Consider the following 144,179-nt stretch of genomic DNA (forward strand, 5'->3'; position numbering starts at 1 on the left):
ACCTCTCTCCTTGCTGGGAAACCCTAATACTTGGGCTTCTGTGATGTTCTTTTTGGCAATCAAGGAGCATGAAGCAAAGGCTATGGTGCACTTATTCCCTCCCTCTGGTTTTATATTGCATTAAGACATTCTCAAGGTTATATGCACTTGAGTCCACTGTAATAACTGATTGTTGGTTTGTGTTTAACCAATTTAGACACTACATACAGGCAATGTCCCTTCTACAGTCTGTTCTTTGGTTGTTGTTCTCCAGATGCAAGCCTTGCCCTTGTCACCTGGGGACCCTGGGAGTTTCATTAAGCACGCATTTTGAACAGAATGCATACATTCCCAGAAACAAGATGTTCCCAGTTTCCTAGAACAGCTGCAGTTTCTGACACAGTGTGCCTTAAATAATCAAGCTCGTCCTTGAACAAAAGAGCAAATCTATTCTTAATTGAGCCCTCCCTTTCACATAGTCCTCATCTTTTAAAATCACATCCAGGTGCAGACTAGACCTCAAGCATTTGGTAACCACTAGGTGGCGATGGTCAGGCTGTTACCGCGCCAGTCGCGCCCCTGTGCAAGAAGTGATATCACTGGTGTCTTTACAGAGCCGCGTGAGCCCTATGACATCACTTCCTTTATTCTGCTGCTTTAAACACTGGAGTTGTTTTTCATCAGTCACTTTTGAATTGTTCCTTAATCCTGTTTCTACCTAACTGTGGTCTGAGTCATTGCATGGTGTGTGGCAGAAACGCGATGGTCTCTAACCTTCACAGGTGATGTGTGTGGTGTTTAGGAGAGGACCACAAAACCCTACGGCCATGCATGGGACACATGGTCATGATCCTGATTGACTTGAATAAGGCTGGTAAGAGTGGGGTGCATTATTCCACCAAATATTGTGCCACACCCTCCAAGACGGTGGAGCCTCTTATCCCTGAATGTTTCTCGGATAACAGAGGCAGAGGAAAAAGAAACACTACTCGTGTAGTCATGGTCAAGGTCTTTGGCGTTGTCAGTAAAGGAAACCGCCCCATTACTTACTAAAGTGAGTGAGAGACTGGTCTTTCCAACATCAGATTCTATTCCACTACAGTGGTAGGTTTTCATGCTGGCTATATTGTATGTCTTGAAATAAGCACCTGTCCCCCTCATCACTTGTCTGGCCGTTATAGTGTTCTGCACCTTCGTTTCAGAGTGGATGCCAGGTACAACCTGGCTTTGAAAGCCCAGGGCTCATTTTTGATATGTGGCAGGCAGTTGATGGCAGAAGGGTCAGCCCTAGCAGTGGAAACAGTGTCCGTTCTTTGGCGCTGTTGCCATCCGCACCGGTCTAAGCTCTTCTATCATTGCCACATCACCGATCTCTTCGGCTAACGCCAGATGCACCTTGATGTGCCCTGGTGAATGGGTGCCACGCCCTTGTGAAGTTTGAATCCATCTTTGCTGATTATGAAGATGTACGATCTGTTTTGAAGGTTGCTGGTCGCCTTAGTCACATGAGCCAAACCGAATGATTTGGTTTGGTTTGCTGTTTTGAAACTACTTTACCAGCCTGGGTTTATGGATGCCACTGGCCTGGGCACCTTGTCAGATTCAGACATTGGGGCGTCAGATTCAGCCTTGGGCAGTTTGCCTCCATCCTTAGTGGTGCCCAAAGCAATTAATTCATTGGGCATGCCAAGGCCACGTGTTGCACGCAAGTTCCACAATATTTAAACATGGAAGAGCTGGGTGCTTTCCACGGTATCCATCTTCCATTTAGCCAGCTCTCACCTCCCCTATCCTATTGTTTTAGCAGAAACCTCTCTGCATTCCAGCTGGTGTTAAACTGTTATCAAATAGTACTAACCTTCTCCTGGTGATCCCATCTACTTTTCATCACACCCAACACTTGAGGGGTGGGATGGTGTAGGCTTCAAGCACATCAGTGTGCCCAATGGCTTTCCTGTCCATCCCTCTAGATAAGGAATCCAAGAGGCTGGACAATTTTGGTTGAAATTTACTTGAATCTGGCAGCTTTGCCTTAAGTTTCGCTAATGCTGTCTTTACCCTGGCTGCTTACAACTGCACTCGATGAACTGGTGAAGCCAGCAAGCACTTACCATTACACATGCAGAGCTTGTTCGAACAAATGATCAGCGAAGGGAAAGAAATAGCCAATAAGATTTTTCAGTTGGATCTTAATTCCATAGACTGTGCAGCGGGGTCCATGGACGCTGGTTTGGTTGTAAGTAGACGCTTGTGGGGGCAGACATCTGGGTTTGCCCAAGTGGACCCGTCCAAACTCTTGGTCAGGTCACTCGACAGCAAGGTGGTAGCCTCCAGATGAACGGCTAAATACATAACTCTACCCTTCGTGTCCATGTCATCTTTTGGCACTTTGAAAGGTGACATTTTGTGACCCTACTCTTTCTCAGCTAAACAGTGAGTGCGGCAGAAGCACTATTTTAAGATGTCATTGGTCGAGACAAGCCCAGTGCCACCCTCTTCACTCCAGCCTCCAAACCCTTCTGAGTTGGTACCCAGTCATTTTACCGAAAACATTTTACCGAGGTAAATGTTACCGAAAAAATACCGAAATTCAATTATATCCATGTAAAATTGAACTTCGGAGGGTGGGATTAAAAATGATGGGGAGGGGTTTGGGATGGGGGTTAAAACATAAGTAAATGGGGGCTTGGTGCGGCAACCCCCAATTAAAAAAACAGTATTTTTTTTATTTTAGATAAAATTTACCTTGGTAAAAAAGGCTTCATTAAAATGACAGTAAACCTCTGAGTTGCCTGGGGCAGATTCCACCTTTTTCAGCAAAAACAGAAGACAATAACATTCAAAATCCTCTGTTGCCTATGCCTATCCTTATAGAGGGGATCTACCAATTGCTCGTCAAAGGAGTGGTGGAGCTTGTCATATCCTTACAGAGGATGTTCCCAAGAAATTCCAAGGAAACAGACCATTTTTAATATTAACGCTGTTTACCATGTTTCTAAAGAAGGAAACATTCAAAATGGTATCCCTGGCTCAGATTCTCCAGGTTTCCGAGTTGTACAGTTGGACTGCAGAATGCATATTTTCACACACCGATTCACAGCAAGCACTAACAGTAGCAGCATTTTGTGGTGGGATACATTACCAGTTTGCAGCTCTACCATTTACTCTGGCCCTCATTATAGGTTTGGGGGTATTCCTCTGGCTATCCGGGAGAGATACTGGCAAACCTGCCTTACTTTCTCTATTGCCGGTAAGTTTCCATTCCCATGGAGTCCCATAGGAGCCAATGGGATGGGATTGCCTGAATCACTGACACGTTAGTAAGGGTGCCGGTGATTCAGGCATTTATTTGCTGCTCTGGGCCTGAACTCCCAACAGGTCAGGTCTGCCGGGAGATCCATGGCCCCCACCAGCAATCTTGAAATGTGCAAAAATGCTGTAGAAAGAATTAACGGGCTTTGTTTCCAGACCGGCATACTTATAATGATGCCCTCTTCTGACTTGAGCTTCAAAAGTATTTGCCAAAGTGATGGTGCTCGTGGATGCACATGTCTGTAGGGCGAGGGTTAATGTTCTTCCATAACTCATTGACTGGCTTCTAGGATCAAGATAGGTGGAGCAAACAACCATGGACTGAAGAGGATGTTCACTCTCCTCCAGTCCCTGTGCTTTTCTGTGAACCCAAAAAAGTCCTGTCGAACACCTTTGAGGCATATCAAATTCCTTGGAGCAATTCTGGATATCAAAGCAGGTATGACGTTTCTTCCCCCACAGGAAACTATAAATATTCAAAGCACTGCCACACAATTCTTCTCAAATAGGTAGATTCATTCTACTGTGCTTCCTCATATTGTTGGCTCTAAGGCCTCAAGTATCATTCTAGTTCTACATTTTGATTTGTGTAGAGCATCGTTTTTCAACCCAAAGCTCTCCAGAAGTTTTGGTCTACGACTCCCATAATTCTCCACCACTATGATGAGTAGAACATCAGGAGAGCCAAAGGTTGCAGACCGCTGTTCTAAAGTGTGGATGAGATGCCTCCAGTGGTCACTGAAGAATCCATGTTCACAGCTTTAGGACAATATGGGGGATCATCTCCAGCTCGATGCTCAGATTTGCAGCATTGGTTGTCTCCAGCCAATGTCCTTTGAGGAGAAACATTCCATCCACTCTGGACACGGCTAATGTGTGTGATTCACCAATGAGGTCCTTTTGAGAGGAAATGCGAGATATTACAGCAATCTTTGGGAGTAAAGTGAAAGCCTGCTAATCATTTGCACTTTTTGTCTAACAGATTCTAAAAGGCAATATTGAGGCTATGCACTATATCAACCACACTGCCAGGGTGGGATAAAGCCAGTTCTGCAGCGAGGACATGCTCCTGTGGTTCTGGGCAATCGAGAATAAAGTGCTTCTAACAGTGGCTCATTGTGCTGGGAAACCGAATGTCCAATCCGATTCCCTTAGTCAGTTGACGAGGGGTTTCAATAATTGGTAGCTCACCATGGAGGTTGTAGAAGAGATCTTCTTCATGACTAGGATTCAACAGGTTAACCTGTTCACTTCCAGCACTAACACAAAGGGAAAGTGATTCTACTCTAGGGAGTTTGATCCGAATGGCTATCCAGAGAAGGGGTTTGCATTCTGTATGTTCCCATCCCTAAAGCGCTTTTTATTGAAGATTCAAAAATTCCTACACAAAAGAAGGTTAAAACACTCAGCATTTCCTCGACCAACATTTGAACATGAAGGCGCAGGTTAGCAGTTTAGTTTCATTCTCAGCTTATTATATCAAACTTCTAGCCCATTTCCGCCCATTCATTACGGGCAAATGCATGCTGAGACTATTGCAAGGGCCATAGTGGGATCCAATATTGATTATTGTTGCAATCTGTTGCAAGACATTACAAAGTCGGACTGCAACTGCCTGCATGTGATACAAAAAATGGTGGTTCGAGTTGTCACCGGTCCCGCTTGGAGAGACCATGCTTCAGAGGCCAGACAGAGTCTGCACTGGCGTCCAGTTGAATCGAGACTATTGTATCGCCTTCTGCTAATAACAAACATGCCGCATGGGTAAAATGCCTTCACACCTTCAGGATTTCCTCAAGGAGAAAATAAACACGATCTAAAATTCTGATCAGTTAGTTTCTCCCAGATGCAACACCAGCAAAGATGTGAAAGGAGCTTTTCAGCATGCAGCTCCAAGAGCAAGGAATGCCCTTCCGCTCAATCTCAGAGTATTGAAGTCTACTGAGATTTTCAGAAAAAAAATGAAACACTCTGTTATTTGCCTACTTTCTCTTTGAGGATTTGCTTCCTACTAGGAGCCTGTTTTTGTTTTTTTGTTTCTGGACTTGTTCGTTAGTCTATGTTGATTCAAGTCCATTCTTAAGCCCTCGGGTCCTTGGTTGCACGGTATGAATTAATTAAAGTAAAGTAAAGTATTTCTGAGTTAGAGAAATGCATATCTTTGTTGGCTATCTATCAGGTGGGAAACATGTGCTCTGTTGCATACCTTCACAGAGCATTATGGCCCTGATTCTTTAGCTGGAAAGGATGCACTATTTGGGCCTTTGGTCTTCCAGATTTTGCTTTTGCAGGGTGCTTTTTTTCAAACTCTTCCCTCTTCTTCTTCTCTATATGGCTCCCACAGGTTTCTCATCTGCCATCTTTGATGATGTCAAAAGTGAGAGTCTGGAGAACGGGAGTGGGGATGACACTGGACTTTTGGGCCTGCTGCCTGCCCTGTGATACATGCACCACACTCATTATGTGAAGGATCCCCAAGTCCCTCACTCCATCTGTACCCTAGTTTATCTGGCATTCCCTGCCAATTAAAGTCTGGCTGTTGCCTAAAAAGGTTCTAAGGAACTATTGGGAAACACATGTGGAACCAGCTGCTCACGGAGCCACATCTTCAGTAGTCTGTGAGACTCATAATCATGTAAGAGAATGTCATCAGCACATTGAGCACACCACACTTATGTATGGTCCTGGGTCCTGTAAGGATATTTAGCATGTTACAGCACAGAGTACAGCACTACTGCACAAGTAGCAAACAGCACAGAGTACAGCACTACTACACAGGTAGCAAACAGCACAGAGTACAGCACTACTACACAGGTAGCAAACAGCACAGAGTACAGCACTACTGCACAAGTAGCACATTTTTTTTGCACATTTTTTTTTGCAGCACCACCACAAGGGTGCGGTACATTGCTATATGGGTTAGCAGATTAACAAGGAAAGACAGGCTATTCAGTCAAAAACGATTTTAACATATAAGATGCAAATCTATTTTTACAGTTAAAAGCACACGTGCTCATTTAAAAATGCACACTATTTTTCACCTGAAATGCCTATGGTGCGAGAGACACATTTGAAAATTAACAGCTAACCTATTAACCATTAACCTGACTAATAAAACCTTATTTATTTAACATAACCCACTAATAAAATGTGTTCTCCACTGCAGAATTAGGCATACTCTGAAAACCATTTAAATGTGTGTGCAGATTTTTTTTTCTTCTCTTCTCTGCCTGATTCTCCGTGTTTTTGTGCACAGTAACTGCAGGAAGAAGGAAGTCAGATTTGCAACAATTGCAAATGTATAAGCGAAGCTATTGTTGAAGAGTAGGAGGATGAGAGATGATGGATTTAATTGGGACACGTCATACAGAGGGCTGAGAGGAAAGTTTTAGTGGGCAGTAATGGGGAAAAAGAGGGGAGACATTTTTCTGCACTACTGGGGAGAAGACCTGGCTGTGGGACTCCTGACTGAATGCAGATCCCTGCGTCCTGCTACAGTCAAGATTTGGCAGTCGAGATTGGGGAGAGCTGAAAGAAGGACCTTTCCACTGGCTGAGGCGTTCCTATCTGAAAAAGCTGAGAATTCCAGGCAATGAACCCGGTTTGAGAAGGCAAGCGTTCCTTTTTGCTGGAGTTAATCCAAGGGAGCCACATTCACAAAGAGAACAGCCAAAGAGAACAACTAAAAAGATAAGGTAATGAGAAGTGTGGGAGCTGAGTGTGTACGGTAATATGCAGTCAGTGTAGGATTCCTGTGCATGCCTTAATCAAATGCTAATGTTGCAATTTGAGTTCTGTTCTCCGCCACGCTCTTTGCAGTGTGTCATAGACAATGCTTTGACTGTACCATTTTATTTCTGTAAAGAATGAGATCGTGTTTAAATACATCTTTTATAATACAGAAAAATATTTGAAAACAGACGGGTGATGTTTATTGTTTACCATTACAATGCTGATGATGTGGGGAGATTTTTAAACAGTGCAATGGTCATTTTAAGACAGATGTGTGCATGTCAGAATCAGTATGAATAATTGTGAGTGACTGTAGCATAGCTCGTTGGAGGTACATGAGCCAACGGGAAGAGAGACTCTCTGAACATAGCTCCCTACCGTATATAAGGTAGTGGAAATTACCACAAGACTACCATATATAGCTCTCTGTCGTAAATAAGTCAGTGAGTTCGCCCATGGTGGCACACCAACACTATCACTGGAAAATGTGGTATTCCTAGAATGCAGGTCTGAGGTCTCTCTAGTGATCACACGAAAAATCTAAGCAAAGATAAGGGATTCTGGACATTGGGGCCACAAATAAAACAAGGGAATTATGCTCACCAAAATACCACCAACCACGTATACCAAATATGCAGGTCTGGGTGCTGAAATAATGCATGTCCATTGTATTATTGTTGCACATGGCCAAATCTGAATACAAAGAGTGATTATTGCTAAGTTATTTTTCGGCGGTAATAAAATACCGTCAGGCCCCAAATCTCCACAAAATACCCTACATATTTATGGTGCGTTGCAGGCCGGGAAAGTGATCATAGAGTACCTACTGGGCGTGGCAAGCGTGTCTCACACTGCCATTTGCACATTAAAGGGAACCCATTTTATAATAGCAGTGTGCCACTAAAAACGAATTTCAGAATGTCACAAAGGGAAACCACATTCTCAGATCTAGTGCAATATTTAGAGGCAAAGTTATTTGCACGTGGGAGTTGGTCTTCGAATAGCACGTTAGAATGGAGTAACCGCATTCAGGGTGAGGTGCAGAAAGAAAAACTAGACAATATTTTTGCAGAAGGCAGCATAATTCAGGTCTGCCTTACAAGATTATTGAATGCAGCTGATAAAAGTGCAGAGAAAGACTGTTTAATACGGCTATGCGGCAAAATATGGTTTATTTTAAACAAGTCCCTGCGAATGCAAGAGAATGATACTCAGCTAATTAACAGGTTAAAGACTGAATTAGAGGGGGCAAGTAAAAATCAGGAAATGTTGAGAGCAGAATTGGATGTATGCCAAAAAGACATGCAATTAAAATGCAGAGACTTTGATACTCAGTTATCCAAAAGCAAGAAACAATTTGAAGATAGTGAGCAAGAATTGGCACACTTAAAAGCCTTAGTGGATCACATTAGGCAGGATAAAGATGAGGTTGTTTCAGAAATGCAGATTTTACAAAAAGAACATTGTGAAAAAGAAGGTGATCTCCAGAGTGCAGAACAAGAAATGATTAAAATGATTCAAGAAAGAGACAAAAGAAATAAAGAGTTCAATGAATGCCAAATGCAAATGTGCGACATGCAGGAGGCGATTAATAAAATGAGCGATGAAAATAATTATTTGCAGAAAGAAGCAACCAGACTCCTTAAAAAGTGTAAGGACTTAGAACAGCAAATGTGCATTCCCAGGTCCCAAGAGAGGCGGCAGGGTACCACATTCAATGGAGTGGAGGTGAAGTCTATCTCTGCCCAAAGAGCTAGTGCCCCAGTGACTGGGCCGGTGACTGAACTTGGTTGCAGCGCCCTTGGGGGATTTGATACTCCCATTGGGGGCAGTCACCAATCTCATACACCTGAAAACAGGATTGACTCACAAAATAGTGCAATTCCATGTATTGCAACAAGTAGCCCCATAAAAATAATGAAATCCATTAAAGCCCTGATCAAACCATTTAAAAAGGGAGGTGAATGCTGCATTGAGGATCACTTAGAAGCGGTGCATGACATTTTTAAAGCACTCCAGATACCTAAGGAACAGTACAGACAATATTTTCATTTAACTTTAGATGCCCCGACGGCCAGCATCATAAGGGGATTAAATGAACAGCAGAATATGACATGGCTGGAGTTTGAAAAAGAAATTAGGCGTCATTTTTCTCCTTTTCAGTCATTGCAGGAGGCAAAGAAAGTCGCGTACACAATTACTGCTGGACCTAATACATCCCCTCGCCAATTTTTACAAGACTTAAAAAGAGCATTCTCTCGCTTTGATGTATCGTTTGACTCAAATTCCAATGAGTTTAAAACTGCATACTTCTATGGGCTACAGAAAGACATCATATCCCAATTGGTCCGTGAATTTGACCGTGACAAGTCCCTTGAATGGATTGTACATCAAAGCACAAAGCTATATGAGGTACTCTATTGTCAGGGTAGAGAAAGTGATAAAATGAAAGATACCAGGCCTAAATCTAAAGAACCCTCAGCCACAGTAATGGAAATCAGGTCAGCCAAAATGTCCCTTGAGTCTGCTCAAAACCAAGGTAAAAATAATGTGACACCTGAACAAAGGGGTAATCAACAAAGATCGCCATTTCCTGTACCAATGTTCCAAACACATGATCCTAGGAATAGAGAGAGCTACATCAGCCCTAGGTATTTAGGGGATAGACCCCGGGTAGGATATCGGCCTGATATGGCAGGTATGAACAATAACCAGAGACAAAATCAAGATCAAAGAAATGATGGTCCCTACCAGTCATTGGGGACACAGAGTAGGTTTGATCCCAACACCATGATATATGGTAATCAGGATAGGCCCCGATATGTGGATCGATTTACTGATAATGGAAATCAACATAGGGGCCAGTACCCACAATCTGAGAGACAGGACATGAGGCAAAACGTGAACTACAGTCCACGCCAGTACAATGATTCCCCACCAGGGGACTATAATCAAAGGATGGGTGCAACCCGCTCCCCTCCACAAATGAATCAAGAGTTCAGAAACCATCCCAACCGACATCAATCACCTGAGAGGTATCAGAATAGATCCAATCAGGGGGAAAACAACCAATATCGACCTAGGCCACAGAAAGAGGATCCTAGAGAGATGGAAAGGTTCCAGTGCCTTGAGGCCCAAGTGAAAATGTTAGCTGAGCAAATAGGAAAGCTCTATACAGCGCAAAAACAACCTTCCAAAGAGGGGGCTGATGGCCATAGCAATGACCGGGGGGCTTCCGAAAAGTGACTAAGTACTCATGATAACTGGAGTGCCAAAATGACAGATTGCTCTGATATAATTTTGCATAACAACTCTGAGATGCCTAATGGATTAAAAATGAAAGTACCAGTAAATGAAATTGTAACAGAAAGTGCAAATATTTCTAAAAAAGAGGTACGGTTTAGCTTAGAGCTAAATAAAACAGTAAAGATTTGCACAAATGAAAAAGAAACATTAGGAATTCCAAAAGAACAAAGGAACAGATTTAAGAAAAATGACTCATGCATGGGGACTACCAGTGAACAGGGAGTAAGTGGGGATGCCATAGCTCCTTCCCTGGGCAAGCAAAACAATGACCAAACACGGACAGAAAAAGGAAATACTCACAAGGAGGGTACAAGTCAATCACCTGAAGAATTCTTTGAGCCACATATTTTTGAAGAGGCTGAAAGGGCTGGTATTACACTAAATGATCACAAATGCACAGAATTAAAAAATGACAAATTGCTGAATGATGTTGTTACACATGTTCAGTTGGAAGGTTGTAATGTGGTCTCTGATGTTACCCAGATGGATGGGCGAACAGTGGCCACACTCCAAAAAACCTCTGAACATGGAGAAATGAATAAAATATCTCGCACAGAAATGGGTAAAAGGGAGGGAAAAATGTCTTTTCATTTACCAATGTGCTTAGCCAAAAGTGAAAAAGACCTGAGAAAGGTGAGCCCTGAAATCAGTAAGAATTCACATTTCTTATGTGTATTAGAGGAAGTTGAGGACAGATATTATGCACCCATCACTGTAGAAGAAAAATGCCACACCTTCGCTATGATTGACACTGGCGCACAGGCCACAATTATGTCCAAGGAGCTGGTAAAGAGTATCAATGAAGGGAGGCCTCCAAAGAGTCAGATCACAGTGAAGGCACATCAAGGCCCAGTGCATAACTTTAATGGGGAGGAGGTGCCCATCATAGGTGTAACTGAGGTTGACATAAAAATAGGAAAGCACAGAATGAAACAAGAGGTATTGATCACATCTATTTGTGAAATTCCATTTCTGATGGGGACAGATTGCCTGAAAAGATTGTCTCCTCTCATAGATGGGGTGAATGGAGTGCTGTGGTCCTTAACCAAAAAACCATTGAGGCCTAAGAAACTAAAATCACAAAACAGCAATATAAAAGAATGTCACACCGTTGCCAAAACAAATGATGCCGTGGAGGTATATCTCCAGAATAGCTGCATACCTAGTGTCACTGTTATATTAATGTGTCAAGACAAAGATCAGAGCGACAATGAAAAACTACCTGTACAAATATACTTGGACCCAAGGAAAGATTGGCAGACTGCCATAGATGAGCACACATTACGTTTCTATTTAAAAGAGAAAACATGCAAACAGAATATTGTTCCTAAAACAGATTCAGAAAAACACATTACCACTCTGGCAGAAATACACATGGAAGATGAGCAACCATGGGTTCATGTTGGTATAAATGATTATCTTAAAACAATAAAAGCCACTTTAGCGCTTGGACATGAAAGGAGTTTCATTAATGAGAAATTGTTGCAAAAAATTATGGAGAGGGAAGAAATCCCGAAATTTAGGATTAAAAACCAATATGTTTCTGGGTTGGACAGTCCAGACTTTGAAAACCGAATTGCAGGCAGATGCATGCTTAAAATTAGCATTGGGCAGAAAATAATTTACCATAATGTATGGATAGTGAGTGGAGCACAAAATGAATTTTACATGGGCAATGACATCATGCACAGAATGTGTATGGTGTTAGATTTCCTTAATCAAAAAATATGGTCACGCCTAGGTGGTCCGGCACCTGAATTTGAAGACAAAAGAAGGGCTTATCATTGTGCACAACTAGTTCCTTATGCAGTCGAATTACAAATGAGGAAAAATACTATTATTCCTGCATTTACAAAACAGTTTGCAATAACACTGAAATGCAAAAATGGACAGCAGATGAAAGGCTCTGATGCATTTGTATGCCTGAATGAATCCATAAAACAGCAAGGCCTGGATTATGAATACATTCCATTGGTAGACATTGGTGAGGGATCTGTAAAAATCATGGTAAATAATAAAGGTTGTCAGGATATTCATTTAGAGGAAAACTCCCCATTAGGAATGGCCATACAAAAATCACATTATACGGCAGATTTAAATAACATGGTGATTGGGAATATTCCTGAAAAATATGTAGATGCCAAGGGCGAGTTGCCAGAACACCTGGACTCTCAGCCCAAAGGAATATTTAAAATTCATTCTGTGTATCCTTATGATTCAAATGAGACAATGTGCTGCCATCAAGAGGATTGCATAATATTTAATTTAAATGAAAATGAAACAGGAAATCAGCCCATTGAAGTGGAAGCTGATATGCCAAAATATTTAAAAGTGGCAGCTCTACAAAAAGACACAGCCACACAGTTAGAGGAAAGCGCTGAGATTCCTTTACCAGAAGAGTTTCCAGAATTTTCCAGAATGGTAGAAGAGCAGATCTCCTTAGCGGATGCATGTGACAGCGAGGAGGATCGAAACAATCTGAGGGAAATATTTATGGAGTTTAAGGATGTATTTGCAAAAGATGCTTATGATTGTGGTTTAACTGATTTACATGTGGCCACACTACCAGAAGGTTGTAGCAGAAATCCAGTGTTTGTACGCCAGTATAGACTACCGCTGGCATGTTTAGAATCATTGGCAGAGATTATTAAAAATTTGGAATCACGGGGAATAATCAGGCCCATTCATAGCACATCCAATACGCCTATTTTAGGTGTGTTAAAGCCAAATGGTCAATGGCGGCTGTGTGCAGGCTTAAGAGAGTTAAATAAAAGAGTACCAGTATCTAGATGGCCACTACCATTCATTGATCAGGGCCTAGCTCAGATACATGGTTCAAATGTATTTACCACGTTAGATCTCACATCTGGATATTGGTGTGTGCCATTGGCAAAGGAGATACAACACTTATTTTCCTTTACATTTGACAGGACTCAATATGCCTGGCTTAGAGCTCCGTTCGGGTACATCAATAGTGGGAGTGAATTTGGCATATTTTTGAGAAAGGCCATGCCGGATGCAGCGGAAAGAGGAACAATAGTTTATGTGGATGATGTCCTGATAAAAAATGAAAGCCTTAAAAGCCATTTTGATGAAATAAGACATGTACTTGGCCAATTGCAGAAAGCAGGCGCCAAAGTATCTTTGCAAAAAGCACAATGGTGCAGGAAAAAAGTGAACTTTCTAGGGCATGAAGTGACTGAACATGGGCTAAATCCACAAAGGAAGAAAATAGAGGCCATACAAAGATTAAAAGATCCTAAAAATGTGAAAGGAGTAAAAAGTTTATTAGGGATGACAGGCTATAACAGAAAGTTCATTGAGAATTATGCAGAAATCACTCAACCATTGACTAAACTGCTTAAACTAAATACTCCCTGGAGATGGGAAAGAGAGCAGTCTGATGCAGTGGCTAGATTGAAGGAATGTCTTGTAAAGGCACCATGTTTAGCATACCCCATACAGGACAGGGATTTCTTTATAGAAATAGGTTTTTCTGAACATTGTATGTCAGCAGTGTTATCACAAAAACACGATTTGAATCACAAAACCATTGCATATGCAAGTAAGGCATTTTCCCAAGTTGAAATGAAATTTAATGAATGTGAAAAGGCCCTATTAACCACTGTGTGGGCGCTACAACATTTCCGCCCCATTGTTCAGGGAGAAAAGGTGATTATTGAAACAAATCATCAACCTTTGCAATTTTTAGAGAGTAAAAGAATTAGATCAGGCAATCTAGCGCAATCCAGAATAACTTCATGGATGCTGGCATTACAAGGTTTTCCCGTAGAAGTGAGATATGGACAAAATAAAAAGAGCCCAATTGCTCAAGGGTTAGCTGACTTACATGACTGTGCAGCTGAACAAATACCAAATTAAATGGAAGTGGAAACTAGTTTGCAGGAATTTGAACAATCACCACACAAAGCTTTTGATGAAAAAACATGCAAGGATTTGCCAACTGTATATGTGGATGGTTGTGCTTTTCACATTGGAAATGACAGTAATAAACAGTTGGTGGCAGGAATAGGAAATGTCTGGTTGAAATGTGAAGGCGTTCCTAGTATAGGGATGAGGATTGGAGATAGGAGCAGTCAGGTGGCGGAATTGGCAGCCATCTATAAAGCAATTGCTACTGCAGTTGATAAAAAGTTCAGTGAAATTGTCCTGGTGACTGATTCTGACTATGCACGGAATAGCTTTGTGGAGTATTTGCCTGGTTGGAAAGCAAGAGGCGTGGTTACATACAACAAAAAGCCACTTAAACATGGAAAAATGATACAAGCCATAGACAAATTGGTGTCAGAAAATAATTTAACAATATACTGGAGAAAAATTTGTGGGCATTTAAAAACACCAGGAGAGGATAAGGAGGGAAATGATAAGGCAGACCATCTGGCTAAGATTGGGGCTGTGATGGGAGAATTGCTACATATTGATTATTTAATGGGTGAAATACAAATTGATGCAGTGACACGTTCTAAAGCAACAAAGGAGGTAGATCAACCGGTGGTGCAGTGGAGTCATGACACGCCAGACCAAGATTTGATTGAGGCACAAAAGAATGATCAAATTTTGGGAATCTATTATAATCATTTGATAGATCCTGAACAAAATCCTTTAACAGAAAAAGATTGTATGGGAAAAGAAGAGTTGAGGGTGTTATTAAAGAACAAAACACGAATCAGATTACAGGATGGACTCATGATTAGAGAGTCCATAACAGGACAAATACAGTGGGTAGTACCCCTTTCATTCAGAGGACTGATGCTACACCATGCACATGATGCCATAACTGCAGGCCATAGAGGTTCACAAAAAAACATTAGAAATATTAAAAGATTATGCTTACTGGCCTCATATGTCCCAAGATGTGGAATTATATACTAGAGGATGTCTAGTATGCGCCCAATTTAAACCTGCTTCACCAATGCATAGAGCACCATTGATGAAAAGAGGCCTAACTCTCCCATGGTCAGATTTGCAAATAGACTATGTAGGTCCTTTAAAAAGGTCGAGCAGGGGACACCGTTATATTTTGAGTGTGGTATGTTTGATGTCAAAGTGGATTGAATGCATTCCTGCACCAGATTGTAGTGCGCAAACAGCAGCCACATTGCTGGTGAACCATGTGTTCTCAAGGTTTGGGTTGCCACAACTCTAATGAGTAAGGTATGGCAAATACTAGGTGTAAAAAGGAAACTACATATCGCATATCGGGCGGCGTCTTCAGGTACAGTTGAAAGAAGCAATAGGTCTGTTGTGGATATTTTAAAGAAATTTGTGGCAGAAGCAGGTTCCAGCTGGGATTTACGTTTACCGTTGGTTCTGATGGCAATCAGGTCGACTCCTGCCAAAGCAACAGGTGTTAGCCCCCATGAGGTCTTAACAGGTAGGAAAATGGTGTTACCACAACACCTACTATACAGAACACATGAGCAAACTCTAGTGAGTGCATCCACAGTTCATGAATATATTGATGAACTGAGGAGGCATTTGCAACATGCATTTGGTTTTGTGCAGAGAAATCTGGAAAGAGCTGCTGACAGTGCAAAGTCATATTATGATAAAAAGACATCAGTAAAGGAATACAGTGTAGGGGATCAGGTGTACAAGTTTCATTTTGGAAAAAGTAAACAGAAAAATTCTAAATTTCTAGCGGCCTGGCAGGGGCCATTTCGAATTATAGATAAGGTCTCTCCTGTAGTGTATAAAATTTTGAAAAATGAAGGTGAAACAGCAATAGAGCAGTTTGTCCATGTAAATCAAATCAAACCATGCCATCCCAGGCATGAGATAAGGCAGCTTGAGCATGTAGAAACAGATAGAGTCCCTTGAGAAAATAAATGGGTGTAATCAGGAGGCAGTGACAAAGAAGTTAAAAAAAAGTTGATTGTTATGATGGCACATAAACACTGTAATATATGTAAAAAAATAAATAAATAAATAAATAAATGCACATATAACGGAAGCTCGTGGTTGGTGTGCAGAGAGAAAGTGTATTAAATATTGAATGCTGTTTTACATATGCTTGTTTTCTTTTAACTTGTATTTGATTTCAGAAAAAAAACAGAAAAAAAAATGAAATATTTTTACCAAGCATGTTTTATTTTTGGCAAAAGGATGAAGTTAGTATTGTGCTATGTACTTAATTTCTTTATTTTCTATTTTGATTTAGACAATTAACATTATTTGATCGGAGGTTCCGAGATCAGAGCCCACGGGAGAGACGATGGAGTCCTGGAGTCCCCTGGATGAAGACCAAAAGATGCTTGCCTCCAGGTGGAGGTGAAGACAAAATAACCGGAATGCCAAAAGAGATGACTGCTGTGGATTCAAGATTGCCAAGATGAAAGAATACTCGAATGAACCGAATAACATCGCTGGTCGGGACATACCAAAAGAGACAAAACAAAAGTTCCGGCATATGAAGTTCCACGTATTTATTATTTATTTTAATTTGTTATATTAATTATTTGTTTTAGTTAGTTGTTTTATTTCGTTGTTTTTAATTGACTTGGAAAATTTAAACTTAAAGTAATGCCACTTCCACTGAGAAGGCAAATGTGAAACATTTTATGAACTGATGGACTCAGATGAAGTGTTGATTGCAAATTTTTCATTGATGCACATGAATATTCATTTTGTTGGATTGCTATATTGTAAAAAAAAAAAAAAAGAACAAGTTGTTTTTAGGAATTGGCTTGGATTATAGCCAAGTTCTAAAAACAAAAGGAGGGTATATGTAAGGATATTTAGCATGTTACAGCACAGAGTACAGCACTACTGCACAAGTAGCAAACAGCACAGAGTACAGCACTACTACACAGGTAGCAAACAGCACAGAGTACAGCACTACTACACAGGTAGCAAACAGCACAGAGTACAGCACTACTGCACAAGTAGCACATTTTTTTTGCACATTTTTTTTTGCAGCACCACCACAAGGGTGCGGTACATTGCTATATGGGTTAGCAGATTAACAAGGAAAGACAGGCTATTCAGTCAAAAACGATTTTAACATATAAGATGCAAATCTATTTTTACAGTTAAAAGCACACGTGCTCATTTAAAAATGCACACTATTTTTCACCTGAAATGCCTATGGTGCGAGAGACACATTTGAAAATTAACAGCTAACCTATTAACCATTAACCTGACTAATAAAACCTTATTTATTTAACATAACCCACTAATAAAATGTGTTCTCCACTGCAGAATTAGGCATACTCTGAAAACCATTTAAATGTGTGTGCAGATTTTTTTTTCTTCTCTTCTCTGCCTGATTCTCCGTGTTTTTGTGCACAGTAACTGCAGGAAGAAGGAAGTCAGATTTGCAACAATTGCAAATGTATAAGCGAAGCTATTGTTGAAGAGTAGGAGGATGAGAGATGATGGATTTCATTGGGACACGTCATACAGAGGGCTGAGAGGAAAGTTTTAGTGGGCAGTAATGGGGAAAAAGAGGGGAGACATTTTTCTGCACTACTGGGGAGAAGACCTGGCTGTGGGACTCCTGACTGAATGCAGATCCCTGCGTCCTGCTACAGTCAAGATTTGGCAGTCGAGATTGGGGAGAGCTGAAAGAAGGACCTTTCCACTGGCTGAGGCGTTCCTATCTGAAAAAGCTGAGAATTCCAGGCAATGAACCCGGTTTGAGAAGGCAAGCGTTCCTTTTTGCTGGAGTTAATCCAAGGGAGCCACATTCACAAAGAGAACAGCCAAAGAGAACAACTAAAAAGATAAGGTAATGAGAAGTGTGGGAGCTGAGTGTGTACGGTAATATGCAGTCAGTGTAGGATTCCTGTGCATGCCTTAATCAAATGCTAATGTTGCAATTTGAGTTCTGTTCTCCGCCACGCTCTTTGCAGTGTGTCATAGACAATGCTTTGACTGTACCATTTTATTTCTGTAAAGAATGAGATCGTGTTTAAATACAACTTTTATAATACAGAAAAATATTTGAAAACAGACGGGTGATGTTTATTGTTTACCATTACAATGCTGATGATGTGGGGAGATTTTTAAACAGTGCAATGGTCATTTTAAGACAGATGTGTGCATGTCAGAATCAGTATGAATAATTGTGAGTGACTGTAGCATAGCTCGTTGGAGGTACATGAGCCAACGGGAAGAGAGACTCTCTGAACATAGCTCCCTACCGTATATAAGGTAGTGGAAATTACCACAAGACTACCATATATAGCTCTCTGTCGTAAATAAGTCAGTGAGTTCGCCCATGGTGGCACACCAACACTATAACTGGAAAATGTGGTATTCCTAGAATGCAGGTCTGAGGTCTCTCTAGTGATCACACGAAAAATCTAAGCAAAGATAAGGGATTCTGGACATTGGGGCCACAAATAAAACAAGGGAATTATGCTCACCAAAATACCACCAACCAGGTATACCAAATATGCAGGTCTGGGTGCTGAAATAATGCATGTCCATTGTATTATTGTTGCACATGGCCAAATCTGAATACAAAGAGTGATTATTGCTAAGTTATTTTTCGGCGGTAATAAAATACCGTCAGGCCCCAAATCTCCACAAAATACCCTACAGTCCCACTCACCTCCAAAGGTGGGGACACACAGGTATCAGGACAAGTTTGGGGAGCAACTGAGACTGCTGTTGGGAGACCTACTTTGGCACTCAGTGATGTGGCCAACTAGAAACAACATGACAGACATCTGCTATACTACCCCGGCAAGCGGAGAATTGGGGCGCAATGCTAACCATCTGGGGAAGAAAACTGTAGTTTGTTCATCACTCAGCCAATCGGCATGCTCGATCACAAAACACAAGCAAATGGCGGGAAGCCCAAAAAGAAACACACAGACACAGGTTACAAAGAAACATACAAGTGCTTTATTTAAAAGCTACAACAGTTACCAAGTCAATTGACAAACGGATAGCTAATCGGCTCTCAGAGTAACATAACGAAGTTCAACGAGGGTTCGATGTGTTAGTGAGAGACCACACATTGGAATACCCCGGCTTCTTATACGATTTGTCCAGCCCTTGGCCAACCCTCTTGCGGGTTAACCATTCTGTGAAACAGGTCTATGGGTTCCTCGCCAGGTCAATCCTGTAATATATGCATTTCGATTAGTTTCACTGATATCGTTGTACATTTACATATAGGTCAATGGTAGGACAAGGTCTCAGTTCGCAACCTCGACAAGTGACCTGCAGGCATATTAATTATTCATGTGTAAAGGAGGTCACAACAGCCAGAATGTTACTCAGAATGTCATTCGGCCTCCATTTTGATGTTCAGGGTGACTTCCATATAACAAGAGAACCTGAAATGGCGGCTTAATCCAAGATGGCGATTTACATTACTTTCTCTAAGGTCAAGACCTTGCTGTGGAGTTTGTTCGCATCTGATGTTTAGACAACTTGGCGTAGGCCAATACACATACAATTGTTACGATAGGAGGCATAATATTGTTTCAATTCCGACAAACCCTGCTTTTGGCCTATGCCAAGTGCTAATATCATTCCTGATGACTTTGTAAATAACTCCATGCATTGTCGTCCATACATCCTGAATCATTATCTGTAATATCTATAGCCATTAGGTCGTTCATCAGAACCTCTTGTAACACAAACTCTTTAGATGCTGTATCCGGGGCATAGATTTTGTGCCCTATTGTGCTCACTACCTGAGCACAACATCCCCCTAACATTGCACACATACTAGGTAGACATTGGATACAGCAACAAAGGAATAGCAGGATTCCCAAAATAACCAGTATAACAGAAAGCACCTTCCAACCCCAGGATCGTAGAGAATCCCAGAACCAAGCACTAATACTCCAATCTCCCACAGGAACATGCACTTCTGAACTAAGAATGTGCAAGTTCTGTATTGCTTTGAAAATTGTCAGTGAGGAATCTGGTACGAAAACACAGCAAGCGGACCCCACTAATTTACATACTCCACCACGTTCTGCCAGAATGACATCTAATGCCATCCGGTTTTGGAGCGCTACCAATCTTATTGCTTTCTGTTCCAGTGTCATATTGTAGAGTATATCCGTGGTCCGGTTGATGGTTCTCTCCAGTACCCTTGCTAGCCCCCTAATATTTTCAGAATTTGCTATCTGTCCCCAAAATGGCACAACTGATTTTGCTATATCTCCCAATACTTGCCCAGGGGTATCTCTGTTCTCGTCCCGCCGCGGCCGAGCCTTAGAAACTTCCAATGTACTAGCTATGAATACCCCAGGTAACAGGATTCCTAAATAACAGGTTCCCTGCCAATCCTTGGGCAACCAGGGAAATGCTGTACTACCACAAATGAAATAGACAGGCCCCCCTACGTACAGAGGCCTGTTCTCCCCGGTCAAATTTACAACGTTCACACAACCTTCAAAGTCTCCCATTGACCGAGTGCCATTTCTTTGTACACAAAAGGGGACTGAATCTGGGCTATGGTTAATAGAGTAGGAAGGAGGCACAGCATCCTTATTACCTATTGGAGCCATTTTAAAGGAAATTAGAGTTTGGAAGGGAAGAGACAGTTTATCGGATGGCCTAATAGAAGCAACATTCGGTTTACTTCTGTTTGCAAAAAGCGAGCATCCCAGGGGGGTCAATTCACATTTTTCAAAATCATTTAAATTAGTTCCATCAAAGTTCCCTGAGATGCTATCATTCTAACGGCCATAGAATAGTGCTCTGAGAGAGGCATAACAAGCAGTCGTTAAAGGTAAAGGGTGAATATACCATCCTAGCCCCTTGTTCCCATGTTGCGATAAATGGGTGCAAATCCAGCAATTACTCTTATTAAAAATTACATGCGTTGAATTCATTATTATCATTAAAGTGTTATTATGGTACTTTCATCTATGCTGGGAGTCCCTAGGTGACAAAGTATGAAGGTGTACAGAGGGAGTCAAAGCAGTCGGTACAATTTCAATTTGCAGTAGAGGTTTTAGAGGGTAAATTTCTTCAAAGTACCAAAGTCCCACAGCAGTAACTATACAAATTCAAATTACTATTAACACAACACAGCAATACGTTTTCGGGGCCCAGGCACATTGTTCGTTGTCCGAGTTGGTCACCCCCTTATTTATAAGTCCAATGCGAGCAGCAGCGGTGGAGGTGGCAGGCATCGTAGTTTCTCAATAGACGACCCCAATGTTCGTTGCTGGCGACACTACGGTCGCGCAACTTCTTAGCCCTTCCCCAACCCTAGCCAGCATAATCCCTTTATTCAAAAACGTTCTTTTGCAAGAGAAAAAACTCCCAGTGACTCTTTCTTTCCAGATGCACAGGCAAAACCCGTGCCGTAGTTCTATTTTCTTCGTCGAAGGTCGTACCTGGTGATTCCTGGTACCGTTTGATCCGGAAATAAGGTAACGTCACTTCCTGAGGGAAGCAAGGTATCAGAGGTGACGGAAGTCTTAAAACTTGAAACAGTGTTTTCCGGAATGGACTGTTCCCCAAGCTTCACGGGCTCAGAGAGATTCTCTGACACACTCACAGCGCTATTTGCTACTCCAGGATCTGAGATTGTAGCATCAGCGAGGGGTTCTGCTTCTTCTATAACGTGTGGCATCGGGTGAGGAAGTTTCTTGACATGAGTCGCGTGGATCCAATGCTTCTTTCCAGCCACCCGCACTGCTGTCTGGTTGACCAACAGCACCTGATAGGGTCCCCGCCAGCGAGGCGCGAGACAGGAAGACCTTTCGTAGGCCTTCACCAGGACCCAACTTCCAGGCTGAATATTGTGGCCTGGGCCCGTAAAACGTACAGGTAAAGCTGATTGAACCTGATGATAAATGAGATACAGACTTTTAGTCAACTGGTTACAGTAGTCCACAAGCAAAACATTTTCAACCTCACTCAGAGTTTTGGGCTTTGGAAGGCAACCAAATGTTAGCAGGTCTCCCCATCACTACCTCAAATGGAGAGAGCCCAGTCTTAGTTTGTGGTGTGGTACGCATGGCTAACAATACAATAGGTAAGGCATCTGGCCATTTCAATTTGGTGCCGGCGCATGTTTTGGCAAGCTTAATCTTTAGGATACCGTTATGTCTCTCTACCAACCCAGCACTTTGAGGATGCCTAGCTGAGTGGAATCGCTTTGCAATGTGTAATGCTGTGCATATCTTCAAAATTACTGCTGCAAAGAAATGGGGACCGTTGTCCGACCAAATTAACCTAGGCAGCCCAAATCGTGGAAAGAATTCCTATACCATAGTCTTTGCAGTGGTCATGGCAGTAGCATCCTTAACGGGGAAAGCCTCAATCCATTTACTAAAAGCACAAATAATCACAAGGACATATTTTAGATTGTTACACCGTTCCATCTCAATAAAATCAAAGTGGATGACCTCGAAGGGAACAGAAGGAGGCCCAAAACTACCCCTTGGAGTTACTGTCCCCTCCCCTTTCCTTCTTGTGCTGTAAGAAATTCATACAATTTTGAACATGGCGCTGTGCGATCTTCAAAATTTTATCATTTACCCAGACTTGTTCTAACATTTTCGTGATCTGCTGAGCACACACATGCGTAGGACCGTGTGCCATCGTAACCATCGCCAACACATAAGAATCAGGGAGCAAACATTTCCCTTCAGATGTATCCACTCAACACCCATCGTCATCTAGTTTCCCCATCCCTTCGGCCCATCTTTTAGATTCTTCTATTGTGGCATCAGCTTGGATATCTCGCACAGACCCAATGCCCTCATCCATTACATAGGCCTCTTTTGTATCTCTTAGAGCATACATGTGTGCACTCAGGTCTGTGGCTGTTTGCCTGGCTATCTGGTCAGCAAAAGCGTTCCCTTTTCCCACATCATCTATGACCTTACGATGTGCTGCAAATTTCATGATCGCTAACTGACTAGGGAGCGAGAGTGCAGAGAGCAATTGCACTATCAGGGGGCCATGCTGAATCTTGGTCCCATTTGAGGTTAGGAACCCTCTTTCCGACCAGAGCCTCCCAAAGTTGTGAGCCACCCCAAAGGCGTACTGGCTATCAGTATATATGTTTACTGTATGCCCTTCGGAGAGTTCACAAGCTCGGGTCAACGCTATAATCTCTGCGGCCTGCGCGGAGTTATGCGGAATTCTCTTAGTTTCAACAACCGTACTCAATGTAGTAACTGCATAGGCAGCTGTAGATGTACCATCTGGAAGTTTGAAGCAGGAGACATCACAAAACAGCTCCCCTTCCGCATTGCCCAAAGGAGTATCTATAAGGTCTATCCTGCCCTTCGTTTCCTGTTCAGTAGTATACAGGCAGTCATGTAATTCTTCGTCACCGCAAACAGTATTTTGCGGGAAAGATAGGAGTTCAGCCGGATTAAGAACACAACACCTCTTAATTTGAATGTGAGGGGCAAACAGAATTAATTCATACCTTGTCAGCCATGCAGAGGTGAGGTGTTGCATTTTGGTTTTATTCAATAGGACATCTACAGAGTGAGGTACCATCAGGATTTAATCATGGCCTAGGACCATTCCCTCACTCTGTTTTACAGACGCGGCAGCGCAGCGACAGCTCGCAAACAACTTGGCAAAGCGCATGCGACAGGGTCAAGGGTGGAAGAGTAGTAGCCGCATGGTCTATTCTTCCCTCCGTGTTCCTGTGTTAACACAGCCAAAGCACATCCATCACTTTCATGCACAAACAACACAAAGGCCTTGTCATAATTTGGAGTACTCAGAACCGGTGCAGAGCATAACGCAGTTTTGAGAAGCTCAAATGATCGTTGATATTCCGATTTCCATGGCAGCGGCGAAGAAATGCTCTTCTTTGTCAAAGCCAACATCGGTTTTATCCCTAGTGAAAAGTTCGGGATCCACAGCCCACAGTAAGAAGCCATACCTATTAAGGCTCTGACTTCCTTCTGTGTATTTGGGACAGACATGCCAGAAATGTGTTTTCTTCTTTCAGGTGTCAATCTTCTCCCCTCCTTTGACAGGAGATAGCCTAAATAGGTGACCTCCTGACAACAATATTGACATTTTTTAAGCGAAGCTTTATGACCGTGTTCAGCCAAATGAATAAGCAGCAATACAGTGCCTTCTTTACAAGCACTTTCAGAATCTGCAGCTAAAAGCAAGTCATCGACATACTGAAGCAATGTACAAGTAGATGGCAATTCAAGGGTGTCAAGCTGCTCTTTCAGAGCCCTACTATATGTGCTTGGACTTTCAGTATAACCTTGGGGTGCACGAGTAAATGTGAACGAGCGTCCCCCCAAGGTGAACGCGAACAAATATCTACTCTCCTTGTGTATAGGAATACTGAAGAAAGCATTCTTCTGATCCACAACACTAAAGTGCGTAGCTGTAGCAGGGATCATCGTTAGTATCATTGTCACATCAGGCACAATTGGAAATTGTGGGGCGACAACTTTGTTAATCGCACGTAGATCAATTATGAAACAGTATGGGATTGCATTGTCGCCTTTCTTGTATATGGGTAAAATCGGGCTGTTACATAAACTACCTGCAATCTCTTCAATCTCTCCTCGATGCACAAAATCGGAGACAATGCACTTCAAAGCACGCTCGCCCTCAACTGATATTTTATATTGCGGAATGCGTGGTAGTTTAACTCCATGTTTCAAAACTATTTTAACGGGTTCAACCTGTAGTACCCCGACATCATTGTCGTCAACCGCCCACAAACATTCCGGGACAACGCTAAGCTCAGGAGGCAATGGTCGAGTCAAAAACTGAGAACTGGGAAGTTGCTGTGGTGAAACCGTCAGTCGCACTCCGTCAGAGGAACAATGAATTACTGCATTCAGTTTCTTCAACAAATTTAACCCCAGCAAATTCTCTCCACAGTTTGAAGTCAGGAGGAAGGGACAATGGTCCATGAAGGGACCCAAAGAAACAGGCACCGGTGAAGAAACCGGGCAAACAGTTGGTATGCCAGAAAACCCTACAGAAACATTTGTTTGCCCTGACAGTGGAATGTTTGGAACCCGGGAATGATCAATGGAGCACTTCTGTGCTCCAGCGTCTATCAAAAACTGATGTTTCCTATTCCTCACTAACAATTCTACGTAGGGACCTTTCTGATTAACGGGAATAGGTGTAGGTTCCAAACCATGCTTCAGCAATCCTAACGAAATAAAATGTCGTCGGAAGGAAGCTCTTCAGAAAGGTAGGCAGCAGAAGGGTGATCAAATATATTTCTCGTATCCACACTCGAAGTCTGATTTTCCCGTGAAAAAGGTTGCTGAGGATCTTGCGAGAACTGACCTCTATCAGGGCCCCCCACTCCGGAGCGACCTCTAGGTCGTCTACCCATACCCCAAAAATGCGTTGTTTGACCTTTGTCGAAGGACTGGGCACTGTGCACGCCAATGACCTTCCTGGCGGCAATAGGCACATTGATTAACATTCACAGGACCCAAGGGAACGTTCCCTTTTGGAACATACTGACCTCTGGTCTGTGAATTACCTCCTCTGGGATTTCTAACAATTTGTTGTAACAATACTTTAGTCTTCAAATCTCCTTTCCTCTTCTCTATTTTCTCTTTTTCGTTATTAACACGGTTCTCATAATACTGAGCCATGTGTAAAACTTCAGATTGGGATTTCGCCTGCCAAGTGCTCTCAGAGGACATAATCTGTGACTGGAGGTCGGGCAACAATCCACGTACAAATTTGTCCACAAACAACCTTTTCCCGGACTCTGTGCCCAAGTCCTGTCCACTGAAGTCAGAGAACACCTGTTCGAATCTATTAAAGAATTCGGTGGCACCTTCAGTTTTTCCTTGAACACAGGCCGTAAGCTTGTCCCAAATATTTCTTTTCTCAGGAATTATGGTTTTCAATTTTGTGACAATTCTATCAGGCAAAGTAAGTATTACCTGAGATGGTTTCTCACCAGCTGGTCTTTCCCCATCAAACCTAGTCATGTTAGCCCACGTATCTCCCAACCCTGGCACATCATCTATTGTTCGAACCTGTTTCCATAAATCTACGGGCAGGAGTACAAGGAATAGCAAGTCAATAGCACTTAGAGTGAACACTGAGGACTGCAAAACGGACTCTATCTCTTTTTTTTCCTAATATCGGGAATTGATTGTCTGATAGTGTTCACTTCCTGTGGCGAAAACGGGACGTGAACAAATTGTGATACATAATGTGCAGGGATGTCCACAGCAGGTGCACTAGTCCCAGCATTAGCGGGAATCTCAACCTTTGGGACGAATGTCGGAGGAACCTCTCTCTTTGGCAACTGAGATATAGGTAACTCCGACCGCTTACTGAGCAACAGAGCCAGGTCGAGCGCTAAGGCAGTCGAAGAAGTGTCGGGTGAAAAAGCTCTTTTACAAATACCCAATAACTCTATAGGACAACTAACCTTCTTCCTTACACATTCATCCTGCAGGTATTGTACCATTACCTGAATCACCTTCCTCTGCATTTCTACTGTGTACTGACTATAAGTGTCATATACTTCATCCGGCGGTATCGAGGAATCCGAGATCCATCTAATCGCATCTTTGGTACAAATTCGTACTTCCTCGGATGCCGATCTACGACACGGAAGGAACCATTTCTGTACATATATACTGGCGTCTTCACCATCCTCATCCCTTAATCTTTCTAATTCCCTCCTATACTCAAACAATCTCTCAACATGACCATGTACTTTCTCCTCTGTGTCCCTCGAAAGCGCTAAAGTATTCAAATCCCTCAACCCTTGTGGGAGATTCGTATTATGTAATCTACCCCACATTACACACAACTGAGTCCCCAAACCTTCAATAAAAACATTTTTCTCGGGAAAATGGCCAATATTTGATAATGTGGAAAAAATGTCAGCTTGATCACCTCTCTCCATACAGTGCTTAGCCCATGCAAATAATTTGCGTTTCTTGTCTGCAGAAACAGTATTTCGAGTAGCAATCTTTGACCCCGCACCCTGATCAACTCCAGTCAGTAAGGGACCACTCGGGAGCGGAGGTGCGGGCAAATTCAATGGAGGTGCACCTATCGGCGCAAGAGGAAGGGGTGGTAGGATTGGTGGAGGAACAACAACTAGAGGAATAGGAACAATAGGTTGTACAGGGGGAACAGGAATAAGAGCAGGAATAGCAGCAGGAATGGGCAGAGCACCAGGGAGAGGATCATACGGAGGTGGCGCAGAGGCACCAGGCCTTCGTTCGTTTAACAACTTTTTGATAAATTCTTCTGAAACATGGAAATCTTTAGAGGGGTAGATTTTCTGGATACCGAGTGAGAAAGCCCTATCCATATTTTTGACTGACTCTGAATGTTTTCCTTATCATATAACAACGCCTTTTCGGCATTTGTTCTATGACTGCGTGCATGTTTATCCCTACTTTTAAGCTGCTGCAACACTTCTTTTTTCCAATTTTGCAAAACATCAAATGTTGCAGGTCTGGTCTTCTTCTTTAGCAAGACTGATTCTAGGTATTCAATACGGGGGATCTCGAAACTACCATTGATTGGCCACTGAAATTCGGAGGCATGTCTGGTTTGTCTGTGCCAAATATCATTAAATACTATACTTCCAATGCCATACTTACAGTATATAGTACACGCCGGCGACCCCTCCTGTGGTGCCAGTCGGCTAAATTCCAAAGATTGTCGATCGCTGCGGAACAGAGCCCTAAAGCAGCTAGACAATTTCCCAGGCATTTCACAAGAAATTGGTATTACCTGGTCAATAATTGTGTCTGCAGATACAATACGCCAAATTCAAATTGTCAGGGTTAAATTTAGAGTCGGGTCATGACTACACCTGACCAGACCTAAGGAGGACCGTACGGTTTACCAAAGAACTTACCTAACAAATTTTACCTTGTGTTTGGTGGTTTCAACAAATCTGCCCGCCTCAAAAATGGACCCTCGTCAAGATGCTGTGTCAGACCACACGACTATCGTCCAAGGATCAGATCGTGCAGCGCTGCCGAGGTATCGCGTCTCGTTCGGTCGGGCCCGCAGTTTCACACCGTCCGATCCCGGTTCGATAGTCTGCGTCAACTCTTCAATGATCCGGCATCAATCTTGAGGGTCCCTATTTGGGCGCCAACTGTGAAAACAGAAATATAATATGAGGCCAGGAAGCCCAAAAAAAAACCACACCAACACAGGTTACAAAGAAACATACAAGTGCTTTATTTAAAAGCTACAACAGTTACCAAGTCAATTGACAAACGGATAGCTATTCGGCTCTCATAGTAACATAACAAACTTCAACGAGGGTTTGATGTGTTAGTGAGAGACCGCACATTGGAATACCCGGGCTTCTTATACGATTTGTCCAGCCCTTGGCCAACCCTCTCGCGGGTTAACCATTCTGGAAACAGGTCTATGGGTTCCTCGTCAGGTCAATCCTGTAATATATGCATTTCGATTAGTTTCACTGATATCGTTGTACATTTACATATAGGTCAACGGTAGGACAAGGTCTCAGTTCGCGACCTCGACAAGTGGCCTGCAGGAATATTAATTATTCATGTGTACGGAGGTCACAACGGCCAGAATCTTACTCAGAATGTCATTCGGCCTCCATTTTGATGTTCAGGGTGACTTCCATATAACTAGAGAACCTAAAATGGTGCCTTAATCCAAGATGGCGACTTACATTACTTTCTCTAAGGTCAGGACCTTGCCGTGGAGTTTGTTCGCATCTGATGTTTAGACAACTTGGCGTAGGCCAATACACATACAATTGTTACGATATGAGGCATAATATTGTTTCAATTCCGACAGAATGAGGCCTGGTCCAGGTGACACAAAAGTACAAAGTTGCATCACAGGAACATTCAAGTCTGAGTGTTAGAAGTGGAGTGTAGGATGATTGGCATGCCAGAATGTGTAGAATACAATGTGGAAAAGCAGCAGCGATGTGAAGCAGCAAAGGAGCGAGAGAAGAGGTGAAAGTGGGGAAGGGAGAGGATGAAAAGAGGAGGAGAAGGAGAGGAACAACAGAGATCATGGTGAAGTGGCAATGAGGTGAAGGGGATATGGGGAGAGTGGAGATGAGAAGGAAGGGAGAGATAGTGGAGAAAACGAAGAAAAGGAACAGAGACAAGATGGTGAAGAGTAGTAGGGGACAGAGAGCAGGGAAGATGAGGAAAGTGCCAGGAGAGTAAGCAACGAGATGAAAGGAGAAAAAGGAGAGATAGTGGTTGACAATCCCTAGAAACGTTGGCCCTTAGAAAGATCATACTGTGTTGAACAGGAAGACAATTATAACCAATATTGTCACGGCCAAAAGGACACAGCTAGTGATTGGTATCAGGTGGGGAAGCCTGAGAGCCTCTGGGGTCTAGACATCTTTACGTTTAACAGATGGCAAATCTCGTCAGAAGACCTATAGTTAGCACGGGGAGTACCTGGTTGCAGTGTCCAGATAGACCAACATGTAAGCTTACCAACTGCAGCAGTCACCCAGAAAGAACCCAGTGAAGGCCACAAAAGAAGTGCGGTACACTAAAAATGATACAGATTGTAAGTTACTGTTTACCATCTAAAAAGTTAACATGAATTATGGGCGAGAGTGCAGGACTGAAGTGCATGGTACTAAAGAAAGCCCAACAGATATGCGATCTCCTATTCCAAACCTGTGGTCTCAGGAAAACACCTAAAGCCTGATTTCTTGTGCAAAATAAAGGGAAGCATGAGTGTGTACATGGTTTCAAGGCGTCTGTTGATCCCTTGGATGTGACACATAATATATTCCCCATACGCAGATAGCTAGAAAAATATTTTTGGGTGGAAGCTATACCACATCTCATTGTCTGTGTATGGGGATATTACTGTACAACCGAGGTCATATGTCTCATGTGTCTCTCTGTGTTAATACACCAAAGATGTCACTTGGTATTTAATGGCACCACTGATACAGTGATGGAGTTGATGCAGAGCCACATAATGTTCATTAGCAGCTATAAATAAAATCCACATACATCTGCACCTGCATATCATTTCAAAAGGTGAGGAATCTGTGGGAGGAAAACTGTACCCACTAGAAGGAACACTACTGAAGGTAAGTAACGTGTCCTTTCATGCTAACCCTTTGTCTTGTTACACTCTCAGGATACCAAACAGTACCTTGGCAGATTATTTACCATTTGTAACAAAAATCATGCTGTCATATGGAAAGCAAGCCATTTGTAAAACTCAGCAATTGCTGCAGATCTAACAGACCACATTCTTATAAATACACATGCTTTAAGGGAGGTGTTGAATGGCAAATGAGGCCTGCACTCCCTGGCAATTCCTTTGAGTGGTAAGTGAATCAAGGTTTCAAGTTATAAACCTCTTTGATCACCAAAATGTGCCACCCTGTTTCCCAAATGTTTTTATAGGAGGTGGATATGTTGCAACATCTGCATTGAATTCTCATAGGTCCACACACAATCTGATACCTCTTTGCCCCTTCTTAACTAAGGCAATGGGCACTAATCAGCGGGAAACATTTTCCTCAAATACTACTGGCACATTTTTTCATCAAACTGCTCTTTATGTTTATGGAAAACCTGCATCTACGATCAACTTTGTGTGGCTGTTGATCCTCAGCACCAGCTGCTGTCTAGGAGTCAACAAGTAAGTTTGATGTTCGTTTATATATCATCTGCACAGCCATTCTCCTACTCAGTCCAATACCAACTTCATTTGGTTAGAATTTGCACAGTTGTCCATACCATACCAGCAGCCCAATGATGTTACTAAGAATTGAACATTGTATATATCATCCAACTTACATAATACCAATTCAAATGTCAAAGATTTAAGAGTTGCAGGTATAAGCAACCCAAATTATCCACGTCATCTACAGTATATACTCTGTGTGGAGTCATGCATTCTCGCTTTTGACATTTTTAACGTTATGCTCTGATGACAGATTAAATGTGGCGATAAATAAAAAAGAATGTGGAGTGATGATCTCTATAAAAGTCTGGAGCCCTCAACAAGAAAGGATCCTCTGTCAATGTTTATCTTGCAACACCAACATAAAAATAGTCTGCACATATAAGTCACAAACATAGACAACAGAGATGTCCCTAAATGCTAGGAAAGCAGGGCAGCTCCTCAATTAATTACTCTATGCTTTCTACATCTCTCAAAATATATTGATTGCATGACTTTATATTTACTTGTAGTTTCAGTCATCAATGTCACTCTTATTTTGTAATTTATAACCCATCAAACTATGATATAATCTGTCACGGTCTGCTGAAAATGAAATTGACAGTAAATTCCAGCCATTCAAACTTTCCAGGCAGAATACTCATTTGCTTCATTTGATGAAGAGGAAATTAAGACCGATTATCCAGGGAACAATTACTGTAACCTTCGTGTGGAATTAAGCATGCCAGCCACTGCTCTCCCACCACAATGCTGGCCAATAATGAACCAGATGTGTTTAAAATGTAATGTAAAACACATTTAAGACATCATATTGAATAGAAATTAACCATAATGACAAAGGACTAGTATACAGCCAGCCAAATAACAACACTATTAGACACACACATAGCTTACTCCCATAGTCATGAGATCACCTGGAAAGTGCATACGATTGCCTCCGTTGACAAAAAAAATCGAAACATCACAATTTGCCTCAAAAGATTCAATCAATGGCTCGCGAAGGACCTGTGTTCTGAAAATGAAAACTTGGCTGAAATAATGGAATATGAGCAGCAACGAATATGAGAAACACGTCTAGTAGTTTTATCAAACAGAAAATGGCTATCGTGGTTGCGTACAAACCATACGGTTCCAGAATAAATGGGCAACGATCTGGAAATCCTCTGCAAGTTTGGAACGAGGATGTTAAGATTTTGGGTCATTTTATGTCGTTTTGTGTGAGACGCAGAGTATGCACAAATTAATTCCATGAGGACATAGGTTGTGAACAAATTAATGTTTATTTTCCACAGCTACATGAAAGCAATCTTGTTTATAATCCAGCTTTGAGAGTTGTGCAATCTCCAATGTTTCCTTCGAACTCTTCAGCACTTGGCTGCACTATCCACCCTTTCCATATATTTCTTCATCTTCTTGAAACCGCCCCAAGATCATGTGTCTCTGATCTCCAAACTTTCATTATTTAGTGTAATGCTACAGACCCCCATTCAAAGGGGGTCTGTAGCAATCCAGCATTAACCAGTGGACCTGACAGTGGAAGCCTCAACTTAGCCAAATTTCTATCAACTTTCCCGAAAGTGATCAAAGATTGCAACTTCCATGCAACAAATCCACTTTATGGCAGCATCCCACATATTACAACATCAGACTATGCAGAACAAGGCAACACAAGACCCCCTGAAGCACAGCAAACCTTCTTCAAAAGAGCCTCACTGGCTTCAATAGAGACTCAGTGAAGTTCTAAGGTCTAATGCTTCCCGCACAAGCCTTGTATTCTCTTCAACCACATACTCTTTGCAGGTCCTCCTGTACCATATTTCTCTCTGTGGCAACAACCCCCATATGGTCTTCATCGGCAAATGGTCTAGTCACCACCAGTGTCTCAGTTACAGCTTCAGCAAGCTGGCTTGGTTATTTTCCTACTTTAATCTTTCTCAGCCGGAATTCCTTTTTTTCTGGTTCAAGCTTACAAAACATGAACTAAACCAACCTTCTGCCACACACATGGACAGGAAAAGGGACTGATCTGTTCTCCTGACCAGCATTTCTACCTGTGGTTTCACATGTATGCAGATGATACCCAGCTGGTGGACTATTGTGGGTAAAAAAATAGGGGACATGACAGTGGAAGTCTCAACTTTGACAAACTTCTATCCACCTTCCTGAAAGCAATCAAAAGATTGAAAAAAAATCTAAAATGCACTAGATCAGAACAAACTGCAACTAACCTCCTTTATATTCTATCAAACTTCAGGCCCAATCAAATTTACCTTTCATCAGTAATATATCGGGAGGAGAAGCCACCTCTCAATTGTGCAATTATTTGGAAAGTAACATATTCTTATCCATGCGGGAGAAACTGTTGGCTATCAGAGATCGAGGAGACTCAACAGCGTTAATTCTCCATGATCTCTCAGCTGCTTTCGACACAGTATACCACAGTATACAGTTTCAGCACCTGAAATCTCAGATTGATATTTCTGGGACAGCTGTAGCTTGGCTAAATCATATTTTGAGTGCACCAATCCTTTTCTCTCTCTCTCTCTCTCTCTCTCTCTCTCTCTCTCTCTCTCTCTCTCTCTCTATATATATATATATATATATATATATATATATATATATATATATACTTTAGCATACATCATCTGGGTTTTCTCTGCCAGCTATGTGCTGCAACACACAGTTTTTAGTAGATCTGCATAACAGTCAAGAGATAGGTAGGCAAGTGGGTGAGTGCTTGGGGGTGATACAGAGATAGAGGCAGGGCAACTTTCTTTAGGTTTAATGGGGAGAAAACCCCGGGAATTCTGTAAGTAAGTGGGCAGAGGTAGGACCCATTGCCATTGGTGTGGCCCGCTAGTTTAGGAACCCCCACCCGTGCCCCGGCCTAAATTGAGGTAGTAAGAAATGTGGGAGCGCTTTGATATTAGATGGACTCCTTGGACAAACATCCAAGTTGAGGAGCGTCCATCTGGGTTATATCTGAAGTTTGAGTTCTTTGGGAAGTATCTTCATTGTTCAAAATGTAGAGTGCCCAGGACACTTGTTGCGCCTATTCTTCTTTTGTACTGCTGTCAGTATTGGAAACCCAAATTCTAATGTTACTATGCTTTTTAACTTTGTTTAGCCACTTCTCTGCTTATGGCAACATTTACATCCAATCCATTCTAAGTTGTACATTTGTTTTCCAAAACAACAATTGGAAAAAATAAATAAAAAAATGAATGTGGATGTTGCATCTGAGAGTGCACACGTTCACATGTATAATAGAAACAGATGTGGCTACTTCTGTATCAGAAGCAGCAAAAGATCCTGGTTCAAGCAGTGGTCCTTTCCAGAATTCAGCACTGTGCAGATATCGATTTTTGTGTAGCTAAGAAATATATAGCAAAACTGCAGACAGTGCAAAATCGGGCTGTACGAGTAATCTATAGGCTCAACAAATCTGAGTACATCTCTGAAGCTGTGCTCACTATATTGGTTGAAAATTGAAGTCCTCATTCAAATCAGAGTTTTAACCCTAATCTGGAAAATCACTCAAGGACTGGCTCCTACATATTTGGGCAAATTCGCAAAGCCTTATGATCCTGTGCGTGTGCTTGGATCAAGCGGAAAGATCCATTGAGAAGTCTAAAAAGTTTCAGAGGCAAAATGATCAGCACAGTGGGCTGTCGCCTCGGGAATGTTTTACCAAGCTTGATTTGCAACAGTCCTACCATGCACAGCTTTAAGACTTTATTTGCAAAGCATCTCTTCTCTTCTTTTTTTATTCATTGAATTGCTAAAATCGATAGAACACTGGTGGATTGGGGAGAGGCCTGAACTGTTTTTATGTTTTAATATAATGTTATGTTTATAATTGTTTTAATCTATTGTACTTGATTGTATTTGTATCACTGTAGCACCTTTAAAATTGGTTTGACGGGTAAGAAGTCGCGCTTAATATATATGTTTTTCTATCTATCTCATTACCATGGATTATTTCTCTAGCTCCTGCTACTCTTCCTCCTAGTCTTGAACCAGGTGTGTACCAGCTCCTACTGAGCAGTTGGGCTCTTTCAAAGTGGTACTGATATCCTTCATTACCGAATAAGTGCCCTAATTGGTTACTCCCAGGACATTTTACCTTTCTCTGGATGAGACTGGTTATTACCCTTTTTTCCGGTTTCAACATCCAGTGATTTGCCCATATTCCAAAAGGTGTTCATGTGTAACCCCTCCGTATCTCCCTCTCTGTAAATATTGGTTATTAGGCATGGCAGGGAATTGAATGGGGCCTCAAGTGGCCAATCTTCCTAACTTCAAAATGGCAGACGCAAACTTCATACATCATGGCTGTGCGGTGCAGGGATGTTGTCCAAAGGGGTGACTGGGCTGGGAAGGTAGCATAGAGGCAGCACGTTTGTTGTGTAAGAAAGACAACGCAAAGCATCACCGGTTTGAGTCCTAGCCCATGAGTAGAGGCATGAAGCGTAGTATAAAAGCCCAATGTTCTTTTTTTATTTGTTTATCTGGGGCAGTTTACTGCTGTTTCATGAGCTTTGAATAGCTATGATCTTTCCCCAAAGTCAGCATAGACAAAAGTACCAGTCTTGAAAATGGCAGTGCTGTAACAGTGACCCACTTACTGCTTGCTCTCTTCTTGCACGTTTATTATCAGATAACATATTATCCAGCAAGAAGTTCCAAATCTAGATCCCTTTGCACAAGAAACAGAATTTTGGCAATGACACAGACCCACAGGGTTTATCTGGAGGGAGGTTGCCCAAATCCTATATCCTGCAGGGAAGGAAGATGCTGGCAACTGGGGACCGGCAAGATTAACTGGCTCACTCCCCTGTTTTAGAATTAAAACTCCAGTGAGTGGGAAAGGAGAAAGAACAGGAAAACGCAACCACCATGAGGAGGGTTTGAGAGGAGCCCGTGAGGTCTAGGGAAATGCAGAAATAATTTCAGACGGTAATGAGAAAGGCACTGAGAGAATGGTAGTAGAACACAGAGACAACAGGTGAACAAAGCACACAAATAGTGGATCAGATTCCAGATCAGGAGCGAGTAAGAACAGCTAACCAGAGAATAAGGAGGGGTGACCCCAGAAGAGAGAAGGGGTTGGAAACAGTCCTATTCTGGGGAATGGGAGAAGTGAATTATAGGAGGCAGCAAAGGACTCACACCAGAGAAGAAAAGCGGTGTGGCGTCAGAGAGAGGTGAACGAGTACAGTCATGAGGAGGGGAACTAGGGGGGAGGGAGTATACCAAACAAGCAAAGGATGCTAATCCTGGCGCGGACCAGGGAGACTGGGAGAGGAAGGTTCATCTTGGGTATTGAGGGGATTGGGCCCAGTTCAACTGGTGTGCCTAGAAGGCCTATACCTGACCTGTGACCCTTTGCATAGTTACACACCGGTGGAGAAATATGTTTGCAGGTTCCTGACATAAGGAAACCAAGCCCTGTTAAGTTTCATAAATGTTTTGCCTAGCTCACTTTGTGGGCTCACACTTTGGTAAACCTCACCTTTGTGGGCTTCACTCTGGTACACCAGGACATTAAGTAGGTTTGAGTCCTGATCCTAGAGAGAGAGGCAGAATTTGGTCTATGGTCCTAGAGGAAAGGAAACCTAAAAGGGGCCTGGCACTTTTCAATGTGGATTCAATCCTTGACCAGTGTTTTTAAGTCATCTCATTCGTTTGCTATCCCTACAGAGAGGAGCCTCTGTCTGCGGAATCCCAAACCAACATTAATAAACCTGAATAATAGTGAACATAAAAGGGAAAGCCCTGTGTTGAGTGTCTGTTCAACCCCTGACTGTGACTGAGCATCTATAGGATGGGTCGCCCTTTTTGTGGAAAAGAGGGGCTGAGGGGCTGCCTATCCTAATGGAAAACCTGCGGCTGTAGTGACAGCTCCCAGTCTGTGTTCATTCAGGGTTGGTTGAGGACGTGATGGCTAGGTGTTTAAATAGGGTAGCTGGACTTGCTTGTTCTAAAAATCTAGGGAGGAAGATTGCCCAGAATTTGGCTTGTTCCCATCAAACACGAGGGACTGCAAGAATCAGAGGGTTTTGGGAAATCTCATCTTCACCATGCCAACCGGTTTGCTTTTCACTTGCCTGGTAGGTCTCTGTGCTCCGAAGAGTCCCTCTATCTCCCAGAGGAGGGATGTGTCAAGAGACTAGAGCGTAGAAAGACAACAATCAGATTCATGCATTGAATACCTCTTGATTAGCCAACATGTGATAACCAGGGACAAAGGCCTAGAGATGGCCTAGAGATGCAGAATGGGCCAGGGTGATAGTCACATTTGATAATCCTTTTTGTGAGTTAGAGGGTGTATGAGGGTCAGGGATGCCCACAAATTAGGTGATAGGGAATCTTCCACACCTCCCAAACCCTCATGCCTCCTGAAGTCGAGGGTCACCTGCCATTTAGTGTTTATTTTACAAAGACGAGTCAGAAAGGAGAGGCACAGGACTGTCAATTCTTCCAAGACAACATGTATGTAAGGCAGGTCACACACACATCATTCCTTAAGTCTCTGGGTAACTCAACCCAGCGAACCCTCCTCACTTGACTAAGTGCCCCTTTCCGGTAGGAACGTGAACATGTCGTGGCATGCTACCATGCCGGGCTGATTTCATTATTGTAATGTGAACATGGTATAAAAATGAAGACGATAGGAATTGAATGAAGAATTGAGCAAAGCTTTAGCGGTCATTCGCTTTTTGCTTGAAATATTTTCTGGTTGCTCAGGAAGTGATTTTGTCTGCATTTTGTCGATAAGGGTGAGCTATCCCCCAATTCCTCCCACTCACGCACATTCCACCCCACCACTCCCCGCTTCCCCCCACAGAGATTGAGAAGAAGGGAAAGAAATAGTGAGTGCCCTGAAAAGCAATGTGCCAGTTTCAGGGCCACCTGATCCTGCTCTCCTCGCAGCTCATTGGAACAATAAGGAACGGCCCTGCATGCAAGAAGGACAGGGCAGGTCAAAGGAGAGCCAATGCCAGATGCGCAACAATTGTCCATTGCCATCCACGGCTACGAAAACACTTTTAATGGACTTGAAATTGGATGCCTGGGGTTTCAAACCCTTGGCCACTAAGCAGGAAGCAGGACGTATCCCTTAAAAAACTATTCCTCGGAGAAGGAAGAGTGCCATCATATGCCAAAAAAGTGGAAGCAAAACACCCAAGACAGTATTTCTAGATTAATGACTCCAAATGGAACACCAATCTGAAACGTATTGATTTACCAGATCCCTTTAGAGGATTATACAAATCCACAGTATGGTACAGTGAGGGACTCAGTCCAGGTTACTGGCGGGGAAGCAAGAGCAGATGAGGAGCCAAGGAGGGAAAGAGCTACAAGCCTGTAGAGGGCTATGTCTCAGACATAGGAGGGGGTCTGGAAGGAAGGAGGAACGTTACATGCCTGTGTGGGGCTAAACCTCAGACACTGGCTGAGACCGAGCACACAGGACAGTCCAGTGCTGTAAGCCTGTCGAGAGCTATTTCTCAGACATATGAGGGTGTCTGGAAGGACGGAAGTAGGAAGCTTACATCCATGTGTGGGGCTAAACCTCAGACACTGGCTGAGACCAAGCGCACAGGACAGTCCAGTGCTGCAAACCTGTGCAGAGCTGTTTCTCATAAATATGAGGGTGTCTGGAAGGAATAAAGTAGGAAAGTTACATCCCTGCAGAGAGCTAAACCTCAGACACTGGCTGAGACCAGGGGCAAAAGACAGCCGAGTGCTGCAAGCTTTTGGGGAGCTATGTCTCAGACTTTGGAGCTGGTCTGGCAGGAAGTAGGAAAGTTACATCCCTTAGCAGGGCTAAACCTCAGACACTGGCTGAGACCAGGCGCAAAGGACAGTCGAGTGCTGTTAACCTACTGAGTGTTATATCACAGACCACCACTAGAGCTGGAAAACACCAAGAAGGGGAACCAATAGCATGGTAAGGGCTGAACATCTTAGCCCATTTTGGCGACCTATGACTACATTGTCACAGGGATGTCACTTAGACTAGTTCCCTCAATTGCTCAGTTCAAGAAAGGTTTTAAAACATATCTGTTTGTCAACCTCGGAACAATAGTTCTGTGTCCCTACATGTTTGTTTTTGGTTGTGGGCGTGTTGGCGCTATATAAAAAAATACATAGAATAGCATAGAATAGTGTGGGAACGTTTTGCAGCCTAATAAAAACGGTAAGCAAGAGGGAAGAATTACATGCTGGAATGGCTGCATCAATGGAACACCCTTACCCCAAAACCCAAAGGAATAGAATATGGGAGCTGCTAGGAGAGCCTCAAAGCAATCCCCTGAAGCAAGCAGAGAGGATACTCGTTGGTAGGAGTGTGTCGAAGGAAAAACTCAAATGCAAGGAGGAAAGGAAAATACTTGCTGGTAGGAGTGTGTCCAAGGAAAACCCCTAATGCAAAGGGAAAATGAAAATACTTGCTGGTAGGTGTTTCTATGGAAAAACCCAAATGCACGGGGGAAGGAAAATACTTGCTGGTACGTGTTTCTATGGAAAAACCCAAATGCAAGGTGGAAAAGAAAATACTTGCTGGTAGGAGTGTGTCTATGGAAAAACCCAAATGCAAGGGGGAAAGGAAAATATTTGCTGGTGTGTGTCCAAGGAAAACCCCTAATGCAAAGGGGAAATGAAAATACTTGCTGGTAGGTGTTTCTATGGAAAAACCCAAAAGCACGGGGGAAGGAAAATACTTGCTGGTACGTGTTTCTATGGAAAAACCCAAATGCAAGGTGGAAAAGAAAATACTTGCTGGTAGGAGTGTGTCTATGGAAAAACCCAAATGCAAGGGGGAAAGGAAAATATTTGCTGGTATGTGTCCAAGGAAAACCCCTAATGCAAGGGGGAAAGGAAAATACTTGCGGGTAGGAGTGTGTCCAAGGAAAAACCCAAATGAAAGGGGGAAAGAAAAATACTTGCTGGTAGGAGTGTGTCCAAGGAAAAACCCTAATGCAAGGGGGAAAGTAAACTACTTGCGGATAGGAATAACATGAGGCATGCTGAAACGAGCTGGGTGTAGTAATCCTGAGACAGTTAGTTTTGGAGGCAATCAGAGTACACATAATGCATCCCTAAGACTGTTGATTAGACTAGGGAAACCTGAAACCACAATAATCCTTTAGTTATACCACCCACCGTGGTTATCCATCCTGCCACTTTAGTATAGCAGTTTTGCATAAAAGCCAGAGCCCTATATGAGCTCATCCCACCTTCCTGCTGAATTCAAAAATAAAGATGTGAAACCTTACATTGACTTATGTGTTCTGTGTATGATTAGTTGAACATGGTTTCAGAAGTGGGAGAGGCAGGAGCTGATCGAAAGGTCCAACCCCGACAGAAACCTCAATAATAAATGTGGTGAGATGATCTCCTGAAGCCAACTCCCTTAACGAGCCAATCCTGGCGCTTCTGGTTATGACCTCTACAGTTCAGAATTGTATAGAAGCACCTGGGGATAGGATCCTAGTCAAACTCAATTTACAGATATAGATCCCATCTGGTAACTAGGGACAGCCCATGCCTAAAAGAGATATGGCCGTAAATCTCTCCACAGATGTCGATGGACTGGCTTCTTAGACCGAGAGTACCGTGGCAATGTGGTGCTTCTCAAGGTAAATGATGGAAACCATCCTTATTCCCCTTCTTGCATGATCAGTGACCACATTGCTCAACTACATTGTGAGCATATTCTATGCCCGGGGGTAACAGAGTTCTTGTATTTACCACCTACTCATAGGAGAGACCAGGGCTTGGCTTCTACACATTTCCCACGTGACACAAAGCTGGTAGATCCTTTATAGAGAGACTTAAAACATTTGCGGCAGCCCAGAGAAATGACTCTGCCCTAATGAGTGCTTCCATTCTGGTAATCCCAGTGGTGAAGCAGAAGCCAGGACCTTATTTTATCGGAAGGAAGGGATTAGTGTATTGTGCAGAACTCAATTCTAAGGAGGATGGAAAGATCTGCTATAGGTTGTTAGTGCTGGGACAGAGGCCCCTGGAGGACTGCTGCAGGTGTGTGGGGAAAGGTGAACATTGGCCTCCAGGCACTGACACTCACTCCATGAAGCAGAGGTGCTGCTAAGGGGAGGCTGAGGGTGCTATAGCCCCAGGTCTTTTATTTGTAGCATGGGATAGAAGCTCAGGGGTTACAACCAAAAGGCCAGCTAGCCCCGAGTCCAGACAGTCCCGACATAAACCGAGCCCCAGATCTTTTCCAGACCTAACAACACCCTGCCATGAAGCAAGGCCCGAATTTGGTGTGGAGAGAATCCCCTGCACACTCCACCAATACGTGGTCAAAATCTTGCCACATTAGCCACAAGTGGCATAACCGTTAATCTGCATTCACTGAATCACTGCTGGGCGCAGTCTAGTGAGCAAAGGTTTGGGTATTTAGAGGTGCCACACCCCAAGTCACAGATGCTGAATGTTATTGCTTGTTTCAAGATGGTCTATCTTTTACTTTGCCGGGTGGAGCTGCTGTGGCACAGCTTGGGAAAGGAGGATCGGCTAGTGTGTAAAGGAGGGGATAGGCTGGGTTTATAAGGGGGGGCTGGGAAGGGGTGCATTATGAACCCACTCATTCACGCAGGGAATGAATCGTGTAGAGGACGGGGTTAGCCATTGATCTCTGCAAATGTCTGCAAAAGGATGCAGAGTTTTTGGCGAGAGAAGGGAGTGCAGGTCTCACCTTATGAACGGGTCAGAGGGAGAACATAGCAGGATGGCTGCAGTGGGGGTGGGGTGAGATTCATAGGCATGGGAATGGCGTGACAAAAATAGCGTTAGAGGGGAGGATCGTATATAACGCTTTTGCGGGGAGGGGAACTTTGGTTGTGCAGTAATGGACCTAAACACATGGACCACAACAAGGCATCTGGCCTCATTACAAGTATGACGGAGCGGGAATGGGTAACGGAATTACTGCCAATATTCCCACTCCGCCATACTACGAGTATGGTCCTGGAGGGGAGGATTTACCTCAAGAATCATGATGGAGGTAAATGCTTCAACTCCCTACAGAACATGTTTCAAAATCAGCGGGATTACTGCTGCGCAATTACCGCTGCAGTAATTCTGCCAAAAAAGTCCCATAGAGTCCTATGGACTTATAAAAAATGGGGATTTACACCGCCACCTCTACTTGTAATCCAGCAGTAATTCTGCCCGTCCAAGTGTTGCTAACGGTAATTTAGTTGGACGGTAGTTCAGCTGATTGACGGCCATAATACCACCCAACTCGTACTTATGCCCCTGACCCTTTAAAGAATACCCAAAGTATAGATAGGAATCATTGTCGGTAATACATTCATGTGCCTCATTACGAGTTTAACGGTATCTTGGCAGTAATTCTGCCAGGATATCGGCATTTAGTAATACTGTTACCGACACTCAGTCTGTCAGTATTACCGCCAGATTATGAGTGCCGGTGACAGCGATACATCCCCATTCCATGAAGTGCCATTGGACTATTTGCTGGTATTACTGGCACTGGTAACACCCTCGATTTCTGCCGGTACAGTGCTGGAATTACCTCCAGTTTTAGCTGGACGTTACTCCAAGACCTCTCTGGCATACTTGTAGTTGGCCGGTGCGGAAAAATACCAGAATATGGTAATACCGGCTCAGTAATTCCACACTGGCGAACTCCTAATGAGGGACGTCTGTTTGTTTGCCCTCTAACTCTTTTTGCCCTGTAACTCAGACCCAGCGATGGGGAAAGAAAATATTTTTTCTCAAGCAAGGTGTAATTCACGAAAGGTGACTGCATCTTTTACTGGTAACAGACACGTTTTTCTCAGCCAGACCTGCTGCCAGGGGGGCACTGGCTCTGTCACCTCAGTGGAGACAACTAAACCCTCAGTGCAGGCACAATGATCTGGAAGGACCACACATGGTGGACCTGCTCTCATTGCCTCGGTCCAGAGCACAGGCGAGATCTGTGTCCTCAAATGTACCAGGAAAAAAATACCTGTCAGGACTGGGCCATTTCCACACTGACAAAATAAATCTCAGGTATAGATCTTCACTAGGAGTCTGGTAGAGGGGAAGGGGGCGGGGGTGCATAGATAAGGAAGGCCACAAAAAGAGAGAGGTAGGAGAGGCTGGTGGAGCAGCCGGCGTTGAAAGGAGTAACAGAAAGAGGTGTAGTGAAAGGAGGAGCAGAGGCATGGGAGGACAGGGTGATGGAAGGAGGAGAGGAGCAAGACGCGGGAGGGAATAGTGAAGGAGATGCTTAAAGGTGGACCAGAGGAGGAGGAGGTGATGGTAAAAGAAGGAGCAGAGAAGCCTGAGGTCTGAAAAGAGGATTAGAGGAGAATGAAGAGAACATGCAACCTGAGAAGTTAGTACAGAGGGAAGGTGTGTGAAAGGCGGAACAGGTGTAAAAGGAGGTGAAGGGAGGAGGAGATGAGTGTGAGGAGAGAATATATATTGAGGAGAAGTAGTGAGGGGGCAGAGTAAAAGGAGGTGAAGGGAGGAGCAGATGAGTGTGAGGAGAGAATACGTAGTGAGGAGAAGGTAGTGAGGGGGCAGAGTAAAAGGAGTTGAAGGGAGGAGCAGATGAGTGTGAGGAGAGAATACATAGTGAGGAGAAGGTAGTGAGGGGGCAGAGTAAAAGGAGGAGAAAGTTGTGAAATGAACAGCAGAGAAGCAATAAGTGGGAGTAAGAGCTGAGGCGTAGATGGTGTTGAAAGGAAGAGTCAAAGGGGAAGCGAGAAAGAACAGAGGGGGACACAGATACGCCAAGCTTGCAAGGTTGGAAGGAGTGCTGGGAGGAGATATGAATATGTGGTGAAGACTCTAGGAGGTGTCTAAGGAGCTGGGTGTGAGCAAGTACCCCGTAGGTGGAATAGAGGAGGGCCCACTCAGCAGATGCTTCTCGGCTGTGAGGGGGACATTCGGGAGGGGCAGGTGGGCCATCACCAAATGAACCTGGAAGAAGAGAATTTGCCAGAGGTCATGTAGCAGAGCCTAATACCTTGCACCCAACCTTCCTCTTTGTGTAAGTCACCTGAACAAATGCCCTGTCAGGTGAACTGGTCTAAGGCTGACTGTATAGAAGGAAGTCCGTTATCCATCTTTTTAATACTCCAGCTCAGGGCCAAGATTTGCTGAATGATCAATTTAGTGGTCCCTCAAGGGTAAGTAGAATGAGAAAAACGCTAGAAAACAAGGACTCTCTTGAGCACCATAAGGACCAAGAAACCCAGAGACTGTGTGTAATGCTGCAGGATTATTCCATTTTATCAAGGGTCTCCCAGGAAAGTCTGGCCACCTCGGGCCATATCAGGTGCGTGAATCGTGTCAGCAAGTTGTACTCAAAGAAATAGAAAGGATGCTTCAAGCTTATTGAGAAGTCACACAGACAATGGTCATTGCTCATTGCCCTAGTAGGGAAAAGGGAATTGTTGGGATGCTATTTCAACACCCCAAACGTGAGAGGAAGAACAAACTAAGATGTAGGATGGACTGTAGGCCTATTAAATGGCATTGGCCTTAGTTACAGGTACACCGTCCCTGCTCTATGTGAGTAGCGAGAGTGAGAGCTGCATTTCTGAGAATATTCAATGAATAAACTTTGGGAAGTGTTGTGGGTGAATAAAGAGGCGTGGCTCCTTTAAGAAGGAAGAGCACGCCAGGGCAGGAGGAGGGCGGAAGGGGAGGGACGTGGAGGGGAGTTTCAGTTTAGTTAAGAGTTGGAGACGAATAAAGGAGGTTGACCATGCAAATGGCTCCGGTCGTTATTAGCTGTAGTGTGTGAGAGTGAATGACGTAAGCTGGAAGCCAACAACTGGAAACACGGCCGCTGCATCCATGGCGTGCCACATAGAGGAAATTTTGACCTAGCAGTGAAATGGTGAAGCCACCATGTCCGTGGCGTGCAGCAGCAGCAAGATCAAGCAGGTAGGACACCCGGCAGCAGAGGTGCAGTCATCCCGTCAGCAGCAGTTAGGGGCCGCGTTGGAAACATTAGCCCAGCAACAGAGGTGCAGTCACCCCGACTGCAGCAGTGGAGGACCACGTTACAAATATTGGCCCAGCAGCAGAGGTGCAGTCATCCCGACTACAGCAGTAGAGGGCCGCGCTGAAAATATTGACCCAACAGCAGAGGCGCAGTTATCCTGACTGCAGCAGTGAGGGGCCACCGTTGCCAAAACTGGCCCAGCAGCGACCACGGATCAGCACCACGTGAGTTACGAGCTCCGACGCCTGCCAGCCACCAGGAAGAAAGGGCCCGAATGCGCATAAGCTTACACACCTGCAGTCGATGCCGGCAGCAAAGGAAAGAGGCCCGATCACGTGTACACCTACGTACCAACAGCGAAAGCGGTTTGAAGGAGGGACACAACCCGAGGAGACAGCTATAAGTGCCAGTAAGACTTCCAACTGTGCATCGCATACCACAGTGAAAGGCATCTTCAGCCCAGACACAATCCGAGGACAGTGCGTTAAGTGCCAGCAACACTCACAACTGCACACAGCGCCCCGAACGAATGCGCACCAGCCTCCAAGAGGCCATACCCAGGGACCACTAAGGCCCGCCTGAAAATCACCTGCCTTCCATAAGCAGCATCAACAACATGTGGGCTATAACCCACACTCTCCACGTGGTACATATGCACCAGTCAACCCAACTACTGCCACCCAAGAGTGCCCTACAAAGAACGCATGTCTAGTTAATAAAGCAAACTGAACAGGAGCTGGAACACCGGTAATAGACCACCCGGACTGCGGCTGCCCCCCCTCATTTGATTACTGCTATCCGCCCCATCAGACAGAAGGGTGAATTGTTGGCCTGACCATACCCAGCAACAGCCAACAACGCCATTAACATCATAGCACCACAAACTGAATCACCATGAAACCTGACCCACAGAGGTCTTACTGTATCAACAACGATTCACGTCATCCAGGGTCCCTCAATAGGGTGATGCCTCCTTAGCTACAGAACAGCCAGAGCTCTAGCACTCATAGACCTACAATACGAATCAACAGAGATAATCAAAGGCTACCTGTTGGACAGGCATGAAGTTCTGGCAATAACCTGCCATCCCATCGACAAAGATGCCCTCAAAACTCAATTTCCCAAACTATTTGAAGGGGTAGGAATGCTCAAAGACTCTGTCCTTAAACTGTACATTGACCCGCACAGTAACACCAGTACCACAACACCCCCGAAAGGTGGGGTTCCACCTTCAGACGCAAGTGTCCAAAGTACTACAACTCCTACTACAGAATGACATTATTGAGAGAGCCATAGGGCCCACGCATGGGTATCACCCATTGTAATAGTCCCCAAGAACAACGGGCGATTGCACATATACGTCGACATGCACATTCCCAACACTGCCATCCAAAGGGAAAGAGATCCCGGCCCAAGTATAAAAGACATGCTTGTCAGGCTTAATCAGGCTACCCACTTCTCCAAATTGGACCTTAACTAAGGCTACCACCAGCTCGTCATAGACCCAGCCTTCCGACCAATTACTACCTTTGCCACACACGAGGGACTATTCAGATATAAAGGCCTTAACTTCGGCATATCCTCAGCGGCGAAGATCTTCCAAGACACCATCAGACAACTAATCTCATTAGAAGTAAACGCCCTAAATTACAGCGACAACATCCTCATCTTTGGGAAAACCCAAGAACTCCATGACATAGCACTCCTCACAGTATGCAAAATCCTATGCCGGCCTAACACTCAATAGCCCCAAATGTGACATCAACAAAATAAGCCTCAAGTTTTTCGGACACATATTCTCCAATGAGGGCATCACAGCCGACCCCGACAAAATAAAGGCCATCATGGACTACACACCCCCACAACAACAGTGGAATTGCAGTTGTTTATAGGAATGGTGGGATACTGTGCACGATACCTCCAAAACTACGCCACCGACCCACTTCGGACAATCCTCAAGAAGGACACCCCTTTCATCTGGGATTCACAGTGCCAGATGGCTTTCCAGACCATCAAAGAAAGCCTAGCTAACCACCGCCATTTAGCCGACTTCCACCAGGAGTGGGACACCATCATCACAGTCGACACCAGCCCAGTAGGCCTCGTTGCCATTCTGGCCCAAACCAGCCCCAGAGACAGGGCCCAACATGCAGTAGTGGCCTACGCCAGCAGAGCCCTTTCCTCCACCCAGATTGCATACTCCCAGGCAGAACGGGAGAGCCTGGCAGCTGTATGGGCCTGTAAATAATTCCACCACTTTGTAATAGGTCGGAGATTCACACTAGTCACGGACCATCAAGCCTTACTGTCCCTATTTGGAAACCCCAAAACCAAAATGCCCCCTCGAATAGAGTGATGGGGCACTAGACTCCAAGAATACAACTTCACCATAATACACAAACCAGGGGGGGATGCCTATCCAGCTGATTACTTGTCAAGACACCAGACAGGGGACAGAGACAGCTCACTGGTCTGCGAACTGGAAGAGTACATTGCGTACCTCTCCACCAACGCCATGCCTCCCACCATCTCAATAGAGCCGTTTGCAGCCAGAAGCAGGGCCAATCCCACCATCAAAGTGGCCCTAAATCTCACCCGCATGAACAACTGGAAAAACGTGCACAGGAGCGACAAAGGAGTGTAAGGCTCGGACAAGAAAGACTTGAACCGCATAGCGAAGATACACCCAGAGCTAGTAGCCACAGACCAAGGCATACTACTATGAGGCAACCGACTAGTGGCCCCACGAGACCTACGGAAGACACTAGTTACTATAGCCCAAGAAGGACACAGGGGAATTGAGAACACCAAGAAAATTCTAAGAAGCCGCGCATGGTTCCCTTACATGGACATTATAGTGGAAGAAATCCTAGCCCACTGTGGGCCCTGTCAACAAGCAGCAAAAAAGACAGACCCAAACCCGATGCAACCAATGCAACTACCAGAAAGACCCTGGCAAAGAGTTGCAATAGACTTTTATGGGCCCCTAGATGAAGGAGGATACCTACTCGTAGCGATTGACGAGTACTTGCGGTTCCCATTCATCAAACAGACACTCTCAACATCGTTCCACGAAGCAGCACCCATCATCCATGAACTGTTCAGCGAATGGGGCATCCCAACCATCGTAAAGACCGACAATGGACCCCCCTTTCAGGGACGTGACTTTGCAAAACTGGCAGACCACCTCGGCTTCCACCACCAAAAGATCACACCACTCTGGCCCCAGGAAATTGGAACGGTGGAGCGCTTCATGGCAACCATAAAACTGACACGACATAAGGCCTTAGCAGACCAAATACCACATCCACAAGTGATATGCCGAATGCTCAGGAGCTATCAGAACACAAAGCACGACGTGACAGGACAAGCACCCGCAGAACTAATCATAAAATACAAACCTCGGACCGCATTCCTCAATGGGAAGACTATACCTCAGAGCAAAATGCAGTCATAAGGGAACGAGATGCCGAAAGGAAGGCTCGAGCCAAAGAATGGGCCAACAAAAAAAGGAAAGCAAATGAATCACAACTTGAAGTAGGACAGACGGTTCTGGTCCAACAAAGACAACTAAGAAAAATGGACACACACTACAGTCCAGACCCCTGGGTGATTACTGCTGTAAAAGGGCCCATGATAACTGCAACAGGAGAACCATGAAAAATAACCCGAAACGCATCATTCTTCAAGAGGCTGTACCTTGAGGACCCAGAAATGCCAGAGCTTGTAATGGAGAACCCGGAGCCTGAAGAAAGTGCAAGTCCCCTGGCAAGTCCCCTAGCCGAAACAGTGGGTGAAATGAGAGAGTCCCCAGGCAGACCGCAAAGGACAGTGGGGAAACCTGTAAACTACACTTCATTCATGTCAATTTTAAACGGTGCACAAACAAGGCCCGTGCCATTGGAAGACAGAGTCTAGAGCCGCGCAGGTATTGATCAGGAAGGAAGGGAGCAGCTACTTCTCAGGCCTTGAGCGAGGAATAATAATACTATTAAATGTTGTAACTTAGATAAAATGTTTACACAGGCGAAGGACATGTGTCAGTGAGAACACAGTAATGCTGTAATCTGGCTGTAAATACACTGCCTCATGGAGGAAAATGGGTTCTATTTTCATTCTTCGCCCGTTTATATTTCGCGGCACTTTTTCAAGTTAATGTTTTGCCCAAAAAAATCATGGCTTTTTTTGTTTTTTTTGGGGGGTCCCGCAACACCGCCGTCCCTATTATTTATTCCCCATACACCACCCTGCGCTACCTCTTATCTGCCCTCCCCCAACACCTATATCTTTTGATGTTTTTTTAGCAAAAAGTGCAGCGAAAAAAAAAACAGGGTATGAATGAACGTCATACCGGAAAATGGTCACTTAGAATGAAGCCATAGGCAGGTTGTTGAGAACATGGTTAACAAATAAACAATGGAATTAGGAAAGATGACTGCAGAAGGAAATAATTATATGAGCAAGGAAGGGGTTAACACGAGATGGGGCGAGAAACACTTCTGACCCTCCCAATACGCTCTGTCCAGAAAATCCAAAGCAAACTAAAAGCATCCACACATAGGAACCTACTCCACAAACAAGCAGTTTCAAGTAGTGTCCATCATTAGGTCATAGTTTCCCATGGGAGGAAGGAAGATGGTGCAACGTGTGTCCAATGGCAAGTCACAAATTAAACTTTTAGTTGCACAGTTGTAAGGATGAGAACCATCAATGGATGCCAACAATTCTGATTGCACAGGAAAAGGAGGAGGTAGTCATTTCTTAAATGTCACACTGTCAGCACCTCACTGAGATTGGTCAAGAATAAGATGTGAAGCACACCATGAGACCCCACAACCAATGGAGAAGGGGTTAGATAGTAACAAATTGTATCACCAGAGTCAACCAATGAACACATGGGACTCAATTAAATTTGGACATTAGGTCATGATTAGAGGGATGTACTGGTCTGGTCAGTAGGTGAAGGCTTGAGACAATAAAGCACATTCATGTATAGACTTATGTAGGGGATTTAAACTGAACCAATCAATGTGCAAGGATTTACATGTGGTTGAAACAATGTCGAAAACAGGTAATGTCTTCTTTCCTATATAAACTGCCATTTAATAATGATGCGTTGAATAAAGCTTGTCTTTTATTCCTGGCCGAAACGGTAAGTAATAAACTTTTGTTATTCTTGCAACCTCATGCACTCATTTTTGCTCGTTGGATTGATTTTTACTTGTTGCACGTTTTGGACCTTCCATTTGATGACCCTGTGATATGATTCTAGCCCCCTCGAGAAATGAGAGCTCCCTGCTGTATGGCCTGGGCAGAAGCACCTACCTGCATGGAGCAGAAATTGCGCACATAAAGAAAGAGGCCAGCAAATGCCAGGTTACCCAAAGGCATGCCTGATCGCTGGAGAGTTGGTTCTGCACCCAGTTGTGTAGGCATTTTTGGGGAAAAGTCTGCATCAGCAGACCTCAGAAGAAGACCGGGAACGTGAGTGCACATGTGAAGGACCAACGAAAGGAGGGTGTGAGTATTGAGAGTGAGTGGAAAAGAGTGCGCAATAGAAATACCATGCGGTGTTTAATTTTAATTATTTTTTGGTAGTAAGAAAAAAGAGGGCTCCTGCAGAGGGGATCATGACAACAGAGTAGTTTATTTAGATAAAGTTAAGTGGATATTGCCTCAAGAGCCGAGGGAGGGCAGTGCTGCGCTGAAACAAGTGAGAGTCCTGTAGTGGGTGGATAGAACCGGGAAGCCCTCCATCCTGAGGAAAGGGAGTGAGAGTGTCAAACCGTATTCATATACGACCGCCTTGTTATGAATATTGGCCTAAGCCCATTCGCGTTGCATGGAAAACCGTGTCTGAAATGTACCAATTTCTGATCAACTTCACCTCCCTTTTAAGAATCATCCCCCATTTTGATTTCAACTCTTGTTTCTGTGTTCTAAAATGGTGGACTGTGTTTTTGACTTGAAGCTGAGCCAAATGACCTTTGAGTTTTGTTAATGTTTAGGCTGACCGAGAGCAGACTGTTTGTTCAATGCAAAGAAACCTCGTGACTCAAATGAACTGCAACCCAAGTGTTGTCTGCGTTCACAAACCTCATCCTCATATAAACAACGAGACAATGTAGAACAAACTCAGATCGTGTGCTTTTCCTGAACTGCATTGTAGCAATTCTTGAAACAAGACTTACTGTGGATCAGAGAACCAACGGCATCATTGTAACTTCATGGACATGCAAACTTGTTTAATCCATTATACAATAGTGTAATATTTGACGTGTGAACTGAGCACAAAGCCTAGCATGTAACTCATTAGTTTGGAGAAGAGCTGGACAATGTTTTTGAAAATGTATAAAAAGGACCATGTTAAGATGTCTAGTACTCTCACCCCTCACTGTGCCTGCTGGTACACACTGCGAGGTGTTGGGTGCCAGATAGCTAATTGTTTGCTTTGATTCTGTACAGAAATAAAAGATACTTGTATCTTTTCAACCTATGATTGGCATATTTCATTCTGTGGTACTAAGCCTCGATATTTCTTTGGTCTTTCAGATGGTGCCCGTATAAGGACCCTCATGGTTGATGTATCCTCACTGAAAAGAAGATGCAGCTTTCAGACTGGGATCGGAGACTGAGAAACAGGGGTCCCCTTTGTATGAGACGCGACACCTCGACAGTACTGCACAATCCAATCCCTGAACGGTGAGCACGTGGTTCGAGAGGACTTCTTGACGAGGGTCCCCATATCGAGGCAGGCTCTTTGACGAAATCGACAACCACGAGGATCCTTTGTAATCTGATCAGACCTCCTTTGTACTTTGTAATCAGGTGAGTAGTGCCCCTATTCTGATATTTGGTTGTAGATTTGCACTCGTGAGTTTAAACGATGCCAGGTTACACGAGTGATCTGATATGCCTGGAAATGTGTCTGCCTGTTTCGGGGGTTTATTCCACAGAGACAGACAATCTTTGGAATATGGCCGACCGGCGCCACCAGAGGGGTCGCCGGCATGTACTATGTACTGTAAGTACGGTCTTGGTAGTATAGTATTCAACGATATTTGGCACAGAAAAACTAAACATGCTTCTGAATTTCAGTGGCCAGTTCATGGTAGTTTTGAAATTACCTCTATAGAGTATTTAGAGTCTATATTGTTAAAGAAAAAGGCTAGGCCTGCAGCATTTGATGTAATTAGGATTTGGAGAAAGGAAGCTATGCAGCAACTTAAGAGTAAAGAGAAACACGCACATCAACATATGTCTAACTCTGAGAAAGCATTATTATGTGATCAACATAAACAGTCGATTAGAAGTATGGATAGGGCTTTTCAACATGGGGTACAAAAAATATATCCGTCTCAGGAGTTTCATACCTCAGACGAGCTAATCGATAAAAATTTGAATGAACGTAAGACTGTTGCCACCGCACCTTCTCCCTATGTGACTCACCCTGTTGTTTTACTTCTTCCCTCTATTGCACATCCTCCCATTGTAGTTCCTGTTCCTCTCGTTGTTGCTCCTCCTCCAGTTGTCGCTTCTCTTCCTGTTGTTGTCCCCCCTTCTGTATGTCCACCCTTACCGACAGTTGCTGTTCCCGTAGCTCCGTCTTTAGCACCAGCAGTAGTGTCTCCACTACCCCTTGTACAAGATTTGTCTGAACTTTGTTTACCAAGTGGTTCTTCTCCACTTGTAGCGATTGAAAGAGCAACTGCCGATCCAAAAGTAGTGACTCGTACTACAGTATCAAAAGCTAGAAAAAGAGAATTGTATGCATCAGCTAAGAAATGCATAGAAGGAGGTGAAAAATCAGCTGTCTTAACTGAAATTTTTGACCGAGAAAGTATTCCCGAACAGAATATTTTGATAGAAGGGATGGGAATGCATTTGGCTGAGATGTGGAGTGATTTGATGGACATGGATGTCCAACAAGGGTTGAGGGATTTGAATGTCTTAGCCTACGCAAGGGACACTGCGGAGAAAGTACATGAGCATGTTGAGAGGGTTTTTGAGTTTAAGAGGGAGTCAGATCGGTTATAGAATGATGATATGGATGGCGATAGATTGGATGCTTCGTATGTGCAGAAACAATTTCTTCCTTCCTGTAAACCAATGAGTGAAGAGACGCGTATTTGCACAAGAGACGCGCTTAGATGGATTTCAGATGTTTCAATTTCTTCCATTGAAGAATATGACACGTTTAGTCAGTATGTTCCGGCAATGCAAAGGAAAGTGTTACAGGTAATGGTAGAATACCTGCAGGATGAGTGTATGAAGAAAAAGGTTTTTTGTCCCGCAGATTTGATGGTCATTTATAGGAGAGCATTTTCACCTGATACTGCTTTGGCTACTTTATCACTTGATTTAACTTTGTTGCTCAACGAACATACAGAATTGCCTACTTCTCAACTGCCGATGAGGGAAGTTCCTCTGACATTTGTCCCCAAAGTAGAAATTCCAGCTAATGTCGCAACAGGTGCAGCAGCCACTACTATTGAAGCTTATTATGTCTCACAGTGTGTTCCTGTCTTATTTTCCAGCCAGGAAGTGAATACCATTAGACAGACGATTCCAGATATTAGGAAAAGTCCAACAGGATTTTGTAAAGAAATTGAATCTGTCCTGCATTCGTCAGTTTTCACATTGGGTGATATAGACTTGTTGTTCCCTGTGATCCTACGTGCTGATTTATGGAAACAGATTAGAACTGTAGATGAATTGGCAGGATTGGGTGACACAAAGGGGGTAATTTATTAACTTGGTACGGATAGACGGAGAAAGGAATACTGGTGAGAAACCGCCACAGGTGATATTGACACTGCCAGACAGAATAGTAACTAAATTGAAGACTTTAGTTCCAGAAAGAAGAATAGTTTAGGAGAAGCTTACAGCTTGTGTCCAGGGGAAATCTGAAGGTGCTACCGAGTTCTTTAATCAGTTCAAACAAGTTTTTTTTTCAGATTTTGGTGGTCAGGATTTGAGTACAGGAAAAAAGCTATTTGTAGATAAATGTGTGCATGGATTGTTTCCTGATATCCAATCATAAATTATTACTTCCGAAAGCGCCTGGCAAGCAAAATCACAGTCTGAAGTATTGAATATGGCGCAGTATTATGAAAATAGGGTCAATAATGAAAAAGAGAGGATAGAAAAGAAGAAGGGAGACTTGAAGACAAAAGTATTGTTGCAGCAAATAGTAAGAGGAACTAGAGGTGCGAATACACAGTTTAGAGGACAGTTTGCAACACAGAGTAAAGTGCAGATGGGTGCTGTACACATGAACCAATGCGCTTATTGCAGACAAGAAGGTAATTGGCGAGCACAATGCCAGATCCTTCAGCAGAGATCGAATAACACATATGGTACCATGGGTAGACGATCCACAGGCCGTCCTGGGATAGGGGGTCCTGGTAGAAGTCAGTTCGCTCAGAACTAACAGCCATTTTCACAAGATAGTCAGCAACATAGTGTTAATAATAAGAACATTTTTGATAATCCTTTGGCTGTCTATCTTTCTGAGGATCTTGCATTTGATGATGTATTGTTCCGTTATGACAGTCCGAAGCAAAGCCTGAAACCAGTACCTATTCCCGTCCACCAGAAAGAGCCCTATGCAGAAATGAAGGTGGAGAATAGGAAGCATCTATTTTTGATAGATACAGGAGCACAGAAGTGTTCAGTTGATCATTCACGGGTTCCAGATATTCCACTGTCAGTGCAGAACAACATTTCTGTAGGGTTCTCTGGTACACCAGTGGTTAGTCTGGTTCCTCAGCGGTACCAATTTCACTGGGGCCATTTACCAATTCGTGTCCATTTCTTTTGACAACGAATTGTGGTGAACATTTGTTGGGGTTGAATCTGTTGAAAGAATTAAATGTGGTCAGTTATTGTTCTCCAGACGGAGTACATTTGATGATTTCTCCTCGCAAACTTATGTTTCACAATTCTTGACTAGGCCTTTACCAACTGAATTGGATAGTTCTGGCATGTTTATGGGAGGTTGATGATAATAGCATTGGTATTTTACAAATTGAACCTGTTAAAATTGTGTTGAAACCAGGTGTTAAACTACCACGTATTCCACAGTATAGGATTTCAGTTGACGGTTGCAGGCTTTAAAGAGTATAATTTCTAATTTTGTACATCAAGGAGTAATTGAGGAAATTGCAGGAAGTTTGTGTAATAGTCCAATTCTACGGGTGTATAAGAACAGGGATAATGTGATTCCTTTCTGTTTTATTATTGATTTACGTGCTATCAATAAGATTGTTGCCCCACAATTTCCAATTGTGCTTATGTAACCACTATATTAATGATGATTCCAGCCTCAGCTACTCATTTCAGTGTTGTGGATCTAAAGAACGCTTTCTTTAGTATTCCTGTACATGTTGACAATAGATATTAGTTTGTGTTCACCCTATGGGGATGTTCATTTACATTCACTTGTGTGCCACAAGGGTACACTGAGAGTCCAAGCATTTACAATAGAGCTTTGAAGGAGCAGCTTGATACACTTGAGTTGCCTTCCACTTGTATGTTTGTTGCAGTATGTTGATGATCTTATTTTAGCTGCAGACTCAGAAGTTGCTTGCAAGGAGGGCACTGTGTTGCTGCTTATCCATCTAGCAGAGCATGTACATAAGGCTTCATTGAAAAAGTTTCAATATTGTTGACAGGAGGTCGCCTATCTATGCTATCTCCTGTCAAAGGGGGGGAGAAGACTGACACCTGAATGGATAAAAAGCATCTCTAGCATGTCTGTCCCAAATACACAACAGAAAGAGGTCAGAGCCTTGATAGGCATGGCCTCATACTGTAGACAGTGGATCCCCAATTTCGCATTAATGATAAAACCAATGTTGGCATTGACAAAGAAGGGCATTTCTTTGCATTTACCGTGGAACTTGGATTGCCAGAAAGCTTTTGATCTGCTCAAGGCTGCATTGCATTCAGCACCAGTTTTGGGCACACCAAATTATGACAAGGCCTTTTTGTTGTATGTGCATGAATGTGATGGATGTGCTTTGGCTGTTTTAACGAAGGAACAGGGAGGGAAGGATAGACTATGCGGTTATTTTTCCTCCACGCTTGACCCTGTTACATGCGCTTTGCCGAGATGTTTGAGAGCTGTTGCTGCTGCTTCTGCATCTGTAAAACAAAGTGAGGGTATGGTTCTGGGTCACTTCATAACCGTGATGGTACCTCACTCTGTAGATGTTCTATAAAACAGAACACAAACACAACATCTCACATCTGCATGATTAACAAGATACAAGCTCATTCTCTTTGCACCGCATGTCCAAATTAAGAGATGTTGCGCATTAAATCCGGCCAAACTATTGCCTCTTCTGCAAGAAATTGCTTACAGTGACAAAACCTCACATGATGGCCTCTATACCACAGAGCAAGAAACTAAAGTGAGAATTGACTTAAGTGACATACCGTTAAAAGATCCACAACGGGAGCTGTTTTGCGATGGCTCCTGCTTCAAATTTCAGGATGGTACATCCACTGCTGCATATGCCATCACTATGTTAAGCACTATTGTGGAGACCAAGAGAATTCCGCATAACTCCGCGCAGGCTGCAGAGATTATTGCATTGACCCAAGCATGTGAACTTTCCGAAGGGCTAAGTGTGAATATATTTACAGACAGTCAGTATGCCTTTAGGTTGGTTCACAATTTCAGTAGATTATGGGCAGAAAGAGGATTCTTGACCTCACATGGAACTAAGATTCAACATGGCACTTTGATAGTCCGGCTACTCTTAGCACTTGCGCTTCCTACTCAGCAATAATGAAGTGCGCAGCACACCAGAAAGTAACAGATGATGTTGGTAGAGGAAACGCTTTTGCTGACAGGATAGCTAAACAGACTGCCACTGATTTGTATTCTGAAATGTATATAACTAAATAAATCACTAACACTTGTATAATAGACAAAGGAATTGATTGTATAAAAAACATTCAGGCTGATGCCAATTCAAATGAGCTTAAGCAATGGGCTGAGGGTTTAGCAAGTTTAGTCAACGAAGGTTGTTGGGAAGACATTGAAAAGAAAAGGTGGATGCTGCCCAATGCTTATGTCACCGCTATGGTTACGATGGCTCATGGTCCAACTCATATATGTGCTAGAAAGATTTGTAAATTGTTAGAACCTCTCTGGGTGAATGTAAATACCTTGCAAACTGCTGAGCATTTGGTCCAAAATTGCCTGGTATGCTTACAGCATATTATGGGGAAGGGTACGTTGACACCGAGGCGTAGTTTTGGTCTACACTCTGTGCCTTTTGAAGTTATACATTTCAATTTCATTGAAATGGAGCATTGTCAGAATTACAAATATGTTCTGGTAATTATTTGTGCTTTCAGCAAATGGCTTGAAGCTTTCCCTTTAAAAGATGCCACAGCAATAACGACAGTGAAAACCATGCTGAAGGAATATTTTCCTAGGTTTGGTTTGCCGAGGGTCATTTGGTCAGACAATGGTCCGCATTTTATCGCTGCTGTTTTCCTGCAAGTATGCGCTGGATTACAGATTGATAAACGGTTCCATTCGGCCAGACACGCTCAGCGTGCCAGACTTGTAGAACGCCACAACAGTGTATTGAAGAACAAATTGGCAAAAATGTGTGCCAGTAGCAATTTAAAATGGCCAGGTGCCTTACCGATAGCTCTATTGTTCATGCGGATGACCCCACAAACAAAAACTGGGCTCTCTCTCTATGAGACCAGCCAATATTTGGAATATACCCAAGACCAAGTGGTTAAAAGATGACGAAAATGTGCTCCTTTCTGAGTACTGTGACCAGTTAACTCAAAACTTGTATTTGATTTATCAACAGGTGCGAGAAGCCTTTCCAGTAAAATACAAGGGGCCAGGTCATCGACTCTGACCCAGCGATTGGGTGCTCACCAAGGCATTTGAAAGAGCATCCTGTCTCGCACCTCGCTGGAAAGGACTGTTCCAAGTCCTATTGGCCACACAGACCGCTGTACGAGAAGAAGGAAAACAACACTGTATTCACGCAACTCACTCACATCAAGAAGATTCTTTTTCCTCTGCCCCACGACGAATGGGAAGAGAAGGAGATTGTTCACTTTGTTCCGCATCACAAGTCTGTTCTAACGACACAGAGGGTGTCCCGGAAAATCTTCCTGAGCCTGGGGGGTCTGGGGAGACTGTCACTTTGCCTTCAAGTTCTTCTTCAGATCTTTCTGCACCACCGAGTAATCTTGCTTCTGCTTCATCACTTCCTTCAGGAAGCGACAAAACTCTGTTCGCAGATCACGCCGTACTTGGAGCTTTGAGGTACAATCTGCGTTCAAGCAATCAGACTTACGCACAGCATCGGCTGCGCCCACAAGGAATCATCGTTGAGCCAGTCCCTTGTCATTTTCCCACTGAAATAAATAAATAAGAGGCAGGAACCGGCAAAGTTACCTTCAAGCAAGATAGGCCATGTGTTCAGGGGCCACCGACGGATGAATTAAAAGAGCCTAACGGAGAGGCTTCTAAACAGACTCTGAGAAACAATGTCCTTTCCTAAATCTACTTGTGTAGAACAAGCTATTGGTCTTTTGGCTGACAAAGAAACTGTACATCAAAGGTCATGGTCCCTGATGACCCATTGTTTTCTATTAATAGTACTGGTCTGCGTAGTATTTGTATTTTTGCTTGGGTTTTGTATATGGAAGGGGTGCGTCCGCTTGAGAATTTGTTACCTACTGAAATGATCTCCACTGTCTCTCCACCTTTCTTGCATCTGTACACTCTTCCTCCTCGAGACTCCCAACATAGACAGGGTTATCATAAAAACACTCTTCTACTGATCATAAATGTGACCCATGTGATTCTAAACAGAACGAATTGCTGGGTGTGTTCACACTTGCCACAACACGGGGAAAAGGGGTTGGGCTGGTATATTCACCCTGATACTTTAACTACCACATTTTACGCCTCACTAGGGGCACTATTCTTTCGTCGCTGGAATGACAGTATTACTGGGAACTTCGATGGGACTAATCTGAATGAGTTTGTAAAACGAGTCCTGACACCTTTGGGACGTTCCCTCTTTGCAGATAGGAGCAAACTCAATGTTGCTTATATTAGGCCTTCTGATAGACTCTCTAGACCTTTCCAATCATTGATTTCTTTCAAGATGGCTCCTGTAGGCAACCAGGATGCCATGCCTCTTTCCTATACTATCAATCATACCCCCAACTCTATTTCCTTCTGTATACACAGGCATGGTTTTCAGCCAATGGTTACATTTGAGGGTTGCACCAACATTGCATATCTAACCAGTGAGGACAGACCTTTGTATGTAGAAGACCCTGCTTACTTTGTCTGTGGCGATAGAGCTTATCCTTGGTTACTTAGAGATTGGCAGGGTACTTGTTATTTGGGTATCTTGTTACCAGGGGTATATGTGGCTACCACAACTGAAGTTTCTAGAGCTCGTCCACGGCGGGATGAGAATGGTGATACTCCTTCACAAGTCTTGGGTGATGTAGCAAAATCTTTTGTGCCATTTTCAGGACAAATAATGAATTCCGAGGATATTAGAAGACTAGCAAGGGTACTGGAGAAAACCATCAACAGAACATGACGCTAGAGCAAAAGGTCATTAGATTAGTGGCCCTTCAAAATCGGATGGTGTTAGAGGTCATCCTAGTTGGGTGGAACGTGGTGGGGTATTTAAATTGGTGGCATCTGTGTGCTGTGTTTTCACCCCTGATGCCTCCCCTACCATATTCAAGGCAATACAAAATCTACATACCTTGAGTATGGAAGTACACGTCCCAGAGGGAAACTGGAATCTTAGTGCTTGGATCTGGGGCTTGTTAGTTTCATGGGGTTGGAAGCTCTTTGCAGTCCTAATGATAGTTCTTGGTGTTCTATGGTTTTGTTGTTGTTGTGAACAATGTCTTCCTGCCGTATGTTCGATGTCAGGAGGATGTAGTGCACAAACTATAGGTACATTAGGACCAAAAGTACATGCACCCAAGAAAACCTCTAATGCTTTTGTAATGCAGGATATCACTATCAAGGAATTTATGACGATTGATATTTCAGAAGATTTTGATTCAGGATGTACGGACATTGAGACGTGGGGTTTTTAGTAAAGCGAATGTTTGAGTAATGCTCTTGGCTTAGGCCAAAAGGAGGGTTTGTCAATCGGTATTCATTTACTACCGCCTTGTTATGAATATTGTCCTAAGCCCATTCGCGTTGCACAGAAAACCGCGTCTGAAATGTACTGATTTCTGATCAACTTTGCCACCATTTTAAGAATCATCCACCATTTTTATTTCATCTCTTGTTTCTGTGTTCTAAAATGGTGGACTGTGTTTTTGACTTGCAACTGAGCCGAACAACCTTTGAGTTTTGTTAATGTTTAGGCTGACCGAGAGCAAACTATTTGTTCAATGCAAAGAAACCTTGTGACTCGAATGAACTGCAATCCAAGTGTTGTCTGCACTCACAAGCCTAATCCTCATATTAACAATGAGACAATGTAGAACAAACTCAGAACGTGTGCTTTTGCTGAACTGCCTTGTAGCTATTCTTGAAACAAGGCTTATTGTGGATCAAAGAACCAACGGCATCAGTGTAAATTCATGGACATGCAAACTTGTTTAATCCGTTTAATATTTTAATATTTGACATGAGAACTGCATGAACCCTAGCATGTAACTCATTAGTTTGGAGAGGGTCTGGACAATGTTTTTGAAACTGTATAAAAAGGACCATGTTAAGATGTCCAGCACTCTCACCCCTCACTGTGTCTGCTGGTACACACTGCGAAGTGTTGGGAGTCAGATAGCAATCTGTTTGCTTTGATTCTGTACAGATATAAAAGATACTTGTATCTTTTCAACCCGTGATTGCTGTATTTCATTCTGTGCAACTGAGCCTCGATATTTCTTTGGTCTTTCAAGAGGAGGAAAAAAAACGATTGTGTAAATAAGTGTTCTCTTCACTTTTTGCTGTATACATTGTATATAGAGGTGTTTTTGAGTGGAGCAAGAGGCGTTTGCTGTGCGTGGAAAGAGAGAGAGTTTTTGATTGGGGAACACTTTTTGTTGGGAGGGTTTTTAGTGGGAATTGTTAAATTAAATGTATTGTGTATTGTTTCGACCAAAAATGTCCAAAATAAAGCTGAATGCACATTTAAAGCGCATTCGGCAAGGCAAAAAAATCGACTCCCATAATGATGAACAAAGGGAGCGGGGGTTGTGGGAGTGTCCACCGCTTCTATTACATGGAAAGCAGGAGACAATAAATAGAATCAAAATAAAAAATAAGAAAGGGACCCTGCAGTGGAAGTTCTGTACCATATATGGGAGGTGGAACTGACGCTGCAAGGAGAGTGCCATTGCAGGGACAGTGTCACGCTAAAGGAAAAAAGGTTAGTGCACAGAAAAGAAAAAAAGGTATTTGGGGAGGGCTTAGTGTTTAGGGGTAGAGGGGAGGCAGGTAGAGGGAACACAGGCTGTCGACAGTTTTGGCAATTCACACATTTTTACTTTGTGCTTTTCTGCTACGCTATTTCTTACCTTGCTTTTTTCACGTAGATCCTTGTGTTTTTATGTTATAGTGGAGTAGGGGCACCAGAGAGGTTGCCTGGTGGAGGGTTTGTTGTAATAGTGTTTGTGTATTGTGACATTTGTTTTTGTTTTTTTGTTGTTGTTTATCGTTGTGTCATTTGTCTTATTGCGAAAAATGAGTACGCCGATTGAATGAACATAAGAGTAAACAGTTTGCAATATTTAAGGAGACAATTGTGAAATATCAAAGCGAGTGGGTGAAAGGGACAGAAGAGAAGATGTTTACTGTGTGGCCTGAGTGGACCCTGCAGTGGAAGTTCTGTCCCACATTTGGGATGTGGAACTGACGCTGCAGGGAGAGTGCCATTGCAGGGACAGTGTCGCGCTAAAGGAAAAAAGGGAAGTGCGCAGAAAAGGAAAAAAGGTATTTGGGCAGGGCTTAGTGTTTAGGGGTAAAGGGGAGGCAGGTAGAGGGAACACAGGCTGTCGACATTTTGGCAATTCGCACATTTTTACTTTGTGCTTTTCTGATATGCTATTTCTTACCTTGCTTTTTTCACATAGATCCTTGTGTTTTTATGTTATAGTGGAGTAGGGGCACCAGAGAGGTTGCCTGCTGGAGGGTTTGTTGTAATAGTGTTTTTGTATTGTGACATTTGTTTATGTTTTTTTGTTGTTGTTTATCGTCGTGTCATTTGTCTTATTGTGAAAAATGAGTACGCCGATTGAACATAAGAGTGACGAGTTTGCAATGTTTAAGGACACAATTGTGAAATGTGAAAGGGAGTGGGTGAAAGGGACAGAAGAGAAGATGTTTACTGTGTGGCCTGAGCAGGGCACATATGATAGGCAAATACTCAAACACATATATATACACTTGTTGCCAACTTACAAAGATAAACAGTTGAAGAATAGACACAGCATACTTGAATTATAGAAAGTGTATGATGAAATAGAAGATGCTCCAGAAGTTAGAAATAAAGAAGTGGATAAGGCACCTGTACAGGCCATCACCCCCACCCCACATAACAGAACACACCCACCTGGCACATGCTCAGACGCCTGCGCCGTCGAGTGCCCTGCCCGCACTGGATCATATCCTTCACAGCATGCCACAGGATATACAATTACCTGGTACCTGCCCAATGCAGACTCCAACTCAAGAAATCAGAAGCGAGTCTGGACAAAGAGAAAATGCGATACCCACACATAATAGAGATAGGGTGTAGAGTGTGCAGGGACCTAGAAGCAACAATACAGATAAAGGAAGAGGAGATCGCAAAAGTATCACGTGGAAACGGCAGTGCCCAGCGATAGACGCTGACACATGGAAGGAGGGGTAGATACTCCTCAATATGAACTGCGCAGTTATTAAAGACATCAAAATAGAGACAAAGGGGTTGCCATAGCAAGAGGGAATCATGAGGGCAGATCACAGAGGGAGAGACATCACCATAGTGTACACTGTGACTCAGTGTTCTCTGAGTCAGAGGGGAAACTGGAGGAAGAGGATTGGGAGACGGACAAAGAGCAAACGGAAGTGTCACCATAGGACGCATAGCTCAGGTCGTGTTCTCAGCGAATGGCAGTGGAAAAAGGGATGAAAACAAGGAAATCACCTCAGAAGAGGAAGATGGGGACACAGTTCCCCTTACTACAGAAAGAGATAGGGAGATCACATTACGTGCCCTGGCCACATACGGACAGGAACAACCTATTGAAGACATTACCATCTCACAGCAGGAACAGGTAAATGACATGGATCACAATAGCAGTGGGAGACATGAAGAGGCTGGTCACAGCACTAATAGTGGAGCAGACTAACACACTTTGTGAGAAGGCAGAGTACCCAGGGGTTTGATTGAAGAGCAACACACATGATGGGGCTCCATTTAATAAATTGTCAAGCTTGTGTGTGGAATGCACTGAGGGACGACTTCCCAGCCAATCCAGACATAGAGTTGATTATGGCATGCAAATTTATATCATATATTCACTCGATTCTGGAGATGTGGCAACAGGAGACAGAAGAGTCATGGGGTAAGAGCATACCTGTATTTTATCTTACGCTAAAATGGGGACTCTGTGCAGAAGTCTAGGCAGACCTGGACAAGGTAGTGGGCATGGAAGCAAAAGGTTGGGCTGAGATATAGGCACATATAGTACATTTTTGTAAAAGGAGATGAGATATAGAAAGAGCAAATGTAGAACAGGCCTGTACTAGAAAAGTAGTAGACCTTTTGGAAGTATCCTCTATTGGTATGTTAGTCGCTGCTCTCGGCTGCAGGGCCTAACAAAAGAGCAGGGCGGATCCATGGAGCCTTTGTTTAGTTAATCAGGCTGGCCATTGCAGGGAAAAGGTTTGGCATTCCCTCTTACTGGAAATGACATAGTGCCCTCAAGGATGTCATATTCCAACTAAATACAAGGCACACTGTGCCTGTAGACTGTGACCACCCAGAGTACACAGGTCTATGCATTTGTTGTAGTGTGGGCATAGGAAAATGCGTGTGGATTATCCCCACACATTTTCCTGAGATTGGTGTACCATCATTCCATTTAATAAAAAATGTCAAAAACCCCAAGTGAGCGCACGCTGACCATATGAATGGTCGAATTACTCACATGCCTCAAAATGTGAACCACCACCCTACTGAGGGTCTAGTTTGTCATCTAATCGAAATTACTGGTTTAGGCCATCTGCATTTCAATGCCGGAAGCCTGGCTTGTGATGGTTGTCCATATCTAATCCCTGTAGGGAGATAGCCCAATGCAAAAGTGCAGGATTCTCGCCTTGCATGACCATTAACTACATACGAGGCAAGTGGTTTGTTTGGATGGTGAAGTGCCACCCAAAGATCTAGGGTTTCAGCTTCTTCACTGCCCACTGACCACATAAACCTCTTTTTCAATGATAGCCCTGTTCCCTTTACCTTTTTGTTAATTGCCTGATAATGTATGCAATAAGTGGCTCTACCCCTTGAGAGTTCAGCTACACCAACACTGCTCCAATCCCATAATCACAAGCGTCTGTCTGGATGATGTACTCCTGACCACAGTCTGGCACTTTCAGAACTGGGGCCCTGCACAGTACATCCTTTATTTCCTGAAAAGAGGTTTGACAGGTGGGGTCCAAGTTACTTTCTTAGGCATTTGTTTCAAAGTTACATCAATCAGACACATGGCACTTGTCCCATACCCCTTGATGAATGACCAGTAGTACCTGGTGAGACCTAGAAAGGCTTTCACCTGTGTCTGTGTGGTGGGGATGTCCCAATCCTTCACAGCCTATACTTTACCTTCCAGAAGTTGTTTCTTACCTCCACCGACCAGGTGGCCTAAGTAAATCACTGTGCCCTTTGCTATCTGGAACTTCATGACCTTGATAGTCAGGCCTGTGATCTGCAGCAACTGAAGCACTTGTTTCAGGTGGGATAAGTGATCTTCCCAGGTTTGGCTGGACACAACAATGTAATCTAAATAGGCGACACTGAAGTTTTCCATCCAGACACAACCTGGTTAACCGTCCTCTGAAAAATGGCATGGGCATTCTTCAATTTGCATGGAATCTCAGTGAACTGATAATGTCCTTCTGTGGTTGAAAATTCTGACCTCTCGCTCAATCTGTCAATACAACCTGCTAGTACACTGCCATGAGGTCAAAGGTACTCATAAACTTGGCAGCACTGAGCTTGTCAATTAGCTCATCAGCCAGAGGAATGGGGTGAGTAACTGTCTTTGTGACAGAATTGAGCCCCCTGTAGTCCACACAAAAGCAAACGTTAGTGTTCCCACCACTGGTCTTTTTAGGGACCAGTACCACTGAACCAGCCTAGGGGCTGCGCGATGGCTCTTTCACTACTCGGGACTACATCTTGGGAACTTCCTCCTTGATGCTGTCCCTGACCATATCGGACATCCAGTGAATCCTGCTCTTCAACAGCTTACTGTCTCCAGTGCCCATATAAGGGGTGCACCAATCTGTGCGACCTGGAGTCAGTGAAAACAAAACGGAAAAAAACTGTCCCAATAAACGGCGACAGTCTGTCAGTTGCTGTTCTGACAAATCCCTTGCAAGGTTGACACCTTCAACTGACCCATCTGTGGCTTCAGTGTGCAGGAGGTCTGGGAGGGGATAGGTCTCCTCCTCAGTATCTCCATCTGTCACTAATGCCCTATCCCAAATCATCCTGGCTATAATGGGGTTTGAGCCGGTTGACATGAAAGACCCTGCACATCTGTTTAGGTCCTTTCAGGTCGATGAGATAGTGTACCTCATCGACATTTCCAAGCACACAGTAAGGCCCAGTCCATTTATCCTCAGGGCACTTGGTTTGACATGTTCCATAATCCGCACCCACTGGCCTGGAGAATAGACTGTAGCCTTCTGGTCGTGCCAGTGCTTCATCAGCTCCTGACTGGCCTTTAGGTTTTTCATCGACAGTTCCATGTACTTTGTCATTCTAGACCGAAGGCCAAGTACATAGTCTACCACATCTCATGTGTGTATGAGGGGTTGCCCACCCATCCCTCTCTCACTAGACTGAGGGGACCTCATACAGGGTGTCCAAACAGAAGCTAACCCCTCCTCTGTTCTGTGGCCCTCCCTGTAGGCGAACAGGAGGCATGGCAGGACAATATCTCACTTTCTCCTCAGGTGCTCTTCCAAGCTACCTATCATGCCTTCAGCGTCTTGTTAAACCACTCAACAAACCAGTTCACTTGTTAATGGAAGGATGAAGAGAACCGGTAAATGACTCCACATTCTTCCCACATAGCCTGATTATACGTTGATATGAAGTGTATTCTCCTGTCAGAAACAACTTCCTTGGGGCAACCAACATGGGAGGATATCCCAATCAGAGCCTTTGCAACCATAGGGGCATTGATGCTTCTCAGAGGGTCAGCTTCAGGGTACCTAGTGGCATGGTCTACCACCAACAAGATGTACCTGTTCCCTGAGCTGGTTTGAGGATACAAATGACCCGTCAATGTCCCAGCCTATTCTCTCGAAAGGCTGCCCGACCACGGGTAGTGGAATTAAGGTGGTCTTCCTGGCACTGCCTTACTTTCCAGAAGCTTGACAAGTTGGTCAGGACCAGAGAAATTCCTTAACTTTTGTGCCAAACTGGGGCCAGTAAAAGTGCACAGACAACCGGTCTGAGGTCTTAGTCGCTCCCAAGTGACCTGCTAAAGGAATTTCGTGAGCTCAATCCATAAGGAACTTTCTGTGGTATTGAGGAATCACCAACTTTCTGGTGCCCATGCCCTCAGAGTATTTTGGCTCACTGTATTGGAGCCGATCTTCCCAGTATACTTTGAAAAGTCCATTGGCCTTGCCCTTAACCTGCTCCTCTGCCTGCTTCTTCAGGCTCATCAGATTGGGACACTGTTTCTGGGCTTTGAAGATGTCAGTCTGATGTGTGCCCCCAGCTTATGCAAACTCAACCAGCTTGGGAAGCCCTTCCGATCTGAACTGACCTGGTACTCCACCTCAGGTTCCCGCACTGCGCCAGGCTACTCTGAAGTCACTAAGTCCACTGCTACCAAAGAAGGGTCCTCACTGGCTACTGGTTCCTCTCCGATAGGAGCAGGCAACTCAGCAGTCTTTGGGACTGTATCAGGGTTTACTGGCCATGTCGCACATTCCAACAAGCCCTCTGGAAGCACTCCAGGCCCGAAGGCACTGAGAGCCTTCAATGTGGTGGCCTCCCGAGCCTTTGATCTGATCACAGCAGCAACTATCTCGGGATCAGAAAGATCATTATCCAACAGACATGGGACAGGGATGGAGTCTTTCACTGCTACACGGTGGTGGGTCGTTTCACCTTGCCAGCTGAACTCTACTACTACTCACCATGGGTCACTTACTCTTTCTGTCAAACCCAATGATGCTACAATCAGAGCCATCAATATAATGACCAGGCTGTACCCACAGCCGGGTGACAGCAGTGATTCTAGCTGCAGTGTCTCTGACCACAGGTGTTTTGTGTCCATTAATATACACATGTTCCAAAAATAGTTGAGTATTATTGGGAACTGCAATCTCTTCTGGAGACCCTGTACCATTCCCACTCAGTGTAACCAATCCACATTCAGCCACTCCTTGGACTAGTGGGAAGTCCTCCTCTAGGAGGCCCATACTAATGATGGCCTCATCTATGAGGCCACCATTCACTAGGACTTGCTTGGGTAAGCCCTTGCAAGCAGGATCCAGGCCCAGCTCCTTACGCACCAAACAAGCTTTGGGTTGTGAGAACGCTGGTGTCCCAGTGTTAGGGGTGTCTGCACTCTTCTTCTCTGTGTGTGTGGCTGAACTAAAGTTTTGGGATTTCCCTTCATTCTTTTGGGGAGCTGACTGAGTGAGTTGGACCTTTGTTTTTCCCATCCTTGTTACTGTTCTTGTCCAAGGATTTCTCGTCTGGTTTGGGTGTGCTCGCCTCAGCCTTTTTTCTGCACACGAGTGCATACAAACCTGTCGGCAGCCTTTGTAAGCTCCCTAGGGTATGTAATATTGTGTCCACAACATACTGTTGTAGGTCATCCTCACAATTCTTCAAGAAATGCTCACAAACAATCAAATTGTACATCCCTTTAAATGTGTCAATTTTGTTAACAGACACCCACCCACTCAGATATTTCAACAAGTGCATGAATGCTTTAAATGTCTGCCCACTTTTCTCTCCAAGCTCTCTGAAGCTCTTAAGATACTGTTCGAGGTTTTTACAGAACTTCCTAAGGAGGGCTATTTTCAAGCTCTCATAAACGTCCCTTTCCTCTGGAGTTAACTGAAGAATGGCATCAGTCCCTGGTGTCGGTAAGCGACTCATGAGGGCTGCACCCCACCGTAGCTTGTCCACCTCCTGTAGCTGATAAGCAAGCTTGAGTGCTTCAAACTAGTCAAAAATATCCTTACCCACTTCATAAGCCTGCACTGTCTTTGGGGATGTGGCGCCGGGCCTTAACCCGGGCACCCTCATTTGACCACTACCTCTTGTTTCACTAGAGGTGGATCTGTTGGCCTCCTTCTTCTCTTCAAGTGCCAGCTTGCGCAGATCAAGGGTGACCGTATCCAGCTGTTTTTGTTCCTCCAGCGCTAGTCTCCACTCTTTCAGCAGGATCTAGCTATCCACTACATCGACAACAGCCGCAACAATTACTGGGTCCCTTAGAGGATGTGCCGAGGCTGGGGACCTGCAGGATGCCGCACTAGCTCCTGACCTCCCTGACACTCTGGAGTGTTGAGAAACCACGCTTGCCTCAGCGAGGGATGGTTGGCAAGAAACACTGCTCATCCCGTTTTCCTCATCATCTTCTACTACCCCTCCCAGAAGATCTTCTTCATTCAGGTACACAAGGCTTAGCCTGTCCCGTGGTGTCTCCTCCCCAGGCACCCTTGCTTCTACCCAAGCTTGGAAGCTAGTCCGCAACTCAGGTTTATTAACCCTGGTGTCGTGGGGAAGTCCCTTTCTTGACGTATGATGCACAGGACATCCTTGCTAATGCCTTTCACAGTATCAATGTTAAGATCCATGATTATTAACAAATACCTAGCAGTGTTGTAAACGTTGCCTGCAACAGTTCTTTTATCATTGAATCACTAAGCTGTGCGCAAGCCTCCAACTAGATATAACCGTCTGCTACAAATTTGACCAATCAAAGTGTGCAGTACCAGTGGTGCTGGGGTGAATATCGGTTTGTAAACCATCAATCAGCCCCACACCTCTAATAAACCAGATGTGATCTAAACAGATTGGAATGACAAGCACATTATAAACCTCCTGTGGATGGTCTACCCTCATTCCATTTAAATAAAGCTGTCAAAAAAGCCCAGGCGAGAGCACACCCACCATGTGCATAGTTGAATTCCTCATAGGGACATTTTTCACGAGACTGCCGATGCAGGCCTCAGCTGCAGTACCATCCAGGTTCAGCCACCACATAAAATGAAATCCTACACTCTAGCTGCCCCTTAAACCCCAAATATGGCACCAGCCCCCAACTTCATGTATGCCCCTGGCCCAGGACAACCCCAGATTCACCACAATGTGCAGGACATAGCACCAACGCAAGCACAACTTATACAGTATCCAACCCGGCACACAGTACAACCCCCCCATATGGCAGGCCCAAACAGATACTGATTCATGGGAGAAGAATGCCCTATTACAAGGCACTGTAATACATTGCACTGGAGTACGTGTCTAAGGGAGCAAACCTTTCGCACTCCCAGGGACAAACAAACACTCACAATAGAACAGCCCACAGAGAGCTCTGACCCTGAAGAGGTACCCAAGATGGGAGTGAAGAGAGGAAATAGAATGTTCACCTTTATGTAGACATGAGGAGCACGAAATCCTGTATAATGCAAGGGAGGTTTGTGCTGACCACCTAAAACATGGACACACAGGGATTCACTGGGGCTATTCTCATGGTTCGATTCAATGAATGAAGATATGCCCATCACTGTGGGGGAGAAGGAAGCGTTGGCACCTTTGCTGTATTGTACAGACTCCCCAGGACATCTTTTAGGAAGAGATTTGCTGAACAAATTGAATATAACTATTTCATTCACTGACAAGAGAATAGAGTGTGGGACACCAAGCATGCATTGCCTGAGAGTAGCTGAATTGAAGGAGCAAAACCATGCGAGTAATACTCCTGCATGAACACATGATCACTAATGTAGTATTGGTCCTAAAAGGATGGCTGCCCGGAAGGGAAAACATAATATTTCGTCTACCTGCAGAGTTCTTATTCAGACCAGCTGTCCCACAGGTGAAAGCACCAGGTACAATCTTTATACTTGATATAGAAGCAGTGGTCACTAGGAAAGATGCTGTGATACTTACAGGCATAGATGAGGAAGGGGTACAATGGCAAACTGTTCTGTGTGGAGATCCCAGACTGCCACACTGGCTCCCATGCCATTTGTCAATACAACATTGAGAATTGTCACACACTATAATGATTGCATCCACACCACCATCAATGCTGTAAGAAGACATAGCAGAGGTACCGAGTTGTTTATGGACCAACAACCCTTATTAGTAAGGCCACTAGAAATCACAGGGGAAGTGAAATTAAACTTAAACCAGGTAAAAAAAAAAAAATTCCGACGTGAACCAGCACCTCCTAGCTAGAGATACTGACGAGGGAATAAATAACACAACAAATGCACTGATAGAGCAAGGTATTATAGTACCATCTACCTCTCCATGCAAAACAGCCATTTACCCAATCAAAAAGGCAAAAGGGTCCTCTTTGAGGTTTGTGCAGGGTGTCTGTCCTTTGAATGATATAGTTAAAGCAGAGTTCCGGCTAGTCCCGAACCCAGCAACCATTTTGTGCAACATACCCACAAATGCAACCCATTTTACAGTGATCGATCTCAAAAATTCAGATTTCTCAGTGCTATTACAAACAGACTCCCAGGACCTGTACCTACGGTGGGCAGAGATTCCAACAGACTCACTTGCCCCCGGGGTACTGGACATCCCCATGTATTTTTAATAGGGTGCTGCAGATGGATCTAGCAAACATACAAGTACCAAGCACTGTAATTCAGAATGAAGATGATGTTTTAATGTGCAGCCAAACAGAAGAACAGTGCAGGAAAAACACCATCCAGCTCCAAAACATACTAGCAAACAAGGGGTACAAGGTATACACAGAGAAATTACAGTACTACCAGAAAGAGGTAGTGTATTTGAGACACATACTATCATCAGAATGGTGCAGAGTTACCCCAGAGAGAATAGCAGTAGTATGCAACCGCCCCCACCTACCACTGCCAAGGAAATTCACCAATTCCTGGAGTTGTGCAATTACTGCAGATCCTGTATATTTGAATACACCACATATGTCAGACCCCTACTGCAGCCATTGAAAGATGCTCGGAAGACAAAAGAGTCCCTCAAATGGGCAGCGGAAATGACAGAGAATGTTGACGACCTTCAAACAGCCATCAGTGATGCCCCAGTGTTAGCTATGCCTGATTACAGCAGGCAATCTTTCTTGTTTTCACATTTTGATGTTGGGGTACTGACAGCAGTGCTCACTCAGCGTACAACCTTGGGACACAAGCCCTTAGCATACTAGAGTGGACTTTTATAACCAGTGATGCGGGCCATTTTGCCTGCGAGTAGGCATTAGCCGTTGCAGCATTGGACATACACAAATCCTCAGCAAGCACAATGTTCAGTAACATTATTTGTAGAACATGCCGTTGATTCAATTCAATTCTAGAAAGAAACAAGTCCACTCTCACTACACAGAGAGTATCTGGTTATGAGGTATTATTATCCAACCAAGCAATACACATTGTCAGATGTCACATGGTGAACCAAGCAAGATTCATAGCAAAACTGTTGGAAGGTCATGATGTAGTGCATGACTGTGCAACATACAAAGGCACACCAGAAGAAGATACCCAAGTGAGAGAAGATGGATTAGACACAGGAGAAGGTTTGTATATTGATGGGTCTTTAACAATAGATCAGGAAAACTGACAAAGGCACACAGGGACAGCAGTAGTTGGATATGTGAAGGGACAGGAATAGGAGTATCAGGTGGTGGCCCAAAAAAGATTGCCCACATATTAATCATCACGAGCAGCAGAACTTAGAGCGCTCATTGAAGCTCTAGAGATGTCACAAGATGATGAGGATACCATATACACAGATTTGGCATACATGATGTTGACAGTACATTCAGGCATATTGAGATAGCAAAGGAGGGGTTTTAACCCTTTAAGTGCCAAGGGCGAGGTATCTCGTCCTTGGCAGTGCACACGCAGTGCCAAGGACGAGATAGCTCGTCCTTTTCGGCACCTTGTTTTGCCATCCAACCTGTAATTCAACATCCGGGCTATGTGAGAGGGAGGTCCCCCCCTCACTGCCAGGGGGCTGGATTACCTTCAGTTTCACGTCGGCGTGCGTAACGCATGTCAGCGTGAAACTGAAAGTAAATTCCCCGCAGCAACCATTTTCGGCTGCTACGGGGAAGAGAGAAGGTAAGAGACCTTCTTGTTCTGCCCTGATCTCCAGCTGTATTTCAAGCCGGAGATCGAGGTGGGTATCGTTGGAAAGGGGAGATTCTCCCCCTTACAACGATACCCATTGTGTGGCATTGCTGCCCGCGGATCGGGTGCAGGGCACGCGATCCACGGGCAGCAATGCCACCGGATCAATACAGATCCGTTTGTGATGCGGGGGGAAGGGATGGTGCTTACTAGGTAAGCGGACCCTGCCCCCAGTGGCCCCAAAGCATGGGTCCACAGCGCCAGAGACCCCTGGGGGCAGATGATCACTGCCCCCAGGGGTGAAAAGGGAGAAGAAAATAAATCGAGGGAAGGGGGGAGGGGGTTTGGGGCCCTGGGGCCCACTAGACCACCAGGGATATGGCAAAAAGTGGTGTCCTTGGAAAGGGGAGGTTCTCCCCTTTCCAAGGACACCACATATATGAGGTATTGCTGGTCATGGATCGGCGCAGAGCGCTCGATCCGTGACCAGCAACCCACTAGACCCGCATGGATCCGTTTAGGAGGTGGGGGGGAAGGGGGCTGCTTCAAGTAAGCAGCCCTCTCCCGGCCCCCAAAGCATGGGGGCACATGCATGTGAACACTGGGGCAGATGGCTGACCATCTGCCCCAAGGGAATGGTAAAAAAAAAATGAAATGATGGGAAAAGGGGGTGGGGAAAGGGGTGGGGGTGGGGGGCCACTAGTCACCATGGGTTTTTTACTGTATGAAAGGGGGGGTGCCCCCCCCAACCAAAGTAGAAAGGGGAGCACCCCTTGTAACCCTCCCTGGGGGCAGATATCTGCTCCTAGGAAGGGGCATCTGACCCCAGGGAGGGATGCATGAAGTGGGCTCCCCTATCTGCCCCCAGGGAGGGTTGCATGAGGTGGGGCCCTCCATTTGGGGTGGGGGGATGAGGGCCACCCCCCGCTGCAGTACATCATTCGCTGCCAATTTAGGGGGTCCCTCAGCCCCCCACTAAAAAGCAGCCTATGAATTTGTATTATTTTTTTTCTTTACCCAACTTCGCTTGGTGCAGATGGCCACATTAGTGTGGCCATCTGCCCCCAGGGTGCACAAACCCTACTGCCCCATCTATTGGGGGTCCTGCCCCACCTTTTGTGGTGGCCCAAAAGGGGTTAAAAGGTCAGATGGATTCCCAGTGCAACATGCAGAACTATTGTCTAGATGAATTGATGGCCTGAGATGCCCTAACAGAGTGGCCATTGTAAAATGTGCTGCCCATAATAAGAGAACAGTCAGAGCCAATTTCCAGAGGGAATGCAGCTGCAGACACAGCTGTCATACAAGCAGCATGCTTGTTATTTCAAGATATACAGGATGCCCCGATAAGTGCCCTAAAACAAGAACAACTGACAGAGCCGTTCAGTTCTTTGTCTATGGCCCACATATTAGAATTGCAGGAAGGGGCTCCTCCAGAAGAAAAGGCTCTGTGGATCAAGAGAGGTTGCACATTATCACTCACAGACCTGGGATGGAGACAAAGCGTTACAGGTAAAATAGTCATGACATGAAATTACTTGATGTTGCCCTAGAACAGCTTCATCATCATCCCACCCATGCATCCAAGCAGCATATTGCTTCCAACATCAGTGAAGATCGGCTCATTCCAAATCTGTCAGAGCATGCTGATAAATGTATTTTACTGATTGTATAACATGCACCTGTTTCAAACAGGGACACTCCGAAGTCTCTGAAAGCAACTCTGCCCCAGCCATCAAAGCCCTTCCAGGAGCTCCATATCGGCTTTTTCGATATGATTAAGAGGTGTAGTAACTTTCATCACTTTTCTATGATACTCAGCATCTGACTTTGCAAACTTTTTCTCTTCTAGAGTTAATTCTCTTTGTCAGGACATTCTATCCTCACCTTTCTATAAATCTGCTCCTTTATCTTTGCCTACTCCTTCTAACTTCGCTTCTGTTTCTGACTCTGATGTGGCTCTCCTGTTGGGCCATTCCCACCCTACTGCTGCCCCCACTGACTCTATTTCTTCTTTGCTAATTCCTAAAATCTTTCCGTTTTTTGTGCCATTTCTTGCTTCTTTCTTCAATACCTGCCTCTCTGCTCCCACATTTCCTTCTGCTTTCAAACATGTAATTATTATTCCTATTCTAAACAAAACCTACAGCTAATCCTCTTCTTGTCTCAAACTTCTGTCCTATATCTCTTTTACCTTTTATTTCTAAGCTTTTGGAGTGTTGTGTTTACTCACAAATGTTCACATTTATTTCTGATCTATCTTTTCTTCCTCCTACTCAATCTGGTTTTCGTCCCCATCACTCCACTGAGATGGCTTTGGGTTGTTTGCTTAACTCTCTCATTACAGCTCGCTATTCTAGACACTCTTCTTTACTCATTCTTCTTGACTTATCTGCAGCTTTTGATACTGTAGATCGCTCTCTGTTTCTATACACTCTGTCTTCCTTTGGTCTTCGGGGTTCTGTTTTATCATGGTTTTCCTCTTATTTATCTAATCTGAGTTTTTTTGTATCTTAGAGCGGTAACACTTCTGCACCCTTTCCTCTTGATCACAGTGTTCCTCAAGTGTCAGTCTTGGTTCCTTTTCTATTCTCCTTTTATATCCCACTACTTGCTCCAATAATATTCTCCTTTGCACTATTGCATCATTTCTATGCTGATGATACTCAGCTCTTTCTATCTTTCTCCTCTTACAGTTTGGATATTCACCACACTCTCTCAACAGGTCTTTCTGCCATCAAATCCTGGATGGCCTCTCATTTTCTTACTTTAAACGCAGGAAAGACTGAGATCTTCTTCTTTCCTGCTACCAGTCTCCCTCCACCTCTTCCTCCATTGTCTATCTCTTTTCCCCCTTCTATTCTATCTATTTCTCCACCTGCCCGTACTCTTGGTCTTTACTTTGATTCTAACCTCTCTTTTATCCATCATATTCCTCTCACATCTCGCTCCTGTCGCTTTTACCTTTACAATATTCGTAGAGTGTGTCCTTTCCTCATCTTTCATGCTCCAAGACTTCTCATCTCTTCATTGATTTTCTGTTGCTTATTCTATTGCTCTGTCACACTTTTTGGCATTCCCTGCTCACGTTTTGCTCCCCTTAAATCAATCTATCACTCTTCTATTTCTTTACTTTGTCTTCTTTCCTATCGGTACTCGATCTCTTCTTCTCTTGCCTCTCTTGGTTGGCTACCCTTCCACTTCCAGCTAAATTTTCACTTTCTTTGTGAATGAACTCTTCCTAGAGATAACCAAATTACTGTGTGTAAGACATAAGCGTTGCTCTGCATACCACCCACAATCCAACAGGATTGAGGAGAGACTGAATGGTCTCCTAAACAGTAAATTAATGAAAAATGCCATTCACTAAAAAAAAGCTGGCTCTTTTGTTTGCATTTGGAACTGTTCAGTTTGTACAATAAGTCAAGCAAGGATCACCACTTATCCTCATGAGGTGGTGACAGGGTTGCGGATGCATACGCCAGTTCTTCCTGCACGAACAGTGTCAGATGCACATAAGAGTGCCAAAAGTATGGGTGAAGAATTCTCTGGTCTGAGGGAGTAGACAGCATGTGCAAGACTTATATCTAATCAGGTAGCTTTGCAAGTGCACCAAACAGCTGCAACACACCCCAGCAACGAAACACACCTTTGCCAGCCCCCTATGTATCCAGGTGACAGAGTTTATAGCTGAACATACAACAAGAAATGGAACAAGCCCAAGTTCACCGGTCTGCATGAGGATGTCTATTCAAAGCTGACAGCTGCAAAAGTAAAGGGATGTCGCACCTGGATCCTCCAATATGGCATTCACAGTGATACCAGCACCAACCTCGCTCCACCTGAAGAAGAAAGAGAAGAAAGGACTACTATTTAAATTGAGTACACAAAAAACAATATGAGAAAAAGTACAAACTCTGTTTATCCTTTTTGGCGCACAGGAGGAAGAGCCTCACAACGAATGTTGGAGGCACAGATAGGGAATGGCAAAAGGACCAACAGTAAGTTTCTGTGCATTTTTAGTATATTCGTTTCTCTCCTTCTCTCTTTCTTTTGATGAGTATAATCAATATGGAAAATGGGATTAGGGGAGAAAGGGGACTAATGCCACTAACGCATCGACAAGTAGTACAGAAAACGTGCCCTGACATAAAAAGAGATGTTTCAATGCAAGAAAGTATATGTACACCCACATTGCAGGAGAAGAGCATTCAGAGAAAAAGCAATCGATGGTGTGACACAATGAAGAAAGTAGGAAGAGCGCAGTATTGCAACTCATGGTATGTGTGTGTACTCATTCCAAATGCAGTTGGCACCCTAAATTATTTTTATCCCAGGAAGTGTCACCCTTAGAGGCACATACAGGTCATATTTGAAAGAGTAAGAATTGACAAAGTAGGATGTGAAGGGAAGAAGGGACAAGAACATTTAAAATACACAACCAGGCCACAGATCAAAATAGAAGGAGCAAGCCTATGCAACAAAAAATGGGTGAAGGGGCAGGCTGTGTTTAAAGCAGAAGGGCTGCTGGTATATACTGAACATCTGGAACTCTCATGTGAAAAGATTAACATGTATGCAGCATCATGACCAACCTGTTAAGGTACAGGAAATCACTTGATTTTCCTTCTGTTTCAGAGGTAAAGGAACAATACCACTTGGCTTAAACTGTAAGAGAACAATCAATGTACCAGCTCTACAGGATGGAACAGCAACAATAATGGCAGTGTGGTGACAAAGCTTATTTTCATCTAGCAACACCAAGGAAAGAAGTATGTACACTGGTCACTTTGTACTCACCTGAGTTATTGATACTCAAAAACCATCTTACTATCCCTAACAAAGATGATGAGAGAGCCTCAAAGCCCCTCACCCCACTGCAGAAGAAAAATATATTAACAGTGTCCCAGAAGAAAAGAAGTAACTACTTCTCCCAGGACATAGAGCATACACTAAATGAAGTACCTACCCAATACAGGCTGCTCTCAAGAACAGAACATTTATTTGAATCGTATTTACTGCCTGGCATAGAGACCGCCAAGACATAGAGACATGCCAAGTGGCTGCAAATTGTGCGCTGGAACGTGGTTCAGCTGGCAAACGCCACTGGGCATGGCTCAATGCTGTGCGAGAGGAGCTCAGGGCATTAGGAATAATGGAACTTCAAAACAGATTTGTTTTAGATCTCCTCACATCCATGGAAGGAGGAGTTTGTAATATAATACGAGCAACCTGTTGCAAAAACATTCCCCCTAACAACATAAACAACTGTTCATTAAGTATTGCAATTAAAGCACTCCACAATTTGTGAACTGGCATGGAAACAGAAGGAAGGATCGCCACAGAGAAAGACTGGGTAACTGAACTATTTACTTGGATGCCCACCTGGTTAACAGCAATGTGTAAAATACTGTTCTCTGTCCTGGTCCTCCTCATTTTAATTTACAGCACCTATTAGATAATAGTGGCCTGCTGTGTGTCCCATGGAAATAAAAGAAGAATGCTTACAATAAGGACAGCAAATGCCACTTCTCATTGTACACATGGAAAAACCCCGACAGATAATTGGGTTGATGATAAAAGGATAGAACACCTAATAGGTCCACCACAAACACTTTGGTCACCACCCCCATGATTACCTTGAGTGCTATGTAGATCCCACAGCAGATGGAGATTGTAGTTTCCTAGGTTGCAGCCCATGGGATTAAGAGAGGACAATTGACCAATGTCAGCAAAATATGTCCCCAAAGATGTGTATGATTGGGCAACGGAGCAGGAATTGAGGGATAACGAGTTAATTAGAGAGGTGTTTACAAGAGTAACAAAAGAGGGAATGTTGGGATGCAATTCCCACACCCCAAATGTGAGAGGAAGTACACACTAAGGAAATCCCTATAGAATGGACAATAGGCCTTTTAAAATGTCAGTGGCCTTAGTTACAGGTACACCCTTCCTGCTCTATGTGAGTAGCCAGGGTGAGGAATACGTTTCTGAGAGCATTCCATGAAGAAATGTAGAGCAGCAACATATAGTAGAAATGCACATTGGGGTACTACCCATGTAACATAATGCAGTTGACATATATGGTGCAGTAGTGCATTAGGTTTGACACACATGTATAAGCAGAGAAAGGTGCAAAGGACAAGACAGGGAGTGGGCAATCTTTAATTTAGTAATGCCACAGGAAGTAGCAACAAAGCGTAATATAAATATGTCTTGCTGCCTATTAATTGAATACAATCCAGAGTAAGCCTCAGGGCAAAAGCAGTTCCCTAGGCCATTTTTTAATTATTAGGCCACATAATACATAGATGTTTCCTCACTGTGTAGAGTTGTACAGGAATTGGTCAGGAAGAAAGGGTGTAGTGAATTCTCAGGCCATGAGCGAGGAATAATAATACTACGAAATGTTGCAACTTAAAGCAAATGTTGAAGCAGGTGAAGGACTAGGGTTGGTGCACACACAGTAATGCTGAAAAAGGGTCAGGGAGGACAGATCTGGTTGTGAATACACTACCCCATGGAGGAAAATGGTAATTTAGAATGAAGCCATAGGCAGGTAGTTGGGAACATGGTTAACACATAAACAGTGGAATTAGGAAACATGACTGCAGAAGTATATGAGCAAAGAAGGGAGTTAAATAATGAGCACACTATGAGACCCCACAATCAACGGAGAAGGGGTGTGTGAGTAAAAAATGGAGTCACCAGAGTCAACCAATTAAAACATGGGACTCCATTAAATTTGGACATTGGGTCATGATTTGAGGGATGTTACTGGTCAGTCATAAGGGGAAGACTTGAGCCAATAGGGTGCATTCATGTATAGACCAATGTAGTGGATTTAAACTATGAACCAATTAATATGCAAGGATTTACATGTGGTTGAAGCAATGTCCAAATCAGGTAATGTTTTCTCTCCTATATGTACACACTGTCATTTAATATTTAATGATTATGCGTCGAATGAAGTTTGTCTTTTATTCCCGTCCGAAACTGCATGTAATAAACGTTTGTTGTTCTTGCAACCTTGTGAACTAATTTATGCTCCCTGGATTGATTTTTACTCGATGTAGGTTTTGGGCCTACCATACAGAATGAAACAGGAGAGTGGAGATGAGCGGCAACAACAGGGGACATAGTGTGTGGAGAGAGAGAGAGAGAGAGAGATAAATGGAGATTAGTAATATCAAAAAGCAGAGAATAGGGAAGGTGGGGCGATAGGATCAAGGGTGGAGAAAGGATGTGGGAGAACATTTTAAGACCAAGGATAAGAGCCTGGAGAGAAAGTGAGGCATAGAAGGGGGGGTTGAGAGAAGAGAGGAGATAAGTGAATGAGGAGAACCTGTAGAGTCAGCCACTAGTTTGGGAACCCCAATCAATTGATGTATAGCTGTTTTATTTTTGTAATAAAAACTTGAACAATGTGTAATTATGGTAAGATTATTAGAGCAAAGTATCACTGTGATCACAAAAAGATAATATTTACAGAAAATATGTTCCATGCTCAGTTTCACTTGCTTTTTAGGACACTTGCAGCCCTATCCATCTTTGAGGTGGTAGGCGTCAAATTGGAACTTAATTGCTTGCTACTTATAGCTGCATTAGGGCAGGTCTGTACAAATGAACATGCCTTGCAAGCTGGCTGACATGTGCAAAACATATGCACATCTTCCTCCACTTCCCTCCCCCAAGCCAATCAGGTCCCTCCAGAATAAGATACTCGCTTAGGGAGAGCTGTTCTACATAGTTTGGCCTGGATCAATATTTAGGGCACCCCTTACACAGAGACAATTACTAATGCAGTCTCTAAATCCAAACCCAAGTATTATTAAAAGAACAGTACAAAATATAAAAGAACAAGAGGAAAGCTCTATTTGTATTTTCACAGGAGAGTGCCTTGAAATTAGAAGTCCCTCAGAGTAGCCAGATGCAGTTGACTAGTATTTGTAAATCATTTAAACCAGTGAGCTTGTCAAAATGGAAAAAATCCACTTAGCAATTATTTTGAAGTTCCATACTTCATTGGAACCACAAACTTTAAAGCAACTGATTTAGCGAATCACCAGAAAGGCAGGACAAGCTCAGTATAGAAATTACAAGGCAAGGGCATCTCAAATGGCTGCTCATGTAAGGCTATTACGGGAAGTGAGAACCTGTCTCATACATCAATCAGGCCCATTTCTACAAGTTATCTCTGGTTCAACACTTGCCCTGCAGTACGCATTTATACATGCTAACAGTAACATAAACGAAGTACCTAATTTTGTTCACTCTACATTCCAGGAATTCCTAGTAAGTGCTGATGGCACTGTCATTACCAAGCACCAAGTTTCAGCATTGGAATTTGTTTTCCTTCATAAAAATTCCAGCTCTTCACTACTCTTCGAATTGTCATAATGCTGGTCGAATTGGATACCCTAGCCTGAGAATCCACTTGCAACTTCAGTCCACGGTACTGTAAGAAAGGCATGGTTTCAAACAGTGAAGACAGACACAAGTGATCAGAGTTGAAGGGTTTTTATTGAACTTCAGTGGGTTGGTTGAACGCCTATCTAAGCCTAAATCGAAGAATGGGGGCAAACTACGACTATCAAATATTAATAACGCAGTCCTAGTGGAGTCTCTGTCAAAATAAAATAGCCTATAGTAATTAACCTATTGCCAATCCTTACTTCAAAATGCAAATGGTGTGGGACAATAATGTATGCAAAACAAAAAGTGTTCTGTTGAAGAAATAATGGGGCTGATTCATGGAATCTGTGCGCCGAAAAACGGGGATGTGTGCACCATTCTGCCCGCAAATCCTCATTTGTTAAACAGGGATTTGCAGGAAGAATGGCACACAAATCCTTTTTTTTCGGTGCACAAATTCCATGAATCAGCCCCATTATGTCAGGATAGTTGAGCAGTTGGCTTCCCATGCCCACATTTTCAGCATGGGGCAAGGCGGCACGTTTGAGTTTCGTACACACTCTGGCTTCTCTGCCATGAGGATACAGTTCAAAGAATAGATATCAGGGGCTTCTGCCAAGGAGTCTGTCTCAATAACAGTCTCTTATTGTAGAGGGCCTGTCGTAACAAACAAGCACCAAATTTCCTTTCATATCAGGATCTTCACATTCACAAGCTTTCGCTTCCAGTGTTCATCATGGGTCTCCCTCTTTTAGGCTTGGTCCCTCTTTTAAAACAATGTTCACAACTGGTCTTCCTCGATCAGGCTAAGACCATGGATCTGCCTCATTCGGACTTGGGCCACTTTTCCACAATGTTCACAATTGGCCTACCTCGTTCGTGCTCGTACCATGGATCTCTCTCATTCGGGCTCAGACCCCTTTTTCAGAATGTTCCCAATTGGTCTCCCTCATTTGGGCTCGGACCAAGGATCTCCTTTGTTCGGGCTCGGACCCTTTTGTATCACAAATCAAAGACTTTTGAATGTGCGATGGGTTTTGCTTCAACCGTTGTTGGACCACTTTGATTCACTTCACTTCTCATTCTTACCAATTTTCTACTTTTGTTTCTCCCACTTCTTGGTTGAATACCTTACAGAGACTTTCGATTGAGCACACTCACAGTGCCGGACCACTCTGTCACTGGTATTGTATCTTTCTCCTTCAATGTTCAAACATCCATCAGCAATTAAGCATTCCCCACTTCTTTCATCACACACGTTACCAATTTGTCGTTCTTACGTCCTTTATACAATGTTGCCACTGCAACCTTGACTGCAACACAGGCCAGACTTGAATCGTTCTCCCCAACTCACTGGCTGTGTTGATCTCTCGGGCACTGCTTTATTCTTTGAGCCAAGGATGGTACCACACTAGCTGCTGTTCCTCGCGACTCAGCTAGCCATGCAGGAGGGCCATGGGTATCTCTGACACACAATACAGTATTCTTCAGTCTGGTTTCCAGGCCTTATGCTTTTTAATCTGAAAGGTTTTGGAAGGTCACGGTTTCCCACCGGAAAGGTCAAGGGTATCTCCCACTTTGCACACCCTTCTTGGTTTGCTGTATTTCTTCCCTCGTTAAGCTGCCATTGGGAAAATACCTTTCCTTTGTTTGCCTTGCCTCACTCAGAGTGTGCTCTTGTGCTCCGCCTTTTATCCCTGTGTGGAAGTGTATTTAAAGTGAGTGATTACCAGTAATTGCCTGACCTTGTCTGACCATAGTATTGGGACATGTCAGTTACAATGCTCGGGTGTGAGTCTGTTTTCTCTCAGAGCAAGCTGTCTGTGTGAAAGCGTTCATAATGGGAAAGAAGGGGGTAGAGTTCCTAAATATCCTACCGGGTAGGATAGGGTAAAGCTGTTACAGGGAAGTGGAAACCACATCTTGCCATCAGGTGTCCCACTCCCAGAAGAACCCTCACCCGGTGATCCTCCCACACTGGTTCACCTCCAGGTACTGGTTAAGAGATCCCCGAGGACTAGTGGGTGAGAAAACTTCTGGCGAGAAACCTTTCTAACAGTACTAATACAACATAAAACCAGTATTAACACCATAGTGTAATCCTGGGCTTTTCTGAGTGGGCATAAGGAGGTGCAATGACACAACATTACAGTGAACTTTCACGGAGTGTGGGTTATCAATACATTTGCCTCTTCTGGCTCTGAAGACCCCTGACATTTGTCAACAGTTTGCCATTAGGAATTTCTAAAATGCGACAGTCAGTAGTCCAAGGTACCTGCTCACTGGCATCTCCCTTCCCCAGCCAGCTTACTTTAATGACTGCTAAAACTGGAATGGCAGGGCATACATTTGCTCCCCTAACATTAAAAGTGCCATAGTACAACTTCTGTATAGTAAAGGAAATGCCCTCTTCCATCCTATCTAGCTAATGAGAAACTACACACCATCTTTGAAACACATAACTAATTACAGGGGGTAGTTCCAAAATGGTCACAAATGTATTTCTGCAATTTGTCAGTCAGTCACACTGAGCTGAAATTTTAGTTTAATGCATGTTTGTTATTCAAATCAAAGCTCACTTTTAGTAAACCTTTTAAAAATGATAATCTAATTACAAGGGCTTTTGGCTTTTGGGGCCAGAAAATTGGTACATACCGTATGGAGATTGCGGGGAGTCATGCAGCCCCATGCAAAAACAAAAGATCAGGCTCTCAGAGATTTCTCAAGGGATATCGTTTTTTGGGCGATAATTACAGAGAGTTATGTGTCGTTGAAAAGTCTCTAGTAGAAAAAGAGTTTGTAATATCTTCCCTCGCCCAACTCATCCAATTTGTGTTTTGGTTCTTGTACGCCCACTGATACTCGTCAGGCACCTCTCCTTCCTGCTCTCCACCATCACTTTCTCCCCGGTCTTTTATCAGTGGTTCCCTTCTCTTGGTTCCCATTAGGCAATTCCTGTTTTCCCATGGATCCTGTTGGATAATGTTGGCCTTGCACTGTTTTCCTAGTGGGTTGTGTCTTTTGGGCATCAGTTTGGCCAAGTATGACCCTCTAGTATTGCAGTTCACACCGCTAGAAATCTTCCTCTGCTCTTTGTTATCTTCCTCCTGGTCTACTTTAGTCTTGGGGTGGGGGGGGGCGATTCCTGTTTGGCTTCACCTTCCACTTTGGGTTTGGAAACAACCTGTTAACAATGTGCAAGTCGACTACGGTTTTCAGCTGCAGGATCTGTTTCTTCTTAACAGCAAGGTAAGGACATTATCAATGCGCCCAGTTTCCACATGGCTGCCAGTCTTGTATTCGACCGGTATACGCTGGTCCAATTGGATTCTTACTAGGACTGTGTGTTTTTCAGTTGCTAGGTCTCCCGGCTTTCATCCATTTTGCAGCTCCTTCACTATCTGGCTCCACCCACTGCAGCACTGTCACATTTTGTAAATGTCCTTGGCTGGGAATTCACCCGATCCATTTGGCCCACCGTTTTCAGGGGGGTAAGCCCTGCCACAGATGCTTCGGGTCAAGCACTGATGTTAAGTTAGGGGGGGGTGGGGGGAATTATGACAGGAAGTACACATTGCCTTGCAGGCGATATGGTTGAAGCCTAATCATAAACGAGAAGGGCTGCAGAGCCAGAAACCAATGGAGTGTCCAACGTTTGAATCCTTGTTCCTTGGTCCTACCAAGCCAGATGAGTGGGGCATAATCCCTATAGAGGGCTAAGTGGCATCCCATTAGGTAATAATGTAGGTATTCTACCACACAATATTCCTGATTCATGAGGTAGTTGCTTGCGGCTGATTAATAGTACTGGCCTCTTCAGGTCCCCGGCAGAGCACAGCCCCCAATCCCACAGTAGAGGCATCCATTTGCAAGATGAATGGCTTCTCAAAATCCAAAGCAATTCAGTACAGTCTGCTACATTAGGGCTGTCTTTAGAAGTTGGAATGCTTCCCGGATAAAGGCCATTGGGAACGGTTTTACTGAGGGGTCAGTCAGTGCTTTTGCCACGGTTCCGAAATTGGGAATGAATCTTTGGTAGTAGCCAATGAAGCCAAGGAATGTTTGTACTTCTTAGACGGTTGAGGCAAGGGAAATGTGTGAATAACTACTACTTTGTTCAACTGAGGCCTTAGTACTTCTTGTTCAACTACATTACCCAGGTATCTCTTCAAAGTAGCGGCTAAGGTCGTCTTTCAAAGGTTTATATGAAGACGCACTTCTGGTATGAGGAATGGACTTGGGTTAGGCTCATCAGATGGGTCTCCCAGCGAGAGCTATTCATCGCAATGGTATCTCAAAAGACAGCAGCACATTCACAATGTTTCTGTAATAATCAATCTATCAATCACTAGAAGGGGGCAAGGGGTCTGTAAAAGCTTACGGCAGTCCTGAAGCCTCCATCTGCTGTTGCAGGATTACTGGGAGACAGAGTGACGTCCCTGTTGCTTGTCACCTGGGTCCTCTGGGTTTGGCCTTAACTTGGCCTCTTCTATAGTCCTTCCTTGGGTGGAATGGCTGTTGAAGTTCTCGGCTGTAGAGGTGGGGTCAATTGTTCAGCAGAGTGAGGGGGTTTGGCTACCTGGTCCAACTCAAGGGTTCCTTCCCCACCTAACTGGGCCCTACCCAATATTCTGGTCCTGCCCTCCTCTTCGCTACACCACAGGCTCATACCGTCTCTGCCTGTGGGTTCAGCCCTTTCTGATTAGAGTCACAGCCTTAAAGCTCATTGTTCTTCAACCCTCTCTTTTACCTACCATATTCCACATCCTGTCAATCAACCTCCTCCTCATATTTTCCCCAACTTTCACCTCTTGGCCTTATTCATCTACTTCCTCAAACTCTTTAAACACCTCCTTCTCAATTCCATGTTCTTCTTTAGTTTCTTCTCCTTCCTCCTCCTAATGCTCTGCCACCTCCACCTTAAATTTTACAAGCACTTCCTTCTCAACTCCACCTCCTTCCACCTCATCATGTTCCCCTAATTCCCCCTTAGCTTTACCACACATCCCTCAAGCTTATCACCCTGATCCAACAACCTTCCCATCACCTTTCTAATATGTCCTACCTTCTCCAGCACTACCCTCAAAGCTTCATCGTCATCATGTAAGCTTTATTTCGGCCATAAGTCTTAAAAAGTGACAAATAATATTACAGTCCAATGCCAATAAAAAACATTCAACATCACATTACAAGTGCCTAATAAGTACATATATCAAGTATTTTAGCCAGACAAGAGTAAAACCTTCAGTTAGCAGCAGCTTAGCAATAAAACAGGATGAATGCACAAGTTAAAAGAAGAAAAGTCATATACGTAATTATACCAGGTTTCTCGATTTGTTTTTTATATATAACCTAAGCTAAGGTACAATATTCAAAATGAGATAGCATCAATACTTGTTAAAAGTTGTTGGTGAATAGACTGGGCTTCTCTGGAAATCACTCAATGGATTTAATACCACCTGATATAGTTTTCATAAAGTTCATGGCATCATTGGTGAACCTAGTGTTATATGTGTTTAATAGTGGCCTAAGCACATGCCTTATAGGGCGTCCATTCAATGGGCAAATTAACTGAAAGTGACAAGTATCCTCCTTCCATTGCTCGCAGAAGGGGCGAATTCCAGCATCCTTCATCCAATGAGATGTGAAGGGACGCAGAGGTAGAATGCCCTTTCTCATATTTGTTGTTAAGCTCTTCATTTTCCTCTTGCATGGAAAATCAAAAGAGGCCTAGATGCCTAGAGACAATTTAGGGGGTAATTCATAGAATTTAGCGCACAAGTGGCGCACGCGGCTGGCGCACAGTGTGCATGTGCGAATCTCTTCGCCAGCCGCGTCCGTTAAAATCCATTTCCGCGCACAGCGTATTCATGGATTTTAGCTACCAAAACCAGCCTTGGCGCACAGTGGTGCAGCGACCATGCAGCAGCGCCAGTTACGCCCCCAAGAACGCCCCTCGCGCAGGGAAAAGCCATCAAAATCCCCAATCCAGCGTAAAGGGCTGCGCTAACTCTGTACCAGCACCGCAAGCGGGGAACGCGTATTACTGGGGTTCGCGGGAAGTTTCACACGCGATTGGCCCTGTGCGAGTGGGGTATGTGTATTACTGGGGTTCGCAGGAAGTTTCACATGCGAAAGGGCCTGTGCGAGTGGGGTACGTGTATTACTGGGGTTTGCGGGAAGTTTCACACGCGATTGGCCCTGTGTGAGTGGGGTACGTGTATTACTGTGGTTCGCGGGAAGTTTCACACGCGATTGGCCCTGTTTGAGTGGGGTACGTGTATTACTGGGGTTCGTGGGATGTTTCACACGCGATTGGCCCTGTGCGAGTGGGCTACGTGTATTTCTTGGGTTCGTGGGAAGTTTCACACGCGATTGGCCGTGTGCAAGTGTGGTACGTGTATTACTGGGTTTTGCAGGAAATTTCACACGCGATTGGCCCTGTGCGAGTGGGGTACGTGTATTACTGGGTTTTGCATGAAGTTTCACACGCGATTGGCCCTGTGCGAGTGGGGTACGTGTATTACTGGGGTTCACGGGAAGTTTCACACGTGATTGGCCCTTTGCGAGTGGGGTACATGTGTTACTGGGGTTCGCGGGAAGTTTCACACGCGAAAGGGCCTGTGCGAGTAGGGTATGTGTATTACTGGTGTTCGCGGGAAGTTTCACACGCGATTGACCCTGTGTGAGTGGGGTACGTGTATTACTGGGGTTCGCGGGAAGTTTCACACGCGATTGGCTGTGTGTGAGTGGGGTACGTGCATTACTGGGGTTCGCGGGAAGTTTAAAACGCGATTGGCCCTGTGTGAGTGGGGTACGTGTATTACTGGGGTTCACGGGAAGTTTCACACGCGATTGGTCCTGTGCAAGTGTGGTACGTGTATTACTGGGGTTCGCGGGAAGTTTCACATGCTATTGGCCCTGTGCGAGTGGGATACTTGTATTACTGGGGTTCGTGGGAAGTTTCACACGCGATTGGCCCTGTGCGAGCGGGGTACGTGTATAACTGGGGTTTGCGTGAAGTCTCACACGCGATATGAGCAGGGTACGTGTATTTCAGGGGTGCGCGGGAGTCCTAAACGTGAATTGGCAGTGTGGGTCCTCCCAGGTGTTCCCTTAACACCCTCCACGGCCCCTGCAGGCAGCCCACACCACAGGGGACTACCCTGCACTCCTGGTCATGTCCCGCAGGCAGCCCATCCACCATGGGCATGCCCCCCAGCCAAGCCACATGTCAGCTTGCACTACTGATCACCAACTCATGTCCCCCTGCACCGCCACCCCCCACCAGTGCGGGGCACCTGCCAGCAGGCCCCACTCATGTTCCACTCAGTGCAGGGCACCTGCCAGCAGGCCCCCACTCATGTCCCACTCATGTCCCTCTGCACCCCCACCTCCCAGCAGTGCAGGGCACCTGCCAGCAGGCCCCCACTCATGTCCCCCTGCACCCCCACCCCCCAGCAGTACGGGGCACCTGCCAGCAGGCCCCCACTCATGTCCACTCATGTCCCCCTGCACCCCCACCCCCCAGCAGTGCAGGGCACTTGCCAGCCAGCCTCCACTCATGTCCCCCTGCCCCCACGTCATGACGATCCTCAATCATGGCCCTTATGGCCAGCCTCCCCAGCCCAAAGACCCAACCAAGCATTGCATCCACCCACATAGAAAAGGCAATTACATGATACAACCTCAAAGGCAAGTATGTAAATGAACACATGTCCGTCACACACACACAATGGGCCTCATTATGACCCAGGCGCTAATGGGTTAACGGCGCCGTAAAAGGCTGCAGCGCCGTTAACCTATTAGCGCCTAATTACGAGGTCCCTTTGCGGGACCCGACCTTAACGGCTGGTGTAGACCAGCCATTAAAGTAGGGACCCGCAAAGGGACCTTGGGGCTAATTACAGTGCCGCAATTTGCGGCACCGTACTTAGCGCCTTCCCCATTCCCATTGAGCCCTATGGGGCAAAAATGGGAATGGGGAAGGTCCATGGAGGAAGGGGGAATTACCGCCCCGCCAACCTTGTAATGGGGTGGTAATTCCCCCTTTCTCCATGGCGGAGTCGGTAACTTACCGGCATGTACCATGGTCCTAATAGCACCATGGTCTTCCGCCAGGGTCGTAATGAGGCCCAATGGGTGCAAGTGAATGTGAAAACCCATATCATGACATGCATGAAACCAGTGAGATAAGTACCACACATCGAAGTATGAAGAAAAAAATGTATTAAAAACAACATGAATGTAATTAAAAGAAAACACATAACAATGGGAGTAATTAAAGAAATGCTGCATGTCCGTAAAAGAATAAAAAACAAGAAATCATAATCCAAAGAAATCCAAAAGAAATGGTGTCCAAAGTCATAGCCCAACAAAGCAAATACAAGGGAAAAAAGAAAATGAAATCCATTGCTCCAATGTGAAAATAAAAAAAAATGAGAATAATCCAATGGTGAACTATGTACAAATGAACAATCCAGGGTCCATGAGTCCAACTGATGAAATGAAACCTACCAAAAATACTACCTAATAAAAAACAATATACCAAAACGTGGTGCATTTTCCAAGCGCAACCAAAATAAAAAAGAGAAGGAAAGGAAACCTAACACTATCTAACTATATACAATGGCGGCGGGCAAGTCCTCTGGCTCACTCTGTGGTGTCCCTGGCCAGGGCATTATCGAACTCCATGTCGATGTCCCGGAGGCAGGCCTCTGCCCTGGCCCCGAGGTCTCGCAGGGAGGCACTCATGGCCTGTTCCAACTCCCTGTGAGTCGCCTCGAGGCACTCTGCCCGCCTCAATGCCCGACGCATGAAGAACTCTGCCCTGACCATGGTGAGCCGCGCCTCTTCCGCCCACCACGGCTCCGCATCTATAGCATGGCCTAACCGCTGCCACACAGAAGACACTTCAAGTCCTGGGTCCTCCTGTCCTCTGGCCGATGCCTGCCCCTCCGATGTTGAAGGCCCCGAGCCATCATGGCTCCCACCTTGTTGCTGCTGCTGCTGTGCCTCTGCCTGTGCCCTGGCTCTTGCTGCCTGCACATCCTCCTCCGGCTGGGGTGCAGTTGTTGAGGTGGCCACCCCTGCTGGACGTCTGAATCCCGACTGTGGCAGGGATGTGTCCTCCACCAGCCTGGCCGCAGGGTCAGAGGCAGCTCCACAGGGTACCCAGTTGATACATGGGTGGGAAGATGGCATGGAGGACGACTGGCACATAGGGGGTTCAGGTGAGGAGGGGGTCGGAACAAGGTCCAGCAAACGGAGGAATCCGGCCCTGGTGACCCGTCGCAGTAGGTCAACGTGGTCAATGAGGCATTCGAGATGACATGCAGTGTCCTCACGAAAACACTGCAGGTCACCTCGCAAGCCCCGTTGACGCAACGCCATCCCACTCAGGACAGGCTCAACCTGGTCCCGGATAGCCACGTCCGCAGGGAGAGGAAGGCCAGTTGTTGTAAGCGGATCCCCTCCCTGAAAACAGGTCTGGACGTAGGCATCCCTGCTGGTGCAGGATGATGCAGTCACAGGATCGGGGACAAGATTACACACAGGCATCCCTGCAGCGCCCTGTACTGCCTCCTGTCCCTGCCCCTGCACTGCACCACTAGCACCAGTGGAATCCCCACCTCCAGACCCCGTGTCTGTCCCTTGCATGGCCTCCTCCTCCACCAAACCCCCCACCAACCTGGATGACTCCGTGCCATCTTCCTCTGTCGGACCCTGTGGGGTCTCAGCTGCCCCTTCTGCTGCCGAGGAGTCCAACTCCGACCTCCGCCTCTTGGACCTACAATCGGCAGCTGCGGCCTGGGACGCGGCACCGGACTCCTCACTCCCTGATGAGATGACAACCTGGAAGGGGAGCTGGGCCTTGCGTCTCCGGCTAGCGGTGCGATCGCTGCCGCTGTGCTCCACAGCACCCTCTCTGCCCTCTTCATCAGTTGACGCTGCAGACAGGGAGAGATAGGAAACAGGCATCAGGGCACTGTACAATGGACTGATACACACATGACAGTTGCACTTGAGTGGCAGTGTCAAACTTCAGACATGGCAACACAATCCCCAACACACATGTCATTTCAACTCACACACATGAGCAATTCCTCAGCCATATCACAACAGCCTGCAGCATCCATAGACATACAACAGCATGAGCATCCAAAGGTGAGCCAGACATCACATGAAACACAGGGAGTGCAGTAGACATGCACACACGCCACCACACTTACATGCATGTCTACATCTCCTCCAACTGTTGCAGTGATGAGATCGCCATACATGTCAGATCTGCCATTCAGCCTTCTACATATCAGTGTCACATGCATTCATGTTGCATCACAGTTGCACACTTGTCAGGTACTCACACATGCACATGTACACAGTGCAGATACATGCATTAGGAACCACCATCCATGCCACAACCATGCCAATGTACATACACAGAAATTCAAACAGGTGTGCTCCCACACCTGCATTTGTCCAGCATGCTTACCAACACATACACCATCAATGTGTCTCACACATGAGAGGACACACATGTGGCCGCCTCACGCCCATGTTCATACACATCCCTACATGGCCCTACAAAAACACATGTGCAACCTGCACACTACAGGCACACCACGACACGCACATCGTCCAATCACTCTGCATGTACACTTACCGCTCGACTCCAGACGGGTCTGCCTCTCAAGGATCTGGAGGTAGAGCGCTGGGCATATGCATTCCAGGACCCTCATTTGGTGGTCTGACAGCTGACCCCGGCGCCCTTCGGCATCCGCTGCCTTTGCGAGGCGCCGGGCATTGTTGAGGTTCCTGGACATGAAGTCCTCCCAGCGCTTCTTGACATGATGTAAGTCGCGGACTGCCACCCCCCCCACGTTGATGGCAGTTACGATGTCCATCCAGATCCTGGTCTGTCCTTCATTGTCGGCGCGCGAACTTCCAAAGAGGGCATCATACTGCCCCAGGACTTGCTCCACCAGGACACCAACTTCCCTGGCACTGAAGCTGGTGGCCCTCTGCCTCTCTGGCTGGGGTTTGCCAGTGCTGCCAGATGGTGTTGTGCTGGACATGGCAACCCCAGAGGCAGGAGTGGGTGGGCAACTGGGTCCTGGGGCTGGGCTGTGGAGCGATGGAATCCCAGTCGGGAGTCTTCAGTTCCAGCAGGGGTGGTCACATCAACTGCACCCCTGGATGACGTGCAGGCAGCAAATGGCAGGGCACATGAGCAGCAGGCAGGCAGGCAGCAGCAGATTGCAGGTGGGAGCGAGCTCGGGGCTCTGGAGGGCAGTAATTCGGCCTTCTGGGCAGGAGCGTGGTCTTCCGTGTGTTTTTGCGTGGCCAGCTTGATACGTAGTGATTTGGCACGTGAAAAAATTGCACGTCAGCGTGTAATTGGAGGAAAGGCTTTTAGCATGTAAGCGCTTCAGCACACGTACGCATTTTCATTGGACCAAAGGCCCTTAGTGCATAAGCGCGTATGCGCGTGGGCCTTTCCCTCGTGACGTGGGCATAGTGGTTCAGCGTGCATTAATAAACTGCACGTCTGCGTGTGAATACGTGTAATCCGAGGAACGGGCCTACACGTGTAAATGACGTGACGCGCGCGGGCGTTTCCCTCAGCACGGGTTAAAGGTGAGCGGGGCCAGCAGTTCGCTGTATGTGCCTTTCGTGGTGACCGATGTGTGTAGCTGCTTCCTGTTGTTTCGCGCTCCATCACATCTTCACAGCGATTGAGGACGTATCTCTTCTTTTGGCGGGGGTATTGGCTACACATGTTTTTCTGCATCGCGCTAGTCAGACGGTTCGTCGCGCACACTATTTTTTCCACTGCGGGTGCCCCTGTGTATCGCACCCGTTTTCGAGGTCATAGTAGCCTGCGTGTCCCACGCATACACGTTTTTCGTGTTACTGGGTGCCACCGCGTACTGCGGGAGGTTGATTCCACGCACGTAGGCTGCAGGGTTGCGTGCACGGTTTTACTGCAGTTTTGGGGTGCCTGAGCATAGCGTGACCCGTCACTACATCACCGGGTTCACATACAGCCTTGCAGGTACAGGGGGGCTGTTAACATCTTGCATCCCACACCCTTCACCACAATTGCCCAGGTCAATTGTGGTGTACACCTCCCATTGGCACTACTCCATGTGTGCCGGCACTACTCCATCTGTGCCATGGTTGGGTGGCCACCAAAGGTGAGGGGCGCCTCAGCTGGGCGTACTCCTCGTGGTGGGTGTGGTCAGGGACGTGGCTGGAGTGACCAGGGAGTAGGGGGACTCCAGGGTGTCCAGGGTGGCCACAGAGGGGGAAGAGGCAGGGGTGCGGCACTTGAGCACAATGTTGTGCCATGTGTCGGTGCAGTCATGCCACCACCCCCTGTGGTTCTAGGAGATGCAGCTTCTGCATCTGGCACTGGCGCCCGTGTGACCCGGCAGTCCGTTTCATCGACTGCCACGGGCCCAAGGGTAGTGGTAGCTGCAGGTGCAGCTGTGGACACCACCACCCAGGCTCAGGGTCTGCCAGCGCAGGCTGCGTTGGCAATTGAAGAGCCCTTGGAAGATTTACAACAGGCCCGGAGGGAAACCGTAGGAGCACACAGGGCTGCCCTGACCAAGACACGTGTCCCTGGGGCAGTTATGTCATCTGATGCCCCGAACAGCCGGGTGATGGCAAGTGCAGATGCAGCCAACAACACCCCGGTTGTGAGTCTGCCAACCAGGACAGTCACCACAGCAGATGTTGCTGCGCAGGGTCCATTAGAGGGCACCCAGCTGCCACTGACACAAGTCAGCCCTTTGGTCGTCCCACCACCTGCCACTCCCTTGGCTCAATCCACCGGTTCCACTGGCCATACTGATCAGGGCGGCATCAGCCACCAGGGTCTGCGCCACAATCCAAGAGGAGGAAGGTTGCACCTGCAGCACAGGCTGGGACCCCACACACAGCCACGACCTCCTGAACGTCAAGGAAGAAGCCTTTCTGCAACCAGGAACTGGACTACCTCGTGGACTACTTGAGGGACCACAGCAGTGACATGCTAGTGGGCGCTAATTGTCTGACTACGGCTGCCCACTATGATACCCACTGGAAGCAAGTTGCAGAACATGTGAGTGCATTCGGGCATGAGGTGCGCACGGCGCAAGAGTGCAAAAAGCGTTGGAATTACCTGAAACGCAGCGCTAAGGCTAAGCGTGCCTCAAATTACAACTTGACTCTGGTGACTGGCGGTGGGCCTGCACCGCAGGAGGAAGACCTCACTCCGCATGAGTCACTCGTTGCGGAGTTCATACCATCAGAATCGGTCGAAGGAGTGGGAGAGATGCCGTACTTTGATGCACAGTCCACTGAGTGTTGATGCGTGTTTGTCGAGGACGTGTGTGTTTTACTTATGTGATGTGATGTGCATGACTGCCACTACATGTCACGTGTACATGGTTATGATGTGTGAGCATCGCAATGCTTCCCTGATGCATGTCTCCTCTGCTGGATGGTGGACATGTGGAGCAGACGGGGACTGTCCACATCACCACTTTTGCACCCTACTCACATGCTGGTTACCAGTTTGCCCCTCCGGTCCATGTTCCAGCTCACAGGCACTTCTGCATGTAGCGTGGGGTGAGCTTCCTCTCAGCCCAGGAACTATGCATAGCATGACTGACGTGCATGTGTCCTCTGCCTGCAAGGGGGTAGCCAATGTAGGCATGCTCCCTTGCCCCTCAACCCCCTGCTCTGCACCCCAATTCCACCTTAGCACTGGTCTGCTACAATATTGCCGTACTTCCCTGTTCATGCCTCCTGTGTACATGCTAACATCCAGCGGCCAATCTGCCAGACATATCCATTGATGCAGGGTGTCTCACTTGGACTGTGCAGAGGTCAGATGACCCGCAGGGACATGAGTGCCCATTCATGCTCCATGTGCATTCCACGCAGTCCCATATGTGTCCATGACTGGATGATGACTGTAATACAAGTCCAGGATGACCTAAATTGCCTGCCATTTCATCTGCCTTCCCATGTCAACTGTGGCTCAGTACTGCGTTGCACACCTGTTTAGGGTCTGACAATCTGTGAGGGTCACAGGCCTCAGCCTGTTTAAAGGCCAATGACTCTGTCCAACTGGTGTAGTGTCTTCTTCACATGTGGGTGGCTCCAGAGGTGTCATCATGTGTCCTGCTTTCTGCCCCATCATCATTTGCAGTGTTGTCACTTGACTCACATGAAGCTGTTGATGCTGGTCAACACTGTCTGTCAATACACAGGTCTATGCTCAGCCTTTTGATACCATGCTAGGCATCCCTGCTTTTGCACTTGGGTGGAGGGCTGCTTTGCTTGTAGATATGCTACCTATTGAATGCACATTGCACGTGATGCCTGGAGTTGACCTTGCACTGCCTTCACATTTTCTGACACACACCATGGAGTCCTTGTACATGTAGGTAGTGAGTAACATACATATTCGCTGCACTGCATAGACCCACTTCAGTGCAAACTGCCACCTTTCAACAGGTCTAATCACAGAAGCAAATTCAAGTTGACCCAGCATGCATGCCAGGTTCTATATTGTGTGTCACATGTCTGCCTGATATGTTTGTTGTCGGTGTGTGTGTGTGTTGTGTGGTTCTAACATGTGTAGTGACCTTTTTTCTCTATACTTTTTAGATGATGACGCAATGGAGCCGGAGGATGGTGTTGTCATGCCAGGCACAGGGTTGTTATCCCTACAACAACCCGGCACAAGTGGGGGTCGTGGGGTGGTAGGCCATGAAAACCCCCAAGTGCTACAGTCCATCTTGTCTCTGGCTACCTATGAGTCCAGCCCTGAAGAACACTCTGACGACCATGTCGAGTTGGATGAGCATCAGGTCCATATGTCAGGGGTGAGTGATTCTGATGTGGACACTCCTTTGTCCGCGACACCTGCACTGAGGGGTCAGACAGTCTTGGAACCTCTGCCCGTGGTGGATAGGGACACAGGATCACCCCCCCCCACCAGTCACTGATGTGCCTGGGACATCACGCGACGGGGGCATGTAGTCGTGCAGCCGCGGGTGGTGCAAACACAACGAGGACACACGGTCCTTGGCTCCCGCAGGGGTCAAGCCCAGCAACGTGGTCGCCGCACAAAACAACCACAGTATACTGAGTGGGAACAAGACATGACTGCGCATTCTGAACGGCAGGGGGCAGCAATGGAGAACATCGCTGAGAGCATGGAGCGTGTGGCCCAATCTGTGCTCCCCCCTGCTAGGCAGGTGCTTCTACAGCAGCAGGCGGCACGGTCCACGGCCCGCTCGGTCAGGCTGGGCATGGCGGCCTCAGACAGGGCACGCCAGGCTGAAATGTTGTCTCTGCATCAATCAATTGCTGCTCACGCAGAGCCACACATGAAGGCCCTGAGGGAGGAGCATGCTTCCCTCAGATCCACTCTGGATGTCCTTCTGATATCCCAGAGGGAGCAGGCAGTGGAGAGGTTTGCACAGCTTGAGCGTACCATCTCGGCTGAGCTACGTGTTTGCCGGGAGGTGCAACAGTTGTCAAGCCAGGCTTTGCAGGAAGAACTCTGTGTTACAGGTGCTACCTTGCAAGAGGAAGCACGTGTATCATGGGAGGTTCTGCATGCAGACCTACATGTCATCACCACACAGAACCAGGCTCACCCGTCTTGCAGACCTGCTGCCGACGAGGGCCAAGCTGCGGCTAGGCGTGGTCATGCTCCTGTGCCATATCCTCCTTTCCAGGAAGAGCCAGACTCGGACGACAATCTATCTCCCACATAGGTCGGGCTGTGCAGGCATTGAGCCCATGGAGGTTTTTTTTTCCTCAGCATCATCGCATGTGGGTGTTGAGCAGCACCCTGTACTTCCCCCCTCCTGGGTGCCTCCCCCGCCCCCCGGGTCGTATGTGGCCATTTTTGATTTTTCTTTTAGTTTAGTTAGTTAAGTTTCTGTTTGATAGTTAGTTTAAATAGGTAAAGTAGGTTTTTTATAGTTAGTGTAATGAGTTAATATATTTTAAAATTGCTAGTCTATTGTGCTTTCATGTGACGGTGTGGTGCTTTGTGGCTTTTGAAAGCATCCACTGTCTGTTCCAGCTGGGCCCTTCAAGCTTGTCTTGTGTATGTGTTTTCTGCTTGGGGTCCTCGACTCACATATGCCACCCCTGCTTCCCTTATCCATGGGCTCGCAAGGATGGTTCGGTGTAACAGCCTATTACACAAGGGCAATGGACTGTCATATCTGTGCCATTTCTGCTGCTTTGGAACTTGTGTTAACACCCCTAGTGGGGATGATTGGGGTGTAATTGTCCACTGTTCTTTTGCTAGATGGGGTGTTTAATGATTCATGTGTACATTCATTACTATGCATTGTGTAGTATGTTTCTTAACTTTAATGAACATGTGCTTGTTGCAAATAATGCCGTAGATAGTGTGTTCCACACGGTTGCTGTGAAAGACGGACTGATGGTGTGATTTCTGATGTACGTCTCTGACATGGTCCAGTCATGTAATGCCTGAAGAGACACACACAGATGAATATTAATCATTTGTTTCATGCACTTTCTGCAGGGGGATGAGCCTCAAGACCACCTTTGCCAGCAGTCATGGGCCATTGGACGTCTGCAATCAGGACACGTTTGGTGCTGCCGACATGCGCATGTGTGCGCAGGCAGAGGCACAGGGATTACGATCATACATCCGAAAATCGATGACATGTTTCAAGGGACTCCAGGCAAGGTGAGCAGCACAGGGGGGTCACAACACAGTAAACCTTCCACCTGGCCAGTTGAACATGCATGCTTAGTAGCAGCACTGACGGTGAACTTGGACAAATATTGGTGTAGAAGTGGACAATACAGCTCAGATGTGTTAATGGACTGATGGCTAGTTGATGTGAAACTTGTCTGGGGCACCTGCAGGGGCAGTGGCACATACCCTCCGGTCCTCCATGTTCCATTGAGGCACTTGTATTAGCCATGTAGCATTCCGAGACATGGAATGAAGCATCTTACAGGGACAGACAGCAAGGGACAGATTAGGGTGCAGTGCATTTCATTTCCAAGTAGAAATTGAGACATGCACTGGCTACTTTATTTTGGTCATGGTGGTACAGGACTTGTTCTGAAGTCAGACCTTGCTATATGCGTCTGTCTGCTTACACAGGGAACATTGCATGTTGTGTGAATTGTGACACATTGGTGTTCCATTTGCCACACACCCACTGGTGCCTGACTTACTGCATTGACTGTGTATGAACCATCACAGGGGTAATGTTACTTATGGGTATGAAGCATCCACACAAGTTTGTCTGTTTGTAGTGTATTTTGTTACTTTGGGGCATATTTGATAGTGTGTTTGTGTGTTTTGGGCATGCACAGATTATTAACGGTGGCTCTCTTTGTAGCATTGAACTGCTCCTGTTACCGGAACTGAGAGTGTGCAGGCAGGAGGCCAGCACTCACCCCAGAGATAAGTTTCTCTTTGACTTCCATTTGAGTAATTTGCTGCTATGTGCATATGAAGTTTTGTCGATTTGTGTATGTGTTAATGTGTGTACTACATTTTGGTGCATTCCCTACTTTCCCGTGTCAATCCTACTACCCTCTCCTGCCCCTCATTCCCGTTATCCAGTATGCCAATGCCTGTGCCGACTGCATATCCCTGACCCTCCTTTCCCTCCAGGGTCTCAGAGGCCTGTGTGAGTTAGACCTTGCAGGCACCCAGACCACGGTGGGGGTGGTTGTTTTGTGCCACTCCTGTGCCTGTACACGGGAGCTGTGACAGTAGACATCCGTTCGTGTTGCATCATTCTATGTTATGTACCACACATGGTTCAGATCCTGTTGTGACATTGTTTTACTGTGCTACCTTGGTTGTTGACATCATTGTGGTCGTACTTGGCCTTTGTGGCGTACTGCTACTCAAAGTCATCTACTGGAGGCTGTTCTGGTTTGTTTTACTGCCTGCAAGGTGTTTGCTTGGCTTCTGTGTTGTCCTGCTTTGAGTTCTCTTGGATTTTGTGCTTTTGCAAATCTAGGCGGACTCTGAGGGTTCTGGCAACTTTTTACACACATGGTGGGAGATGGTGACAAAGGGGAAGGGTGATCCTGTAGCCAGGTGGAATTAAAGGATGTGCGATGAATGACCCAGATGCAGTTGTTCAGTGGGTCGTGGTGATTTGTGAGGGAGGGGGGGGGGGTGTTTTGTTGTTGATAGTTGCCTTGCCCTGCAGTGTGATGGGCACCCTGAAATTGTAATTGTGCTTTCCTATGCTTTCCTATGTACATGATGTATTCTGCTGATCAATGCCTGTCCATGTGTTGTGTTTACCTTTCAGGTGTGAGGGGATAGTTGTGGTTTGACATGCTGGGGTATACACATGGTGAATGTTCACATGTGATGTGTAGACAACACTGATGGTCACTTGATTTCACATGCATATGTTGAGTGCATGTCCCTACTGACCCACACGCTTGCACTATGATCCACTACATGTACAACCACCCTTCCATGTCCACGTGTACACTCTGTTTGCCTTCTGGTGCCCACTGTGTCCCTGCAGCACATGTTCTCTGACCATTTGTGGATCCTGTACATGCCTAATTTGGTTTTTTATGTAGTTTGCCGCTTAGATGTCATGCTCAGGGTGTGCATCACACACAATGGCTGTTCACTGTGCTGTGCGCTGAGCAGTGTGTTGCAGGAGGTGGACACGGCACACAGTAGCTGCAGTGTTGATTTTGCAATGCACATTGTGCATGTAGACAGGCATTCATTGTTATTTTTCAACTACAACTATTGGAATGCATTTGGGTATGACTTATTTTGGGTGGGAGGTTGTTGGTCAGTCATTTCATCTGATTCCATGTCAGGCATCATTGTCTCACATGGCAATGTGTACCTTATTGATACGGTGTTGGTGTATGGCTATTGCTTGCTATGTCATGTTGTGGTTTTGGAGGGTTTGAGTGACATACCAGTGATAGTCATGGCCTGTTTAGCAGGTCTGTGTGATTCACACCTTGCATGTGTGCCTTTTGGTCACACAGGATTGCTTGTGTTTAAGTAGCTAGGGATGCACACAATGTGGCAATTCCATGGCAACAATCTCAGGGTGGTAAGGTTGTGACAGTTGACTGTCTCTTTGTCATCATCGATTGTCACCAGGTATGTGCCATGCCTGTGTGGACTCCGCAGGGTGGGGAGTTTAGGTGTAAAATCTGTCCATAAACTGGGTCCGTGCTTCCTCGCCACATGCCCTATCCCCTCCCATGGGCAGCGCCGGTGCCTGTGGTTGGGGATGTGGGGGCACCACCATGTCCACCGGTACGCCCTGCCGTGTTGCAACATTGTGTAGGACACATGCTGCCACAATGATCCTGCACACTACTAGGGGTGCATAGAGAAGCTGCCCGCCAGAGCGGTCAATGGAGCGGAAGCGTGACTTGAGCACTCCGAATGTGCGCTCCACTATGGCCCTGGTTGCAATATGGGCCGCGTTGTATCTTACCTGGGGTGGTGTGGTGGGGTTCCGGATTGGCGTCATCATGTGGTTGCTCAGAGGGTAGGCACTGTCCTCTGAAGAGGTGATAATGGTTGTGATTATTGGGGTTTGTGTATTTGTGTGTGTGTGTGACATGCATGCATGTGCACTGGCATTTGTACTCACCTAGGAGCCATGTGTCGCCATGCTGTCCAGCTTCCAGGGCCCGGCTCAGGGCGGACATTCTGTATATGAAACTGTCATGGGTGGAGCCAGGGTAGTTTGCATAGACAGAGGTGATGATTTCCTTTGCATCGCATACCACCTGTACATTGATGGAATGCCAGTGCTTGCGGTTTCGGTAGATGTGCTCAGTGGCCCTAGGTGGACGTAGGGCCACATGGGTGCAATCTATGGCACCGAGCACTTTGGGGAAGTGTGCCATCCTGTAAAAGTCCTGGACAATGGCCTGCCTTTCTGCTGGTGTTCTGGGCATGTATATGTGCCTGTGGACTGAGGGGCGTGCAGACATGATTGCCAAGACCTGGTGTAGGCAACGTGACTGCGTGGCCTGTGAGACCCCCCCCCCCACTATGGCAGTAGTCCGCTGAAAAGACCCCGTGGCCAAAAAATGCAGGACATTGAGCACCTTCTCCAAGGGGCTCAATGCTTGGGAGCAGAGGGTGGGGGATGTTAGGTCATCTTCCCACTCCCTGACCAGGTCTAGGATGATCTGGGGTGGAAACCTATACCTGCCATAGACCTGGTCGTCAGGCATCCCAAAACGGCTTGTTCGTGGTGAAAAAATGCGTGCCCTGGCTATTCTCCTCCTGCGGTGTCCCACGATCAGTGCTGCGACAAATGGGGCATTCATCGTAGCTGTATATATGTGTTTGTTGTTTGCGCGCACTTTTATACTGTGCACTGGGATGCTTCCGCCTGCCTTTGTGTGGCGGACGCGTTGACGCCTGTGCGCGCCTTTTGCCGTGTGCGGGTTTCCCGTATTCGAATCAATGAATACGGGTTGTTCGAGTGCGTGTGGGCGTTCCATGTAGTTCCCTGCAGTACTTCCCCAGTTATGCCTTCTTTTTCACGCGTTATTCCCCATTCTGCGTGTTACGCCCCCTATTCCGCCTACTTTTGTTGTGTGCGCTGCGCTATGTGCGCTTTCGCTGTGCGCTTAACACACGCTGTTTGGAGACGTGTGCGCCAGCGTGCGCCATGCACGGATTTGGCGCACAACCAGTGGGAAAGTAGCGCAGCGCCTTCCTTGAATCGCACGCATGCGCGTGCGCTTGCTTTCTCACGCTTGCGCCTCCTTGCGCTGGGATTTTCGGCACACGTTTGTTCCATGAATCGGTTCCTTAATTCCCCCATATTCTGAGGTCAGTTTATTTTGGGCACCAATCTTGGATATCTTACTTAGGTACCATTCGTCATTGGCGCTGCAGACCACAGAATTTTAATTCAAGCTGCATATGAAGGGCTTATTCCAGAGACTAGTAATTCCTAGAATAGCCATTGTTCTGTTCATATAATTAATCTATTCAATTTCTTCTGCGTTCTCCGATAATACTGCATCAAGAACAGCTTCACAATAAGGGGTCAAAGCCGGAACATTCAATAACTTAAGCCAATATAACAGAGGCTTTAGTTTGACTAAATGAGCTATACCATGTACCTTCCAGGTGTTCCTAATTCAAGTCTGGTCGGAATAGTTGGGGTTCTGCGCAGGAGTCCCAACAAATGCTTCAACGTTTTATTCTCTTCCTTTTCTCCAGCAATATATTTGAGTGCCCCCAATGTTCACTGCCATGCACAGCTGCAGAGATTGCTTTCTGGCGTGTGAAAGTGTGAGATCTCCGTAATGCTTGGAGAAGTTAGCCGGTTAGTAGGGCAATGCTCTTCCTTAACACCACCCGCCTCCTCTGACAATTTAGCACTTTCCTCCTCAACTTTATTAACTCTCTCCAATAACTCAGCAGCTTCATCTTTAACTGTAACCACCCTCTCCATTAACTCTCGACCAAGCTCCTCCTTAAACACCCCCAGCGATACAGTGCCCTGCTCACTCAGGCATACAGTGCCTTGCTCACTCACCCTCTTAAACTCCCCCAACTCACTTAGGGATATAGTGCCTTGTCCTCGTTTACCTCCTTTGAAATTTCACCATCTCCCTTTCACACTCTGCTTCTCCAGCCTCCTTTTCCTTGCTACACTCAGTCTCTCTTCTTCTCTCCATCTATCTCCAAACAGCATACAATCTTCTCTCTACCAAATGAGCTTGTATCTGGATCTTTTTATAGTGGCCCTCATTACGACCCTGGCGGAAATCGAAAAACGATGGCGGAAATGCAATACCGCCATCGAATAGCGCTTGGTGCGATTATGACCCGTCACCGTAAAGTACGATGCCATTAGCGACACCGTAGTGAACGCCAATGCTAACTGCACCAAGTACGCGCACGCGCGCCATGCGAAACCGTAATTACCACCATGGCGCAACGGTACGCGAATTCTGACCCTAGCGGACATTTACCTAACGCCATCAAGCATGGCGGAAAGTACCATTCCGCCATGGTGAGAAGTACGGCATCGCGAACCAACCGTAAAAGGCCCTACTGAGTGCCCGTACACCACTCCCTGGCCACATTGCACAACTCCTCGTAGGTGCAATGAAGTCACACAATGCAACCAGTGAAATGTACAAGTCACCCATGCATGCCAACGAACAAAAGAATGTAGGGGCTCCAAGTGCCTTGTGAGTGGCCATCCATATTTGCCATGGCACCATTGCCGTACTGATGCAGCACAGGCATGTGAAGGTTCAAGTACAGCAACATGAACTGAAATATGAGACAAACAAAAACAGGCCCCCCATCGCTTGACACCAGTGTAAGGCAACATTCAAAGCAGTATCTTGAGTGAGACTGCACCAGCCCTGTACTCCTGCCAGTAAACAAACCAACCATCAGCATAAGCATGTACCACACAAGTTGGCAGAGTGACTGAGCAGCCAGGCTCATCTCAAGAGGGGCCAATGGGAGCTGTAGGGCACAGATGGCACGAATACAGAAGCTATTCCAATGGACATGACCTCAGGCTCCCTCCAAGAAACGCACGCAAACACAGGCACCTGTGACCAGCCATATTCTGATAATCACCACCAATCCACCTGGCTGACCGGCATCTGTTACACAAAAGCTAATCCCCCCCCCGGGCATGACATCATTAAAACAGTCATAATGGCAGCCCCTATCCCTGACCTCACTGGGCTTCGTAGGCAAACGCGCCCAGTACAGTACCACGCAACTATACTCAGAAGCCGGAACCCAATGCAGATCTTCTCACAATACATCGCTCCACAAATAGGAATATGCTACATTACTTGCAAAGAATAACGCTACACGGTCAATATCATAATCAAAATTTAATGCACAACAAAATCACCAAGCCCATAGAGCTATTAGGTCATGAACTCCAAAATATATTTCATCATTGTGGGCTGCATCCGCAATAAATGACCAGCCTCTTCTTGTGTAACGCCCTGTTCCTTCATGGTACACAGGGGCTACATTCACGTTCAAAAAGGCAACATGGAAGCGCCTAGAACCGCAGGGCCGTCCCATTAGGTAGGCACTAGTCCAGCTGAAAGGTCGATATGTTGCTCCTAGCCACTAGTACTGCGTAAGGGCATGTGGCCCATTGGCGATCGTCCCATAAGATCGTAATGGTGCTCCACTGATTAACACGAAGCAGCAGGTGTCGGGAGTAAAAGCCATCTGCAGGAGTGGCATACAGATGGCAGCGGCAAAAGGGGAGGAGATACCTGTCACCCAAATGAAATGAAAAAGAATAGTATGTGCATCAGAACTTCATTTGAATTACTCACTTCAATGATCACACTAAATCCACAGCCATATGCATGCTAGCCCACTCAAAAGGATTATTCCCACCCAAAAATCACTTGCGAATCATAACTATATAAATCGAGGTGAAAACACTATTACAAACGAGTGTTTGTGTGCATGCGTCTGTTAAAACAGATTCCATTAGATGGGATTAGTAACGTGCATAGACACAAGTGTTTGAAGGCGCGTCGAGACAGGGAGGGTTCAACAAGGGCACATAGACGATGGTCCCACTATGGCAGCCCTGCATCACATAGCGCAGGGGAAGTGGACAGATTCCAAAAAGCCATGTACATGGCAAACTCTCTATTAAATCATCTGTCCATGCATCCATACATCATTCCCTCATCCCGGTATGAAAACGCCTGATTATTTACTCACATAACATGTGAAATTTCCATTGAGTCTGTGCGTAATGCAGTCTGCAAAATCCACTGTGCTCCAGCCCGGAATTCCAGTGTTGTGAAGTAACATGTATTTGGGAACGTCCGGCCTTATCGTCCACTACGCTATTGCGCATCCCATACTATTCATATCAATCATAGCATTCTCGCCATGGCCCCTGTCCGAAGGACATTAAACAATAGAACTTTATATCTGCAGTCAGACCTGTGGGCGTCTCCTCGCCGCTAGCTGAAAACGAAAGCGCTGTCCTTCGAATTCCTCATTTGCAACATCACGTCGAAAAGGCATCTGTGACCGCTTGAAATCACAAATCCATCTATGTAGTGCGGCAGTGTGTGAAAATGGCAACTGGCTTCACTCACAAATGGGACGCCCCGCCCGTCGGTGAACTGCGGTACAGTGCTGCATGAGGGTCCACCGTTAATCGAGTACTACATTCCACTGACCCTTCACAAGTTTGTTCGCGACTGCAAAGATAGTATGTGAAACAATGGGACCATAGCAGAATGAACATATGAACCAATATTTCACTGCCATCGGGATTAAATACATGATTGTAATAGCAAGATGCCATGGGTCGAATTGCAGCGTTGTGTGCGGGACGTGCTCGCCCAAAGGGGATTGCAGCTTGCACAGGTGGAATGAATCACCACAGGCGGAGGCTATACAGCCTGAAAACACATAAATTGCACACCCAACCCCCTCCCACAACCACACCCACTCCAAAATGCTACCGGCAGGACTAGCGATGTTGGCCCTGGGGGACCTGATAGCACTGCAAGTACTCCAACTTCAAGAAGAAGACGAACACCAACTACTACAACAACCGGCCGCACAGAGGAGACGCAGGAGGAGGAGGAGGGCAAGGCAGGGCCAGCAAGGCCCACCAGCACAGCCACTACCACCACGCAGGCAGCCCGCAATCCCACGCCTCCGAGCACATCCGTTCAACCTCACTGATGAGCAGATCCACACCCTCTACCGTTTGGACCGGGACACCATAACCGCCATTGTGGACATGACACACGCTGACCTTGTCAGCATGATAGATAGCCCAACCGCCATCCCACCCCTACTGAAGGTGGTGTCTGTACTCCACTTCCTGGCCACAGGCACCTACCAGCACACAGTCGGACAGTTGCATGGCATTTCACAGCCACTGTTGTCACGGACACTATTGCAAGTGCTCGATGCCCTCCTGAAGCACGCAGACGACTACATCTCTCTACCACGCTCGGAGCAGGAAATTACGAACACAAAAGTGGGATTCCATGCACTTGCCGGCATACCGGGTTGCATTGGTGCCATCGACTGCACCCATGTGGAATTGGTTGTCCCACATGCCATGGAGGCCCAGTACCGCAACCGAAAACAATATCATTCTCTTAATGTACAAATGGTGTGTGACTCCAACAGGATCATTACACATTGTTGTGCCCGATTTCCTGGATCAACCCATGATTCTATGGTCTTGAGGAACTCTACAATACCACGCTACATGGAGCGACACGCAGGGAACAGATCCTGGCTACTCGGTGAGTCTCATTTCATGCATGATAATGTGGGGTATGTGATGCGGCAATGACCTGGCAGGAAGGGGGGGGATGCGTACGTAGCAATGTCATTCCACAAACATCCTTTATTGTTCACATACAGGTGATGCCGGGTATCCACTGAAGAGATGGCTCCTTACGCCACTCCGGAACCCACAGAACCAGCATGAGGAGGACTACAACCATGCCCACTCACGTACCCGTGTAGTCATAGAACAGGCATTCGGCCTACTGAAGGGTCGTTTCCGCTGCCTCAGCAGGTCTGGCGGGGCACTCCTGTACCGCCATGAGAAGGTTGCAAAGATGGTCATGGCATGTGTCATGCTACACAACATGTGCGTACGTAGAAATGTGCCCATGCCCCCTGACGCAGAACTGCAAGCACCTGAAGATGGTCATGATGAGGGTGGGGATGTGGCAGCACCTCAAGGAGTCCGCGAGGCACAGGAGGGCCGTGAAATTCGTCAGATTATCATAGATTCATGCTTCTAGCACTCACGCCCGGTGGCTGATACATGGACACGGGACTTGTGGCACTGTGTGTGTCTGGAACATGCACAATATGGACTGTACGCCTATAAAGGCCTCGTACACAATGATCAATGTCCACACATCTCATTGGATGATTGTGAAATGTTTATAGCATATGTGAAATTATGTTACACACCCCATCGACCCGCCACCCAAGTAAGCCCAACACAACCCCTCCACCCTCCTACCTCCCCCCCGAACACCAGTGTCCAAAGATGCTCATTGTCAGTGGGCAGACGCTATTGCAAGCCCCCTCTCCGGGTATCAGGGGCTCCCCTGCCTGTGGAGCGCAGGTTCCTCCCAGATCTACGTTGGGGGCTGCCCTGGACGGAACTTGCAACGGATGATGTCTCTGCCTGCTCACGTCCATGCATGTCCCTAAGGCTTTGTGAGAGCTCAGTGAGCACACGGCGCACAGCGGCAAGTTCAGCACATGTTTCTATGGCTGCCTTAGTACCCCCACATTCATCAGCATGGTCCTTGAGGAGCGTGGCCAGTTGCTGCTGTTGCACGATCACCTGGTCGAGGGACTGTTGCCTCTGCTGGGCCATGGCCATTTGCGGTGGTGTCACAGAGGGGCTGATCACCTCATGTTGCCTTGACACAGGGCTTGTGGGGGATGGCCAGTCGTCGTCTTGTGGGTGCCCCTGCGTGGTATCCTCATGGTGTACGGGATGAAACAAACAGGGGGATTGAGACAGGTCATGGATGGATCCTACATCGACATCACCGTTTTCTGTGTCGGAGCATGCTGCCATTAATGCAGTGTCACCTATGGTGCTGCTGCCACCAGAAGCAGTGCCTTCTGTGGCATCCATTGGGGGGACCTGTGGTGGTGCTGTTGTGGGCATGCTGGCTGCTGGGGTGCCTGTTGAAGTGCCCTCCTGTGTGCTGCCACTTGATTTGTGCTGCTGCCGTGTCTTGATCCGTGCAGCTGAGGTGGAGGGTCTTTGGCCGTTGGTCTTGGCCCTCTTTGCAGGTGTGCTGGTAGGGGTGTCCTGGAGCTCGTCGTTTGAATCGGACCCTGTGGTGGAGTAAAGGAGGGCGAGCGTTATTAATGGGTCTGTGGAAATTGGAATGGCAATGTATCACATGCATTGGGGTGGTACCTGAGGGTGATTTGGGTCACGGCCTTGGAGGTGGTTTCATTTTTGTGTGGATTGAGGATGCAGTTGTTTTGCAGCCTGCAGTTAGGGTGTGCCTGCTGCACGTGTAGAGGGTGTTTTTAGGATTTTTAATTATTTATGTATTTAATGTGACTTTTAAAGTGCGCTATCAGGCCAATGTATGTGGACGTTCTCCTGGACATGTGTTTCTGTTGCACTATGTGGACACATGGTACTTCACATGATTGGACATTGTGGATTTAGCATTGTTTTATTTGGCCCACCTACCTGATTCTTCGGATGTCTGCACTCCTTTCTCCATCCCTCCGACTCCCTCTATACTCTCCATTCCAATGGTGGAGGCACAGATTTCTTCCCAGGGGGTCAACTTGATGGGTGATTCCGATCCTCCCCCGGTAGCTGTGGCAATGTTACGGTTGGCGGATATTATGCTCCGTACGCATATCCGCAAGTCGTCCCATCGCTTTCTGCATTGCTGTGGGTTGCGGGGTGCGGTCCCCACCGCACTTACCCGCTGTGCCACCAGGGCCCATATGGCCTTCTTGTTCGCAAGTGCCGTCCTGGTCATTTGCATCGAGAAGACGACGGCAGCATTCTCCTGGAGGGTCTCTGTGAGCACGGTGAGTTCCTCAGGGGAGAAGTGGACCTGCCGCTTGCGGTCGCACGCTTTTTTCGCTACTTTTCCCATTTTTATTGTTTTCACTAGGGTGGATGACGGGTTGGGATGTGTCTCAGGGTAGTATTTTTGATGGTTGTGTGGTAATTCTGATTTTATAGGTGTACGGCGTGCTGTTTCCCGTTCCGGGACCATGTTTTTACTTCCGTTTCCGTATATATACGGTCACCGTATTTTCCGATTGCCGCTCATTACGGTGACCGCTATGATGGGTGGCGGAATTGCACCTAGGGCGCCGTACGACGGCGGTGAGGGGCGTTTTGGGGACATTTCCGCCATCGCGGACTTTGCACTTCCGCCATGGCGTAGTGCTCGTGCCCGATGGGTCAGAATTGGCCGCACTTTACTCCGTCATGCAATGGCGGAAACGCTATTTACGCTATGGCGGTCAGGTCAGTTACTTTCCGCCAGGGTCGTAATGAGGGCCAGTGTCTTTAATCTTCCCATGGGACACTCTGCAACTGATGGGTTGCAGGTGGGTCTCCAAGGGAGGGCTCCACTAAGATTGGGTGAGTCCACTTCCTTCCAGCAAGTCTCCTCAGGGTTGGCTTAGTGGGTGAGAGGCTATAAGAGGTGAGGCAGCATTTTGGATTTCATTTGGGTGACTTGCTTCACACTGCCTGCATGCTCTCTGCAGCTCCCACTCTCTGGATATTGCTGAAAAGGTATCTCCTGCTGATGTCTTCAGTGCTTTCCTGTTTTCCCCAGGTGTGTGTAATTAATATCCGCTACTTGAGTGAGATGCTGGAATTCCTCCTTCTACCCTTTGTTTTTAAGAATGAGAGGGGGTGCCCTTTCTCTTATAATAGGGGTCAGAGTTGTTAGATACCCTGGGCATTCTCCCTTGCTATTTAAAAAACACATTTTCTGTGTTTGCCTGTCCTTTCACACAGTTCTCCTGGCCCGGTAATGATGACTGTAGTTTGCGGTCCGATCCAGGTTTTCTTTTAGGCAACTAAGGGGATTGTGAAGATATAGTCCTAACTGCAAAAACCCTGGCTAGTCTTGTATTGAGAGGTCCTTCCTGGTGCGCTGTTAGCTTCTTGGGGTGTAGCTGGATCTTATCTTTGGTGGCATCTCCACAGTATCCCTGTGTGCTTTATCTGGCTCCAGTCCAGGCTTTGAATTAGTGCCAGTGGGGAATTCTGGAAGCAGTAATATTCTCAAACATACTTTCCCATCTCAACTGGATAATTTGGAATGGGGTTCTCCCATGCTGTCATGCACGATAGGTTTGTCCGCGACCTCTTTATCGTAACTGAATTCGAGATCCCCCTCCTCCTCACCTGTGTCCTCTGAAGATGTTGCCCGAGGCTTCCCCTTCCTTCTTCTACTCCTTTGTTTTTTAGTGAAGAGGTAAGGCCGCCCTCAGATAGAAGCCACCCTGCTGCCGTTGTCAAATTGGCAAGCTGAGGACTCCTTCCCGAGAGCGGCAGAGAGAGGAAAAAGCCTGTGGCAGAAAAAACCTCTCAGATTGATTTATCGGTGCAGCTGGAGTGAAGTTGGAGTCCAGTAGTAGTTCCGAAGAGGGTAGCCAGAGTATTGATAGATCTCAATATGAGCAGCCGGAGGACTGAACAATTCCAATTAGGGCAGCCAGAGGACTGATCAGTAGACAGAAGAAAATGAGTCCAAGAAAGCAAGCTCGGCCGGGAACAGTAGTATCGAGATGGGACTGGAGGAATTAGCTGTAGCAGGTGACGTGAGTGGAAAGAAACACTCACCGCTGTGGATACAGTAGAAACAGAAGAGAGCACAAGACAGAAATACAACAGGTAAGTAAGAAAACAGTTAGAGGGAGCTGTGGAAATGCGACAGCCGGAAAAGCGTACAAAACCGCATGCAAAGAAGAAAGGTAAGAACGGGAAGGATCCCAGGCGGATAGGAATGGTGGGAAGTATAGTAGCAGGCAAACTAAACATGACCCGGAAGTAGGGTGAAAGGGACCGCGACGGAAGAAACTGACCGCCACATGCAGACCTGCTACATTGACAGACCTTTTGTCCACCGTTCTGCAGGTAGACTACCGACTGTTGGAAAGCAGGGCAGAATGACGAAAACGGCGTAATCTATCCTCTCTACCGGATCCTCTTGGCCCGGTTCCCTCCTACCCTCGAAAGGCCAGAGAAGAGCCCATGCAGATCGGCACTACTAGAGGACCTCTGAGCTCTTAAGAATGTAAGAAATGGAAAGATAACAAACTCTGCATGTATTGTGCATCCGACAAACACATGCTACGCGACTGTCCTGAGAAACCTCCTCGTCGCCAGGGAAATGGCAAACCTCGGAACTAGTAGGGACGAGTTACCGAGGAGATCCTTTCAGTCCCTATGTCTCAATGTCAGTTTCCGCAACTGTTGCCACAGAAGACAATAGGCTCATGGTGGTGAGTCTACAACTGCACTTCAAACAAAGTTCTACAGATGCCTTAGGTCTGATAGATTGTGGTGCCGCAGGCTGCTTTATGGACGTTTTTTGGGCTAAGAAGATGGGAATTATATTGTTGGAAAAAGAAGAAGACCGGAAGGTCGAGGGCATAGACGGAAAACCCTTGAGTTTAGGTCCCATCACCCACGTTACCACAACTCTCCGCATGACAGTGATGCAATACACAGAAGACATTCAGTTTGATCTTATCAGGGCAGCCCATTTTCCGGTCTTCCTTGGAGTATCATGGCTTCGTAAACACAACCCCACTATAAACTGGACAAAGAATCAGTTGATGTTTGCCTCAGACTATTGTTCCAAAACCTGTCTACAGGGAACTAACTACGCTACAGTAAAGGCACTGACTGAAGCACCTACTCCACCACCCACATTAGGGGTCAACTTCATTCCCACCAGCCTATGTGAATTCAGTGAGGTGTTTAGCGATAACCACATAGACCAGAAGATTGTGCCATCGATCTTCAACCGGATGCCTTGGTGCCATTTGGACGCATGTACTCTTTGTCACCCAAGGAGAATTTGCATTTTTATTTATTTGTATTTGTATTTATTTTATTCATATAGCGCACCAGGACCGAGGGCATCCGGGCGCATCACTTAGTTAAAGGCATGGCACAGACAAAGCATTTAAACAGAATATAAAGAATATACAAGTTATACAGGAAATGTACAAGAACGGGTTATAACAATAAGTCGTTATTGCTATTGTTATGACTCTGGGGGCCATAGGAGAAGAGTCACGGCAAGTCTTGGGCAGACAGCCAAGCTTTAGCTTTGCGCTTGAAGGCCGGGAAGGAAGATTCAGCTCTAAGAGGATTAGGTAATGAATTCCATAGCTTCGCTGCTAGGACTGGGAAGCTGCGTCCGCCAGATCTCTGAAGGTTGAAGCGCGGGATAGATAGGCAGTTGGTTTGGGCACTTCTGAGTGGTCTTGCAGTGGTGTGTAGTGAAAATCTGCTGGCTAGGTAGCTAGGAGCTTGGTTGGCGAGGGTTTTGTGTGTGAGAGGAGTGCTTTAAGAGAGACTGTTTGGGAGACTGAGAGCCAGCGAAGACTCTGTCTAGAGTCAGAAATGTGGAGGTTCCTGGGAATATTTAGCGATGCTCTAATGGCATTATTTTGGATGATTTGTCATTTTTTAATATTGCATTGGTTGGTGCCCAGATAGAGGGCATTGCAATAATCAATTTTGGATAGGACCAAGGTCCTGGCTAGTGCAGTGCAATTGGCTGGTGAGAGGAAGGGGCGGCATGCTGTGATAAGCTTGCAGGTGTATGATGCCGCCGATGATACTGCATTGGTTTGCCTGGATAGTGAGAGAGTGGAATCAATGTAGATACCAAGCGTTTTTGTATCATAAGCCACTTTGACGGTGTTGCCATCAATGGTGATGGATTTAAATGATGAGTCAAGTTTGCTAAGTCTTTGGTGGGAGCCAAGGATGATGAGCTCCGTCTTTTCGTTATTTAAGCACAATTCATGCTGAGCCATCCAGGCCTGGATGACTTGATACATAGCGTTGATGGCTAGAGAGTCGGTTTTGTGGTCACCTGTGGTGGGGATAAGTATCTGGGTGTCATCGGCGTAGTTGGTATACATGACACCCAGAAGATTCCATATGTCAAAAAGGGTTTTTGTGAACACATTGTAGAGTGTCGGGGATACACATGATCCTTGAGGGACTCCACAAGTGACTGGTGAAGGTTCAGTGGTGGCAGTGGGGGGGAAAACCCTCATTGATCTATTATCCAGGAAGGAAGTGATCCAGGCTTTAGCTTTGTCCGAGAAGTGGGTGGCAGTTTTAAGGTGGCGGCATTGGATTTGGTGATTTACTAAATCGAAGGCCACAGAGAGATCTAAGAGGAGTAGGAGGGCCAGTTTGCCCTTATCTTTTAGGTCTTCAATCTGAGTTTTAAGGTCTAGGAGGGCAGTTTCAGTACTGTATCCCGGACGGAAACCAGATTGCCTCAGTCCCAAGAGATTATTGGTTTCCAAATAATCTTGGATCTGCAGGTATGCAGCACAATCAAGAATTTTTAAAAGGAAAGGGACCGTGGTGATCGGTCTGTAGTTAGTGGGTATGTTATCGTCCAAAGTGGGTTTTTTCAGGAGAGGAATAACCCAGGCATCCTTGAGGTTGTCAGGGACAATCCCAGAGGTAAATGAGGAGTTTATGAGTGTGGTGATGAAGGGCGCTAAGTTATGCGCCACCTCCTTAATAATGGCAGGAGGGCATGGGTCCCCCTGACAATTGGAGGGTTTAAGGTTATTGATAATGTGTTCAACTTCAATGATGGAGAGGAGTGAGAAGCTTAATGGTTTCAAGGATTCAGTGTTGGAGTTGATATGAACCTGAGGGGTTTTGTGTTGCAGGCTGGACTGCAAATTATTATTTGTTCATGAATTTTAGTTTGGAGGGTGACGATTTTTCCAAGGAGGGCCTTTTGAATGTTAGCACACCAAGTGCTGTCTTTGGAACAGGTGTCTGGGGGAGTGGCAGGGGATTCCAGTTCCTTTAAGATTCTGAATAACTCCTTAGTGTTAGATTGGGCTAGTTCAATGCTTTTATTGTACGTATCTTTTTTAGCCAAAAGTATGGCTTCTTTGTAATTTAGGGTAGCTAAGGCAATACTAGCTTTGTTGGCTTCCGTTGGATTGCTTTTCCATCGTGCTTCAAGAGTCCTTTTTTCCTTGCGTAAGGTTCTCAGCTGTGGCGTGAACCAAGAGTTGAGGTGGGCCCGAGGTTTAGGTTTTCTTAGTTTGGAGGGCGCAATGAGATCAAGGGTTTTCAGCATCGTCTGATTGTATGTGTTTACCAAGACTGTAGGATCAGAGCATGAGGATGAGAGATCATTGAGAGCAAGGAGGATGAGTGGGAGCAGTTTGGTGCAGGTTATGTTGAGCTTATTTCTTGTGGTGGTGGCGGGTGCAATATTGGGAATCGAGTGGATGATTTTAGTAGGGATGCTGAAGGTGATTAGGTGGTGGTCGGTCCATGCACATGGTTGAATGGATTCAACATTAGTGTCACAATTTAAGTCAGCCATCCAATCGAGAGTCCTGCCCTTGGAGTGAGTTGGCATAGTGACCTGTTGTGTGAAGCCTACGTTAAGTAGCAGGTTGTTGACATCGTGGGCAGAGGCATCATCAGGGTCTTGGTAGCCTAGATTGAAATCACCTAATACAATGATTTGAGACTTGGTCTTAGTGTTGTCAGCGAGGATGAGGGAGAGGTCCTCAGCAAACATGGGTAATGAGCCAGGAGGTCTGTATATAATGTGGGGTGTAATAGTCTGGTTGGGGGTGATGGCTAGCTTAGCTGTGAGTAATTCTGCTGAGGTGATTTGGTATGGAGCGGTGAGGGAGCGATTAATCGAAGTTTTGTGGATAATGGCAACACTGCCTCCTTTAGTTTGATCAGTTTTACGGTCACTTCTAATAGTAGTGTAGCCTTCAGGGATTGCTAGGGATAGCAAGATCCTGAGGCAGCATGGAGTAATGGCTATCAAGTCCAGGTCATGAGTTGTGATGAGGTCAGCCATGTCGAGAAGGCAGTCCTACGGGAATACCTTGATAATAGTCTACTTCATGGTCTTATCCAACCCTCACGTTCACCAGCTGGTGCATCCATGTTCTTTGTACCTAAACAGGACACTCACAAACTGAGGCCTTGTATAGGCTAGCGTGGCCTTAATTGGGTTACCATCCGGGACAGGCACCCCATGCCCCTTATCAAGGACATATTGGAGGCTGTGCAGGGCGAAGTGGTGTTTTCCAAACTCGACTTAAGAAGAGCGTATCATCTTTTACGCATCTGTGCGGGGGACGAATGGAAGACCGCATTCCGTACCCCGTATGGACACTTTGAATACCACGTTATACCTTTTGGCTTAGTGAACGCACCTTCCATGTTTCAAAGATTTATGGATAGCTTGTTCTCGGATCTTCTGTACCATAGCACAATTGTTTATCTTGACGATATTCTGGTGTACTCGTCCTCACACGTACTACATCAAGACCACTTACGTTTGGTACTACAAAGGCTCAAGAACAACCATTTATTGGTCAACCCGGAGAAGTGTGTATTCTACACCACCACTGTACCATATTTAGGTTTCATTCTGTCCCTGTCATGATGCCTACCCCGGGCATCAGGACCAAGGCCCTCAGCTCCGGGAGCAGGCATCCAGACATTTGTTTAAACCTCAGCACCCCCGGCTAGGGGCTGTCTGGGTTCAGTCCTGGCGCCTTAGGTGCCAGGCTCATCATAGAAATCAGTCCTGGCACCATGGGCGCCAGGCTCATAGACTTTACTTACCTGATGCAGACCATGCTGCAAAAGAGTCCAAGCCTACATAAGGCCTGGATGGGACTATTTTGTTACAGGGACTATTTTTTACTCGGGCGTGGCTCTAGGGAACTTCTTACCTGGAACTACTTTGGAGGCTATTTAAACCACACCCGAACAGCAGCACATGCTTTGCGTTATTCTGCATCCAGCAGCGTGACGCTCACCGTGCCTGCAGGCAGCATCCAGTCTTCTGCCACGCCCGCGTGCCTGCAGCCAGCATCCAGTCTGCTGCCACGCCCACATCGAATCCGGAGCCCCTAGAATAAAGAAGAAGAAAGGAAAAGGACAAGGTTAGAAAACAAACTTATTTCAAATTCCTCACCTAATTCCGGAACCATTTAATCTCCGGACCTGGAAAGTACATCAGTCCTGCACGCGTCGCTTCGCCAGCTCCAGCACGGCGCCATACTCACCAGTTCTCACAGCATCTTTCGATCTGGCACTGTCTCCATTATTTCTTCGCCGTAATCCGGCACCTAGGGGACACAAGAAAAAACAAGGTGAGCCAAGGGAATCAACAAATACAACCTCTTACCACCATAGACTTACCTGATTTACCACCGGCGGTATTATTCCATAACTCTCCACATTTTCATATGCCGCATCTGTAAAGAGGGAGAAAAACAACACGTTAACCATTGCAATAGTTACCGGACAGCGTTGGGTAACACAGACTCTTACCTGAACGCCAGCAGCAGCTACGAGACCTTCTTCTCACAAACTCAGTTGCAACTTAAGGAAGGAAGGGGACAAGAGTGAACATCGGGCACATTGAACTCTTTGAACTTGATACTTACCAATCCCGCCAGGGACTTCAGAGTCAATATTACCGGAACTCTCCCAACGCCTTCAAACCAGTGAAGTAACTGGTATCTACTCTCCCCTGCAAGACACGCAGGATCGAGAACTCATCTTTTACGAACATAAGGTGAGGCTACTAAGGGGATATCGGAGGTGATTAGTGGGGGAGAGCGAGAACAGTTGGGAGGCCATCACTAAAACCCACAGGTGGTTAATCCCTGTCTCCACTGCAGGAAAATACTTCTTCGGGTCCAGCAGACAAGACTAGGCGGGCCAGTCCAGACAGTCATCTCTGCACTACGCATCACGTTGAAGGAGACCGCAGCTGTCCGGGTCCGATCGACACCCCTGTGGGGTCCAGGTGAGCGTAACAGTCCCAGGCAGGGGTCCAAATGGATCCTCACAAGGTGGATGCCATTCTGAAATGGCCTGCCCCTGTCTCGGTCAAAGAGGTGCAAAAGTTCTTGGGGCTCGCAAATTTTTACAGCAAATTTATTGCTGGTTTTTCTGAGACCATCCTATCCATTACTTCTCTACTAAAGAAAACTTCAGCACCATTTACATGGACCAAACAAGTGGATGAGCCTTCCTCCACCTGAAAGAGCTCTTTTGTACTGCCCCGATTCTACGGCAAGCTGACCAAGATAGGCCTTTCATCGTGGAAACGGATGCCTCGGCCACTGCCTTGGGAGCTGCCTTGCTACAATAATTCGAGGGTAAGGAACATCCCTTAGAATACATTTCAAAGACCCTCACTCCAAGTCAGACCAACTATTCCGTTATAGAAAAGGAATTGCTCGCGATGAAGATCGCCTGTGAGGAGTGGCGTCAGCTGCTCCAAGGTGCCGCTTATCCCTTCATTTTAAGAACAGATCACAAGAATCTAAAGATAATACAACAAATGCAGTGTACCAACTCCCGGCAGGCCAGGTGGGCACACTTTTTTGCACAGTATGATTTTTCTATAACCTACATACCCGGGTCCAAGAATGTGTTGGCGGATGCTCTATCCCAGATTTCCATCCCAGGAGTCTCCCTCGACCATCCGCCGGAACTTATCTTTCCTTCACACCTAATCATCAACCAAATCTCCACCTTTTTCCAAAGAGTCAGAAACGCTACTGAACACCATGCATCCTTTCCCACTCTCACCGCAAAGTACCTGATCAGCAAACAGGACAGACTGCTCTTTGTTAATAAGTGTTTATTTCTTCCTGACTCCAAAACCCAAAGTCTCGCCTTGAAATGGTGCCATGACAGCCCTTTGGCTGGTCATCGAGGACGATCAAATACTACCGAACTCCTTAAAAGACAGTTCTGGTGGACGGGACAGGCTATGGATGTCATCAAGTATGTCCAATCCTGTCCTGTTTGTTGTCAAGCCAAATATTCTGCCCAACAGCCTCTTGGTTTGTTACAACAAATGGTGATTCCGGATAGGCCATGGAGCATCCTGTCCATGGACTTTATTGTGGAGCTTCCCCCCTCCGAGGGCTGCAGCTGCATTATGGTCACAGTAGATACGTTCCGCAAGATGGCACATTTCTCTCCTTTACCGGGATTGCCTACTGCTACCGACATGGCCTCAGTCTTCTTAAAGGACATATTCCGCCTACATGGGTTACCCGAGAAAATCATCTCTGACAGAGGCAGTCAGTACATTTCACGCTTTTGGAAGACTCTCTGTTTGAAGTTGGGCATTGAAAGAGCTTTATCTTCGGGGTTTCACCCTCAAACCAACAGGCAGACTGAGTGGCTTAATGCTTAGTTAGAACAATATCTACACTGCTACATCAATGCCCAGCAGGATAATTGGGTGGCTTTTCTTCCCACCGCCGAATTCTCCTATAACAATTCCCAATACAGCGCTACCACAATCAGCCCCTTTTACAGTACTTACGGATTTCATCCTAGGACCCAGTTACCAGAGAACTTACAAGCTTCTACCGTTCCTTCAGTGGATGCTGTGTTATCTAACCTTTCTGAGGCACATAATACAGCAAAGAAATGCCTTTAAGATGCTCAAATACGGTAAGGCAATCAAAAGAACCAACATCGCCAACCCTCTCTCATGTGGGAAAAAGGGCCAAGGTGTGGCTATCGACTAAATATCTGCCACGCTGGTTACAAAGATCGAAGTTATCATCAAGATACCTGGGTCCCTTTCCGATTTTGGATCACATCAACCCGGTTGCCTACCATTTACAGCTGCCTAGACACATGAGCCGTATTCATCCAGTTTTCCACTCAGCCTTGCTTAGGAAATACTATAATGATCCCTATCAACGATCTGGTACATGGATACAAATAGGTAAGGACTACACACCTAATGAGTATGAGGTGGCTGGACTGATGGACTCCAGGTACAAGAGGGGCCGTCAGGAGTGCTTAGTCCATTGGAAAGGATATCCGTATTCAGAAGACTCCTGGGAACCCCGATCACATCTTCATGCTCCTCGACTTGTTCAGAAATACCACCAATGCCAGCCTGGCAAGCCAGGGGGTCCACCCCTAAGAAGGGGGCATACTGTCACGCTGCCTCTGTGGTGCTTATGGAATGCATGGAGACTACGGTGTCATTAGAATGTGCTGCTTCATTTTTCTACTGAGGCAGCGTGACACATGCTGAATTGTGGCTAACCTGTTAGCCATGTGACTGTCCCCTGATACCAGGAGGGGAAGCTGCAGAGGTCACTCAGAGGGATTTTGGGTTACCTCACTTGTCACCCCTGAATCCCAGCAGTAGACCTTGTCACAGGTTGCTTATGCCATCATTAGCTATATTATAAGAGACTTCATTGGAGCCCCGCCATTGTGCCAGCAAATTGCTGGCAGTTGTTGTGAGCAAGACCATTACTTTATCCCCAGTTGTAACTGTCAAAGTTTGGTACCTTAGTTATAATAGGTTTCCTGGATCTGCTGGGCTTCCTGGAGGCTCTGCCCATGTATCTCTTGTATGTTCTGTAGATGTTGCCGCAATTCAGATACATGATGTCATCTCATGTTGGGGTTAGAGTTTACATTTCTTTCTCATGCAATCCACGATATTTTAGGGGTTCTTTACGAACAGGGGTTTAAATGGGACAAAACCCATGGGGGGCTGTTGGATGATACAGGAAGTCCTCAAGGTCAGTGGCGGCAGGATGCATCCCCAGTCCTTAGCAGGTGGTCAAGTAGAATCTCAGAGCTTTTGCTTAATGGTCTGTTATATTGCTTCACTAATCCATCTGGCTGTGGGTTGTATACAGAGATTTGTAGATGGGCCATTCTCAAGATCTTACAAACCTGTTGGAAGACTGTTGACATAAAATGAGTGTATTGATCTGTTACCATTTCCTGGGGAATTACTATGAATGCGAAAAAGGGCGTTAGCAGAGTATAGACATGGACTTGGACTGTCAAATCAAATGGTGGGAGGTCCAAAGACCCAGGGCCTGCTCTTGAAAGTAAGGTTCCTGAGTGGTAGCCTTCCAGATAGCATCAAACAAAGCGACTCATAGTCACAGTGTGGTGTAGTGTACATGCACACTTCTTGGAGTCGTGTTGTGTCTGCCCTCCTAGAGCCTTGTTGTGGTTTTGTGCTGTCAGATGGTGTTTGCTCATCCTTGAACCCCTTTTGTGTTCAGTGGTCTACAGTGTGCAGCTGTATAGTCCACTCTCTTCCTTAGGGGACTTCTTGCCTTAGATGTGATGCCTAGGACAGGGCAGGCTGATATTCACCATGGGTCATTCTGGATAGGATTTTCTGGGCCTCACCTCTGTACCACTTCCTGTCATTCAAGTATGCCGGTTCAAGGGATATAGCACCCCACCCAATCTGTCATCCTTAGAGGATACAGCATTTCTGACTCCTTTTAGCAAACGATAGGGTATGTAGTGGCCCTGACACACCCCAGCAACCCATAGGTGAGTATTTATAGAACCCTTGATTCACTTCAGCACTATCCTGGGGATATAGCACCCTGGACCTGCTTCAGCAAACTTTCTAGCACTCTGTGTGATCTCTGCCATTTCTGTCCACAGGTACACAAAAGGTGTACTGCCATGGTTTGGATTTATTTATTTATAAATGGGTAGGAATAATGCTCTTTTTATCACAAAAAAACACACTATAGACTAGAAATCACATTTGACAGAAGCAGGGAGATTCTTACAATAGGATGAGTTTGAGGGTCTTTCTGACCAGGTTGAAGAGGGGAGTAAATGGAACAGTCAACAGGGACAATACATAAGTGGACATACAAAGACTAAGGACCACCAAAATTAGACATTTTTAAGTGCAGGTAGATGGTACTTGGGATGCAACCACAATGAAGTGCTAGTGTGATGGCAGATAAAGTGGGGGACCAGAGGCAGGTTAGAGGCGGGGGATAAATGTTAGCTAGAAAGCATATGAAAGGAGCTCAGAGCTCATGGCGTAGGCTTTTTGTGTGGTTTTTAACAAATCCATGTGGGCTGTTTGTCAAATGTCCAGAGGAAGAGAATTCTGTGCAAGTGGAGAAACAAGAGAGAAAACTCAGAAGCAAGAGGAAGTACGGGGGGGGGGTGAGGAGCCACAAGGGAAATCAAGGAGGCAGAGCATGGATCACGAGAAGGCTTGTGGAGATGGAAAGAGGAGGATGGATATGGTGATACCTTAACATGGATGGATTTGTGAACCAGGAGAAGACATTTAAATCTGGCCCTGTTTTGTATCATCAGCCATCCAGCCTGATGATGGTATGAGGAAGCAGATGTGATGTGAGGTAGTTCTAAGAGAATCCTGGTAGCGAAGTTAATGATCTTGTTGAGGGGACAGAGATTGTAGTTGGGGAGACCGAAGAGGATGCTGCCACAATAGTCCAGTTATTGAAGACAAGGGTGAATAAGAGATGTTTGGCGGTGTTCAAAGGAAGGGGGTGCATGATTTTTGTAATATTTAGGAGGTTGACAAGAGCTGCAGTTGCAGTTTTGGAGAACAAAGTAAAGAAGGTGTGAGTAGAGTCATAGATGAGGCTGAGGTTTCTAGATTAAGAATAGTAGGGGAGAGTGTCAGGTGGGAATTGGATAAGCAGAGATGAGAGAGAGCATTTGCCAGCGAAGAAGAACACTTCTGTTTTGGTACAGTTTAACATCAGAGAGTGCAAAACCATCTGATATTTAATGGCAGAGAGACAATTGGAAATTTTGATAGAGCGATCTGAACAGAGTTCAGGAAAAGAGAAAAAGAGTTGGGTATCATCTGTGAAGAGCTGGTATGCGAACACAAAGGAGGAGATTAATGCACCAAGAGCAGAGGATTAGGGTGTGAAGAGGAACGGACACAAGACTGAGTCTTGTGGAACACCAACAGTTAGAGGAGTGAGTTGAGAGGTGTTATTGCACCAGGAGACAAAGAATTGGCAAGGTGCCAGGTAGGATTCAATCCAGGCACTGGCTTGATCGTGAATCCCAAGAAGAAAGAGAGTATTAAGGAGATCAGAGTGATCAACAGTGTCAATGGCAGTGGACAGGTCAAGGAGAATTTGGATGGTGGATAGATTTGACTGCTTTTCAGAGTTGATGAAGTTAGACACACTCATGAGAGCAGTTTCAGTTTAGTGATGGGAGCAGAAACCTGCCTGTAAGGGGTCTTGAAGGTTGTGGATGTCTAAGAAATTGATATGGTGGTTGAAAACAAACTTTTCAAGCACTTTTTAGTAGTGTGGAAGGAGAGACACAGGGCAAAATTTAGCCGGTAGGTTCGGGTCAGTCCATTGCTTTTTTAGCAGAGGGATGACTGTGGCTGTTTTGAAAATAGAGGGAAAGCAAGCAGAGTCGAAGGACAGGTTGAAGAGTTCAGTGAGGTGTGAGGCAATTCTCCAATAAACACAAATCATCCAAAATATGTTTCTTTCAACAACACCTGATCATGGAATAATTCCAATAGATGCACGTACAAATATACACAGACCTCAGAGACCTCAGAGTACTGCGCTACTATTAAAAGCTGGCAGCCCAAATACTGGTTAGCCACACTATGTACATTCTTGAGTGAGGTCAATTCTTTGAGCAGTTCAAATACAAAAAAAATAGAGGCCACAAAGGCCAATAGGCTTGACTAGCTGAGGAGCAAAATCGTCTGATGCGGCACAAGCGGGGTTAGCCTTCATCAGTAGAGATCGGACTTCTTCAGTACTAGTGTAAATAAAGTGGGAGATAGAAGAAGAGGAAGATGGTAAAGTAGGTAGAGTGCAGAATAAAGGAGGGAAAGTGAGGAAGGTCAGGAGCGAGTCTCTGATCGAGATCATTTTTGCAGCAAAGTTTTCAGCTAGGTCATTAGCTGTGGGAGTGGAGTTGATACTCATAGATTTAGGAGGAGTGAGGAGTGACTTTAGGGTGCCCTGTAGACAATGAGGATAATTGGAATGAGAGTTAATGAGGGTAAGTTAGAAATCCCTTTTCACTCTATCAAGAAATGACTTTCTCCTAAATTGTCTCTGTAGGCACTTGATCACAGCAGTCCCATGGTGCCGACCCCTTGCAGGATCCTTACTCTGCCCCCGGGTGACCCATCTGGTCTTTACGCTATCTCATTTGCTCATTTGCCCTCCACCTTCTCTTACATCTGCTCCACATCCTATTCCAGCAAGCACTCCTCCTTGTCCACAACCTCATGCTCTGTCCTGAGTCTCCTCTACCTCCTGCTTTGATTCCTGCTCCTCTACGTTCTGTTGACACTCTTGCTCCTCCTCTTACTGGTCCATTCACGCTCTCTCTACACTCAAATGCTTTCCTCTCACCAGATATTTTGGTGATTGGGCCAATATTTGTTCTGAATGGTTGCCTCATTTATTCCTGGGTTTTTCTATTCCTGATTGGCACTGAACATCCACTTGTGCACCTTGTAGGTAGGCCTTCCCCCTCTTTGTCTCCAGGTAAGGGTAGTGGTACAACATTGAAGACCATCCCTTGTGTGGGTCCATCATGTTAAAATAAACCTGGGAATATATATCAGCGCCATGTGAGCAATGTTCCTCTAAGCTGTGCACAGGTGCGCTAGCCCAGATTCCTTGAGAGTGCTGCGCAGAAGAATATTAGCAGCGCACACTGACAATTCCCATCTCCTCAAGAATTAATGAGGCACAAGTCACAGCAGTTACCTGGCATATTCTTTCTCTCCTAATAAAATAGAATTATACTAACTAGTCTTGATATGCCGGTTTAGCCCATTTACATTACACTATTATGAAAGCTAAATGTATTCTGAATTTCATCTAGGGCTCCACATTTCAACAAGGGTAAAAGATTGGTCCCAGTTGCGAGCAAGCGTGTGAGACTCAGATGGGAGACTCAGGCTGAATCTAGTAGATGTCAATATTTGAAATGTACAGAACAGATGCTAGAAAAATCAAGGTTTTGATTGGGGCATTGCATGATATGGTGTTAATACTTTACACCACTACACCACAGTTGAGGGCTGAGTTGCACTAAATATAAACATGAGACTAACATATAATAATTTACCTTTTCCATCTAACATATAACATTGTCCCCTACTAATAATCAGTGCAAGTCAGTTCATGCTTTCTATATAAACTTAGTCCATATTGATAAATCAAATGTGCAAGGCATTTGGACTGTGCAGGGTTAGCTTGGCAATGCAACACATTAAACATGCAGAATTAGGGCTGCGCTCTGTGTGAATGAAGACGTGACAAGTCAGAATTGGGGAATGTGAAGTCTGTTTTGATAAAACTAGCTTATTGTTTATAATACTTTCAGAGCAGGAAGGCAGCACTGAGATGTAGCTATTTGCATCTGTTGCTACCATTCTAAGCAATCGGGGTAAACACAGTCAGAACTTTCAAGAGGGCTGGCTGAGTTTCAAGGGAGGTGGTTCTGACTGAAAAGTTGCATCACAGAAAAAGGATAGCACTCTTACATTTCATATAGGTGCAACTTATGTATGTGGGCAGTCTTACATCAGAGAATTTAAAAAGGCTGGCAGGAGGGAGGACTGGCTCTCTCACTCGCTCACCCTCTGCACAGCTGGAAGCCATCTCAGAAGAGTTTAGCTGACCGTGGGAGAAGTGTGCAGGTAGGCACTGTCAGAGGATCATGTGTGCTTTTCCCAAGCTAAGAATGGAGTATCTGGCAGCTAGGCAGGGTCGCTGTCTGTTTCAGGACCCATGCACACGCACTTAAAGATTATTTTGCTAAGTTCAGTAATTGGGGAGTGAGCTGACGTGTGAATGCTTAGTATTGGTTAGTGTGCGGTGGAGAATATCATTCAGATGTGGATAATTCCTTTGTAGGTGCTGTAAAGTGAAATCTTAAATGTGCATAACTGTGTTTATATTTTTTTATTCATGCAACAAAATTCAAATGTAATACAATTTTAGTTTCTGCCAAGATTTGTTAGAAGCTCACGGTCAGTTTCCACACGGCTCTTGCTATTTACCAAAATACACTGTTGGGAAGCTCATAGTGAGCAAGGATCACTTTATCGCAAAAAAAAGAACACTAGCAGAGCAAGACCCTTTCATTGCAGAGACAAAAAAACACAAGCGAATTGCATTTAGAAATGTTTATTTGCTGATGTAAGGGCCATGTTAACATTTTGCATTGTATATTAAGTCTGTGCATGTTGCATATTTCTAACTTTTGATAAAGAATAACAATTCAAAGGTTGAATCATCTCAAAATTTTTATTACATGTTTTGGTCTGTGATGGTAACACAGGGCACTGGGGATAACCAACAGTGAGCTTGTATTACTGCCTGTGGTAATTTACTTTGCCACATGTAATAAGACAACAACCAAACTGGTTATTGTACACTTGGTTTCAGAAGGGTTATGTGTGTGTGTGTGTGTGTGTGTGTTGTACTTAGTCCAGTATTTACTTACCGTTAGTGACCCCACTATAAGAACACTTATCAGGCGGTACTCTAAAGTTAGGCTCACCACTATAACATGAAATAACAAAAATACAACCAACCAAAAATACTGCTAAACATATCTCTAATATCTTGATGCGATGGCCGGGAAAATAATTATCGGGTGTGGCCTTGCATCATAAAGCATAACCATATTGTGAGCAGAATTTAAACTATGAGCAAAGCAACTGTGCCATGTGCACATTTACTTTTACTATTGTGTAACTAGCACTAATCCCACCTTGTCTCAGATACAGGCGGCATATTCTGGGTTATCGGACTATGTTGAGACAAACATTTTCGCTTTTGCAAACTGGTCATCTTAAAATCTGATAACATGAAAGACAGTATTTATACTGAAGTGGAAACAGAGACCCCCAGAAGACATATTTGGTAAAGAGAATATTAACTAGACATGTCTTCTTAGGCTGTTTCAAGCATCAGAGTATCTGAAAAGTTATGGTTTTCGCTACATAAGTTCATAAAATTGCGAGAAAAAGAAGATGAGGCCATTAGCAAATTATAGTGCAGTTTGAACAATGAATGTGATCGAGTGGAACAATTGAAAGCAGAATTAAAATACAGAGAGCCAGACATGGAACTGCAAGCCAAATGTAGCAACCTTGCTGCTCCATTGGCTCAGAGAGAGAAACAATTTGATGAGAGTGAGGCGGAATTCATTCATTTAAAAACAGTGTTACATGATGTAAGATAAGATAAAGATTTTGCAATTTCAGAGATCCAAACCATTAGAAAATATAATAGTGAGAAAGATAGGGAATGTTGTGCCATGCAACAGGATGTTTAAATCATTGAATGAAAATGAAGTACAAACTAAACTAATTGATCATTGTCAGACACAAACAATCATCAATAAGGTCAGTGGTGAGATTTCGTGCCCTCTGTCATGAAGCAGAGCAGCTTCATGGACAGTGCAAAAACCTTGAACAGCAAATATTTAATTTCAAGTCTCAGGAAAAACAACAGTGTACCACATTCCCTGGAGCTGAACTTAATCACAATCCCAGCCAGGGAAATTTACCAGCAGCTGTCCATGTGGCCAGGCCTGGGTATGATCCAATGTTAGGGTCTGAATCACCTGCAAATACTCACACACATTCTTACCCACAAGGGAACAGCAATGAGCTATAAAATGGCACATGCCAGAATGCACCATGTACTCCTTGAGAAACTATAAAATCTATCAAGACCCTGATTAGACCATTCCAAAAAGGAGGACATTGTTGCATAGAAGATCCTTTGGAGGTGGTCCATGTTAAATTCAAGGCCCTTCAGATTCCCAGGGAACAATATGGACAGTATTTTGACCTCACTCTAGATGCAGCATCTGCTAGTATCATCCGTGGTCTCATCGAACAGGGAAATCAGTGGCCAAAGTGAGCGTGAGCGGTTTGGAGCAGTGCTCCTCTACTTTTTTTAATTAAGTTTTACTGTTCCTTCACTTTTATTTTAATAGGAAACCGTTCCAGACTAGTTTCATTTTAAAATAAAAGTGTAGGAATCAGTTGAAATGTGCACTTCAGTGCACTGCACTGAACGTTTCCTTAAACAGCAGGCACATTTGTTTGTGTATTGTGCTTGGGAGGGGGCGTGGTGATGGGGTTTGTGGGGAGCGTGGTAGGCCAGCAGGAAACATAGTTCCACTACTTCTTTAATGCACTTCAACCACTGAGGAATATTTGTCATGGGCAGACTTTGAGAAAGAAATTAGACACCAATGCTCGCCCTATCAGTCTATACAGCAAGCCAAGAAAGCTGTTTATAGCATGGCTGCACAACAAACGGAATCCCCTCACAAGTTGTTTCAAAACTTAAAAAGAGAATTTTCATGTTTTGATGTGACTTTTAACCCTTACTCAGTATAATTTAAAACTGTCAAATTTTATAGAAATGTTATCTGAATTAATTTGTAAATTTGACAGGAACAAACCATTAGAATGGATAATTGAATAGGCAACCAAACTGTATAGGATGATATTTAATTAGAAAGAAGTGGGGTTAGGAATAAGGAGGCAAAATCAAAGATGAATGCATCCACACCAGTGATTTTGGAGGTAAAGTTTGTACCGATGCCTCTAGAATCAGAGCAAACTCAGGCAAAGAATGACATGACACCTTATCAAAGGGGCATGGCTCCACAGAGAACATCACACCAGACTCCTAAGTTAAAATTAATTGATCACAGCAACAGAAGTTCTTACATTAGTCCTTGTTACCTTAAAATAAAAGTCTGACGTGGTGTCCTCCGCAACACCATGCTCACTATACTATATAGCATAGTGAGAGGGGGTTGCACAGGACACCCCCGCAGCTGACCCGAGGCAAAAAAAAAGAAATTAAAAAGGCTGCAGGGGCTGAGGGGTGTCCCCCGCAACACCCCGATCACTATACCATAGAGTATAGTGAGTGTGGGTTGCAGGGGACACCCCCGCAGCTGACTTGAAGAAGAAACAAAAAAAAAAGAAAGGACCCTGCAGCGCCGGTTCCCGATCATGGAAGTGAAAGGGAACTGCCATTGCAGGGACAATCGAGACGGAATTGAAGGTAAGTAGGGGGTTGAGGGGTGGGGGTGTGTTGGGGTTGTGGGTAGGGGTGGGGGTGTGGGTAGGGGTTTGGCCAGATCGGGCATGTTCAGGGGAGAAAAGAATGAAGATTATTTTGAACAAATAATCTTCGGTCATTTCTCCTTCAAACTTTTCCACCTCGGTCAAACAACCCCAAATCAACAGACATTAGGAACTCGGAGTAGATTTGACCCAAACACAATGTTGTATGGTCACCAAGAAAGACCAAGATATGTTGATCTATTCATTTAAAATGGAAATCAGCACAGGGAACAGTTTTCCTCACAGGAAAGACAAAATGTGAATTATGTACCTCACCGATATAATCAGCCCCCAACACAGGTTGACCATGGTCAAAGGATGGTCACTCCACGTTCCCCACCTCCATTGTCACGTGGATTCAGGGGAAACACAAACAGAAATGAATCTCCTGAAAGATATCAGAACAGACCTAATCAGGGTGAATGTAATGATTACCGGACCAGACCAGACCACAAAGAGAGGAAGTCAGAGACATGAACAGGTTTCAATGCTTAGAGGCCCAAGTTAAAATGTTGTCTGAGCAAATAGGAAAATGATGTGCAGTTCAAAAGCAACAATAAAGTCAAGGTGCAGAAAGGCAAAGGCGTGATCTTGCACATAGCGACAAGTAACTAGCTTGTCACCTCTGCCATGAGGAAAACACAGATGCCCATGAATTACCTTTGAATAAAAATACTGAATTGATAGCTGATTTAAAAACAAGAAAACAATCAAATGAAAGCGAGACAGGGAATTATAACACACACAAAAAGGGAGTGTGGTTAAACTTGGAGTTGAACCGAACCATTCAGGTGTGTGAGGATAACAAGCAAAAAGGAGACATTTAACAAGAAGAACGCAAAGAACAGAGAAGTAGATTTAATAAGAATATGAAATGTGAAAATGAAACACAAAATTAAGAGTCAGGAGAAATAGATAGTTTATCCTTACTTAATAATCAAAATACTGTTGATACCCTCACAGAACAAAACAGTTCACCAAAAGGCAGGTGCAGGTCAGTGTCATGGGGAGTATTTTGAACCACGGAGATTCCAAGAGACAGTAGTGACAGGCACCTTACAAAATGCAGATAAGTATCACATGCCAGAAACTGCCATGCTATCAGGTGACACTTGTGAAAATATACAGCCAATATGTTCCAGAGTGGATCTAAGTAGAGATGACCCAAACAATGGGGAGGGCACAATGAGAAATTGGGTTGTAAGCACTAGTGGTCCCAAATCCGAGGGACAGTCAGTGGCTACACTTGAAATGGGTTCTGAGCCCAGGAAAATAAACAAAGACATTTAAAAAGAAGTGGCCAAAAAGGCATGTAAAATGTCATTTCATAGGCCTCCTTTCTTAGCAAAAAGTCAAAATGATCTAAGAAAAGTAAGTCCTGAAATTAGTAAAAATTCTCATTTTTTATGCATTCTAGAAGAGGTGCAGGATAGGTACTATGCTCCTATCCCTATTGAAGAAAAGTGTAATGCATTTGCAATAATTGCACAGGGGCCCAAGCAACAACAATATCTCGAGAACTGATGCAAAGCATACATCAGGGGAGGTCACCACAAAGCCATGTAAAGGTAAGACAAAGTGAAGGCCCCATACACAATTTCAATGGGGAAGAAATACCTATTGAAAGGTCTCACAGAGGTAGATATAAAGATAGGGAAGCACAGGATGAGACAGGAAGTGTTGGTCACACCCATTAATGAAATACCCTTCGTCATAGGGACAAATTGCCTGGGGAGACTGTCAACCCTCATTGAATGGGTAAATGGGGTATCGTGGCCCTTACCCAAAAAGCCATTGAAACCTAAAAAAATAATGACACAAATCAACAGTGTGAAAGAATGCCACACTGTTGCTAAGTCAGAAAGTGCAGTGGAAGTATATCCGCAGAATGGCTGTGTGCCTAGAGTCACTGTCATTCTCATGTGTCAGAATGAAATGTAAGGAGAAAAAGAGAAGCAATCTTTGGAGAATCATTTGGACCCTAAGAAAAACTGACAAACATTAATAGATGACAACACATTGGGGGTCATTATGAGGTTGGAGGTAACCATGGCGCTATTAGCGCCATGGCTGCCTCCAAAACCTCACCAACTCCGCCCTGGTGAATGGAGCTATTACTGCCCCATTCCAAGGTTGGCGGGGTTGGAAATTCCCCATTCACCAGGGCCCTTCCCCATTCCCATTTGAGCCCCTATAGGGTTCAAATGGGAATGGAGAGGTGCTAATAACGGTACTGCAAATTGCGGTACCGTTATTAGCACCAAAGTCCCTTTGCGGGTCCTCCCTAAATGCCTGGTTTTAATACGGCGGTAAGGGATTACCGGTACTGCTGCCCTTACCAGTACCAGTAATTCCTTACCGCCCCGGTTGTAATGAGGCCCATTGTGTTTTTTATTTAAATGAAGGAAAATACAAACCAAATATTACTCAGGCGTCAGACCAGGAAAAAACACATTTCAACAATTGCAGAAATACACATTGTAGAAGGGCAGCCATGGATTCCTATCCATGTGAATGGGCATTCTGAAATGATTAAAGCTATTTTGGCGCTTGAGCAGGAAAGGACTTTCATGAATTAAAAGGTACTCAGACAAATACTTGACAGAGAGGAGAGCCCAAAGTTTAAAATAAAAAAATAACACATTTTTGGCCTAGATTACCCTGAATTGGGCAAAGAATTTTAGGAAGATGCATGCTTAAGATTACAATTGGCTCTAAAAGCATTCATCACAATCTGTGGATCGTGAGAGGAACACAAAACAAATTATTTTTGGGAAATGACATTATTCACACAATGTGTATGGTGTTAGACTTTCTAAATCAAAAGGTCTGGTGCAGATTGGGTGGAGCTGCCCCCAATTTGAAGACAACTGACAAGCCTACTATTATGCCCAAATGATGCCATATGCAATTGAACTTCAAGTGAAAAAGGATATTATGATTCCTATGTTTACCAGGCAATTTACAATAGCATTAAAATACAGAAAGGGACACCATTTGAAAGATTCTGATGTATTTATGTGCCTAAATTAATCTATAAAGCAGTAAAGATTAGAAGGTGAATGTACACCATTGGGATTGACCCATTTGAATCCTGGCGGACAATAAAGGGTGTCAAGATATTCATTTGGAAGAAAATACAGCATTAGGAATGACAGCACAAGGATCTTACTACACTGCTGATTTCAGTGAACCAGTAATCAGGAATAATCCTAAAAGCTGTGTGACTGCACATAGTGAGTTACCAGAATCATTGAATTTAAAGCCAAAAGGAATCTTTAAAGTTCAGTTTGTGTACCCTTATGAGCCATGTTAAATGATATGCTGTCATCAGTAGGATTGTGTCCTGTTTGAATTAGGTGAATCTTAAAAAGAAAAACAGCATATTGAAGTGGATGTTAATATTACAAAATATTTGAGGGTAGCGGCTATCCAAAGACACACTGCCACATGGTTAGAGGAAAGTACAGAGGTTCCTCCTTTGGAGGATTTCCCAGAGTTTTCTAAAATGGTGGAAGAGCAGATTCACGCTGCAGATGCTTGCACAAATGAAGAAGAAAAATACCAATTGAGGAAAATATTCATGGAGTTCAAACAGATTTTTGCTAAAAATCTGCCTATGACTGTGGGCTGATTGATTTGCATGTTGCCCCACTACCAGAGGACATGGTAGGGAGCCAGTATTGGTGCAGCAGTATAGGTTGCCCCTGCCATGCTTGGAGTCAACAGCTGAAATAATTAAACATTTAGAATCTAGTTCCATCAGTAGTCCCATTCATAGTACATCAAATACCCCTATAATAGGTGTGCAAAAACCCAATGGCGAATGGCGCTTGTTTGCAGACAAGATAATTGAACAAGAGGGTACACAATGGCCAATTCCATTTATTGATCAGGGACTTGCACAGGTTCATGGGTCAAACATATTTACCACCTTGGATCTTGCAGATGGATACTGGTGTGTATCACTGGCTGAAGATATACAAAATATACTTGCATTTTCTTTTGACAAATAACAATATGCATGGTCCCGGACCCCTTTTGGGTATGTAGATAGTTGGAGTGGGTTTGGGATATTCCTGAGCAAGGCATTCCCGGTTTCAGCTGAAAGAGGAACAATGTTTTATTAGGATGATGTGCTAATCAAAAATGAAGATTGAAATGTAATTGAAATGAAATTAGACACACACTCATCCAGCTACACAAGGCTGGGGCAAAAGTACCTGTACAGAAAGCAAAGTGGTGTAAAAAAAGGTTAACTTCCTTGACCAGGAAGTGACAGAACATGGATTAAACCCACAAAAGGAAAAAGGTGGAGGCCATTCAGAAACTATGGGGCCGATTCATGGAACAAACATGCGCCGAAAATCACAGCGCAAGCTGGCACAAGGTAGCGCAAGCGTGAGAAAGCAAGCGCATGCGCACGCATGGGATTCAAGGAAGGGGCTGTGCGTGTTTTCCACTGGCAGTGTGCCAAATCTGTGCGTGGCGCACACAGGCGCACACGTCATTGCAACAACCAGAACTCCGTGCGCGACGTGCACAGGGAAAGCGCACAACGACTGCGAATGCACCAAAAAGGGAGCGGGACACAGGGCGTAACACGCGGAATGGGGAACAATGCGTGAAAAAGAAGGCATAACTGGGAAGTACTGCAGGGAAATACACGGAACGCCCACACGCACGCGAACAACTCGGATTCATGGATTCGAATACGGGAAACAAGCGCATGCAAAAAGAAGCGCACAGGCGTCAACACTTCCGCCACAGGAAGGCAGGCTGAAACATCCCCGCACACAGCATAAAAGTGCACACAAACAACAAACACGTTTATACCGCTACGATGAATGCCCCATTTGTCGCAGCACTGATCGTGGGACACCGTAGGAGGAGGAGAATAGCCAGGGCCCGCATTTTTCCCCCCAGACTAGCCTTTTCGGGATGCCTCACGACCAGGTCTACGGCAGGTATAGGTTTCCACGTCGTATCATCCTAGACCTGGTCAGAGAGTCGGAAGATGACCTTACATCCCCCACCCTCTGCTCCCAAGCATAGAGCCCCTTGGAGAAGGCGCTCAATGTACTGCATTTTATGTCCATTGGGTCATTTCAGCGGGCAAATGCCATAGTGGGGGGGGTCTCACAGTCCACGCAGTCACGCTGCCTACACCAGGTCTTGACAATCATGACTGCGCGCCCCTCTGTCTGCAGGCACACATACTTGCCCGGAACACCCACAGAAAGGCATGCCATTGTCCAGGACTTTTGCAGGGTGGCACACTTCCCCAAGTGCTCAGTGCCATAGATTGCACCCATGTAGCCCTACGTCTATCTAGGGCCACTGAGCACATCTACCGAAACCGCAAGCACTGGCATTCCATCAATGTGCAGGTGGTATGCGATGCAAAGGGAATCATCACCTCTGTCTATGCAAACTACCCTGGCTCCACCCATGACAGTTTCATATACAGAATGTCTGCCCTGAGCCAGGCCCTGGAAGCTGAGCAGCATGGTGACACATGGCTCCTAGGTGAGTACAAATGCCTGTGCACATGCATGCCACACATAGACAAATACACAAACCACAATAATCACAACCATTATCACGTCTCCAGGAGACAGTGCCTACCCTCTGAGCAACCACACGATGACGCCAATCCGGAACCCCACCAGACCACCCCAGGTAAGATACAACGCTGCCCATATTGCAACCAGGGGCATAGTGGAGCGCACAGTCGGAGTGCTCAAGTCACGCTTCCGCTCCCTTGACCGCTCTGGCGGGCAGCTACTCTATGCACCCCCAGTAGTGTGCAGGATCATTGTGGCAGCATGTGTCCTGCACAAAGTTGCAAAACGGCAGGACGTACCGGTGGACATGGTGGTGCCCCCACATCCCGAACCACAGGCACAGGCGCTGCCCATGGGAGGGGATAGGGCATGTGGCGAAGCAGCCCGGACCCAGCTTGTGGCCACATTATTCACCTAAACTCCCACCCCTGCGGAGTGCACACAGGCCTGGCACATACCAGGTGACAATCGATGATGACAAAGAGACAGTAAACTGTCACAACCTTACCACCCTGAGAATGTTGCCATGGAAGTGCCACATTGTGTGAATCCCTACCTACCCAAACCTAACCAATCCTGTGTGACCAAAAGGAACACATGCAAGGTGTGTATCACACACACACCTGCAAAACAGGCCATGACAATCACTGGTATGTCACCCAACCCCTCCAAAACCACATCACCCTTGCCTGCCACACCATGACATGGCAAGCAATGGCAAAACCCCAACACAGTACCAATAATGTACAAATTGACATGTGAAAAATGGAAAGTGGCGACAGACAATGATGCCGGTCATGGAATCATATGAAATGACTGACCAACAACCTCCCACACAAAACAAGTCATACCCAAATGCATACCAATGGTTGTAGCATGAGCATAACAATTAATGCCTGTTTACAAACAACTAATCAAAGAGGACTCAAAGGCCCCAAACACACAAGGCAAGGAAAAAGCCTGCAGGCAGCAAAATACACCAGAAGAGTCTCCAATAGATGACTTGAAGTAGCAGTAAATCACAAAGCACAAGTACTAGCACAATGATGGAACAACCAAGGTAGCACAGTGAAACAATGCCACAACTGGATATGTACCATGTTTGGTACATAATGTACAATGATGCACCACAAACTGATGTATAGTGTCACAGATCCGGTGTACAGGTGCAGGAGTGGCACGAACCAACCACCCCCACTGTTGTCTGGGTGCCTGCAAGGTCAAACTTGCACAGGCCTCTGAGACCCCGGTGGGGAAGGAGGGTCAGGGACATGTTGTTGGGACAGGCATTGGTATTCTGGATAACCATAAAGAGGGGTTGGAGAGGGGAGTAGGATTGTTAAGGGAAAGTAGGGAATGTACAAAAATCTAATATTCACATTAACACATACACAATCAGACAAAACATGTTCATCATGCAAATTGTACCAAATGACTCAAATGGAAGTCAAAGAGAAACTTATCTCTGGGGTGAGTGCTGGCCTCCTGCCTGCGCACTCTCAGGTCTGGTAACAGGAGCAGTTCAATGCTGCAAAGAGAGTCAGAGTTACTAATCTGTGTGTGCCCATAACACACACGCACACCACCATACATGCCCCAAAGTAACAAACTCCTCTACAAACAAACAATCTTGTATGGTGCTTCGTACCCATACGTAAGATTTCCCCCGTGATGGTTCATACACAGTCAATGCAGTAAGTCCGGCGCACATGGGTACATGGCAAATGGAAGACCAATGTGGAAAGATTCACACAACATGCAATCTTCCCTGGGTAAGCAGCTACACGCATTTAGCAAGGTACGACTTCAGTACAAGTTGTGTTCCAGCATCCCCCAAATAAAGTAGGTAGTGCATGTGTCAATTTCAACATGCAAATTACATGCACTGCACATGAGTCTGCCCCTCGCTGTGTGTCCCTGTCCGCTGCTACTTCCCCTGGCTCAGAACGCTACAGGGCTAATACATCTGCCTCAATGGACCATGGTGGACCGGAGAATATGTGCAACTGCCCCTCTGTGTGCCCCTGACAACTTTGCCATGAACTAGCCATTAGTCCACCAACGCATCTTAGCTGTACTGTGCGCTTCAACACCAATACCTGTCCAAGCTGACCGTCAATGGTGCTACTTAGCATGCATGTGCAACTGGTCTGGTGGAAGGTTGGCTGCAGTGTGGCCCCCTTGTGCTGCTCACCTTGCCTTGAGTTCCTGGAAACACGTCTGCTTCAATTGGATGTATGAGCGCAATCCCTGTGGCTCCACTTGCGCACACATGTGCATGTCTGCACCACCGAACGTTTCCAGCTGCCAGCTGTCCAATGGCCCATGTCTGCTAGCAAAGGTAGTCTGGAGGCTCATTCCCCTGCAGAAAGGGCACAAAACACATGATAAATGCTGGAAATTCCCCTGTGTGTGTCTCTTCAGGCAGTTCATGACTGGACCATGTCAGAGACATACATCAGAATTAACACCATCAGTGTGACTTTGACAGGCAAAGTATGGTAGCCACTGTCTACAGCATGAATTGCATCAAGCACATGTACAGTAAAGAGAAGAAACGTACTACACAATGTATATCAATTAATGTACACATGAATCATGAAACCACACATCTCTCAAAGAAGAAATGCGGTCTATAAGACCCCTATAATCCCCACGGACGAGAACATGTGGTGCGGATGCCGGTGTGGAGCAGATAGCTGTGTGGTGCGGATGCCTGTGTAGAGCGGATGCCTGTGTAGAGCGGATGCCTGCGTGGTGCCGACGCCTGTGTAGAGCAGACCGGATGAGCGTGCAGACCGGATGAACGCATAGGCAGACTGGAGTGCATGCGCGGGGAGGACGGGAGTGCATGCATATGGAATACATGAGAGCATGCACGAAGCACACTGAAAATGAAGGATAGGCTAGAGCATGCAAGACGAACTATGAACGCGCAGGAACATTTGAATGAACATATATCATACCACACCCCACGCCTACTCTCCTCTTTACACCACCACTCAAATAGAACACAGGGATACTATGACACCATTCGGTATAACTGTTCTCATATCAACATCTCCCGCTCACTCCCCATCACTCTAAGTAACCACCGCTGGTTTAACACCCCCAGCCAGGCGTTTCTCCTCAGGCCTAACGCAGCCACTCTCGAGCTGGATAAATTCTGCCAGAGCGAACACATTCTCCTGACCTCTCAACCACCACACCTACCGCTAAGAAGCAGCTACCACATTAACCCCGCACCAGCTGCACACATACCTTGTGCGCACATGCACCTTTTGACTCTCTTCACCCCCTCTACTGACTCGAACCTCGGTTCCCAAGGGCGTTCAACCTACCAGCGCCTTCAGACCATACAATGGTATATAAGGCGCTATATAAATGCAAAATAACAATAACAATAACTAGGTGTGTTAACACAAGTAGTACAGCAGCAGACACACCACAGATATGACAGTCCAAATCCCTTGTGAAATAGGCTGTAACACCGAACCATCCTTGCAAGCCCATGGATATGGGAAGCAAGAGTGACTTACGTGAGTTAGGACCCCAAGCTGCAAACACGTATACACGAGACCAGCTTGAAGGGACCAGCTGGAACAGACAGTGGATGCTTTCAAAAGCCACAAAGCACCACACCATCACCTGAAAGCACAATAGACAAGCAATTTTAAACTATATTAACTAATTAAAACCTACATTACCTAATTAAACTAACTATCAAATCAAAAGTTAACTGACTAAACTAAAAAGAAAAACCAAAATGGCCACATACGACCCAGTGGGGGGGCACCCAGGAGGGGAGAGGTACAGGGTGCTGCTCAACACCCACATGCAATGATGTTGAGGAAAAAAAAAAACTCCATGGCTCAACGCCTGCACAGCCCGACCTGTGGGGGAGATGCCTCGTTGTCCGAGTCTGGCTCTTCCTGAAAAGGAGGACGTGGCACAGGAGCCTGACCACGCCTAGCCGCAGCTTGCCCCTCGTCGGCAGCAAGTCTGCCGGACGGGTGAGCCTGGTTCTGTGCGGCGATGACATGTAGGTCTGCATGCAGAACCTCCCGTGATACGTGTGCTTCCTCTTGCAAGGTAACACGTGTAACACAGAGTTCTTCCTGCAAGGCCTGGCTGGACAACTGATGCACCTCCTGGCAAGCATGTAGCTCAGCCGAGATGGTACGCTCAAGCTGCGCAAACCTCTCCTCTGACTGTGCCCTCTGGGACATCAAGAGGACACCCAGAGTGGATCTGATGGACTCATGCTCAGCCCTCATGACCTCCATGTGTGCCTCTGTGTGAGCAGCAATTGCTTGACGCAAAGACAACATTTCAGCCTGGCGTGCCCTGTCTGAGGCCATCATGCCCAGCCTGAGCGAGCGGGCCATGGACTATGCTGCCCGCTGCTGGAGAAGCACCTGCCTAGCAGGGGGAGCACGGATTGGGCCACACGCTCCATGCTCACAGCGATGTTTTCCATTGCTGCCCCCTGGCGTTCTGAATTGGCAGTCATGTCTTGCTCCCACTCAGTATACCTCGGTGGCGCGCGGCCACCGCGTTGCTGGGCTTGACACCTGCGGGACCCAAGGACCGGCCGTCCTCATTGGGTTGGCACCGCCCGCAGCTGCACGACTACATGCCCCCGTTGACGTGATGGCCCAGGCCCATCAGTGACTGGTGTGGGGGGTGACCTTATGTCCCGATCCACCACTCTCTGACCCCTCAGTGCAGGTGTCATGGACAGAGGAGTGTCCACATCAGAATCACTCACCCCTGACGTATGGACCTGATGCACATCCAACTCGACATGGACGTCAGAGTGGTCATCTGGGCTGGACTCAATGCCAGCCAAAGACAAGATGGTCTGTAGCACATGTGGATTCTCGTGGCCTACCACCCCACGACCCCCACTTGTGCCGGGTTGCTGTAGTGAACACAACCCTGTGCCTGGCATGACAACACCATCCTCTGGCTCCATTGTGTCATCATCTGAAAATTAGAGAGAAAAACAGATCACTACACATGTTAGAAGCAGACAACACACACACACATGGACATCACACAGACAGTGAACACATGAAGCAAACATGTCACACACAAAAGAGAACCTGCCATGCATGCCGGGTGAACTTGACATTGCTTCTGTGATTAGGCATGCAGAAGGGTGTTATACCGCTCAGAAGTGGATCGATGCAGTGCTGGACATTTGTAACTTACTCATTATCTACATGTACAAGTACTTCATGATGTGTATCAGAAAACGTGAAGGCAGTGCAAGGTCGAGTTCAGGCATCACGTGAAATGTGCATGCAATGGGTTGCATGGCTACAAGCAAACAACCCCTCACCCGAAGTGGAAATGCAGGGATGCCTTGCTTGGTATCAAAAGGATGACCAGAGACCTTCTGCATTGGCTGACAGTTTTGACTTGCATCAATTGCATCATCTGAGTGAAGTGACAACACAGCAGGTAATGATGGGACAGTAAGCAGGACACATGATGAACCCTCAGGAGTACACCCACATGTGCAGAAGACACTACACCAGTTGGACAGAGTCAGTGGGCCTGAAACAGGCTGAGGCATGTGAACCACACAGACTGTCACACCCTAAGCACGTGCGGGATGCAGGACTGAGCCACAGTGGCCATGGGAAGGCTGATGAAATGCCATGCAATGTGGGTCACCCTGGACACGTACTACAATGATCATCCAGTCAAGGACACATAGGGGCATGCATGGAATGCACATGGAGCATGAATGGGCACTCATGTCCCTGCGGAGCATCTGACATCTGCACAGTCCAAGTGAGACACCCTGCATCAAGTAAAAAGGATGTATCCCACTGCACATGTCTGGCAGGTTGGCTGGTGGAACTTAGCATGTACACAGGACGCATGAACAGACCATTGCATTACAGCAAAATGATGCAGACCCGTGCAAATGTGATATTGGGGTGCAGGGGGGGTGGAGGGGCAAGGGAGCATGCCTACGTGGAGTACCCGCATGCAGGCAGAGGACGCATGCACGTCAGTCATGCAATGACATAGTCCCAATGCTGAGAGGAAGGACACCCCAGGCTACATGCAGAAGGCCCAGTGAGCTGGAACATGGACCGGAGGGGCATCCAGGTGACCAGCATGTGAGTAGGCTACAAGTGTGGTGATGAGGACAGTCCCCGTGTGCTCCAAATGTCCACCATCCTGCAGAGCAGCCATGCATCAGTGATGCATTGCATTACTTGCACATCTGAGCCATGTACACATGACATGTAGTGGCAGTCATGCACAACACATCACACAGGTGAAACACACATAGCCTCGACAAACACGCAGCAACACTCACTGTACTGGGCATCCAAGTCCGGCATCTCTCCCACTCCATCGACCGATTCAAGTGGTATGAACTCTGCAACGAGTGACTCATGCGGAGTGAGGTCTTCCTCCTCAGGTGCCGGCCCACTGCCAGTCACCAGAGTCATGTTGTAATTTGAGGCACACTTTGCCTTAGCGCTGCGTTTGAGGTCATTCCTACGCTTTTTGCACTCTTACGCCGTACGCACCTCATGGCCTCATGGCCGAATGCACTCACATGTTCCGCAACTTGCTTCCAGTGGGTATCACAATGGGCAGCCGTAGTTTGACAATTAGGCCCCACTAGCATGTCACGGTTCTGGTCCCGCACGTAGTCCACGAGGAAGTCCAGTTCCTTCACACAGAAAGGCTTCTTCCTCGACATGCAGGAGGTCGTGGCTGTGTGTGGAGTCCCAGCCTGTGCTGCAGGTGGAACCTTCCTCCTCTTGGATGTTGGGGCAGACCCGGGCAGGCAAATGCCGCCCTGATCACTATGGCCAGTGGCACTGTTGGATTGAGCCAAGGGTGTGGCAGGTGGAAGGACGACCGAAGGCCTGACTTGCGTCAGTGGCAGCTGGGTGCCCTCAAATGGACCCTGCGCAGCAACATCCGCTGTGGGAGGGTCATTGACCGCGACTGTCCTGGTTGGTAGACTCACAACCGGGGTGTTGTTGGCTGCATCTGCCCCTGCACCTGCCAACACCCGGCTGGTTGGGGGAACAGATGACATTACTGCCCCAGAGACATGTGTCTCGGTCAGGGCAGCCCTGCGTGCCCCTATGGTTTTCCTCCTGGCCTGCTGGAAATCTTCCATGGACTCTTCAAGTGCCAACACAGCCTGCACTGGCAGACCCTGAGCCTGGGTGGTGGTGTCCACAGCTGCACCTGCGGCTACCACTACCCTTGGTCCTGTGGCAGTCGATGAAACGGACTGCCGGGTCACATGGGCGCCAGTGCCAGATGCAGAAGCTGCATCGCCTGGAACCACAGGTGATGGTGGCATGACTACACCAACACATGGCACAACATCGTGCCCAAGTGGTGCACCCCTACCTCTTCCCCTCTGCGGCCACCCTGGACACCCTGGAGTCCCCCTACTCCCTGGTCACCCCAGCCATGTCCCTGACCACACCCGCCACGAGGAGTATGCCCAGCTGAGGCGCCCCTCACCTTTGGTGGCCTCCCAACCATGGCACAGATGGAGTGGTGCGGGCACAGATGGAGAAGTGCCAATGGGAGGTGTACACAGAAATTGGGGTGAAGGGGGTGGGATGCAAGATGTTAACAGCACCCCTGCACCTGCAAGGCTGTATGTGACCACGGTGATGAAGTGACAGGTCACGCAACGCTCAGGCACCCCAAAATTGCTGTAAAACCTTGCACGCAACCCCTGCAGCCTACGTGCGTGGAATTAACCTCCCGCAGAACGCGGTGGCACCCAGGAACATGAAAAACGCCTATGCGTGGGACACGCAGGCTACTATGACCTCGAAAACGGGTATGCGATACACAGGGGGCACCCGCAGTGGGAAAAATAGTGTGCGCAACTCACCGTCAGACTAGCGTGATGATGAAAAACGCCCGTAGCCAATACCCCCGCCAAATGAAGAGATATGTCCTTGATCCGCTGTGAAGTTGTGATGGCGCGCAAAACAACACGAAGTAGCAACACACACGTAGGTCTCCATGAAAGGCACGTACAGTGAACACTTACGCACTTAGGCCCTTTCCTCGAATTACACTCATTCACACACGGACTTGTGGTTTTTTCACGTGCTGATCCACTATGCACCCGTTTCAAGGGAAACGCCCGTGCAAGTTACGTCACAGACGTGCTTACGCGCTAATGGCCTTTCCTCGAATTACACGCTGACGTGCACTTTTTTCACGTGCCAAATCACTCTGTATCAAGCTGGCCATGCGACAACACACGGAAGACCACGCTCCTGCCCAAAAGGCCATTTTCCTGCCCCCAAGAGCCCCGAACACGCTCCCACCTGCCATCTGCTGCTGCCTGCCTGCCTGCGGCCCACGTGCCTTGCTATTTGGTGCCTGCAAGTCAGCCATCTGCAGGGGTCCAGTTGCTATGTCCACCCCTGCTGGAACAGAAGACCCCCGACTGGGATACCCTCGCTCCACAGGCCAGCCCCAGGACCCAGTTGCCCACCCACACCTGCCTTGGGGGTCGCCATGTCGGGGCAAACACCATCTGAGACCACTGGCGACCCCCAGCCGAGAGGCAGAGGGCCACCAGCTTCAGTGAGAAGGAAGTTGGTGTCCTGGTAGAGCAAGTTCTGGGGCATTATGATGCCCTCTTCACACCATTGCGCACCGACAAGGAAGGACGGGAGAGGATCTGGGAGGACATAGTGGTTGCCATCAACGCATAAGGGGTGGCAACCCGCGACATCAAGCACGTCCGGAAGCACTGGGAGGACTTCAGGTCCAGGACCCTCAACAAGGCCCGGCGCCTCATGAAAGCTGAGGATGCAGAGGGGTGCCGGGTCAGCCTAACCAACATCCAGATGAGGGTCCTGGAAAGCATAAGCCCAGCGCTCCACGCCCAGATCCTTCGGAGGAAGACCCGTCTGGAGTCAAGCGGTAAGTGGCCATGCATTGCTGTGTGAAACAGGGCATGTTGCAGTGTGCTGGTAATCAGCTACTTGGCTGAATTTGTAACATAGGCCATGTATGGCTGTGTGTGTGTAGGGACATCATGGTAATGCATGTGAGACCAGTAGTGCGTGAACTATATGGATGGTGCATGCATGTGTTCCAACGCAACATGGGGAGCAGCATGTGGAATGCACACATGAATGCATGCCTGTCCCTGTTTTTGGACATGGATGAGGGGTGTGAGATTGGTGCTGCTCTCATGTACATGTATGGTGTACATGGCTGTGTGTCTGAGAAGTGTGTGTGTGACTTTGAAACACCATGGATGCATGACACATGTCCGTGACAATGTGTAGATTCACTTATGCAGTCTAGTCACCCTTGTATCCACTGTGTCTGTGGTGTACGAGCCATGATGCACGACCATCCGGTGATGTGTGTGCATGGAATCAGTATAAGCCATGATGCATGTGAGTTTTAAGGCAACATTTATGTCAATAGAGGCCCTTGTACATGGATGCAGATGTTGATTGCATGCGCCGTGCTTGTTTCTGCATGTGTGTTGCCTGCTTTGACCCATGTGTTGTGGAGGGACAGGATGGAAGTGACGTTTGACAGTGCCAGTCATGTGTTATTGCTTCCTATCTAGGGGACCATTGTACAGTACCCTGATGCTTATGTTCTATGTCTCCCTCTACGCAGCGTCAAGTGAAGAAGAGGGCGGAGACGGCGCTGTGGAGCTAAGTTGCTGGGATGCCGCCACCGGGCAGCGACACAAGGCCCAGCCACCCTCCCAGGAATTGCCATCATCTGGGAGCGAGGGGACTGGTGCCGCGTCTGCCACTACGGCTGTAGCGGAAGGGCCGGGTGAACCCCCATAGGGGCGCGCAATGGCGGAAGACGGTGCAGAGACATCCAGGTTGGTGGTCAGAGGAGGAGGAGCCCGCTACTGAGCCGCACATGGGGCCTGGTGGGGGTAGTACCACTGGTGCAAGTGGTGCAGTCCAGGGCCAGGGTCAGGACAGGAGGCAGCACAGGTCACCGTGGAAGGGCCTGCGTATGTCGCTGTCCCTGACCCTGTGACTGCACCACCATGCACCAGCAGGGATGCCCCGTCCCAGGCCTGTCCACAGGTAGGGGGGAGGCCCACGTTCTGGCTCTCCACTACCTGTGGACGAGGAGTCCCATGACCGTATGGGCTCCATCCTGATTGGTGTCGCGTTGCGCATGCGTGTCATTCGTGATGATGTGCATGCTTCCTAGGGGGACCACGCACGCCATCATGAATAGCTCCGTGGCAATGTGGCACAGTTGGGAGGGGGCCATGGTCAGTGTATTCCTACATGTGTCGCACACTCTGGCGGACCTCTCCTCCTCTGTGGAGACTATGCACGAGTCATTCTACCTGCCGTCTTCCAGCCCAGATTCCACCAGGGCCCCCTGTGGACCTGGCCTGACCAACACAGCTTGGTGGAGATCCCATCCCTGCCACAGTCGGGAGTCGGTGGTCCATTAGGGGTGGACACCCCAACAACTGGAGACCAGCAGATGGAGGATGTGCAGGCATCATCAGGCAGGGCACATGGACAGCAGCAGCAGCAGTCTCTAGGTGGGAGCAATGATGGCTCGGGGCCATCAACATCAGAGGGGCAGGCATCAGCCAGAGGACAGGAGGACCCTGGAATGGGTGTGTCTTCATGTGGCTGCGGTTGGGCCAGCGTATAAATGCGGAGCGTCAGCGGGCGGAAGAGGCGCGGCTCACCATGGTCATGGCGGAGTTCTCCATGCGTCAGGCGTTGAGGCGGGCTGAATGCCTCGAGGCAACTCGCAGAGAGTTGGAACAGGCCATGGATGCATCCCTGCGAGACCTCGGGGCCAGGGCAGA

This window comes from Ambystoma mexicanum, chromosome 11 (genome assembly GCF_040938575.1).
Source record: "Ambystoma mexicanum isolate Mex_15411 chromosome 11, UKY_AmexF1_1, whole genome shotgun sequence".
NCBI classification, from domain to species: domain Eukaryota; kingdom Metazoa; phylum Chordata; class Amphibia; order Caudata; family Ambystomatidae; genus Ambystoma; species Ambystoma mexicanum.